This window comes from Peromyscus californicus, unplaced genomic scaffold (genome assembly GCF_007827085.1).
Source record: "Peromyscus californicus insignis strain IS unplaced genomic scaffold, ASM782708v3 Scaffold_6__1_contigs__length_162567912, whole genome shotgun sequence".
NCBI classification, from domain to species: Eukaryota; Metazoa; Chordata; class Mammalia; order Rodentia; family Cricetidae; genus Peromyscus; species Peromyscus californicus.
The window spans coordinates 104,088,734-104,232,092 of record NW_026294584.1 but is presented as its reverse complement, the minus strand read 5'-3'; the positions used below and the strand labels follow the sequence as shown (position 1 = coordinate 104,232,092).

Sequence of the window (143,359 nt, the reverse complement as noted above, 5' to 3'; positions counted from 1 at the left end):
CAATTCTGCCCTCTAGTTACTCACCTGCTGCCTCTCCATGCTTGCTCCTTCAAGGCCACCATTCCCATTGGGAACTGGATTCCACACTCACCACCCGTGCCACACAGTGAGGGAGTGATAGATGTCGTGATATGGATCGAACCAGAAACCCTTATGAGGGGACGGCAACCTGCTGTGGGCCCTGCCTTGTGCCAGCCCAAGTCTGCACTCAGAGGGCATATCTGTAAGGTCACTTGTTCTTACACAGGTAAGCAGCCTTTTGCACATCCTTTGGGCGAGTTTCCTGGAACCCTCCCCTGTCCATCCCACAGTCACATTCATAAGGTCTCATCTCGTGTGTTCTTTCTCCTTAGACGGTGCCAACATGCCACAGCATGAGACACAGAAAAGTCTGTGTGACTGATGTAGATGGTACATCTGTCTATGTGTCTCCCTAATGTGACATGGAAACAAGGGTCCTGGGATGATAATCATGCTCTGCTGGCTTCTGTGTCCAACAGCGTGTCTTGATAGTGTTCCAGCACTAGGAGAACACATCTGCCACATCTGTTCTGTCCTCTGAGCACCACTAAGCTCCTAGGACAGACATTTTAATGCGCTCAATCTGAAAAGAAAAGAGAATCTTATTCCACTCTGGGGTGGGAAGAGCACCCCAGAACCCCATGCTTCCCAACCCACCAACAACAACTCTGGGAAAGTTCATTCCACGGGATCCTTTGCTGGCCTCAGCCACTGGATCTGCTCAGACAAAACTGAGGAGGACTTCTCAGGCGACTCTGGCCAGCCTGGGAGGGAGATCTGACTTCACATTGTGATCCCCCTAAGACAACTGTATTGTTCTCCTGCCCCCATCCCCAGGAATAGAAAGCCACTGGTCAGTATCTCTCTCTGTCTCTGTCTCTCTCTTTCTCTCTCTCTGTCTCTCTTCTACATGAACAATTTCCAGGCAGGTCAGCTGTTCTGTCTTAAACTAGACCCCCAGAGAATCACCAAACACTGAAGATTGCTATAAAGAGCAAACTCAAAATGCAAACATAAAATAAAAATTGCAATTGATTGAAATAGATACATGATATTAAAACCGACCAACCAAAAAATAACAAACATAAAACCTTGAATAACCCACCCTAATAATAACAGTCTCACAGAAGCATGCTAAGGGAACACATTCCACCTACAACCAAAGATGGAAATTGGCCTTCATTCCCTGACAGGTGTATTGAGGTGTCACATGCACACTTCCATTTTATATTCTGACATTTGGTTCTGTCTACTTTGCTACAAACTGTTTTCATCTGCTGTTTTGTTCGTTTGTTTTTGGAGACAGGGTTTCTCTATGTAGCTTTGGTGTCTGTCCTGGATCTCATTCTGTAGACCAGACTGGCCTTGAACTCACAGAGATATGCCTGGCTCTACCTCCCGAGTTCAGGGATATAAGGCGTGCACCACCACCACCTGGCTCCTCTGTTGGTTTATGTGTTTATACAGAGTATTGCCCTATAACTCAGGCTCGACTGAATTCAGTATGTAGTCCAGACTGGCTTTAAATTCCTGAGGGTCCTGCGGCCTCAGTTCCTCTTAGGTGCACTGGAACACTGTTAGCATTTGTGGTTTAGTCAAAGTCTCATATATCCCAGGCAGACCACTCTGTAGCCAAAGATGACCTTGAGCAGGATCCTCATCTTCTTGTCTCTAACTCCCCAAGGCAGAAATTCCAGTTTTAAGCCACTCTGCCCTGTTAAGTATGAAAAGCTCAAGGCCAGTATAGGCAGGAGTGAGTTGCAGGCTGAGTGGAATCCCATCTCAAAAAGAACATGGAAATTCTGAACATTTTGAACTCTCAGAGCTGGACCCGGGCTGGGGAGATGGGGGAATGGCTAAAGCGCCACAGAGAAAGGAAGGACTGTGTGAAAACAGGATGTGGCCGTGTCCTTAGGTCACCTGAGGCCTGGTGCTGAAGAGAGGCGAGTGTGGGAGCTTGCTGGCCTGAGGTCAGTGAGACGCCCTGTCTCGGACATGAAGGTGAAAGCCGGGGGTGGTGGAACACCCCTTTAATCCCAGGACTGGGAGGCAGAGGCAGGCAGTTCTCTGTGAGTTCAAGGCCAGCTGGTCTAGAGAGCCAGCTCCAGGACAGCCAGGTAAACACAGAGAAACCCTGTCTTGACAAAACAAAACAAAACAAAACAAAACAACAAAAAAAACCTAAGGTGCAAAAGCATTTGATGAATATTCCTGATCTACATGTTTGCTCAAAGGGTTAGACTAGATAGACAGACAGATACACGCACACATACACACACACATCTCTGTGGTCACACATCACACATGCATCATGCACAAACACACACACTCTTTCTGCAGAGTTCCCCAACCCTTTCCTTACCCATACCCCTCACTACTGTCTATTCCTTATACTCATGGCCTTTTCTTTTCTTTGCCAAAGCACATGACTCTTAAACCCCACGGTGGCATAACTACCAGTTCCCTCTAATGAGGAATCCTCTCATTTTTTTCTCTCCTCTTGTTTTGACTCCGGTTTTCTGTCTGTAGTCCAGGCTGCCAAGGACTGGCGACCCTCCTGCCCTCAGCCAACTGATTGGAGGGGATACAGGTGTGCACCTGGTCTTAGTGTGTTTGAGGGGTTTTGTTTTTTAAATTATCTATGTAGCGGTGGATGACCTTGAACTTTTAATCCTCTGCCTCCACCTACCAAATGTAGGGAGTACAGGAATTCCCCCACCAAGCCTGGTTTATTTGGTCCTGGGGACCAAACCCAGGGCCCCCTGCATGCTGGGCAAGAGCTGAGTCACACCTGTAGCTCAGGCTAGCCTGGGACTCACTATGTAGCTGAGAAAGACCTCCTGATAGAATTACAGATCTACACCATTGACCCTGAACTTTTTCGCTCTCTTTTTCTTTTAACCTTTCTAGATGACCTAGTCTTTTTACTGAGAGTCTTTTGGAGTGCCACAAACATGAGTTGTATCCGGATGCTGCTCTTCTTCTGAAGCTGGTGAGCTGTGATCTGGGCAGGAGGGAGGGAAAGGAGGCTGTCCCAGTCCCATGCCCTCTCAAGGACACTCAGCTCAGTATGCAGCAGTCCCTGGACTGTCCCCTGTGTAGCCGGGCAGCTTTGAAGGATGTTCTGACTAGCGGCCCTCAAGTTGGTCTCATCTAACTCTCTATGCAGCTCCGTGGGACAGGATGGAAGGCACAAGCCTCAACCAGCCCATGTCCAGACCTGCAGCTGATGACACTATGAGATGGAGCCTCACACCCACTGCTTGAAGGTTTAGTCCCCTCACCCCTCGGGAGATCTCACATCCCTCAATTTAGCCAGTTCTAGGGAGTTTGTGCATTTTTCTTAAGACTAGATGCTAGAGCCAGGGTGAAGGTGTGTGTTTATAATCCCAGGACTCTGGAGGCTTAGACTAGCCATAAATTCAAGGCCAGCCTGGGCTATATAAGGAGCAATAGTCTAGCTTTGGTGACACTGTGAGATCTCTCTCTCTCTAAAACACAGAAATCGAACAACAGGACTAGTTCTCGATGTGCCTTGCATGCACACTGGTTCTTGCCCAGCATAAAATAAAACCAGGTGGAGCATGCTGGGAATCCCAGTATTGGAGGGTGGAGACAAGAGGATCAGGTGGTCAAGGTCATCTTCCAACATGGAGAGTTGGAGGCCAGTCTTGGAAGAATGACTCTATTTTGCAAGCGAACAACCCCTCACCCGAAATCTTAATGCCCAAATCTGAGAAAACAGTGACATGGCAGCCCATAACAACCACATATTCCATGTGAATCAGACCTTTCTGATAGAGAGAAGAAAGTCGGGCATCTAGATGTGCAGTAATTTTTTTTTTTTTGGTGACTCACATCTGGAACTGGCCTGAGCATTGAATAGTTCATCCCCTGTGCATAGCACTGAAGAGCTGTTCAACAAGTACTTCCTGTTGGCCCTGTGGGAGGCACTGGGGAGCTGTGTGAGTAGTTGCTCCCTGTTGATCCTGTGGGGGGCAGTCAGGAGGAAGGTTTGGAGAGCGTGGAGACCCCCACCTGTGCCAATAGGAAAGGCAGGAAGGCTGCTGGCCCTGCAACCTGTCAGAAACTCTGGTGTTGTGCTGCCCCCTTGTGGCACTTCTATATCAGTTCTGTGTTAGTGCACCTGGTTAGCTGAGGTCCTGCTTCACCTGTGCCAACAACTGGGGTGGTTAGGTGGGTTTGTGGGTGGGGTGGGGGTAGGCTTGCACCGCTATACCCATCTAACATGATTTTGTCCTTCCTTCTTTCATTCCTTTTCCCCATTATCATAATAAAGGAACCAAATACCCTTCATAGCTCTGCTGACCAGGAGATGGCCTTGAAGAAATTGCATAGACACACACTGCTGTTCCTGGCTCTGTTGTTTATTAGGCTAGACGACTGGGCAGCGAGTCAAGAGTGTGAAATCGACACTCTGGGCGAGATTCAGAAGCACAAGAGGACCGGGACAGTGACTGTCTGTTTTTACATTACCTGCTTCTTTTGTGAGATAGGAATTCATTCCCCAAAATGCAAGAAAAAGAAGGAACAGGCTTGCTGAAGCTTGTCACCCCAGCACTTGGAGATGGAGACAGGTGAATCTTCTTTTTTGTTTTGTTTTGCTGTTGTGATTTGTGTTTTGGGTTTCTTGTTTGTTTGTTTTTCCCCCCAAGACAGGGTTTCTCTATTTGGCCCTGGCTCTGTAGATCAGGCTGGCCTTGAACACACAGAGATCTGCCTGCCTCTGCCTCCTGCGTGCTGGAATCAAAGGCATGTACCACCACCGCCTCCATTTGATGCAGGTGCATCAATCTTGCTGGCCTTGAGAAAGCCTGTGTCCAAAACACAAAGTGTACAGCATCTGTGAATTGACATTTGAGGGAACACATGTGCTACATACATACAAGTTTGAGCATACACGTGTATGTATTCAAGGACACACATGTACAAGCACATAAGTGCAAACATACAGTGTGTGAGTGATCTGCACACACACTTAAGTAAAAATAGTGATAAAGAAGCACACAGTTACTTGAAGAACCAGGTAACTTTTTAGAAGACCTGACCTCCTGTGAAGGAGCATTCTAGTCGGCAAGACCTAGGAGAATGAGACAAGGTGATGCTGCTGAGAACACTGGGGTGGTCCTCTCTGGATGCTCTATGGCTGACAGAGCCCAACAAGCCAAGCTTTGGAGACTCTTATTATTGCTGAGTAGATTCTACTTGGTGGGCTGACAAGGTGATCCCAGCCTTGTTAGCACTGTGGGTCACCTGGATGTCTCACCTCTCTGCAGCACGAGACGAGGTGCCTCTCAGAAGCTGAGGAGGATGGCCCTGCACTTGGGAGCAAAGGCCACCTTGATCAATTCTACTGGCATTAACCCCCCTGCAAGTCATTGCAATATGTTCTCTATGTTGGAAATAAAATGGCATTGTTAAATGAGCTTTTTGTTGTTTTGACACAGGGTCTTTATGTAGCTCTGCCTGGCCTTAAATTTGAGGCAGTGTGCTTCGGCTTCCCGAGTGGCTGGGATCACAGGTGTGCCTCATCACTCCCTCTTCAATACACACTCCTTCCTCTTTGTTTCTGTGTCTCTGTCTGTCTCTTCTGTCTCAACAAGTGTATCACATACCCCAACTTATCCTTGCATTTGTGATGTAGCAAGAGGCGCCCTTGAATCCTGAGCCTCCTGGCTCCAGCACTCACTCACACTAGTTTTATGTGTCACTGGGGATCAAACCAGGGTGGTGTGCACACTGGATATGCACTCTTCACACTAATCTGCATCTTCAGCCTATAATGCTCCCTTTTCTTCAACGTTTGACAGTTCTCTATTTGGACTACTATCTTTTGAAAATAATATGGCTGATTAAAAATGTAAGCGTAGGAGAGTAAAGCAGAATGATAATTCCAGTGTAGGTGGCGCCATTCATGTCTCCTTTATAGGCAGCTCAGTGTTGGGTAGCTGTGTGATGCTGTGCATGTCACTGTTAAGGCTCAGTGGGCCTTGTCTGTCAAGTGATAGTACCTCATCCATTATGGTGTGAGAAATCTGTAGTGGAAATTCATTCCACCAATTAGCTTTGAGGTATAAGTCTTAGGGCATGGCGTCTGATCGCTTAAAAGGAAGGAGAGTGTGTCCTGCCCCGTCTTTTTTTTTTTCCCCATTCCCACCTCTTACAAGGCAAGGCCTCCCTCCCATGGGGAGTCAGCAGAGCCTGACATTTAGTTGAGGCAGGTCCAAGCCCCTCCTCCTGCACCAGGGCTGTGTGAGGTGTCCCACCATAGGCACTGGGCTCCAAAGAGCCCGCACATGCACCAGGGAGGGATCCTGATCCCACTGCCAAGGGGCCCCTTAAGCAGATCAAGCTGCACACTGTCTCGCCCAGGCAGAGCCGACACTTCCTGGGGTGGATTCAGACGGCTGGATCCATTTGCTCCCCGGCAGAACGGACGACGGCTGTTCACTTGGTTCTGTGTGTGTGACTGTATCTCCCCCCGTTATTACCTTAACAAATCCCTGTTACTCTCTGAAACAGACTCCCCTGGATTTTTCATAATAAAACTCTGCACTTTTTCCTGTTTTTAGTGCTCTGTGTTTCACGGATGATTAATGTTGGGTGCACAGGAACACCAGGCTGGTCCTTTTCCAATGCTTGTGTAGGGCACAGCGTTAGAGGCTACTTGACTTGGACTCCATTTTCATCATTTTAATGCAGAAAATGTGTCCTATGGTATTGTAGTGGTGACTCGGTAGTTAAGAGTGCTTACTGCTTTTTCACCGTAACTCCAGCTCCAGGGGGTAGAAGCCCTCTTTTGCTCTTTGCAGGCACTCAGATATGCACACAAGCACACGCAAATACAATTCCTTCTTAAAGGGTTGGGGCTGGGGAGCAGGCTGGAAAGATGTCAAGCCTGAAGACCTGAAACTGATCCTCAGGACCCGAATGGTGGGAGGTGAGAACAGACTCCTGCCAGATGTAGTCCCACCTCCCCACTCCCTTCTCCCTCATGAGAAATAGTCAGGAAAAGTAGCCAGGCAGGAGGATCTCTGTGAGAACAGCCTGGTCTACATGACGAGTTCCAGGCAAGCCAGGACTAGAGAGTGAAATCTGTCTCAAAAGAAAAAATAAGGTGTCTCTGTGATGAGACTCTGTCACAAACCAGATTCCACAGTTCACCGGAATTGAAGACAGAACTTCACACACTCCGCATGTTCACACCACACTCGGTCTCATTTCATCTCTGTGGCGGAGTCGTCGAATGGACTGTTTCCTAGCTGGGTAAAGAAGCTCATGCCTATACACTCTGGAGGCTGAAGCAGGAAGACCAGAGAGTTCCTGCCCAGCCTGGTCTACATAGTGAGCCCAAGGTTGGCCTTGGCTATGATCGAGATTCTGTCTCAAAATGACTGCTCTTCATCCCATCTCGACAGGGCATTTGGGGGTGTGATCACAGAAAGCTGGAAAAAATATGATACATGTGTAATATATTCACATGTATGTGTATTAAACAATTTTACTTCACTAGATAGCTGTGTGTATATCTAGTGTGTATATCTATGTGTGGGTTTATGTATGTGAGCGTTCATCTCCAGAGGCCAGATGTGTAGGAGCCTCTTGAAGCTGGAGTTACAGGCAATTGTGAACTGCCTGATGCAGGTGCTGGGAACTGAACTCTGGTCCTCTGCAAAAGCAGGGCTACACAGAGAAACTCTGTCTGGAAAATCCCATTTTTAAAAATTCAAAATGGGCGCTGGCCTTGACTTGAAGCAAACCTCCTGCCTCAGCCTCCTAAGTGCTAGGAGTGTGTTTGTGAGCCACCAGACCTCCCTATTATCCTGCGCCTGTTGTTTGGTTGGTGACCTCAGATCGGGGGCCAGCATGTGTATTCAAGCACCGATAGGACTGTGATGTGAATACAAAGAGGCCAGTGTGTTGCTTTGCAACAGAGTCTTTTATGTAGCTCTGCTTTGGCTGGCCTTAAATTTGAGGCAGTCTGCCTCAGCTTCCTGAGTGGCTAGGGTTATAGGTGTATTTCATCACTCCCTGCTTCTTATGGGCCTGTTTTTATTTTGTGGTTTTGGTACAGGGTCTCATGTATTTTAGGTTGGTATTGAACTTGCTTTGTAGCAAAGGGTGCCCTTGAACTCCTGATCTTCCTGTATGACACTTCTTTAACCCTTGGATTACAGACATCCGACTCCTGAGTGCTGGGTTTAAAGGTATGTGCTTCTATGTCCAGAATCACTCACAGAAGTAGGCAGAGACCTGAAGAATGATAGTAAAGCTTAAACTGCCTATCATTGGTTATTCTCTAACAGTAACATGACCAATTTAACCTCTTTTTGTGGATAAATTTGTCCCAATCATGGAGAATATGTCTAAGAGGTAAATCAGTAGAAATCAAATATTGACTTAGGAGTCAGCTCCTGATGGACAATAAGGACAAGGGTTTATGGTAACAAGTTGATCACATGACCAAGAGAACATGGTCTAATTAATGGCCATGCAAACAAGCAAACAAGAATGAACGGGGGTAGGGGGATGAAGAGATGGCTCAGAGGTTAAGAGCACTGGCTGTTCTTCCAGAGGTCCTGAGTTCAATTCCCAGCAACCACATGGTGGCTCACAGCCATCTGTAGTGAGATCTGGTGACTTCTTCTGGCCTGCAGGGACACATGCAGGCAGAACACTATATTGTAATAAATAAATAAATCTTAAAAAAAAAAAAAGAATGAACAGGGATGACCCCCATAGCCAGTGACTCATGTCTCTCCTGACTGGGCAGATGGCGCATGACCATCCCATGACAGGGCCAGGGGGATGGACAAACAGCATTGGGCTCTCATCGGCTGAGCTCACATTTATGTCCAGAAAATAACCAATCTCAGTAAGAAACAACCAACTTCACTGTCCAGTTTCAGTCGTGGAGCCCAGAAGAAGCTTCGCACAATGTGGCTGGGTATGATCCCTTGTCTAGGCATGTCTCACTTTTTCTTAACAAATTTTCCCTTTGCTCACTCCTTTGCATTCCTTACCCCTCATCAATGAGAGAACAAACTGTCGAGCCACGGGCTCTGGTGTTTCTGGTGACCACTGATCGATCATTGATCACTCCCTGGATTAATATAACAAAGCCAAGAAAGGTAGCCTAGTTTCTCCACCACAGCTGTGGTAAAATATCCTGAGGAAAAGCAAGGGAAGAAAGAGTTTACTCAGTTTACAATCCAGGTCACTGTCATCTAGGGAAAGTAATTTAATCACTTAATCACTGCCACAGTCAGGAGCAGAGAGACAATATAGGCATTTCTTTTTTGTTACACTTTTTTTTTTTTAATTTACTTTCTGCTTTTTAATTTAATCTATTTTTTTAAATTTTTCTTTATTAAGAAATTTTCTACTCACTCTACATACCACCCACAGATCCCACCTCCTTCCTCCTCCCACCCCCCAGCCCCCTCTCCCAAGCCACCCCACATCCCCACATCTCCCAAATCAAGGTCTCCCGTGGGGAGTCAGCAGAGCCCGGCACACTGAGCCTAGGCAGGTCCAAGGCCCAATATAGGCATTTTTGCTTGTTGTTCAGCTAACTTACTCTATTCGAATATAGCAGTCCGGAGCCTGGCACGTGAGACGCTTGAGTCTCCTCAACAGTGAAGACAGTCTCCCACAGATGTGCGCACAGGACTGATCTAGAACGACAACCATCAACAAGCCCTGTCCTGAGGTAGTTCTGTGATCTCAATACACGTTGTCTTTTAAAAGATGATGCACACAGCAAGTTACATTTAAAAAAGACAGAGGGCTGGAGAGAAGGATTACTGATTAAGAGCACTGGTTGCTCTTCTAGAAGACCCAACTTCAATTCCCAGCACCCACATGATAGTTCACTCCACTTCCAGGAGATCCAGCGGCATTTTATGACCAAGTTCACCAGGCACCCATACAGTTGTGTCCTTAGATGCATCCATACATACATTTTTAAAATGGTAAGTTCAGAAAAAAGACACATTTTGGGCCGCAGATGTAGTGCAGTTTGGATAGGGCAAGTTTAGGATCCTTAAGGTACTGGATTTGATCCCCATGGTCAAATAAAACCAGTGTGGCAGCCCAGGTTTGTGATATGAGCATGAAGGAGGCCATATGAGAGGATCAGGAGTTCAGGATAGCCTCTGCTACATAGCAAGTTCGATACCAACCTAAAGCACATGTGACCCTATATAAGAGCCATGAAACAAAACCAGGCCTATAAGAAGCAGGCAGTGATGAGGCACACCTGTGATCCCAGCCACTCGGGGAGCCGAGGCACACTGCCTCAAATTTCAGGCCAGCATGGACTACACAGTACCAGGCCAGGCAGAGCTACATAAAGACCCTGTCTCAAAACAACAAAAAGCTCATTTAACAATGCCATTTTATTTCCAACATAGAAAACATCTTGCAATGATTTGCAGAGGGGTTAATGCCAGTAGAATTGATCAAGGTGGCCTTTGCTCCCAAGTGCAGGGCCATCCTCCTCAGCTTCTGAGAGGCACCTCGTCTCGTGCTGCAGAGAGGTGAGACATCCAGGTGACCCACAGTGCTAACAAGGCTGGGATCACCTTGTCAGCCCACCAAGTAGAATCTACTCAGCAATAATAAGAGTCTCCAAAGCTTGGCTTGTTGGGCTCTGTCAGCCATAGAGCATCCAGAGAGGACCACCCCAGTGTTCTCAGCAGCATCACCTTGTCTCATTCTCCTAGGTCTTGCCGACTAGAATGCTCCTTCACAGGAGGTCAGGTCTTCTAAAAAGTTACCTGGTTCTTCAAGTAACTGTGTGCTTCTTTATCACTATTTTTACTTAAGTGTGTGTGCAGATCACTCACACACTGTATGTTTGCACTTATGTGCTTGTACATGTGTGTCCTTGAATACATACACGTGTATGCTCAAACTTGTATGTATGTAGCACATGTGTTCCCTCAAATGTCAATTCACAGATGCTGTACACTTTGTGTTTTGGACACAGGCTTTCTCAAGGCCAGCAAGATTGATGCACCTGCATCAAATGGAGGCGGTGGTGGTGTATGCCTTTGATTCCAGCACGCAGGAGGCAGAGGCAGGCAGATCTCTGTGTGTTCAAGACCAGCCTGATCTACAGAGCCAGGGCCAAATAGAGAAACCCTGTCTTGGGAAACAAAACAAAACAAACCCAAAACACAAATCACAACAGCAAAACAAAACAAAAAAGGGGATGCACCTGTCTTCATCTCCAAGTGCTGGGGTGACAAGCTTCAGCAAGCCTGCTCGCCCTTTTTCTTGCATCCTGGGGAATGAACTCCTATCTCACAAGGAAAGCAGGTAATGTAAAATCAGACAGTCACTGTCCCGGTCCTCTTGTGCTTCTGAATCTCACCCAGAGTGTCGATTCACATTCTTGACTCGCTGCCCAGTCGTCTAGCCTAATAAACAACAGAGCCAGGAACAGCAGTGTGTGTCTATGCAATTTCTTCAAGGCCATCTCCTGGGTATCAGAGCTATGAGGGGTATTCTGTTCTTTTATTATGATAATGGGGAAAAGGAATGAAAGAAGGAAGGACAAAATCATGTTAGATGGGTATAGCGGTGCAAGCCTACCCCTCTTCCCAGATGATTCAAGCCTATGTCAAGTTCAAAACAAAACAAAAACCTGCATGGATCCCTCAGCCTTGACCAGGTGCTTGTGCTGGATACTCAGTGTATTCAAGGCCATACTTTTCAGCTTATTAACCATACACACTCCCAACATTTAAAAAAAAGCCATAAACATCTACCCACAGGAATTCCGAACTGTTCAGTCCCTCATTCTGATTCTCGTCTGTCTCCCTTTGCCTCTGTCTACTCGCTATGGGATCTGCACTTTAATTCTGTCCTTCCCCCAATTCCCATGGCGTCTAGAAAACTTCTTCTGTCATTGTGGTCCTCCACTAATCATGAGATGAGTTTGGTTAAGTCACGGCTGCAGTATTCTCTTATGTAAAATAGGATTAAAATCTATACTGATGCAATATGAACAGATATTAGCATTAAAGGGAATGTTGGAGTTAGAAGAGTGATATTGGGAACACTGGAGATGCAAATTAAAAGGGTTTGCAGCTGAGTCCTGTGGTGATATTTTGTTTGTGCTCTAACAAATAAAGCTCTAACAAATCAGAGTGCGGAGCTAGACAGTAGTTAACCATAGAAGCCAGGCAGTGGTGGCATACACTTTAATCCCAGCACTAGGGAGGAGGAAACAGGAAGCGATATGACTGGACAGAGAGAAGAATATAAGGTAGGCTGAGACAGGAGCTTGGCCCCCTTTCAGGCTGAGGAGTTGACGAGGTAAGAAGTGGCTGTGGCTTGCTCTTTTTGTCCTCTGATCTTTCAGCATTTACCCCTATGTCTGACTCCAGGTTTTTACTATTAAGACCAATCAGAATTCACACTGCAAGTATGAGACTGTCAAGTTGACCAGAGAAGAGAAAGAAGGGGGCTCCAGGGACAGAGCCAGTGTCAGCAGGCCAGCTAGTTCTCCCAAAGCCTCCTTTCCTGGGGGACATATTTGAGGGACCTCTGCCTTTTTACATATTCTTATTTCTGGTGTATCTAATTTCAATAGACTAGATCATAAGTAATAATAGCTTCTAACAGAACACTTCCTCCTCTTCCTGAAAGAAGACCAACCAGACTTCACTGTGGATTAGGAGCAGAAGATGAAGGAACCAAGAAAAGATTGCAGCTTGGTAGCTGTGGTAAACTTAGCTCCTTGGTAAACGGCAAGCTGGTCATGTAAACTCAAGAACAAAGAGAGGTTAGTCTAATTACTCTGTTGTGGGATGTCTTTCTGTATGCTGTGAATATGTGTTACTCCCATTGGCTAATAAATAAAGCTGCATTGGCCTATGGCAGGGCAGGATGGAGCCAGGTGGGAAAAATCCAAGAGAGAGACAGGAAGAAGAAAGGCAGAGACAGGAAGAGAGTCGCCAGTAAGACACAGAGGAAGCAAGATGACAAGGCAGAACTGAGAAGAGGTACCAAGCCACGTGGCTAAATATAGATAAGAATTAGGGGTTAATTTAAGTGTGAGTATTAGTCAATAATAAGCCTGAGCTAATGGCTGAGCAGTTATAAATAATATTAAGCCTCTGAGTGATTATTTTATAAGCAGCTGCAGGTCCGCTGGGGCCAAGTGGGACCCGAGAAACCTTCTGACTACATTACTCCATCAAAGGGCTAAGACCAGCAGCACCTGTCAGGTCAGAGAGTAAAACACCCACCAGAGCAGATGGTCAGCAGAAAACCAAGATGAACAAAATAAGTCAGAGAAGGGCAGGGGGGCTTCAAAGTGTGACCACCTCCCTTATTGGTTGAGCATCATGTGATCATCCCCCTGGCTGGGTCAGGAAAACATGCACAGAGCCTTGGGGCCTTTATTGGTTAGACTTATGATAAGCCCAGAGAATTAACCAAAATCACCTGCATCTTTGTTTAGTTTCTCTCATAAGTCCTGTGAAAAGCCCTTGGAAAGCAGCTCTGTGGGTTTCCCCCTCTTGGAACCCCTCCCACGGCCAGGGGTTTCACTTTTCCCTTAATGCTCCTTAGAAGGCTTTGCACTCACTTTGCTTAACTCCAGGTCATGTTTTTAATCTTCTTCAGAAACGATGAGCTCAGGCGTCACTGTCTCATGTTCACCTCTGGTGACTGAATGAAAATGCAGACAAGACTGCTCTCCGGTACGGTTGAGGAGAGGTTTTTATTGTAGATACAAGGAAGAGCAACCAGAAGCATCTGGAAGAGTCCAGACTGAATATGGCCGGCAGACTGAACTGGGAGGGTAGGGGAGAGATGGAGAGAGGAAGAGAAGAGAGAGGGGAGAAGAAAGGGGACAAAGAGAGGAGCCAAGGACCAAGAGGGGAACCAAGAGAGTGCGTACCCAAAGTGGCTGTTACAGAGGGACCAGAAAGTGGGAGGGGCAAAGCTCAGGGGCTGAAGAGGTTTAAATGGGGTGGTGAGAAGTGCTGAGAGGAGCCAGGACTCTGTAATAGTTGCTTGTGATGCTGAGACTGGTGGCCAGCTTCCACTCTGATATGTTGAATAGGCATCTCAGTTGGCCATTTGTCCCTGGTTTCTTTGAGACCTAACAGTGACCAGTGAGTATCTAGCATCCTAAATCTTGCACATCTGAGCTGAGAAAAGTGTCATCATTCTCAAAAACCTGCATCAATAGCTTGGGTATTAAGAATTAGCAATAGTGAGTTGTGAATTAAAATCACTGAGTTATGGAAGACATAACTCAGTGGTACAGTGCATTTAGCACACCAAGGTACTGTGTTCAATATCCAGGAGGAAGAAAAAAATCACTCCCATGAAACAACTTGGCAGAGATGATCTTAAATTCTCCGAGTGCCCATCCCAAAGCCATGTTTCCAGTCTTCATCCCTTGGAGTTGAAGTTACAGCCAGTTGTGAGTCATGCAATGTGGGTGTTGGGAACCAACTTGGGTCCTCTCCAAGAGCAGTGTATATTCTTAACCACTGAGCCATCTCTCCAGCCTCAGCCTCAGTTCTTGACATTGTTTTGCTACTGTCCATTCTCTCTTCATTCTGTGAGACTCCTCTCCAGAGCCACCCTCTCCTCTGGGTGTCTTTTCCTATGATCTAGTTTTCCCTCTTGGCTCAGCCTCCTGTGTACACCCAGAAGCTCCAGGGTGACATTTTTACTGTCTCCACTCTTAGGTCAGCTCTGTCCTTTTCCGCAGAGGAGCTGAGAGCACAGAGGCTGGTGTCCAGCAGTCTAGATTTTGTCAAGTCCGCAAGGTCCTTGTCTTGTTTCTCAGTTGCTGTGGCAAAATGTACTGACAAGAGCAACTTAAGGGAGAAGGGGATTGTTCCAGCTCACAGTTCCAGGTTAAGTCCATCACAGCAGAGAATCTGGGATGTGGAGAGGGGAGTCAAGGCAATGGGAACTTACAACGACTGGTCACGTGACACCTGCAATTGGAAGGAGAGAGCAATGAATTAGCATGTGCTTGCCTGGGCTCCACTTGCCCTCTCCATTGTGTACAGTCCGGGATAAGGGGTCCCACCCACAATTAATTGGTCTTCCCACATCAGTCAACCTAATCAAGACAATCCCTCACAGATATTCCCAGCTAACCCTAATCTAGACAACCTTTCACAGGTATTTCCAAGGCTTACCTCTTAGGTGTCCAGTTGACAATACTAGCCATCCATCATGGGTCTAGTCCTGTGATTGGGTAATTGTTAATCTCCATAGAGCTTCCTCTCTCATTTTATTAAGTTGATAATGGTGTCCACCTCATAGAGACAAACTGATCAGTAGAAGTAAAGTACTTAAGAAAAAAATGTTGATCTTAATATTATTATTCACCTGCTTGGCTCTAACACTTTAGCAAAGGGCTTTTAAGTGACTCAATAACTTGGAATAACTAAACTTAACTACAAGCCCCACCCCATCACTTCTTCATCTTTCTCTCAATTCCATTCTTGACCCTGGAGAGGGAATTACAGGCAGTTGTGAAATGTCCAACTTGGACACTGGAAACTGAACTTGGGTCCTCTGAAAGAGCAGTACATGCTCTTAACTGGGCCGCCAGTCCAGCCCCTATTGACATTTATTTTAGACAAGGTCAAATGTAGCCCTGATGGCCTCAGACTCGATGTACAGCCAAGGATGGTTTTAACAACCAACTCTATGGTCTCTACCTTCAGTGCTGGGGTTATGAGCATGTTGATATGGGAATATTGGGGTATCTTAGAGAATGATGGAGCCTTTCTCTGGCTTTCAGAAACTCAACAGCTATCCAAACAACCCTGAGTCAGTACTTTCAGGTTCTTGTCTCAAGAATTCAAATAATGAAATCCACAGACCACAGAGGATGGGTTTTATATAGAAGTTTGTTATAGTTTTATAGGTAGTCACTTAAATGCGGAAGATATAGGAAGAGAGGAGACAGAAAACACACCTAGAGCTACAGTACAGTGGGAGGGGTCTCAGGGAATAGGGTACAATCAGTGTACTGCTTTAAGGCTTTCTAAAGGACCTCATGGCAAAAACTGGATGTCCTGCCTAGTTTTGTGTCAAACTTGACACAAGCTAAAGTCACCTGAGAGGAGGAAGCCTCAGTTGAGCAAATGCCTCCCTAAGATTGGGCTGTAGGCAAGCCTGTAGGTCATTTTCTTAGTGACTGGTGTGGGAGGGCCCAGCCCATTGTGGGCATCTTGTCAACTTTTCAGTTATCTGACCTTCACAAGGCTGTCCCTGTTTCATGCTGGAGATTCAAAGTGCTTTATGATATTGTCAAATATTTCTCTGCTCTAATCACTGCTCAGTGCCTTAGAACCTGCAGAGACATGTCTTTTGGTCTGCTTATCAACTAACTGAGGGCCCCATTAGCTTCAGGATGGGGCTGCTCAAAGTAAATCAGAGTTAGGACTTTCAGCCAGTCCCAGGGGAGCAGGCAAAGGTCTAAGGTCAAGTTGATCTTTAGCAAATCATGATTGAGTAAATCACACCAATGTAACAAAGCTTCCGTAAAAACCCAACGGGACAGGCTATTGCGGGAGCAGTCAGATGCTGAACACGCGGAAATGCCTGGATAAGTTCTATGTTTGCAGCTACAGAGGGGATTAGCCATGCTCCTCCACAGCTTCTCCCATCCCTGGCTTAAGGCAACTAGAGTCATATCCTTATAATCCACCTTGTAACTTCACTAAGCAGATAAACTCCTACTTCGTGGTAGCACTAAGGTAGGGCAGTACAATCAGATTGGCTGACAATCAGGCACAAAATAACTCTAGCTGTAACTTGATATCATATCTTGAACCATCACTAAACTACTGAGCTCAGAGATTCCTTTCTTTAAAAATTGGACACAGGACATTTCATCTGAAATCCATCTTAATGCTATTAAGCCTGAAAAGAACCTTTAGTATTTAAGTAAGAACAGTAAGTGACTGGGTGCTGGGAGGCCCCAAAACTTGTGCTGAAATATCCAGTGCTATGGAACTGGAGAGATGGCTCAGCAGTTAAATACACTTGCTGTCCTTGCAGAGGACCTAGGCCCAATTCCCAGAATCCACATGATGGTTCACAATCATCTGTAACTCCAGTTCCAGGAAATCTGGTGCCCTCTTCTGGCCTTCAGAGGCACCAGGCATATACATGGTACACATACATACATGTAGGTAAAACACTCATATGTAAACTGACAACATTATCACTCCATGGTACAGTTAAGGGGAAGGTGTTTATTGTACATGAGAGAGAGAGAGAGAGAGAGAGAGAGAGAGAGAGAGAGAGAGAGAGAGAGAGAGAGAGAGAGAGAGAGAAAGAGAGAGAGAGAGAGAGAGAGAGAGAGAGAGAGAGAGAGAGAGAGAGAGAGAGAGAGAACGAATAGGCATCTGGAAGAGTCCAGAGCAGAAGGAGAAAGGAGTAGATTGAGCATGGCCAGCAGACAGGACCTGTCCAGAAGCAGGCGAAGAGAGAGAAAAGAAAAAACATGGGGGGAGAGTGCGAGAAAGCAGAGACAGGAGGAAGAGGGAGACAGAGGGGGGGCAAAATATCAGGGTTATAAGGAGAATGAGTAGCTGAGGGTGTTGGGCCTGCATTGCGAGACACCACCACCCCCCACCGAGCAAGACCACCATAGAGCTGATATCCAGTGCAAAACACACAGGGGTTTATTGATAACAATCAAGCTCTGGCTTGGTCCACATCCAACACACTGGCTAGCCAGGTGAAGGAGGACGGCCCTGAGCTCTCAGGGTGAGGGGTTTTTAAAAGGGAAAAACCCCAAGCAGGGTGGTATAAACCTTGGCATCATATGATTGGGTGACGGTGTGTAACCTTTGAATTTACTGGTTAGGGGTTACAGTTATCATTTTGGGGGCAGGCCTGAACAAGTCCCAGGCTTTGTTCTTGAGCTGCCATGGGGGCTGGCTGGCCTCGCACGTTCACATTGACCCATGCACGTAGCTCTAAGTTGGTGAGGGGTCCCAGACAGTAAACAACTGGCTGAACCTTGAACAGTCAGAGTACATGCAGAAAGGGAGCTACTGCAAGGACTATGTCTTTTGTTCATGGCCCTCCCAGAAACTGCTTGCTCAAGTCTCAGGAAACTGAAATTGAGGCCTGATCTCTGAGAGAAGACTGATAGCCTGTTATGGCTGCTTGATCCTTTCAGAGACACCAGCCTTGCTACTGTTAGGCAATGGGATCCTTCCTGCTCTGCCAAGCTACACAATTGTGAGCAGGTGACATGTTCTCCAGTGGGCTGTCCCAAGGGGCTAGACTGGCAGAGCCAGGGGCTGCAGAGAGCTGGAGTCTGGTTGCTGCAGGCTGTAAAAACCAGAGGGTCAGGACTCCAGGTGTTTAGGCTGGGGATTCATCACTCTGGGCTTTAGCCCACAGTGGCCTGGATAGCATGGATAGTTGCTGTCCATCAGCTGGCCAGGGCCCTTTTGCTGAGTCTACCCAGATGGAAACCATAGGAAAGGAGATGCTCTTCAAGCATTGGTCTTGGTTGCTCTTCTTCCTCTGTGTTGGACAGCAGCAGGTGGTGCGTGCAGCCTTGGCTATCAGGACCCGTAGCCCTGTGAGTGGCACAGCTCTGTGTGCACCTTAGAAATCCGACTCCTCCGCTGTTGGCGGCAGCCAGTGTTGCGCTCTTGTGTAGCTTGGCAAATCGAGTACTTTGTGCTTACCACAGTCTTGGCTCAAGATTTGGGACTCTTGGCCCTGAAGCCAGTTCTTGGGAACTCGCCCAGTGACCTGGGCCTGCAGTTTCTCTTCCCTGGTTCCTTCCAGCTTTTGGTGCGCCTCAGTCTCCACTCTCCAGAGTCTCCAGTCCTCCTCTTCCTGCCCTGGCAGCTCTTGAACTAACTGATCAGCTGCTTCTGGTGCTGTGCCCACTTTGCATGGTAGCCTGTTGGCCACTCGCTTGTCACGGCTGCTGCTGTTGCCTCTGCCTTCCCTCTGCTGATTTCTCTGTTACCACCTCAGCCCACATGACTGAGCACAGACAAGACCACTTTAAAGAAGCTCTTTAAGGGGGATGAATGCTATCCCAGCAGGGGAGGGAGCACAGGAGGATGTCTCCCTGCCATTCACGAGGGAGCCTGAGCAGGCTGCTGCTTATGCAGCTTGAGGAGAGCTGTTTGGGCCAACCCCAGCCTTGCCTCTTAGCACCAGGCACTGCAGTCGGTCTGCTAGACCACCAGGGCACGCGCCCCTTCCTCCTCTGGCTTAGTGGAAATGGCGACAGGGTCATCTAGAGCTCTCCCAGCCTCACACAGCCCTGGCTGTGGCCGTGCCTTCAGGAGCTGGGACACTCGTATGTGCCTGGCTGGGAGAGAACTTGTATAGTTGTCTTAAGGTGTCTGTGGAATGTTCCAGATGGCTGGTGCCAGCATAAGGGAGTGGAGCCAACAGTTCTTTTGTTCAGAAGCAAACTAGCTAGTCAGGGTGTCCCATTGCTTTTCATTGCAAAGTGTCTTTAGGTTCTGTTTATAGGAAAATGAACATGGGAACTTATCACCACTATTAGTGATTTTTTTTTTTAAAGATTGGTTTCTTTTGAGTCTGGGACACATACCTAGAGTGACTTCAAAACTAGTCATGTAGCCTAGAACAGCCCTGAACTTATGATTCTCTTGCTAGGAGAGCACTGTGCCTAGCAATTTCAACAGCTACCCAGGGTTCCAGGAAGATGATGCGGCCTCCCTCGTCTGGCCCAGGGCTACACCTCCTGAGTGGGGAACTTTAGCTCCACGGCTAGTGTTACAGCTCAGGTCCAGAGTCTGAGACCTTGTAAACCCAATACCACTCCCAGCACAGTGTGCACTCCTGCTTATAGGTCCAGAAAGGGACATTTGCACCAATCAGGGCCACACTTTGGCTATCCTTCCATTTAAATTCCATTTGGGTCAATCACAGCTTCCTGTCAACCACCAGGGGGCGCACATCTGAGCACCCAGGAGGGTGAACAGGTCCCTGAGGTCCATTTGGCGTGTAACCTGCTGAGAGCAGCCATGGAGACCTCAGCTGATGGTGTACCATTCAGCAGCCCTGGTCAAGGTATGGTCTCAGCTCTGACTCTGCGAGCAGTGTTTCTTTTGAGGGGACCGACCTGGTTCTATAGGACAAATATTTTTGCTCCAGGGTACAGCCCCTCCCTCAAGGCTAACTGCCTTCATCTGAGGGATGGTGTGCCCTGGGAGGCTGTCCTGTCCTGAGGGTTGGCCTGACATGGAGGGGCATTCTATCCTTCTGGGCTCTGCAGTTCCTGGATTCCAAAGTCAGTGCAGTTTTGGGGCAATGACTATTTCTGTGCCTTTGAATTTGAAGTGGGATGTGATTAATATGCTGGGGTACAGAGGTGAGCAGCTGACCCAAAGGAACAGTCACAAAATGAAGGCAGAGGTGCCAGACTGTCACTCTGCTGCTTCTCTGTGGGACCAAATGAGGAGCCAGAGCCTTTTTAGAAAAGCAAGTTTCTAAAGACCTCTTTGAAGATCTGAGGGGATGGAGCTGTATAACATCTATAATGGGGTTTTAGAATGAAGAAAACACACCTGTCTCTCACCTAACAGTTTATATTTTACATTTCAGTGTGTTGGAACCCAGGGCTTGCACTCCTCTCCCAAGCCACAGCCTAGCCCTTTGGTTATGTACTGAATAGTTTTAAGGCTGTGCGGTCTGGGGAAAGTGGCTGGTTTCTCTGGTCGGACATGAATGGGCCTCTGACAGTTGACTGGCTGCACAGGTTGCTCCCTCTCTGCAGGGTTTGTGGGTACACTGTTAGAACACCTATGGTGGGCTTTTTTGGGTCCTTGGGGAGGGGACATCTGTCCAGGTCTGGGAGAAGGGTGGAAGTCCTCAGGTCTCAGTAGTTTTCCATGATGCTGGCCTTTAGGCCTTGCTGTAGGGGCAGAGGAGTGTATGGCTCTGCCTCAGCTGTGGTTGCAGTAAATCACTGCAACCTTGGGTTTTCAAACAACCACAGAACCCCACCACCCATGGGGCCATGACGGGGCTCAACCAGTCATTCGTCATGTGAACCCTGCCTCCCTGGGAAGCAGAACCAGAACTCCAGAAAATAGACAGTGAGCATCATGGGCTGACTGGCAGTCTCCTTCCCTCCAGTGGTCACAGAGGTGGGCATTCTCTTCTCTCCCGGACCCTGATACCCCTGTCACCTACCTCTTGAGCAGCTTTGTCCCATCTGTCGGACACTGCCAGCTGGGCCCTGCCCCACTGTTCGGTCTTCTCCCTATGCCGCCATGTCTTCTCTCTTTACAGGCCTCCATGCTGCAGGTCATCTGGCAATAGCCCACCATGTCCCGTGTCTGAGTCCCACCCACTTCCTCTTCGCTGACTGGTGCCTCATTTCCCAGCATCCCCAGCTGTGGCCATGCCACAGGCAAGTTGGTTCTAATATAAAGACGTACTAGATGCAGTTTCTAATTTCTGTCCTAGTCTTTGAAAGTTGCACGCCCACTTCTCCTCCCCCGGTGGCTCATCCGTTCCCTCTCATTGCTGTGAACCAAAGTCCCTGGAAAGAAGCTGGCCCTGCCACGGAACCTTCTGCAAGACTGACGAGAACGTCAAAGGCTCTAGAGAGGCTGAAACAGGGCAGGGCCAGAACCTAATTACAATTTATCGTGGGCTGTCTCTAGCCTCTTTAATAGCCATTCCTTGCCCACCTCTGTGTCTGACCAAACAGCCTTGTGATTAATAGGAAAACCCTTTGAAATGTGTTAATCTAACAGACCAACAGCTTCCATCAACCAAAAGTGTCATCAGATAGCACCTAAGGTCTATAGCATAGTGTTGTGGAATACTGTTTTGAGATGTTACATTTGTTTATGCTCTGGAATATTTGTTTAATGATGCAAAGATGTGTTGCATTCTTTTATGTTGCATTTCTTTAACTCTGGAGCTGTGTTATTTTTGCCTGTCTAAAACACCTGATTGGTCTAATAAAGAGCTGAACGGCCAGTAGCTAGGCAGGAGAGAGAAACAGGTGGGGCTGGCAGGCAGAGAGAATAAATGAGAGAAGAAGAGAGAGAAGAAGGAGGAGTGAGAAAAGGAGAAAAGGACACCAGGGGTCAGCCACCCAGCCCCACAGTCAGCCACGGAGTAAGAAGGAAAGAAAGGAATATAGACTAGAGAAAGGTAAAAGCCCAGAGGCAAAGGGTAGACAGGATAATTTAAGAAAAGCGAAATAGAAGCAAGCCAAGCTAAGACCTGGCATTCATAAGTAAGAATAAGTCTCCGTGCATTAATTCTGGAGCTGGGTGGCGGAGTAAGAGTGAAGAACTGCGGCAGAGACTTCCCTGATTTGCTCTCACTTGCTATATTAGTTACTTTTTGTTGCTGTGATAAAGCGCCGTGACCAGGGGTGACTTAGTCCATTCATAGTGACATACTTCCTCCAGCAAGACTCCACCTCCTAAGGGTTCTGTAGCCTCTCCAAACAGCGCCACCAACGGAGACCAGGTATTCAAATACCAGAGCCTATGGGGACATTCCTTATACAAACCACTCCACCTGTGTCCCTACCGTTTCCGTCAGTGTACTTGAGAAGTGCCTTGATTCATGACTTCGTTCGGTTGCTATAAAACTATCCTCTTTGAGGTGAGAACTGCTTTATGTTTTATTTTGTCACTCCCTCTTCCCTCTCTTGTTTTTCATTCACCCCTTTCCAGCCCCCCTCCCCAATTAATTCTCACCCATTCTCACTCCTGATGCTCGTTTGTTTACTTCCTTTCCCTCTGCCCCTCCCCCCACTCATTCATTCCCTCTCCCCCATCTACAGCCCCAGGACAGGGTATTTCCGGGGACCCTCAGGACAGGATGGAACATGCATTTCTCACCTTATAACCCATGTAGGAGGCAGAGGGCTGCCCAGAGGACACGTCGTGGGACATATGCAATGACACGGGGGCGTGAGAGAAAAAGCAGGGACAGGGCTTGGGGAGGCCGTCAGTGACTGGCTTGGTGGGGACCTCTGAGGGGGCTGCTGTCCCCTAGCAGTCAGACAGTCCGATTTTGGTGACACTCCGAAGGCAGAGCTGTTAGGTCAGGGAGATTCTGGGGAGCAAGGGGAGGTGCCCAGGACGCCAGCGACAGATGTTCTGGACTACCCTTGGTCAGGGAGCAGACATGAGTCGAAGACGGGGCTTGGCCATGCTGGGCACCCACCATGACAGCAACAGAGCAGCAGGCAGTTACGGCTGCCTGAGCGCTGGGGGCGGGGGTGGGGGTGGGGGGGCTTCAGCATGACCTCCCCAAGAACGGATGGGAGAAGATAAAATCCACGCATCCAGTTGGCATTGGGCCCTGGAAGGGCTGTTGAGTTGACACCAGGTGACTGGCACATGACACTTCATTGCTTCCAGCATAAGCCTGTGGTTCGCTTAGCAAAAAGGGTTGACACGTAGAACGAGAGGCAGACAGACACGGGTCTCTCCAAAAGCACATGGTTTATTATTGTGAGCTGTAGTGCACATCGGTTTCTTTAGTAGTTCTAAGCCAGTACAGGTTCCCCACTAAGAGTACACGTGGGGTGTGATGGAGCGCGGTGACGGTGACAAACCAGTGAGCCACTGTGATCCCTAGATAGTTACATTAGCAATAGGAGAGAAAGGGAAGTGTGAGGTGGCCTGGGGGTGGGATATGAGCAGAGCCCTGTGGTATTAGAGCACCCCAACTGCTCTCATGGTGGTTCCCAGGACACCCGGAAGCTGAGGGGCCCATGGTGGAGGGTGGCGGTTCCCCTACCTGTCTCTGCTGAGGAACTGGAGCTGAGTGGTTGAGATGCCCCACTACCTGCAGGTGGCACCCTTTCCTAAAAAGCTTTTCAGGAGCTAAGTCCATCCTTGTTGGAGAAGGTGCTAAGTTCTTGAAGGTGCTTGGGTCTGGTTACCCCCTCCGTCACCTGGGGAGGACTCTCATGGCCCCCTGCTGGCTTCCACCCTCTTCAGGAAAAGCCTTATGTGTCTTAGCATTCCTTCCACACCCCAGTCCCTCTGCGTCCTGGGGATGAGGTGACTACGAAGCTGGCTTGTCCGGCTTCCTGAAGTGCCAAGGGCAGAGTCTGAACAAGGCTGGCCCAGCTCTCCACAGACAGCCCTGCGCCGGCCCTGATTTTGTCATGCAGGACATGATGCATTCACGTCCCTGTCCCCTCTCTTTCAGATTTCACAGGACAGTCCCAATTTCAGATCATCCCCCACCCCTTTAGTGTTAGAGATTCTTTAACCAGACACACATGCATTGCTGTAAATGAAGTCACACACAAAAGCCACCAGCCCGGGTGCTGGCATGTGGTTTGGAAAATGGCATTGTCAGCATGTGCTTCTGGGAGCAGCCCTGGGTGGCTCCTGGTAAGAGTCATGGATCTGGGCCCGGGGCACAGTAGTCTGGAGTGGGGTCCTTTTTTTTTTTTTTTTTCTTGATGGAGAAGAGAAACACCCCATGCCGGTCTGCTGCTGTCCAGGGCTCCCTGAGCAGCCGGGAGTGCTGACTGCCCCTCTTAGCCCACTTGTTATTTTCTGAAGAGACCCAGAGCTAAGAGGGGGCACTGGACAGCTCCTGGGCCCTGCCTTCCCTGCATGCAGGGCTCCTGCCTGCTGAGGGGGATGGTGTCCTTATGGCCTGTAGTAGGTGGCCAGCTTCTGACTGCCATGCATGGTCAGGGCCACTGGTGAGGCCAGAGGGCCCTCCCTGGGTCCCAGGATAAACTCCAGAAAGGACAGGGCCTAGGTTGACAGGCGCCTCCTCCAAGACCACAGGGCCCTGGATTGCAGCTTCCTGGAGGATCAAGGGCCCACTCCCCCCTCCCTGCAGCTGAGCAGTTCGCCCTGGCAGCAGCGCCCCTTCCCAGGGTCCTCTGTGCACTAACAAGACTCCTGAGGTAACAGCAAGCCCCTCTGTAAAGACGAAAGTGCTCCAAGAGGGCAGTGAGCCCCGGTTATTGCTGGCGCTAAGTGAGGCCTGGGGCAGGCCTCTGGGCGGGCACCTGAGAGGTCAGGGGGCTTGGGCTTCACTGCTCCAGGGCAGCCTCTATGAGGCCAGGTGGGCCATCCTGCTGCCACCTGCGATGGGGTGCAGACCGCTGTGGTCCTCGTCTGCGGGTGGTCACTGAGTGCTCTTGCTGCCCTGGGCAGGCAGCCAGCACCATGGCTTCGTGAGAGTCTTCCAGGCCACCAGAGGTAGCTGTGCTACTGGCAGGAAATTCCTAGTGGCTCTGGACAGAGGGACAGCCCAGGCCACAGTCCTCCATCCCCTGTGTAAGAAGAGCCAGCTGGTCCTCAATTAGGGGACTGGGGCCCTCAGCAGACTGGCCCCATGTGGGGTACCAGTTCTTCCAAAGCGGTCCAAGCTCCATATAGTCTTTACTTTAGAATATATTGTATATATTAAACACCTATCTTCAAAGCCACCCTCCTCAGCATGGAGTACTTAGCGACCTGAGAGAAGGGACCTTTCTAAATACATACGACATGCTGTGGGTAACCCAACTCCCAGCAGGGGGGCAAGAGCTGTGTGGGGAGAAGAACTTCAGGGCCACCCTCCCTCCCAACAGCCTGGCTTTCATCTGAGACGCCGCTGACCAGGTCATAGGGTGGCTGCCCATTTTGAGGAAGTGCCTTGGAGGGCCACGTGAGCCTACTAAGGAGCTAGCTCTGGGGACACAGGCCACCTCATCACATGCCAGAGAACAGCCAGTCAGAGGGGGCTTGGGACAGGAGGAAAGAGACCTCTGATTATTGCAGGCTGGGACAGGGGACTGCAAGAGAGTCCCTGAACCCCACGGGAGCTGGGAGAGGTGGGCAGAGGCTGCATTTTTTTTTTTTATTCAAAGGACATCCCAACACAGTCTCTGTGTGGAAAATATACTCCCTCTTTCATAAAGTGCCTACCCCCTAGGGTGGTAGAGCCAGTGGCCAGTAGCCTTATATATGACAAATTATCTTTTTTTTTTTTTCAGAGTAAATTGCACTAGGGGTCCGTCCAATTTGTGATTCTTTTTTTTTTTTTTTTTTTAAAGTCAGCCGGCACTGCCCCTCCTCTGCCTGCTTCCCCCAGACCACAAGCTAGTTGCCTGGCCAGTACGTTCAGGGTGGGCACCCGGCTCCTGTTGCTGCTGTCCTGTGAGAGACCCACGTATTTATTTCATGGAGGACAGAGTTGGTCACTTCTGGAAGCTCCTTGTGGAGAACGTGGTAGGCACCTTCATACATCTGCAATCAGAAGAGCCAGGGAGTTAGACCTGGTGTGGGGGACAGACAGAGCACAGGAGCGCACAAGGTCATACTTATGAGCTCACTTGGCAATCATTCCCAATGTTCCCCCTAGTTCATTTTCAGATGGGACATTGCCATGTTGTTTAGGCTAGCCCTAAATGTCTAGCCCTAAGCCATCTTCCCATCTCAGGCTCCTGGTAGCTGAGAAGGCAGGTATGGGTCGCCTCTAATCACAAATTACAATTTTGCAACAGTCTGGGCATTCCGTGCTGTTCCCGGGGCTCTCCAGTACAGCTTAGATTCCCCAGAACCTTCCTGCCAGGAAGCTCTGTCCATCTTCACACCCCCATCACTTCCATCACCCACCCCATCTCTACTCCCCTCCTCCCACAACCCATAGCAGTGGCCCTTGGCCAGGTCTCCAGGGATCTCACTTGCCCTACCCAGAGACACGTGATGTTTGGATGACTCTGGACTTACCAGCAGCGTCCAGAGGCAGATCAGCGGCCCTCCAACACACTGTGGTTCTGTTCTGTCCTGGTTAGCTCCCTCCCTTTCTGGTGGCTCCTATAGCTCCAACAGTCTAGTAACCGCTCATGGCTTAGAAACGTGTACTACGAGGCTAACGAGGATGTCCCTCCAGTCAGCCCTCTTCGGAAGTGAGACTTATATACTTGCCATTTGCCTTAGGACTTCTCTCTGCTGTCTGCTGGGGTCACCAGTCTCAGAGGGGCACTGCAGCCTCCTTGCTCTTACAGGCCCAAACCCCAGGAGCAAGCATCCTTCAGTACTGTGTGGAGCAATCAACACAGCCATTGCCCCCGGTCCCTGACTTCTCTAAGAGCACTCAACATGCCTCTTCTATTTTCAGCTAGTCGACGGGCTACAGAACACCAGGACACAGCCACCTCACTGCATTTGCCCCTGGCCTGCCTGTCCTCCTGCCTCTCCCTCCTCACTCTCCCAGCCTCGGGAATCATAATTTGAATGTTTATAGTGCAGGCTCAGGGATTTAGTTCATGCATGTCCATAAGAGCACGCCACACTTAGCTTTCTGAGCCTGGCTCATTTTGCTTTCCAGTACATGTACCATCCTCCAGAAGCCTCCATGTGGCGTGGGCACTAACTCTTGAGGTGGGATTGTGCTCAGGCATCTCGCCTCTGAAGGCGACATGCTTGCTTCCTCGCCTCAGCTGTGAACACTTTATCTCATGAGCTCCTCCCCCCCCCCCGCACCCCCCCTCCCGGGCCAGCCTTGTTCTCACAGTTCCCCCCTGTGCCAAAACCAAGAGCCTGCCATCCCCCCACTTCCCTTGCTTGGTCTGGAATGTTCCTCTGTGACTTCCTTCCCTGTAGGTTTTTGGATTGCCTGCGTCATGGGAGGGGAGTGCCCCAGCATCCCTCTGTCTTACAGACCCTGAACCCTTTCCACAGCTAGTCTGAGCATCCATTTTCTCTTTGCTCACCTACTGGGTTAGGGGCTCCAGAAGTGGGGGAGTCTTTGTCAGACGGTCCTTGGGACCTCCACAAAGTCAGAACTCAATGAACAGGAGTTGCAGAAGCGACGGATGACCACTGAGTGAGTAAAAAGCAGATTCTCCTGCGAGTCTGGGGCTAGGATGGGACCCCGGGCCCCCCGATGAAGCCAGAGCTCCACCACTGAGAAGCCCTTGATAATTTGCAAAGACACGAGTCTCTGCCAGAGTGCTGCAGGGTTGGGAGGGACTGTGGACTCAAGTCCAAGGACCTCAGTTCAAATACTGACTCCACCACTTTTGGAGCGTCACCTAGCTGTCTTTGTAACACAGTGAGGATATAGCCCAGATTCTGTGGCACCCTCACATCTGCCCAGGCCAGGAGCCCAACAATGTGGGCAAGGGGGTGGGTATGCTTCAGTTTCAGGCTTCCACATTGACTAGTACTCAGCAGGGCCTCACCACCTCAGTTGGGGTGCCTCTTAGTTCAGTGGGACAAAAGGTAAGTCTATCTGGACCCAGAAAGCATCTGTCTTGAAAGCCACTGAGTGGCACTCTGTTCCCTGTGTCAAACATGCCACATCATCAAGTTGTGGCCTGTCCTCAGGGGCTCCAACCACAGAGCCAACCCCTGCAGATGCCCTTGCAGACCAGACTTGACCAAGTGCCCCAGAACCTGCGCTCCCCGACCCCACGGTCCCTGTGTCTCCTGAGGCCCCAGGACCTGTGGACTCTGAGCAGTGGCAGGTGCAGAGGGCACTGGGGAACTGCAGGGAGCCCTGCAGCTTGGATAAGACATTGTCTCCTGTGCCCAGCTGCAGCTTTCTTCTTGCCCATACCATCGGATTAGCTTCCTCCTCTGTGAGGTTCATTTTTGTGACGCCCAGGTGCTGTCACAAAGCTCATTTGCCTCTAACCTCTCACCATTACTTTGCAGCCAGGCTGGCCCCCAAGACCCCTTGGGACATGGCCTCCTGCCCCTTACCTTGAGTGTCTTGTCCTGACTCCTGGACGATTCCATGAGCAGGTAGGCACCTTTGCTGTCACACAGCCGGTCAGCAGAACCCTGCAGCAGCAGGAACGGCAGCGTCAGCTTGGGCATCGCACGCTCCACCCTGGAGACGGCGTTCAGCAGCTGTATGCCAAAGCACACCTTCACCCCTGCGCGGCAGATGAGTGGGTCGGAGTCATACAGGTCGACCTGAGAGGAGGAGATTCTGTCAGCTTGTGGGCTCCTGAGAGGGTGTCCTGCCTGCCCAAGGGTTGTGGAGACTGGCAATGTGTTCAGCTCCTGGAACATGGGTCTGTATTGTGCTCAGCACCTCTGTGCTCGGACCTGAACATATTTCACACACAGTTCTGACTCAGCACACACTGGGGAGCGGGTCCAGGATCCCCAAAGTCTGAGATGCTCAGGCACCTCATGGAGCTTGATATATTGTCTGTGTAGAGCCCACACACACCCTTCCCTGTGCTTCAGTCATCTCCAGATGCTTATCAGATGTAGGCCAAGGTCGGTGCTATAGAAATGCGGGGCTGTGCAGGACAGATAAGAAACAGCTGTTCGGATTCTCCCATGTGGAGTCCAAGGAAATGGGGGGGGGGCGCTGGCTGTCCACATAAAAGTCTGTAGAAATTTTCTAATACTAAGGTGGATTTTTACAAATATAAGCAGCAACATAGCCATGCATGGTGACACATGCTTATAATCCCAGCCCTTGGGAGGCTAAAAGTAGGAGGAGCTTAATTTCAAGGTCATATTGACCTTGTCTCAAAATATACATACAAAACCAAAACAAAGTACAAGAGCCCCATGCCATCTACTCAGGTTATTTGGCACAAGCAGCTCTGACAGTGCTGAGGCATTACGGCGGGGTTTTTTTTTGTCCTCCTCATTCCCAGGGCTGTCCCTATGTGGAGTGATGGGCATGCAGATAGGAGGGCTGGAAAGCAGGGGCTGGAGCAGGAAGCCCTTCCCCTTACAAGTCTCTTAGGCTCCCCAGAACAGGTGTGGAGCCGTGACACCCATTGCTTGCTTTTCTCCTTGCAGACAGACTCTGAGCAGATAAGACTTTGAGACAACCAGATGGAGGGACCAAAGTGAGGAGAACTGAAGGCTGCTGGGCCTGAGACAAGCAGGGGGTCTCTGAGCCCCGACTTAAGATTACCCACTTCTGTTGCCTGGACGGGGCTCCCACCCCTCCAAAGGCTTGGCCCCAATTCCAGACCCATGTAAGAAGGGACAGGCCGTCCGTCCTGCAGTCACTCTGACATCCTGGATCTGAGCCCCTCCAAGCTGACCATTTGTGATGAGCTGCACGAGACGGATTAAACACTTCTTGCAGCTGAGCTGGCGAGAACCCCCACAGAGCCAGGCCATCTGTTCGGCAGACTAAGAGAGGACTCGGGTCTGACAAAGCAGTGCAGGGGCAGTGTGGGGACAGCTGGCCATGAACCCAGGCCACCATAGGTCTCTTTCGGGGTCTCCAGGGAAACTTGGAAGAGAGTTCTGGGGCCACCAGAAGAGCCCTAGGCTTGAGGTCGGCCAAGTCTTGATGGTAACAGTGAGAGTGGCGGCAAGGTCTGTGCCACCTATCAAAAACACGCCTTGGGCATAACCTGGTGTTGGGGGTGCCATTCAGGACCCCATGTGTAGCAGAACAACAGCTGCCGTCTGAGCTCCTCCTACAGGTGCAGTGCCTCACAATGGAATCAAGACTCTTCTTACCCACACGATACAGGAGAGGAAACCAAGGCACGGAGAGGTCCAGAGGCCCACTGGTATTAGTACCTCAGCTCCTGTTCTCCTTATAGAGCCCTTGGTATTGGGCAGGGCATATAACCTTCCAGCTAAAGAGTACACATCTCAGCCTCTCTTGCAGCTAGGTGTGGTCAGGTGACCAGATCCTGGCCAATAAGAAGCAAGTAAAGGAACTAGCCATGTGCTTTGGGTCAAGGATTTGCTTTATTCTCTAAGGAGTGAGAGGAACTACTAAGGCAAGGGTCACACCTAGAAGTGTTCAGTAACAGAAAGGGTGTGTTGACTCTGAGAAGGCATGGCGCAGAGGAAGGAACCTGATCCTGTCTACCATACTGCTACTTGTGAATATGTTCATGCTGCATCTATGCTAGTCTCCTCCAGGATCTGGGGATAATGGCCTTGGGGGCTCCAGCCCACCTGCTGTACAAAGTCAACTATTAATATCCTTCCAGAGGCTTCATCCTGCTCCCTGGAGTGCTCCAATATGCTAGGTCCCAGAGGAGTCTACTCCTGGGTTTAACTGCTTCCTGGCCCCAGCCACTTCCTGATTTTGGCTTTGTTTCTATTTCCAGGTCACATAGACATTGTTTACACAATGGCACCTTCTAGGGAAGGAGCACCAACCATGCCAAGGAAAGGCAGATCCCAGACAGAACTGTAGCAAGGACAGGAGGGAGGGAGGCACATGTGCCATTCAGGGAAATTGAGGGAGGCTCCAAATCCTTTGGTCTGGTCACTGTTTGCTTTTTTCTCTCTTGTGGCTCTAAGGGTGGAGGCAAGGACTTCAGGCATGTCTAGAGAGAGCTGTACTGAGTCAGCTCGGCTAGCATTTTGGAGATATTCATGGTCATCAGGGCTAAGGATGGGATGAACATGGGTGGGGGGAGTGACTAGCTATGTAGCATTTATACAGGGTCAACACCTGGTTGGATACCTTCCTTCCTGCTGTGGGAAGTAGGGTCCCTGAAATGGCTGTGTATCTCTCACAGCTGTATGCGGTGCACAGTGATTTTAATAAAAGAGCTCTCTCTGTGTGTTGTGTGTGTGTGTGTGCTGACAGCTTTGTTTTTGTTCCCAGTGTGTTAGTGTCAAGTGCACTTGGCCCAGAGACGAACCTGAGCTCAAATTCTGACTTCACTAACTGCTGTTGGGTGAATGAATGATTTGCTCTCTTTTGACCCAAGCTTCCATAACTTCCAAGGTTACAGGGGGACAGAAGGGGCTATGGTGTCCAGAAGGTGTGGAAATAAGGTTATTGCTTCAGGAAGCTCCACAGAGAACAAGACTCAGGACCGGCCATTGTAAAGTGGCACCAACAGTGTTGGGTGGGCCGGAGGACTGTGCCACAGCAAACCCAAGTAAACCTCTGTGGTCTTCCGGCCAAGGGAGCCGCCTGCTTCCCCCGACCCCACTTTCTGGCCTTTCCCCCTGTGCTAGCCCTAACACCTGGCTGCAAAGTCCTCTCTCTAGTCCTCCACCATCCTGCACTGGCTAGTCGGGGAAGCATTGTTGTTGGGTGCTTTGAGGCGTTTCTAGCTGTAGGGCACCATGGGCAACGTGCCATCTAAGGATGAGCCTCGAGACTCCCACTGTATGCTGCTGGGTGGTGCCTCTTCTCACCATTTCCCTTGGGTGGGTGAAGCGGCTATTTTTAACGCTCAGCACAGGTTCAAAGACAGCAGGGAGGCAGAGACTCTACTGGGGAATGAAGGTGGCTCTAGCCACTTGAAGGCTGAGATCTTCAGGCTGCCCAGCACCTCCAGTTCTATGTCCCCTGAGGGAGACATCATAAGCTCTCTAGCTGGCCCAAAGGACGCAGGTGGCAATTGGGAGTTGTGGAACCTGAAAGCGGTCCTTCACAGTACCATCCATTCTCCATAAGATCTCAGAAATGAGGGGCTGTACTTCAAGAGAGGGGCTGGAATGACTTCATTTCCCTTTCTTCCTCTTTGCCCTTTGCGTAGGAAGATAGATAACCTGCTGTTCAGTGCAGATTTCCACGGGAAGCCCCTCTTTGTCTCTCCTTGATTGGGCTCACCAGCCAGCACCCATCCAAGCTCAACAACACTGAGCAACATCCCAGCCTCTTACCTGTCTCTTACATCAGCTGGCCTCATAGCCTAAGGGCTCTCCACCCTCCCGCAGGATAATGGCATTATCTGCCCCCTGGCCCTTCATGTGCCCCAGGGTGGAACCTGACCAGGAAGCCAGAGTCTGACTGCTTAGGAAAGAAGGCTAGGCCACTGGGTTGTCAGAGTCCCCACTCTGGGGGAGGGGTCCAGGGTCTTTGGGAACCTGTGATTCAAGCTCCTAAGACAAGAAAGGAAACCGAGGCAGAAGAGTGGAAACCAATTTGCTTGGCTGTCAGGGTAATTCTGGTATCTTCCACATGTCTAGGGTTGCTCCTTCAAGCCTTCAGGTTTTCAGGCTCAATCCATCAGTGGGAACTCCCAGCAAGTTCTCAGGCTAACCTAGCAGTGGGAACTCCCAGCAGGTTTTCAGGCTAGCCTAGCAGTGGGAACCCCAGGGTAGCTTCTCAGGCTACCCCAGGCAGGTCTTCTCACACCCATGATAGGGGTTTGTCCTTACTACCTCCACGATCCAGCACCTGTCTTCCTTTCTTTGAGCCCAGAGTCTAGATGGGGCTAGCCCTACCCATCTCCTGGACAGATGCTGCAGGTTTTACACAGCAGGCAGTCAGCCTGGGATGTCTAAGGGAGTGGCATTGCCTTCACACTTGGGTTGCTCGGGTAATAAGGCTAACGGTTTCTTTGTCTTAACTAGGGGACAGCCTGGAGGGGGATAAAGCCGAGCAGAGGTGCTGGTCGGGGAGAGACAGAGAGAAAGGGCAGATTCTTACAGAAATTTTGATCCCTGATCTAACTCTGCCTGAAGCCTTCAGTTCCTGTTACAGTAAATGCCCTCTTGTGCTTAAATCCCTTCGTCTATTTTTTACTTTTATGTGTACATCATGTGTGTGTGGGTGCCGGCGGCGGTCAGAAGAGGGTGTCAGATTCCCTGGAGTTGGAGTTATAGGCAGTTGTGAGCCACCAGTGTGGGGTTTTGGGAACCTAACTGGGGTCCTCTACAAGAGCAGGAAGCTCTCATAATCACTGGGCCATCCTCTGGCCCCTTGAATCTCTTTGACTTAGGTTTCTGTCACTTGCAACCAAGAGAGAGCTAACCATACAGCATGTCCTCCGTCAAGTTCTCCTGTTGTCTGGAGTGGCGCTCAGATTCTCCGCCTTCCCCTAACACCTCAGGCAAGGACAGAACTTCTCACTGCACTATGTCCCCATCTCCCCACCACCCAGAAATGGGAGCAGAGTGACTAGGAGGCAGCTGAGGTCAGGTCTCACTGGGCCCTCCCCGCCTTCACCTGCTTATCGTTCCCAACACCTCTCTGGCCAGCCGCACCCACCTCCGACTTGTTCCGAGACAGCACACTGGAGTCGATGCGCCCCAAAGACATGTTTGGCAGGACAAGGTTGAGCACTTTGGCAGCAAGGACCTGGGCAGGGAGGCAAAACGAGAGTCATGAGTGCAGGCCATCCGTACTGGAGGGTTAAGGTACCACCTGGGCAAGGAGCTGACACCCCAGCTGAGTGTGGTGGCCTTGATGCTCAGGACTCAAGGATGCTGCTTGATGCAGGGCCCTGACACAGGGCTGCTTTCCTGCTGGTGCGACCACCGGGTCTGTTTTCTGGCTCTGGATCCGGCGCAGACATAACCACACATCAGATGTAATTGTGAATTACTTTTGAGAGCCACTGATGGGGCTGTGCCCTTGAATGCACCCCTTCCCCCAAGGCACCAAAACGACACAGCAGAGTCAGAATTATTGGATCAGTTGTCAGCAAGCGAAGGAAGCAAGGCAGCTTGGGTCAGAGCGAATCACTTGCATGTTACGTTCTACCACATGGAAAACAAGCCGCCACCAGCCTGAACAGGAAGTCCTGTGGCAGAGGGAAGGAGCCCCCTGTCTGGTTCCCCGCTCCGTGAGCCAGGAACACAGGCTGGGACCTCAATACTGAGCTCTGTTGGCACAGCTGCCAATGGGGACCCTGTCATTCCCCCAAAACGAACCATAGGGGAGGTTAATAACACTCTGAGTGATAAGCCTGGCATTCTATGCATGCCCAGTGAACACGATGAGCCTGCCTCTGGCCTCAGCCCAGCCCCACTTTGGATCTCAGATATTCCCAGGAAGGCAGAAGACCCAATCTTTCACGTCTGCCTTCTGAGAGAGGCTGTTTAATTTCACGTCTGCAGCAAGTGCAGACACCCGGGGCGAAAGAAGCTATTTCAAAAGTGAGCTGTGAAATGCTGAAATCAGAACCCTGGGACCCAGCTGGCAAAGGGTGAGTTCTCAGGAAGTGTGGAGGGTGCTTGGCACACAGGTTGGTCTCTTGATAGTGGGTGAACTGCTTGTGCACGGGGAACCTCTGTGCTAGGTGGCCCTGCCTTTTGATCTTTACTACATCTTGTGAGTGGGGATTAACCGTCATCCAGAATTTGTAAAAAAAAAAAAAAAAAAAAAATAATAATAATAACAATAATAATAATAATAATTATCAGGACCTTAGGATATTGGGACAATGGAGCCTTGGCCTCCCTGTGGTCAGCAGGGCTGAGTGAAGACACATCTGTCCTTTTTGTCCTGTGGCTTGGATTGTCCCTCCCTTTCTCTGCCATCTCTCTCTCCATGACAGCACCTGAGAACTCTAATTCTTCTTTCCTATGACCACAGCAGCCACTGACGTTCTCCAGACGATGCTGGAGCCAGGCCTCCCCCAGGCTCATCAGCCCACCTGCCTTCTCTGTACTCAGAGCCAGCCACCAAGGACCAGGCAGAGCCAGGCCTGCTTTGCCCCTAACGGACACTGTTGGAATGCACTCTGAACTGACTGTCTCTAGAGGGCACTGCCCACAACTCCTAGCTCTGAGAATATCTTAGCTAACTGCACTCTGAACGCACCTTGGTATCCAAGCCAACAAAGCTCACTGGTGTTGATTGCTGCTGCTACTACTGTGTTAGGGTTCCAGAGCCCTGGACTCCAATGGTGGACAGTCCAGTGTAGACACAAGAGGACTCTTATCTGAACACCATGTGGGGTGTTAACAGGTTTCACTCTGTGAAGCCACCTGGGGTGGAAGAGTTGTGTATGAGTGTGTGTGTGTGTGTGTGTGTGTGTGTGTGTGTGTGTGTGTGCATTAGTGTATTTGTATGAGTGTGTGTGAGTGTGTGTAAGCTGGGTTTTATGCAGCAGCTCAGCACTTAAGCTGAGAGGGAAGGGCTTAGGAACTGGAAATGCTGACAAACACTTGGAGGAAACATCTGTAAAACCCAAGAAGCAGGGGCTTTCTTGGGAGCCTGAGTTCTGGAGCTGGGAGCTGTGCTTTTCAAAAGCTACAAAATCTAGGGATGAAGTGAAAATAATCAGTAAGTGCAAGGAAGCTGTGGGCTGCAGCCCTGTGGCCTTCGCTGGACTCAGACTGCAGCAAAGGGGTTGTTCAGGGCCACAGCCTCCTTGAGCACTGGGGTCAGCAGCAGTATTGCTATGGGGAAATCTTTGCACTACCATAAAGTTTCATGGAACTGACTTCCAGACACTCTGCTGTTCTCCACAATTTCTGCCCCAGCTCCCCGAATCCAGGGCTGATGGTTGGCCCACTCTATCCCTGGTATTCTCAGAGGTTGCAGCAAGGTCCCAGGCAACAGGAAGACAGGTGTGCTGATGCCACTGTCCCAGGCACTGTCCCCTTCCGCTCGATCCAAATGACTTTTTTGCCCACCCTCAATGCCACAGCCACAAGTCAGGGACAGTTGGCTACCCACCGCAGAATCCTTCCTGCAGAATGGATGGATCAATTGACAGATCACTTGATCATCCAGCCTGCCACCGCAGGGAGCATCTGCAGTTGCAGTGGCTGATGGTTTATGGTACAGATCAGTGCTCTTAGCCGCATTCATAGGGAGACAGTGAGAGAGGACCAGTTAAGAGGGACAGCAAAATAGAGGGACAGAGACTGCCTCAGCGCTGAGGAAGACCGTAAAGTGCCATTTGCCCTTCAACAGCTCCACCACCAGACCCCTCTCTTGCTGCCATGTCACCTGATTCCACGTGGCCCTGGGCACAGTCCTCTTTAGGATTGCTCAATGCACAGAGACACCCCAACCTGCTGCCGGCCCCTCCCAAACCAAAGCATCGATGCCTCGAGGTGCTGAGGCCTCCACCCCGGGGCTCTCAAGCAGACACTGAGGTTCAAGATGGACACAAGGACTGGGATGGCTGGGGCCATTTCTAGTTCCACAGGGAGCTTCGGAGGAGGGGCTCCGGTGCCAGGGAATCTGCCTCCAGGGGAGAATTACAGTGAAAATAATTCTTTGCCAGTCAGCAGGCTTCTTCCTCCATTAACGAGGAACATTTGGGCAGCTAAAGAAAGCTTTTAAGGAAAACTGAGGGGTTGAGGGAGAGGTCACTACTTTCTGAGATGTGTTGCTTTCAAACGGGCTGTTCCCCCACAGAGATGAACAGTGGACTGTGGTCTCACCTCCCGTCCCAACATAGAGGCCGTGTCCTGGCGACCTCTTTATTTCCCCAGCAGCCTAAAGCCCAGTGGGGAGATGTGGTGGGAACACACCCGGCCTCAGTCGGCCTGTATTGGGGAGGTGGTGCCGGAGTAGCCACTGAAACACATGGGCTCCTGCCCCCTGGAGTTCCTGTGCTAGCCCTTAGGATGGGGGAATGCACTGCTTAAGCACCAGCTCCTAACAATGGATGTCCAGTGCTGGCTGTGTAGATGAAGATGCTGGTGTCCTAGCAACAGGGCCGGCTGCCCACTCACAGACATGGATGAGGGCCATCGCCTGCAGGGATGCAGCCTTTTGTCAGGGTCTGCCCCACGGGATGCCACCCCAGAGAACAGAAGTGTCTCAGTCTATTGGTGGCTGTGGGAGACCTGGGTACAAGCCAGCCCCAGGGAGAGAATGGCGATATCAGCCTGGGGCAGATGCCCCATTCCTGGACGAGCATGGAAGGGAAAACTATGGAAGAGGGCTTCGCATGTGTGGTGAGGTGACAGTGTTAGCTGTCAGTTGGACAGAATCTAGAATCACCTGTGAGATGGGCCCCTGGGGGCGTCTGATAGGGACCGTCTTGGTTGTTACAACTACAGAGGGAAGACCTGCCTACTGTGGGCGGGGACATTCCCTTTCTAGGATCCAGGGACTGTGTAATATGGAGAAAGGGAGCTGAGTACTACTGAGCACTGGCAAGCGGGTTTCACTTGACGCTCTCTGCTCTGTGACTACAGATGCAGCGTAAGCAGCTCCCTCAGGCTCTTGCTGCTGTGTCCTTCCGCACCATAATGGACTATAACCTGGATCTGAGCGGTAGGTAAACCCCCTTCCCTTAAGCTGCTTTTGGTCAGGATGTTTTATCACAGCAACAGGAAAAGATACGAAGGGCAGTCATGTCTGAGGACCACTGTCTACAGATACCCAGGCCACCCCAAGAGCTCTGACCTGCCTGGCTCCAGGTAGGGCCCAGCAGATCCCACCTGAATCTCCTGAAATCTCTACACCTACCCCAGTGCACAGCCAGAATAGGAGTCACAGTCCATCCCCTCCTGCTGGGCAGGCACCCATGCTAACCCAGCTCTGGTCACCAGCTTTCTAACCCTGCAGAGTAAGTTCTAGGTAACGTTTCTAATAGGACCCATTCAGAGGGGAGAGTGTCTTTGGACAACCACCACTGCATGGCTTTAAAGAGATGTAGGTACTATAGTAGGTGCTTCCACCAAGGACTCAAGGCAGGCAGAGGGCTGTTCCTGAGACACAGGGCATCAAGCATCTGCAAGAGGCCCTTCCCCACCTGACTGGATGAAGGACAAGAGGGCTGAGCTGCAGACAGGGACCAAATGACCAGGAGGCGTAGAGAAAGAAGGCATGCCAGCAGATCCCACACCTGGAGGAGCGAGGGGTCAAGGTTCCCAGATGGCTCCTAGAAGCAGCTGTGATCACATCCCTAAGCCTCGGATACAGTAGCAGGCCAGGCTCCTGATTCCCCCAGGACATGGAGGGTGGGGTCGTGCTCACCCACAGGTGGAATGCATATGGTATCCAAGTCATCACCACTTCAGCTGTCTTTTCAACAGGGCGCTTCATGATCTTCAAGATGCCCTGCAAGCGTGGACACAGCTGTGGGCCCAGCTCAGGAAGAGGAGACTATGAGCTGCCCACCCTCCCCACAATCCCAACAGGCAAGTCGGACCCAGCTTGGTCAACTTGGGTGTAAACTCTGGGGCTGAATCCTTGAGAAAATCTCTAACAATTGTTATTAGCATGTATTAACATATAGTCATTATAAGACCTGCTGGATTCTGTAGACATTCCATTCATGTTTACCATATATTTTGCCCATATTTACCCCATTTTTCTCTCTTGCACTCGCCCCCCCCCCATATTCCCTTTCCTTGCTGAGCCCATTCCTTTTCTCCAGTAATGCCCTTTCCACATTCACATTATAAGTGTTTGCATCTACATGTGTATGTGTGGTACATGCATGCCTACGTGTATGTATGCATGCATATGTGCATATATGTATGTGCATATGTGTTTATGTTGCATGTGTGTGTGCTATGTATGTGAGTATGCGTGTGTGTGTGTGTGTGTGTGTGTGTGTGTGTGTGTGTGTGTGTGTGTGATTCAGGTCTCATATATGAGAGGAAATGTGACATTTGTCTTTCTGGGTCTGGTTTATTTCATTTTACATCGTGATTTCCAGGTCCATCCACTTTCCTGTGAGTGACATAATTTTGTTCTTTGTGGCCGAGTAAAACTCCTTTGTGTGAACACACCATATTTCCTTTATCCAGTCATCTGTCGACGAGCAGCTAGGCCAGTTTCATATCTTGGCCACTGGCTGACAGCAGGGGTGGACTTGGGTGTGCAGATGTCTCTGTGATAAGCTGACTTGGATTCTTTTGGGTAAGTTCCCAGGAGGGGTGATGTCTGGTTCACTTGGTAGCCTGTTTCTTCATTTGTCAAATGTGGACAGTAAAGCCTACCTTAAAGATTGCTGGGGTGTTTCTCAAGACGGACTCCTGCAGAGCTTGTCCCTTGATCCTTGCTGGTCAATTGAATGAGAAGCAAACAGCATCCCTAGTGGAGACTCTGGAGAAGTGTGGGACCTGCAACTTCTGTGCTCTTTTGAGTCAGGATCTTACACAGTAGCTCAGGCAAGCCTTGAACTCCCCACCCTCTGTCTCCACTTTCAGACAACTGGGATGGCAGGTGTACACCCCCACAACTAGCTCTGTGGCTGAAGCTCTTAACCCATGACACAGCCCCTATAAACAGGAACACCACTCGCTCCGCCACCGAGGCTGCTCTCCTGATGAACCAGGCCTGGAGGAGGGGGGATGGCCTGAGTCCCTATCACACCCAGGGGACAGTTCTGAATCAACTGCAGTGCCCATCACCGTAAACAGTAGAGATGTGCATAAATGCCTTTATTGATCCAAAAGGTCTTAACAGCTCCTGCCTGTGAAGAACTTGCTGTGAGAGGTAATTACTGCCCCTTCGTTCTGACGTGGTTCCTGAAAGCTGTCCGGCGTTCAGGAGGCCATAGGATGGCCCATCTGTGATCTGGCAAGGCTCTCTAGGGTCACTTTGGATTGTTCTGGGCAGGAATGCATCTCTCTAGGCAGTTGTGCAATAGAAATATAAATGTCTTGTGCTTCTCCAGTGATTCGGGGCATGCTCTGATGATTCCAGGGTAGAGAGCTTGCTTTCAAGACACAGGTCTGGAAATCTGAGCTCCCAACTCTCAGAGAGTAGGTGCTCATGGGACTGAGGGGGAGTCACACCTAGAGCTTATGGTGGCTGCCCCGCTGGCCCATGCAAGGCCACTCACCTGCAACACGCCCTCCATATTCTTCCAGTCCACTGGAGTCCAGTGACAAAAACATGTTTGGCGTGTTCAGATGGGAAGTAGGATCCAGTTCCAGGAATGGAAGGTGGAAGGGGCTCCCTGGTTCAGCAGACATCAAGCTGACCTTGAGGAAGACAATGGCCTGCCTCACTTCCTCCTCGCCTGTGAATTAGGAGTCATTGCCTGTCCTTACAGGTGGTGTGGGAGAAGCAGTGCTCTGAGACAGGTCTCCTGGAGGTAGCCCCTCTCCATACTCTGGCTAGAGGCCCTGCAGAGCCAGAAAATAGGGCACCCCAAAGCCCTGGACTCCAGGGACCTCAGGCAGAGGGAGATGGTTCTCACTGATTATGGTCCTGGCAGCCCCAGCCTAGCCCTGCCTAGGAGTTTTGCCTTCCTTGAGGCTCCTAAGAGAAGAAGGGATCCTAGAAGACACTGAGACTGTTGGGGAGAGCCAGGGCAGCAGGAGCTGAAACTTGTTCTCTGCAATTTTGGTCTTTAAATTTCTGCTGCTGCTGTTTTCCCTGTGAAAGCACTTCCTCAGCAGGGAGTGCTGGGCGATGCTGTCTTTGTCCCCAGTCTCTTCCTCAGGCTAAATATATCCCAGCTTGTCCGAACACAGCCTCAGTGTAAAAAGCAGATGGTGGTGGCTGGGCATCCTCCCATCCCAGGGGTGAAGCTGGTCACCTTCGCACACCCATGTGCATATGAAGGCTGATGTACTATCTGGGGACCAGCTGAGGTTAGGGTTCTGGCTGGAGGATGCAGTCTGAGGACACGTGATTTCTCTTCCTGTGTTGGGTTTCATTGTGTGGGTCCCACATTCATGCACCGAGGCCAGTGCCCACCACCAAGCTGCATGCCAGAGCCAATAAATGAGCCTAGAGATCCATGTGGCTCGGGGACCATTCACAGGACATCGTGGGGAAGCTCCTCTCCATCCCATCCTTTAACTCTGAGTCCCCACCTCCTCCACCCCTCAGAATCCCTTCCTGTGAACCCCACCTCACCCCCACAGGGGAGAACAAGGCGGCAAGCAGCCAGTCAGTCATTAAGGCTCACAGGAGCAAGTGACTGGAAATGGGCTGACGTTTGCTCTTCTTTTTCTTTTCTAAAGATTTATATTTACTTATTATGAATACAGTGTTCTGTCTGCATGTATCCCTGCAGGCCAGAAGAGGGCGCCAGATCTCATTACAGATGGCTGTGAGCCACCTTGTGTATGCTGGGAATTGAACTCAGGACCTCTGGGTGAGCAGACAATGCTCTTAACATTGAGCCACCTCTCCAGCTCCTGATGCTTGCTTTGCAGGGAGCTCTAAGCTAGGATCTGTCCCCACGGGAGACCCTGTTCAGATTTTGATGGGGAAAGACCACCAAGACATATAATTAAAATGACAAAACCAAACCAAACCCCTCAAAGAACACGCAGACCAACCGAAGGAACACGTAATAATATTCCCCAAGATACGTGGAAGAAAAAACGGCATGTGTGCACACTAACTGTATTGCAGAAGCTATCTCTGACAGCCATGACTGCTGACCCAATCCCCAAGGCAGGCTTTTCTCCATACCCTTTCCTATCTTTTAGCATTTGAACTCTACGAATTATTCTTTACTATTTAAAATTACACTGGAAAAAAAATAAAGATGTGGTGATCCTCTTTCAGGGAGCCTGTCTGAGGACAAGGCCATGTGTGGAGAGTGACTGCATGCCCCCAGCAGGTGAGTCACCCTTTGACTGTGTCAGGCAAAGACATCACAGGCTGAAGCCTGGAGGCAGCCACAGACTGGGACGGGGTTGGCCCTCGGCAGGCCAAGGGAAATCTAATTTGTCTTGGTTAATCAGAGGAGACCTGTGTCTCCCTAGAGACCCCGGCTCCTGATTTGACAAGGTGATCTATTAGTACCAATCCTGAAAGGTCACCAGCTCAGAGGTGAGGCCACTGCTGGTCCTAGATGGAGCCCCAGGGGACCCTGGGAGGAAACCTTGGCGGCCCACCTCTGGGCACAGCTGCTGTGGTACACTTTATTTAAAAAGCTCTGTGGATTGTCTCTAAGGGAAAACATCCATTATTTTCTCTGTGAGGGGCAGCCCCACTGGGGCTCACATCCACCACTCAATGGCTAATCCTGGCTAAACTACCCCTTCCCAAGCCCCAGTGTCCTTCCCTACCCCTAGCATACCGGTCTTGCCTCTTCCCTGGTCTGGGACTGTGTGGGTGAACACCCAGCTCCCACTTGGCAACTCCTGACACAGTTTGGAGACTTCTTTTTTTTTTTTTTTTTTTTAAGATTTATTTATTGTGTATACAATGTTCTGCCTGCATGTATCCCTGTAGGCCAGAAGAGGGCACCAGCTCTCATTACAGGTGGTTGTGAGCCACCATGCGGTTGCTGGGAATTGAACTCAGGACCTCTAGAAGAGCAGTCAGTGCTCTTAACCTCTGAGCCATCTCTCCAGCCCCGACTTCTTGACGCACTGGCCACAGGTCTCCAGAAGGAAGCCGGTAGGACACGGCAGAGCCTCCCCTCTAACCTCTGTCTTGCTTACTCTATTTGGAAAAGTGCCTTGGACTAACTTGGTCTTGCCTCACAGAATCACAGTCACCAGGGCAGATGTGGAGAGGGCCACGGCCTTTGCACCTTCCATGATGCCACTGCACTCAGTGCCTTGTGTGCTGCCTGGGACCACAGACAAGTGCCAGGTTCCACCGACTGGGTCCCGAGAGATAGGGGGACAAGAGGCACTGCTATTTAAATAAACCCCTGTCATCATTTGGTGGGGAGAGACCAGGCTGCCTGGGGCACCTGGACCCGGGACACATCACCTCACCTTCACTCCCCTCCAAGCCTCCTGAGACCTCTGCCAGGGCTGGGGCACTCCTTGGGTGCTCCACTCTCTTTGGGGTTCTCATGCCTCCTAAGGGCAGCTCGGCACTGAGGCCACATCAATAGTCCCTCGGGGCTACTGGCTTTAGCTCCTCTCTTGGGGTGGGGGTGGATTCAGTTCTAGGTGCCCCATTGCCTCATTCACCTTGTCAAAGGGGGTCAAAGCTCTGGCGACAACAGCAGACACCGATCATACACGACACATTATACCCACAATCCAAAGTGGTGCATGCATCCACCCATCAGGTCGAGGCTGGAGGAGCTCAGGGATGGAATGGAGCCGCCGGGAACAGGATCCTCAGCTGCAGCTCCATTCTGAGTTCGCTTTCTGCTGAGGTTGGCAAACGATCGGTGACAGAAGCTCACACTTGCGTGGGACTTGTCAGCAAATGTGACTCTGCTAGCTCGAGAACGCCTGTAACCTTTCCTCCTCTTAACTTTGGCCAGTACAACATGCACAAACAGGAAGCCTTTTCTTTTGTGTCTGGGGGGAAAGACACACCTGACTTCAACTTAAGCCCCTGACGTCAAACCCTCACACAATAGTGTCTGAAGTTCAGGAACAGCAGCAGCGGGCCCTTTGACACAGAATCCATCTGTAAAGGGATGCACCATGTTCCAGAAGCTTCTGGGTCCATAAAGACCGCAACATCCTCTTACCTTGAAAGTTGATGCCGATTCTGGATTGGCAAGAACCAGAGGCGAGATCAGGACCATGCCAGAGAAGTGGGTTGGTCTCTCTGCAGCTGCGAGGATGGAGATGGCACCGCCCTGCAAGGCAAAGTGCACAGAGTGGCACTGGCTCCTGACCAGCGTGACCCCGACTCCCTCACCTGTTCCTATGCTGGCCAAGAACCCCAGCGGGGACCTGGAGCAGGCTCCATCCACTGGCACGTCACTCGCTTCTTCCTTCCTTCCTTCCTTCCTTCCTTCCTTCCTTCCTTCCTTCCTTCCTTCCTTCCTTCCTTCCTCCTTTTCCTTCCTGTTTCTCTTTCTCTCTTCCACTCCCTTGCTCCTTTCCTCCCTTCTCTTCCTTTTTCTCTATCCCTCCCTCCGTCCTTCCTCTCTTTTCTTCTCTCTCCCTGTCCCTTCCCCCTTCCCTATTTTATTATTATTATTATTATTATTATTATTATTTTTATTTTTTTTTTAGACAGAGTCTTATTCTACAGCCCAGGAAAGCCAGAGATTCACTACAATCCTCCTGCCTCAGGCTCCTGAGTGCTGAGATTGCAGGAGTGAGCCACCGTGCCTGGCTCTGTGGGGTTTGTGTTGCACAGTTCTCTTCTCTGGATTTTCCAAGGGCAAACATTTCAGACAAACACAAAGAAGGTTCCTGCTTGTGGGTCACAAATGGAACAACACATTCCTTTCTAGTCTCAAGCCCAAAGCTAGCAGACCCACAATTCATCTATTCTGACAAACTTCAAATGAGTTGTTTCCTTTTTTTTTCAGCGGAGAGTCCAATTGTAGTAATGGATGTGTGTGTGTGTGTGTGTGTGTGTGTGTGTGTGTGTGTGTGTGTGTTCAGTAATGATTCCAAAATTCAAGTTCCATGAATAATATCCAGTGCTGAGTGCATGTGGATGGTGCAGGAGGAGGAGGTGGCAGAGGCAGTCAGTCTTGTGTGTTTGAAGCCCAGAGGAAACTGACAGCCAGACATGCACTCTCCAACATTTACAGGGGCCAGGCAGGCAAGAGATGGTAAAGACAGAGCCAGGCAGAGAGGAGGTGCTCTGCAGAGCAGTTCCCTGGGCCTAAGCAGTTCTCAGCCCTCTGCTGCTGGCCAGCTAGCTTTCCTGCTGGAAGGAATGGCCTGGAGGAGGCTGGGAGGGGGGGTGTCATCTGAGATTAAACTTGGTTGGTTCTTAGAGCTAGGAGACCTCAACAGGAAAGGAACTCAAACTGCTTTCAGGAATGCTTCATGAGATGTTCCCACTCACTGCAATCCCTCCAGCCCTGAGCATGAGGAATGGACTCCAGGACCTGGTTCAACTCCTAAGTGCTGGGAGTGCAGGGGACTCCACAAACAGAGTTCGTGAAAAGGACATTCCATCCAGGCATCCGCCAGAGGCAGAGGAGCAGGAGGTCAGGTGACCTTCTGGGGACCAGGCTTGCTTTGAACTTCTCTCTTTGTGGCCTGCTTACCATGGAATGGCCCAGGAGGAAGACAGGGACCCCAGGGTAGTCCTTCTGAATGGTGTCCACGTGCTGCAGCACATCTCTGACAAAAACTTGGAAGTCTGAGACCACCATCCTCTCTCCTTCGCTCTGCCCATGGCCAACTGGAAAGAAACAGCAAGAGAGTTTTAGTGCCACCCTCGAACGTCACATGTGCACCACATTTAACCCTGTCCAGTCACTCCTCTCCTGTAAGCACAGAGAGCTTAAGGAACTTGCCTCATAGTGCACAGCTAGCAACACCAGCCAACACCCTTCCTTGGAGGCAGTTTTTCAAGGAAGGAGGAGGGGACAGGAGGCACACACAGAATAAACCTGAATGAGGCTCAGCTATTTTCCTGCATCCCCAGCTCCTTGGCCCTTAGAGCTGTGTCTCACTGGTGGCCTTTGGCCGGGTGTGCTCTGTCTCCTGTCTGCAGCATCAGGAGATCACACATCAAATCAAACAAGATGGTCAAGGGTGCTTGACAAGGCCCTCAACGCAGCAGCAATAAAACTAGGCCCCATCCTCTCCCTTCTGGGTTTGTCAATCTGTCCCCTATCCGGGCAGCTCATCTCCCCTTTCTCCTCTGCTTAGGGTCGCTGCACTCCCCCCTCCACCCCGCCCTGGTTGTGAAGGGCATCAGTTGCTATAGAAACGGCTGCTGGCAGCGGTGGGGAAAGTTTGGAAACTGTAAGATGGACCAGTTTACAGAGAAGGCGCCAGCGCAGGAGGCCATGGCCTCACCAGGCTGCCAGGAGCTGGCAGTATTGCTCACAGAGCCTGGGCCACCTCTTCAAAGGGACTTGGCAACTAGGGGGCAAAACCACCCTTTCCACAGCACAAGTGGGGGGAGGCCAGCAAGCCCAGAACCAACCGGCTGTCCAGACCCAAATTCAGACCCCTACTTGCCACTGAGGTCCCTGGCCTCCCAGCTACTTTTCTGTCAGTGTGTCTGCACAGCAGCCTTACCACCTTCAGAGGAAAGCCTCCAAGTCTCATGCCTGTCTAGGGTGTCCCCGTGTAAAATGTATTACATTTGCGGTAGATGTGTGTCACAGAAATTGCACCACACCAACCATTTCTAACCAGCTCCAGGGTGTTTATGGCATTTTGAGTCCACTATCTACCACCAGGGCATTGCCACCTTCCCAGCGGCCTTTGCATGGCCTCCCTTATCCCCTCCTCCCAAGCTGAAGTTCTAAGGCTAAGGGTGGTCCTACGTTTGCACATGAGGACTTTAAAAGGTGGTTCAAATTAAAATGATGTGACCTGGTGTGGCTGATGTCCTCATAGGAAGAGGAAATGTGGATGTTGACACACAGAGGGACAGCCATGACAGTGAGACAGTGTCTGCAAGCTGAGGAGGAAGGCCCCGGGGAGCCCACACCTTCTTCACCTTGAATTTCTAGCAGCATGGAAAAAGGAGTGCTTGTTTTGTTTTGTTTTTTTCAAAGATTTTATTTTTTAAAAATTCTCTCTCTCTCTCTCTCTCTCCTCTCCCCCCCCCCCCCGTGTGTGTGTGTGTGTGTGTGTGTGTGTGTGTGTGTGTGTGTGTGTGTGTGTAGGGAGTGTACACTTGCATGCAAGTGCCCTTGGAGTTCAGAAGAGGATATCAGATCACCCCAGAGTTGGAGTTACAGGCAGTTGTGAGCCGCCCAACATGGGTGCTGGGAATTAAACCTAGGTCCTCTGCAAGAGCAGCCAGTGTTCTCAATCAATGAGCTGCCTCTCCGGCCCCTTAGTTTTTATTTTGAGGCAGACTCACCAAATCACTGGCCTTGAACCTACTCTGTAGCCTAAGCAGTCCTTGAACGAGTGATTTTCATACCTGACCTCCCAAGCAGCTGGAAGCAGAGGCATGAACCTCCGAGTCCAGTCTTTGATGTGTTTTCTATGTCCATTCCTTAGATAATGCACCACATTAATTCACATATTCATTTTTAAGGCAAACAGTTGCCCTTCAAAAGATCAGTCTGGTGATTCACAAATTAAAGCCGAGTAAAGTTGTGAACATGGAGCGGGGTTCCTCCCAGCCCCACCTTTTTCTGCCCATCCACCCATCTTCCCCTAAATTTTAGCGTTTCTGCCTCTTTGCAACCCTCTGCAGATGTGAGCCTGGTCTAAAGCCTTGTCCTACTCTGGGGCAGCATGAGAAACCCACCTGCAGCTCCCTGCAGAAAGTCAGCCTTGAGATCAAGCCCCTACCCAACCTTTTCCTCAACTTTTCTGTCAAATGTCAAAGTTCAAACGTATAAAAACTTTGGAAGAATATTTCCATACATATCCACATTCCTACAATCTTTACCTAAAAGTCACTGCCATTTTACTTCCTGTCTGTATACTAATGTCAATTTGGCAGAATCTAGAATCACTTTGGAGATGGGCCTCCGGTGTGGCTGTCGGGGGTTGCTTTGGTTACATTCATTGAGGTGGGAAGACCCGTCTTAACTGTGGGTGAGATGTTCCCTGGGCATGGGATCCCGGACTAAATAAAACGGAGGAAGCAAGCTGAGCAGCTGATGACGATGTCCACTGCTCCCAGCATCTGGCTGCAGATGGGACGCGGCAGCTGCTTCAACTTCCTGCTCCCTTGCCTTCCCCACCATAAGGAACCGTAACCTGGAACTGTGAGCCCACAGAAAGCCTCTCTTCCTTAAGCTGATTTTTTTTTTTTATCACAACAACAGGAAAAGAAGCTGAGGCAAAAACTTTAAATGAAGGACAGTTGAGTCATTCAAAAGCAAGTCACAGATTTTAACAGCTGGGAAATCTGGATAATGACATCAACACCCTTGACCTTTAGACATGGCCTCCAGCCCTGAGGTCTTCCATCTTTGACCTATTTGGGTTGGTATTCCTTTCACATGAAATCACTCAGCTCAGCAGTGTTTACATAAATGCGGTATTCTCTATGGTACAATCAACAACTCTGAGTCCCAACACCCAGTTCTCAGTCGTCCTAGCCGAAGGTACAAGAGCAACTTCTCTCAGATCCTAGATTGTGATGCCGCCCTGGCATTACAGTTCCTGTTCCATTTGAATCCAGCCTGTTTCTCGATTTTATTTCTTTGTTTCCCCTGATGAGTTCATGAGCTACTCTGTCACTGAGTGGTATCTTACTTATCTCTGCCCTCTAACCAGCAGAGCTCACATCCCACAATCCCTCTAAATCATCCGGTCTCCAAACGAGGCTGGCTTTAGCTTTGTGCCTCCACCCATCCCACCTTCCCCTGCCCCTTGCTTATTGGACGTCAGCCTCCACGTGACTCGCAGGGTTCCGAGCACAGATGTGTTCCTTGTTCTAAGCTACCCATGCCTGTCCCCTCCTTTTCCTGACCAGCTTCAGAGTGGGGGTTCCTGTGCTCTCATCTCTCCCTTTGTTTCAGAACCCAGCCCTCATGTTCCAGCCCAGCATTCCTGACTCTGCTGAAGGCTCTCGCTGGCCCTGTGGCCTGCTAGCCAGCACATTCCAAGTCACCTGCCCACAGTTCTGAGACACACTTTCCTGCCCCACCCCTCTGATCAAGCAGCCTATTGGTCTTGTCATCCTGGCCAGAGATTGAGCTCTTCGAGGCTGCATTTGCTGGAACCCTTCTTAAGAGGAAGGAACACACACTGTCCACCTATCCATTGCTCAGGGTCTGCACAGGCCTGGCAGAGGACAGGTGTGTGATGGACGTTCAGAGTACTGTAGGAAGAGTCTCCCTTGCCAGAGAGACTGGCTGGTGTGTTTCCCTAACTGACCTGTGAACAGGATCCTCTGAGCAGCAGCCTCTGAGCTGCTGCAATGAGAACTCCGGGCTTGAGCTAGCTCTAAGCTGCAGCCATCCTCCGGGATCCCATGTGCAACCACCACACCCAGCTCAACCATGCTTGCCATTTTCATTGATCATTTCTGTATTTGCAGGCTTTGCTTATCCTGGAGGGCTTGGCCCTGCCCCTTCCAGGACTGGCTGTTACTGGCGAGGTAACCAGTTGCTTGTGAGCTAGCCTTTAAAATGCACCAGCCTGCAGGAAACCACAACCACAGCCACCACCCTTATCAGGTCCTTACTTGGGGATCTCCTTCCTGTAATCATCTGTAGGCAAAGCGTCAGTTAGGGACAGCCCCACGCCTGGCAACCTTGAAGTTATCCCACCCAGCCCATCTGAACCCTGCTCACCCTGGCCCAGCCCTTCCTGTGGAAGCCACAGTGGGAGCTCCCTGTGGCTTCTCCTTGCTCCCTCTGCCTCCTGGCTTCCTGTGGGACCCTACATGGCACACGCTGGTGTTAGGTCTGTGTGCTGGGATTCCGAACTCCTTCCCATATGCCTGTGTGCAAAAAAAGTTCACCAGCTCAGGACATAACTAGAAAGCCAATCATCCTGTTAGTGCAGAGTAGGAAGACACATTGTCTTATCTCTGTCTACTCAGAGAGCCAGTTCTACCTAGCATCCTGTTTCTCCCAGAAGGAAAACCTGGTAAAGACAGCCTCAGCATGGGAAAGAAGACCCGATCTCCACAGAAGCACCTGAGATGTGTTGGGGAGTCTAGGATTTACAGATTTCTTAAAGTCCATGCTATTCAATCCTTGTAAATTTGTAAGTCAGGGACCCTTACATTTGGCAGCTGAGAAAACTGACCCTGGGAGGCTCAGTATGGAGCTCCAGCTATTGGTTGACAGGAACCTGGGAGCAGGCCTTGGTCTTCCAAGCTAGTGTCACAGCTCAGGGCCAAACCAGGCAAGAAGTAAGAAACTGGGAGATGGGCAGCATTAAGGATGGAACAGGACCTTGCACACGCTAGGCATGGACTAGACCACTGCCTTTCATTTTTTTCATTTTCATTCTCAAAATGAAAATTTACTCCATTGCCCAGGTGACCTTGAACTTTCTGTCCTCTTGCCTCAGCTTCTCCTCATCCACTTTCTCCTCCTCTTCCTCCTCCTCCTCAACAACAAAGTCTTTCTTAATAGTAAAAATCTGCCTGTGGATGCATATTGATGGCCCAGTCCCCAGTCAGGGGCAGTACCTGGAACTGTGCAGGCCAGAGGCTACATCACTCAAGGGAGCTGGCCAGTCACCTTGTGCAGGGCCAGCCCACTACCATGTGGTCTTGCTCTCCAGAGCCTGCAGAGTACAGACAGGGAGGCTGTTGGGAATACCCTGCAAGCTTTCGTACATTTCTGTGGGTCACCATGAGGGGATGAGTAGAGATGTCATTTGCTGTAGTTCATTCCAGGAGCCAACAGAGACTCACTGTAGACCCACTGGTGATGAGCCCTGGGGCTCTGAGCTGCTGGCCAAGTGCCCCTGGGGCATGTATGGGACCTTGAGGACAGGGTAACTGGGTATCAGAGCTTTCAGATGTCTGATTGAGCTGGAGGACCATTTGGTGGGAGGAGGGTGAGGAAGAGTATTATGGGAAAGGGTGGATGGAGGTCCTGTGGTAAGATCACTGACCTCCACCATGAGAGGTAGAAAGATGACAGATAGGAAAGATGGGGGAGAAATAACAGAAATCCCTGTGTGAGGTCTCCCTGGGTTTGGCAGACTACCCAGATCTCACTCTGGAGTTGGCTGCTTGACTTGGTGGTTGCTCTGACTCTTTGCTGCTTTTCCCCCAAACCAACCTTGACCTTGCCTTACTTATACAAGTCAGAACAGAGACAGTGTGTGTGAGTGTGAGTGTGAGTGTGTGTGTGTGTGTGTGTGTGTGTGTGTGTGTGTGTGCGCGTGCGCGTGCGTGTTTGATGGAAAATGTAGGTATTCTAGTAGGTTCTTCCACCTCCAGAGGCAAGCCTGGAGCAAGGAGAAGGTGTCAGAATATACCTTACTTAAAATCCACTGTCTTCACAGTGAAGGCCTCATCCGCTGACTCTAGGACTCTGCAGTGGACCCACCTCCTTTCCCAGACTCCAAACCCACAGCTCCTCTGCCGGGCATCTGCACAAACCAGTGTCTCCTCATCTCTCACCTCTGTTCTTCTAAAGGGTCCCACTGGACTCTGCAAAGTGGCCTGTCTCCATCTGCCACCAAAGCCAGCGCCATGGACAGATGGAAGGGCTGATGGTGGAACAGGCTCTGGGCTTGGCCTTGTCCCAACTGGACAACTCAGAATGGAGAGAGCCATGTGCCATGGGCTCCCTTACCAGGCTGTCATGTCTGCGTACTTCACCCAGGCCCAGGCCTCCTGTCTGGGTTTATTTTGATGAAGTCCACAGGGCTGGGGCAGCACTATAGCTAGCTGGCCTTGGCTTCCAGAGACCATCTGGTTGTCAAGATGACAGGCATTTCCTGCCCCAACAGTCTGCATTCCCAGACGTCCCACAAGAATAGCAGGCACCAGAGGATGGGATACTGCAGGACATAGGATCAAGCCAGCGAACTGGTCCTGAGAACTTCAAGGGGGACCTAGAAGAGATGGGTATGGGAGCCTTGACTCCTTCAACCCCAAAGGACAGTGTTTGAGGAATATTACAGTGTTTGAGGAGCACAGGGGAGACTTGAGTGTGTCCCTGCTTCTAAATCTAAGGGTTGCCACAGACTCATGAGTGTCCCAGGGATGTACCCACTCCACAAATTCATGGTGTCTCATAAGCTTGATGTCCAACCTGGCACTTCACCCCTACCCTGAGATATTCATCCAAGGGAACTGCCTGGGCACTGGCTTCTAGGACTGAGAATAACTCGCAGGCTGCAGTTGTCCCTGGGCATTTAGACACCACAGCAAAATGATTACTAGATGACGGCCAGGAAAGATGCACGGGGAAAATCTCAGAGGCAAAGCATAAGCAGGTAAAAAGCCATCAGAGAGAACTGCAGATGTCGTTCTCCATGTTAGAGAAGCTAAAGTAAAGAGCCTGTGGCTCAGACCCACGCCTCTGAGGAAGCTCAGAACAGAAGGCAAAGGAGCCAGCCGTGAACTTCCGGTCACTTCCTATATTTGTCTGTTTTCTGTTGTTGTTATGAAAACCAAGGATTTGTGTCATCTCACAGCTTAGAGTCCACTATGAAGGGAAGTCAGAGAGGGAACTCAAGGCAGGAACTGAAGCAGAGGCCATGGAGAAGCACTGCTTACTGGCTTGCTCAGCCTGCTTTCTTATATAGTCCTGGACCACCTGCCCAGGAGTGGTACCATCCACAACAAGCTGGACCGTCCCAAATCACCATCAAGAAAATGCCCCACAGACTCGCCTTATGGTTCAATCTGATAGAGGCAAGATCTCAATTGAGGTTCTCACTTCCCAGATGACCAAAGCTTGTGTCAAATTGACAAACAAACAAAAACTATCTGGAACACTTCCTTGTCTGTAAAAGGGGAGATGTCTATATATGTCATAGAGTCACTGGGGAACACGGCATGGTGGTACACACCTGTGCTCCCAGCATAGTGGGTCTGAGGCTAGCCTGGGCTCCATACAAACAGATACGGTCTGTGAAGCAGTAAGTGAAGGTGCCCAGCCTGGCTGGCATAGAGCAAGTCTCCAACGGCGACAGCTTTTGGCCCCTTCACACTGCTTCCATTCATGAGTCATGTTAGTGGACAGCCTTCTCCCTGATCAATGGTCTCCTTTCTCTGGCTTGCATTTCAAACACATCAAGTATTTTCCACTTGTTCAGCTCTCCAAACAGAAGAGAGAGATGGCCCCTATCTGTGTCCTTGGTCACCCTAGCAGCCTTCTCAGATCCACCTATCAGCTCTGTTCCCTCACAAGAAAAGTGCCTGACAGATCGCAGAACAGATCTTTGCAGGGTTTTTCCTTCATAAATATTACTAGATGAGCTATATTGTCCATGAGATTGCAGAAATTCCCAACTAGTGCTAACGTGGTTCAAGCTTAGGATTGGTAAAACATGAATACACAAATGAGAAAATAAGAATACGCGGGATTAGGGCATGTTAGCACACGCCTTTATTCCCAGCACTGGGGAGGCAGAGGCAGATCTCTGTGAGTTCAAGGCCAGTCCAGTCTACTAGTTAGTTTCAAGCCAGCCAGGTCTACCTAGTGAAATCCTGCTGTCTTACAACAACAACAACAACAACAACAAAAAGGATATAGTGTTGAACACCTGTAATCACAGTACTTGGGAGGTAGAGACAGGAGGATTTCTGTGAGTTCAAACCAGCCTGAGCTATAATGTGAGATCCTGTCTCAAACAAACAAGTAAATAAAAGTACAGAAACCCAAGTTTAACCCCTGTTGAAACTTCAGTAAGCGTGGCATTTGAAAAAATAAGGCAGGCTTGAATGTTCCCAACACAAAGAAACTATATTTACCTGAGGTACTAGTGTCTCTGCTCCGATTATTATGCACTGTATCCATAATCCGCACCACTATGGACAATTGCTACATGCTAATTAAGAGTATTAATAAAGGATGGGGCTGGAGAGACGGCTCAGCAGTTTCAAGTGTACTGCTCTTAAAGAAGACCCCATTTTGGTTCGCAGCACACACAACTGCCTGTAATTCCCGCTTCTAGGGATCTGATGGCCTCTTCTGGCCTCCAAGCTCACCTGCATCCAGATGTACATATCCACACACGGTGACACACACCCAATTAAACACAGAATAAATATTTAAATATATATTAACAAAGGGCTTGTATTTCGTGGTAGAGCACTTGCCTTGCAGGTGTCAGGCCCTGGGTTTCATCCCCAGCATCACAAAACACTACTTCTACTAATACTATAAACCAAGTTCACTTCCAAAGAGGGCACATGACTTTTGGCGTCTGTAAAATAATTACTTAAAAGGGGCAGGGTGGGGGGCAAGGGAGGTTTCACACAGCAAAGTAAACTGCTTTAGAAAGAAATGCAGATTTGATATGGCAGTCCAGATGGGAGACATCGTGGCTTTAATAGTTTAGTAGAACTTTCAGAAGGCCTAGGAGATGCTGGCAGCTAAACCCAGTGAGGTCAGGGCTACCACTTTTTCAGTCATAGAGACTCAAAGGACTTTCACATGAGACCACATGTGAGGCCACAGGCAGGGCATGATGGGAAACAGAGGACTGGGGTTAAGGTTAGAGGTCTCTAGGCGGCCTTGGGCAGGTGACTCACAAAGCCATGTCATGGATGCTGTGAGATTAACAAGCAAGCAAATGTGAGGTGGTCATTATGATGTATGGCTCACAGTAAATGCTCAGTACAGTCACCACCCTCCTCCTAAGGGTTCCTGTGAAGATGTGGGGCTCAGACGAGCCCTGCATGTTCTGTACTAAACTAAACTAAAAGTAAACTACTCCTGTCCTCCATAAGGCCTGAGTGACATCCATGGCCTGGGCAGGTCTCCATTGTGTTCGGAAGGAGCTCAGGCTGCCTGACATCTGACTACTTATGCTTTTAAAACTCACAGGAGGAAAAAAAAAAGCATCCATTTTTAGTGGGCTCATATATATTGTATATCGCACACAACACAGAAGGTTCAACAATTTTGTTCTCAATGGTCATAGAGGTGACCCCCCACCACACACACCCTCACTTTGAACTGGAGATTAAGCCTAGGACCTCGACTACTCTGGCAAGTGAGCTACTTTTGGGTTATATCCCAGATATAAAACAAACAACACAAACCAACTGTTTATTTTGAGACAGGGTCTCGGTTACTTGCCCAGCCTGGCCTTGAAGTCACTCTGTAGCCTAGGCAGGCCTTGAGGTTGTGACTGTCCTGTTTCAGCCTCTGGAGTGCTGGGAGTACGGTTGTACATGGAGTCTGGTGCTCCATGCCTCCTCCTTCCCCTCTACCCTCCCTTCTTCCCTGCTCTCCTTCTTGTCTGAGGTGCCTTGAACATGCTAAGCAAGTGCTCCAACTGACAGTCAGCACAGCCCAAGCCCCACCTCTCTTTTTTAAAAAGGCAATCTATTTCTTTGCCATTGGTATGGCAAGAGAGCCATAGAATAAATAAATATGACCCAAATAATGGGTCATGGAATACCCCCAGCTTTGGGCCATCTGACCTGAAGTCCTGACGCAGGCAGACCCACAGGACTGACTGCCTGAGCCACATCAAATGCCCCCAAGGGTTTTTTGACAGAAAATCCTGCCTACGCGCCTTCCAGCTCCAGGCATGGCCCGGTGACTGTTTTGATTTCTGACTCCAGTCTTTAATCTCAGTGCTTTATAGGAACCAGGACACATCCTGTGTGTCCTTTCTTCTTTCTGTGGTGACTTAGTACTAAGCTTTCAAAATATCAGACGTCACAGTTTCCAACTAAGTTTTCCATTAACGTTTGGGGTGTCTTCTGACCTTCTGCAACATTCAAAAGCGGAGGTTCCAGGAGCACAGGGGGTTACCCACCAATATGTGAGCCACTAAAACCAGTAACAAATCAAAATGCGAGGGGTGCCATATATTCCTTTTTTGACACACACACACACACACACACACACACTAAAAAAAAATGGCAGTCATCAGAGGACACATTCAAACAATACTACAACCAACATCCTGTCAGGTTCCGAGAGCAGGGTGTGACTCAAAATCATAGGTCAATGGGATAGGAGAAGGGGGCTGGTATACAGAAGGAAGAACTGCGCGCCCGTGTGTGGCCGTCCTTCTTGCCAGGGCAAGGGATGTTGCTTCAGCAGGCAGGTTGCTTCTCTCTCTGGCTGAAAAACACGCAGATGGCAGAAAGACCAAGGCCACAGCTTGTCGGCCTGGAAAAGGATTTGTTTCCCTCAACAAAAGCCATTTCCTCCTCTCTCTCTGCTGATGGTCCAAGTTTCTGTCCTGGGGCACTCAGCACAGCCCGCTTCGGTCTCTCCATCCACCGACTGAGGTGCCTTTGCTGGGAGAAAACTGTGTGGCCTTGGGCATCTCACCACAGCATCCCAACACAAGCTCGGTTTTACAACAGAGATCAAGGCAGAAATTAATTTCTTTACTAATTGACAACAGCTTGGGAAAGGTATAAAGATGCCAGAATTCAGCATATGGGCTATGGAAACACATCTCGACTCAGATTTTTTTTTTTAAGCTGTTACAACATGCTTTATAATGTAACCAACTAAAAGGCTGTTATCGGTGCGCATTTTCAGAGTCGTGCATTCTCAGAATTTCTTATTTAGAGGATTTATTTGAAAACATCCTACACTCCACTGTATAAATAAGAGGAAACAACATGACAAAAAGCGTCACAACTGCCATGCTTGGTGTCTAGCAGGACCAGCTCCCTTTTGTGTCGTGCTGTAGGATGGCGGTTCGGAGGACAAGGGAGACAGGATCTGTGGGTCGGGCAGTCACATCCCCACGTGCCATGCACGTCCAGGCCTCTCTCCCATTAGGCCTCTCTTTCATGGAATGGTGAGGCTCTGGGAAACTGTGTGGGCTGGCCAGAATCACCCCAGAAAGCTATCCCTTTGGCTCACATCTCTCAATGGGAGTGGCTCTGGCTTCGGAGCCAGCAGCAGCTGGGAGGTGGAGAGGCGTGTACCACTAGAAACTTCCAGGATGCAACACACCAAGGAATGAAGTCTGCAACAGAATAACAGGATGCTTGAAAATCCCAAGTGGGGCTGGAGGCCAACTGCAACATTTACTGTGAGCAATCCCAGCGGCTTTTAAAAATTCAGGAATATATTTAATTATATATATCTATCTATCACAAACAGAACTGAATGGGGGTGTCAGAAGAACAGGCAACTTAGCATGACCCTGAGGCGACTCACATTTGCAGGGTGCTTCTTTTAAAGTGGTTTCTCAATGGCCATTATTTGTGTCAGGAGACCAGCTAGAGACTATGTTTTGAATATCTGCCCTATGCTATGAAGCCACTGACTGGCAGTTGCTGGAAGGGCAGCAGAAAGAATACAGGGTTTGCTGTGAGATGCGGGTTCCATCTGCACGGCCGCCTTTTCGCTGTGTTAATTGACACATTTCTTTGCCACTGAGATCCTTGATATTTCTTTCCACCAGTGACAAGTGACATCAGGGGTGACTGTATTTGTTTGACAGATTGTTCAAAGGGTTAAATGAGAAAGCGCCCTCCACAGAGCACCCTGGGAACCTACCTCAGCATTTACTTCCTGCAGGCAGGACTGAGGAAGCCTGGCTGAGCACTTCTGAGTTCCGGGTGTGGTGGACATACATAATCCAAAATGCAACCTCACTGCTTGGGCCAAACCAGGCTTTCAACGAGGTCTGGACCCAGAGCAAAGCCCAGTCTCAGGGCACCGTTTCTATGGCAACCCACCCTGTGTGCAGGCACAGGCAGGGCAGGAGAGGATGAAAGGGGAGGGGTGCTCTAACCCTTACAAGAGTGGATGGGAAACGTAAACTTTTGCATATCATGTCAATGAAATCATTTTGACTTTTCTAGAGTAAGGGACAGAGACTCAGGAGCAGGAGCTGAGAGAAGAGGCAACCCAAGACTGGAACAACAGTAGGAAGCCAGGAGCTAGCAGCCCGCCAGGGCTGACAGAACCAGATGACATGGGGGACTCTGTATGGCGGGGGTGAAGCTGGATCCAGACGGGCGGTAGAATCCCCTTGACCTTCCTTCTGTGGAAAACACAAACCACAGCTGTAGCCATAAGCACTGTTTCTCACATGGACACTACATACACGTCTTTCCTATTTTTCTGGAAGTTACTCCAACCACTCATCCTAACACTGCTCTGAGCACCCTAGGCTCCAGGCACTGCCCCACGAGGCACACATGCATGGCTGTTCGGGTATTCTGCCCTGTCTGAACCTCTTCTCGCCATTTTCAAACAACCTGCTCCCCCTCGTCTTCCCTCCACACTCTTCCATGGGCACCTACAGGACACAGACCTAGTGTCATCCCACCAGAGCACGACGCTGCCTCTGGTTCATGACACCACGTCTCACTTGACTATTCCCAGTGTGTGGAAAGTACCAGGAATTAAGCCAGAGAAAATGAGGCAGCGGTCACCAGACAAGAGGTTCACTCCAGGAGGTACGGGCCTCAAGTCCAGCCCAATTCCCCAGAGGAGGCAGTCACAGAATGTTCCACCAGGTGACTGTCCAGGTCCACTCCCATGCACACCCATCTCAGCTCCATCGCGTCTCACTGAAGACTCCAGACACCACATCAGGGCTGCCGCCTCTGCCCCGCTCTGTGGCCCCTGAGCAGCTGAGCCAACTGAACCCAAACAAACAAGGCTTTGGTCACAACCCTGGAGCCGGGGGACCTGATCTTGAAAACCAGCTGGAGCTCTTATCTTGTAGAGACACTTGAACTCCACAGGGGAGGGGCCCTGGGTCAACCACTTTGAGTGGAGTTAAAAGTAACCGGCAAGAACAGGCAGGGTGTCCTCTGTGCTTTGGTTTTGTTTTCCCTCAATGCTGGAGATCAAACGCCTGGCCTCACACAGAAGCGCTGCTGTCCCTGACAAGAGTCAGGAGTAATCTGAGACAAATTCACACTGGGTGGGGGTCCCCAGGGCAGCAGAGTCCCTGCTTCAGTTTTCTCTGTCAGCAGGTGGTCTCCATACCATTCCCATCAAGATGCATTCCCATTTTCTAATCTCAGAACATTAAAAAACAAAACAAAACAAAACAAAAAAACCTAGAGGTAATGCAAACATGAAGGAGAATGCCCCAAACGGCAAGTGGAGGCTGGACCCCAGGGCCTCATAAGGGGCCATCTGTCCATATTGTGTTCCTCTTCCTCTCCCTCTCCCCCTCCCCCTCTCCCTCTTTCCTTCCCCCCCCCCCCCACTTACACACCGTGGCAAATTGGACGATTAAAACTATCTTATTTTTTGGTCATCCCCCCGCCCCATATTTTTCTATTCTAAAATGAAGTGGCAGTTTCTCGTTAGCGGGGGGGGGGGGGGGGGGGGGGGATGTGTACGTCTAACAGGGCATGAACCTGAGGGGCCATCAGCCTGCAATCAGAGCTGCTGGGTGGCTGTCACTGGAGTCCGATCATTTGTGCGCTGCACTGAGGTGCAGGCTGTGGCAGAGGTGTTGAGCATATGAAAATGAGCCAGCTAAGTGAATGTGAGGGGAGGGAGGGCAGGGGAATGGCAATCAGCGTCAAGAGCCCCTTAATAGAGGCAGGATGCTGCTGCTGGCCTGGATTGAAGCCATCAAGACAATTCCCTAACTGCCACAGAGGCATGCCTGGGAAAGAAAAGGCAATTATCAGGAAGAGTTTCAAGAGACACCTCTTGTGATCTCAGCCACCCCGGCAAATGCATCATCGGGCATTTGGTGGGCTGAGTGCAGAAATGGCTCAGGCTTTGACCCCCATACACACTTCTCTGCAATGTGCCCCAGCAAGGCTAGGCTGGAGCTTGCAATTTTAGCCTAAATCAGAGGTTCTCAACCTTCCTAACACTGGGACCCTTTAATACAGGGCCTCACGCTGTGGTGACCCCCAACCACAAATTCTTTTCGTTGCTACTCCCTAACTATACTGTTGCTACTGTTATGAATCATATAAGTGTCTGATATGCAGGATGGTCTTAGGTGAAAGGGTCATTCGATGCCCCTAAAGGGGACAGGACCCACAGGTTGAGAACCGCAGGGAATGTAGCACGTTCAAGCCTCGACTGAGAAGGACTTGAAACTCTTGTGTGGGCTCCCAAGACACTGTTATTTCCTTACAGCCATGAAGCATGCCAACCCGGGACCTCTCTGGTGATCACAGATGCCCCCATTGGCACTATCCTGCCAGCAAACCCAGGCACCCCAGAACACAGAGCTGCCCCGCCCAGCCGCAGTTGACAACACATGTGTGAGGGCCTGGCTGAGACCCCCAAATTATCCATCCAAATCCTGATACACTCACTCATGGCATCAAGGGCTAGATAACTAGTCTCCAGCTACTAAACTTTAGGGGTAGCATGTTACACAGCTAACTCATCAGCTTACTGTTGCACAAATAAACTGTGCAACATCTCATTCTGGAGAATTTCATTCTAGAATATGACAGTCTGGCCAATAGACTATCCTCCTGTGACGGATGTCTGGGGTTTCTGATCTGCAGTGAAGCCTTTCAGAAGTCAAGTGCAAGGGAACATACATGGCAAGTGGTCAACAGGCACCGTTGCCTACTGATATAAAATTGGTATGCCTTTTAAAAGACAAAATACCTGGATGGGATCTGGCTACCTCTCTGGCGACTGACCCTGTCACTTCCTCAGATGTTTCTGTATACACTCATACCCCCTCTCTGACCTCCATGTAATTCTGCAAAGTGGTCTGCTGCTGCCTTCCATAAGCAGATCTATTTTTCCCCCTAGCTATATGTCTTGGACACCATAGCCAAATCACAACTGAGCCAGACATGGTGGTGTACACCTGTAATCCCAGCCCTCAGGTGGCGGAGGCAGGGGGGCTGCTGTGAGTTTGAGGTCAGCCAGAGCTCCACAGGAGAATCGTGTCTCAACTCCTTGTTTTGAATCATGGGAGATGTAAGCTTGCCTTGGTGTGGCTGGGTTCCTCGACTGGTCAGCGTGTGAGCCATTTCCAAATGTTTGGTAACAGAGGGGCTCTCCGGAGCAGAAATGGAGAAGAAGCATCAGTAGCTGGGGGATGTTTTGAAGGGAGCCTGACAGACAAGCCTCCCCCAAATGCATGGATCAATGAACAGAGGCATCTACCCCAAACCCACTGAATATTTGTGTTTAATGGGTTTGTCTCTTGACTCCCACTTCCCTCTGGGCTCATCCAGCCTTTCTGCGCCCACCCCCACCAGCCTTGGGTAGCACGGCTTATCAAGGAGAGAACCAGCCTTGGGTAGCCCGGCTTATCAAGGAGAGAAACAGCCTTGGGTAGCACAGCTTATCAAGAAAGACTGCTCTCTCCAGCTTTAATCTAAGAGGAATACATAGCCCGTGGCTACCTTTTTTGTTTGTTAAATTATTATTATTATTATATATGTGTGCATGATGTGTGTGTGTGTGGGGGGGCATATGTCTTGTGTGTTCAGGACAGAGGACAACTCTGTGGAACCTGTTTTTCTCTTTCCATTTTCACATGGGTCCCTGGAATTGAATTCTGACCTCCACAGCAAGCACCTTTACCTACTGCGCCAACTGACCAGCCCTGCTTCGTGTTTCAAGATTTTCTATGGAGGCCCGGAGGCTGGAGTTTCCTGTGTAGCCCAGGCTGGCCTTTGAGCTTACTGAAGTCCTTCGGCCTCCGCCTCCTGAGTGCTGGGGTCACAGGTGTGCACCACCATGCCTGGCTCCTGCGGCTGCTCTTTGCCTTGCTCTGTCCGTGGTTGATTTTTTTTTTTTTTTTGACCCAAGGCTCTTGTATTGAAAAAGAATAGGAATTTCCACTGATGCGTTACACAATGAACAGCAGGTGCCCGTGGGAGGAAGATGAGGGAGTGATGGTAACAAAAAAGGAGGCACACACTCAGAACGAAAACCACGGAGGAGGGGATCCAGAGAGCAAATCTTGATGGCTGATCCTGTGGTCAACTTCACATATCTTGGAAGAGGAGTTGCCTCCATCAGATTGGCCAGTGGGGCATTGTGTCTGCGGGGCATCTTCTTCATTGCTAACTGGTGTGGGAGGGTCCAGCCAGTTCCATACCCTGGGCTGGTGGGTCTGAACTGTGTAAGAAAGGTAACTAACTGAGCATAAGCCGGACCGAGCAAGCCAGTAAGCAACATTCCCTGATGGGCTCTGCTCCAGTTCCTACCTCGAGGTTCTTGCCTTTAGCGCCTGCCCTGGCTTCCCCCAATGGTAGATGCAAGCTGAAATAAACTCCCCAAGTTGCTTTTGGTCTTCATAGAAACTGAAAGGTACCTAGGACACAGATCTCCTTGTGTTTTCAGGTATCACACAGAGGACAGGTGAGTCCTCTGCTCCACATCTGGATAAGGACACATGCTCAGGGCAAGCCAGGGTCTGCAGGCACTGAAGATGGAGGACGCTGTCACCTCTGGTGGTTCTGGGATAGGATGCCTTCACTTTACATTCTCTTAGAACACTCTGTGGGGCTGTGACCTCTCCGCAAAGTGACCTGGGACCCTGAGTTCTCACGCTGCACGGAATCTGCCTGTATTTATAGAAAACACGGCAGAGCAGGCTAGTGAGCCCCAGGGTCTGCCTCCTCAGTGCCAGATTTAAAGGGAGGCATCACCACCTCACCACCGTGCCCAGCTTTTTCATATGGCTGCTCGGACTCAGGTCCTCGGGCTCACCAAGGTGGCAAACTTAGACCATCTGAATCATCTCTTCTGCCCTCCCCAGCCCCACCCTGTGGCCTTTTCTGCACGTTAGGCCACCCCAGGGAAGAATTGGTTTACAGTTACCAGTAGTGTGCAACCTCAGAGAGAAAAACACAACAAAAGCTGATTCAAACCATCGGGAGGGCGGGGCAGACCAGACCAAGACTGCGTTCACAGTGTGGTGTCTCTGAGAGGGGAGAGGATACACAGGTTTCAGAACTCGTGCATGGCTCTCCCAAGGGTAAGACAGACACTTCTCCCTCACCAGCCCACTTGGTGGCCTCGCATGCCCAGGAGGGACAGGGAATGACAGGTATATGTTATAGGGTTTCTTGTCTGTTGGTTTGTTTTTCGACAGGGTCTCATATGGAGCCATAGTTGGTCTGGAACGCCCTATGTAGACGAAGCTGGCGTCAAACTCACCGAGATCCACCTGCCTCTGCCTCTGCTGCTGGGACTGAAGGCATGTGTCCCATTACCACAACAGCTGTGGGTATCACCGGGCTTTTGAACAAGCTCTAAGCACAACAGCTGCTTTGGAATATATGTAGGTGGAGGCATGGCCACAGGGTGGAAGTCCTCCCCTGGGAGTGGGGGCTCAGCCACTAGGGTAGAGGCATGGACAAGCAAGTGGAGGCATAGCCATGCAGGGAGGGTATGTCCACACGGCAGCCCTCACCACCCTGTACTCAAGGTCACCAAGACACTAAGTCCTACTATTGACAGAGAAAAGGAGGTCAACAGAGAAAATTTTCAGAAAGGCGTCTTAAGAAGGAGGACATCACTTCTAGTTTGAAAAGTGAACGTGACTTAACAGCTTGAACTCCTGTACTGTCTTTGACCAAGATGGAAACAGGGGGCTGGATGCTTTCAGGCGGCTGAGCAGAGGAAGAGACTATTAATGACGCTGTGGAGGCATCGTCCTAGGCCGGGTGACACGGGTCTTTTTAGTCTCTTTTGAATGTCTAGGGTCTATGAACACTGGCAAAATGCCAAGGCTTGCGTAGACGCATACGTCTCGTCTTCAAACCAGCCAGTCACCTGCACCAAGCCAGTGTCACCGCAGGGCAGGAGCCCATGCTGGGTGTCCCTGCCCCTTCAGTCCCTCTCATGAAGATCACAGACAGCCTCCTGCACAAGCGCCCTCTGTCCCTCCGACTCCTGACCCACCCAGTGCTCTCAGAGGTCCTGTGTAATACGTGCCTCGGGAACTGTGTGTACCAGACTGCCCTGCATTGTGCTCTGACCCCCTGGCCTTGCCACACCTAAGCAATTCATGCTCCTGGATTCTCTCCAGTGACAGAAAGCAACTTGCTTCTGGTTCAACTCACAGTTACATACAAGAGCAACCGTCTGGGCAGGAGCTACGGTCACCAGGATGCTACCTATGGCGGTCTGAGTAGGAACATCCTCCGTAGGCTCAGATATTTGAACACTTGGTCCTTCTCGGTAGGTGATGCTGTTTGTGGAGGTCATGGAACCTTTAGAGTCCAGGCTTTCTGGAAGAAGTCCATCACCCAGGTGGGGGTGAGTTTGCAGCAACAAGAAGTAACCAATGCACCCCCCTCGATGATGACAGAGGCTGAGATCAGCAGCGGGGCAGGCCCTCCCGTTTTCTTCATGCACACTCTCTTCCGTCACCACAGGTCCTCCCTGCCCCTCCCCCATTAATGTGGCTCGTGGCCATGTGACTCGGTTTCAGTGGGATGTGAGCAGAAACAATACAGTCTGAGCCCCAGCTCGGGGAAGCACCACTGGACTCTGTCACCCTTAGTGGCTTTTGCCATTGTCCCAGAAAGAGCATGACTCAAGCTACCACTGGTCCAAGTCAAATGGGAGACACAGAGGGAGCAGGACCAGCAAAGGCTCAGCGCTGAGCCCAGGCGAGTGACTAAGTCAGTAAGACAAGAAGACATACCTGTCGTTGCCAGAGGAATTTGTTACACAGCGTCCTCCTGCTCGTAACTGACTGAGTCAGTCAGCAGAGAGCCATCTACCAATACCGACTCATCTCTAATTGCTTCATCATCTACCCAGGGTTCTCTTATTTGTTAGAAACAGCTAGGCATGTCTCAGCTGTGCCTTACAGGATGCATGGCCTCACTGTGCATCCAGAGCAGCAACCTAGGGCCTTCCCTGGGGGCTGCAGCTCACTCCCTCAGCCCTGCCATTTATTTATCTGACACAAAAATCACAATCCACAATCGGAACTGTAGCTCCTATTGGGTGCACACTGCTTTCCCACCATCATCACAGAGCTGGAAAACAACAACAACAACAACAACAAAAACAAAAACCCTCAAGGGGAACCACTGTGAGTCGGGGAGCCTCTATGATGCAGACACAGGACGGTCACACGGACCCCTCTTCAAGCACTCTTGAGTCACTTGTTACCCAAAGCATTCTCTGGCAGAGCCAGGGTAGACCTGAGTCTAAGTGCAATGTCACCTAATTAAGCTGTGTCAGCCGAGAGCTGACTGAGCACCACCCACACACGTGTGTACCTGGCATGTGTTAGTCAATGTGTGCGACACTGGTCTGAGGTCCTCTGTTCCTATTTTATAGATGGGAAAAATGAGGTTTGTTGGGCCCTGGGGTGGTTCAGTTTCCCATCACCCCATCCCATCTCCTACTACTTTCTCCTTTTCTCACCCCGTCTGCAATATCTGGATTGTTCCTTTCCTGAGCCAGGCACCCCCACCCACCCATTTCCACCTCCCCCCACCCCCTGTGAACCTCAGGACCATTGCACTGGCTGCTGGCTCCTCTCATCTCCTTCTGGGCTTTGCTCAACTGCCACCTTTTCGCAGAGGGGCCAGAATGAAGAACGGTACCCAAAAGGCTTTGTAGCCCCTTGTGCTGTTTTCCTTCCTGGCTCTTATTTCAGTGGGAAGGACTCTGAAGTCACATCTTCCAGCTGTGGCAAGGGCTGGGCTTCGCTCCTGTCAGGAGGCAGGAGAAGCCTGCTACGGCGGAGCCTAAGGCCGAGTGTAGCCATGGTAGGTGCCCAGTAAATTAGAGAATGAAGGAGGCTCAGAGATGTTGCAGGAACCTGCAGAGTCACAGCGAGCCCTGTTCAGCGTGAGGTGGCGCCTGTGGGCCCAGCCTCTGGCAGCAGCCTGCCTGCACCTGTAATTAACTAGCAGCCCGGCTTCTCTCTGCTGGCGCTCTGAGCTGAGAGACACAGTGTCAATCTCATCTTAATAGCTCCGTTATAGGGAGCAAGGAGGATGGGGGAGTCACCTACAATTTTCTCTTGCTCTTTCAAAAGACCGTCATAAAAAAATCAGATATATATTATAGCAAAACAATGGGAGAACCAGTCAGCCTGCCATGTCAAGTCAATGGCAAGCATTTGTTTGAAAAAGCGCAAAAAAAACGCTCTGACCATGAGGGCAACATTATTCTGGGGGCGTGGGGGGGGGCAGTCCTCGAGGCTCTTCACAACCCCCATTGTAATGAACCAGCCCTTTTTAAGGTCCCAAGATGCAGTTGTCTGGGGAGCTCAGAACCATCCGCATCTCTCATTCAGTCCCCTCGCCCCTCACAGATGTGGCCACACCTCCCAGACCGTGTGCCGCACACCCAGTACTCTGCAGAGCTGGCGTGCCTCCTTCTAGACCACGTGTCATGGGCATCAGTGGTTGTCACTGGCACCCAGGGTGCCCTGCTGGCTGGCAGGGGTGGCACTCCCAGGAATGGAGGTCAAAGAAGCAGTGCCTCTCCACAGAGACGCTTCGCTCCAGGGGACTGACGACCCTTGGTTCTGGGTGGGCCGGGAGCATCAATCGGTGCCATCTGAGTACCCTATAGACGCTGTAGCCCATCCTGCTTCTCCATTTGACTCAGGGCTGCAGAACCTCTCCCTCTGCCTCCTGAGAAAACACAGCAAAGGATTCCTCTCCTTTTTTGGTAAAGAAAAGTTTCTACTGAATAAACACCCGTAGCTTCTCCCAATCTGCACAGACAAGTAATTGCTAGAATAGTGCTAAGTGGCCCTGTGCTTCTCTGATGGGGACCAGGAGCTGATCACCCCTGTGGCTCACCGCTGTGGGTCACCACTGTGATAGGCTTCACCCTAGACACCAGGTCATGCCTAAAAGCCACAGCCAGGCTGGGATATGGGTTTTGGAAACAAGGCAGAGGCAAGGCAGAGTCCCTGGCAGACTTCACATCTGCCCTGCTGGGTTTGTGTTGTGCTGTAAGAGTCTCAGGAGGAAGTGTCGGGCCCCGTCACACAGATGGCCACTAAGGCACAGAGGCCCTGATGCCCCCATCAGCAGAATCAGATACCAGAGAGCCTGAGTGTCAACAGACAACTGGTCCCTCTGGGGCGCAGGCCATGCAACTGCCATGGGATACAAAGGCGCTGAGGATCTGGGGCAAGGACTGTCTTTTCTTTCCGGAGATGGGCCCCGCCTCTGTCTCTGCCCCCCAGCTGGGCTCAGGTGCCACCTCGGAGAGTTGGAACATCTACAGAGCCTTGGCAGAAGATGGGGAGCTGGCACCACACCTCACCAGACTGCCTGTCATGAGCTATTCCTGGAGTTCTGTCACATGGTGCAGAAACCCAAGGCCACTTGCTTGAGGACTGCACCCAAGCCAGGCTTCTCAGAGGCAAGCCCTTAGCGGGGAGCTGTGGCTTCTACACCACAAAGCAGCTTCCAAAAATTAATTATAGCAAGGTGAAGCAGTGTGGAGATTTGAATCTGGATTTGCCACACTGTGGCTGTGTCTCCTGGGACAAGTTACTTAATGTCTCTGAGCGTGCTTCCTGAATAGGGATACTGAAGGAGTAAACAGGCTGATTTGTGGAAAGTGTAACGTGTACCATATGATGGAATTTCCAGTCAGGAAATAGTTGTTTGGTTTTCTTTAAACACAGGCCATCTCTGACCCCAGTTTATACTCACAGGTGTTTGGTTCACAAGACTGACTTTCACCACAGCCTGGGAGATCCCTCAGCTCCAACGGCTGTCCTGTAATTTAACAGCAGTCACTAAACAGCTATTAGCACTGGGGGCCCGGAAGGCAGAGAGCAGCAGGCCTTGGTCACTGTTCCCAGCACGGTGGTGTCGTTGGTCGTGAAGGAGGTGGCTCTGAGGCCCACCAACACTGAGAGAGCAGCTGCAGCGTGTGGGAGGCACCCTGGAGGCCGGTGACTGACTTCCAGGCTATGCTGAGCCCGCTGGGCAGCTGGCTTCTCCCACAGGCTCTGTTTCCCCGAGCACCGACTGGGGTGCTGGCCTGCACTGGGGGTGAGGTGCTTGTAGTGAGGTGAAGGTCTCTCCAGGCTTCTGCTGTACCATCCTCTATGGTGCCGGAGCCTACATAGGAGCTGTGAAACCCCGAGGACACCAGCCACTCGGGTTGCTTGGGCAGCTGCCTCTAAGTTGACTGACGCAGGCCCGAGTTCGCAAGCTGCTTCTCAAACTTTCTACAGGCATGTCTGTATTCATACTGAGCAGGGAGAGGCAGCTCATGCCAGCCTGGACTGTGCACGAGCCCCACACGTTCTTCTCAATCACATCTCCGGCAGGGACCCCCTGGGGTCAAGCTCTCTGCAGGCCTTGAGTGAAATCCGTGCATGTAGCTTCTCTCCCAGACGTCCAGTCAGGCACTCAGGGCTCTTGGCACCACAGAGTATCACACGTGAGCCTAGGGTCCTCTTCTCACAATGGGAGCGACAGATGTGGCCCTAGGAGTGCAGCTGCACTGACAGCTGGTCCTGCCTTGACCTGCGGGTCCTTCTCTCCTCCTCAGGTGGCGACAAGGATCCTCCACCTGACCCCCAATCAGCTTGTGGAAGGGAAATCAAAGTTCTGAAGACCTGCAGAGCACACGTCACAACAGTGCCACCTCCAAGTTGGTGACATTGTCACCAGAGGCCTAGGAAGCACCCTGCCTGCCCAGATGCCAGGCTGTTCCACTTGAGGACCAGCTGGGTACCACCCCACCCCCTCTCTCCAGCCCTCCACTCGCTCCTGCTTGTCCTGAGTGTTGGCAGAGGCCCAACTATTTATTTTTAGTTGTGGATGGGCTGGCCACTTCCTGGTCACATGTCGCAGTTTGAGCCTTGCCACAGAAAGGCTCAGCTCGCAAACACCTTATCCCCCAGCGGGTCTTCAGGGTGCACCCCACACAACCATGTGGGCTCCTCAAGGGTGTGTTTAAACAGAGCCAGCCTCAGCATGTTCTTTCAAAGTTCCTTTGAGAGGCTCAGGGCCATCTGCAGCAGAATCTTGCTAAACCTTCACTTATCAAAAGGGAAGGCAGCTGCTGAAAAGCACGGAGCCTGGTGCTCATACCCAGGGCCAAACCTGTGGCTTCAGTTGTTAGGGACTTGAAGACCATCCTCACCCCATAGGATGAGAAGTGGGGGGCGCTCCTTGTGGATCCACTCTGGGGAGGGGGCTGAACACAGAACAACTCCCCCTGACATACCAGAAGTAGGGGTACAGGGCCAGGCCTTTGCCTGGTGATAGGAACCGTGGGATTTTCTCCCAGATTTGGCCTGGGAAGCTGCGCCCCCATCACCTCAGCAGCCCTCCCCCCCGGCCCCGCCTCCTCCTCAGCAGTGCTAGATCACACTGTGCCCCACTGATTGGTGATTGAGGACAGACACATGCTCCACCTTCTGTGACTGCCTTTAGGAAAATATTCAGAATTTAGAAAGCAGCAGCAGAGTCCAGGTCCTCGTTACCTAACCAGGATGCAGGGGATTTAAATTTAGACAGTGTCTGTGCATGGAGTGGAGCCAGCTCTATGGCGCTGCTGTGGTACACATGTAGACACACCCTGAGGATCTTCTGAGCCATCCCAGCAGCCAGGGGACAGTAGAGTGCTGCAGGAAAGGGTTCCATTGGGCATGGGGCCACCAGAGTATGTGTTTTGCCTGTTTTTAATTTGTATTTTAAGGTAGGGTCTCACTCTGTAGACTAGACCAGGCTGGCTTTGAACTCCTGATCACCTCGCTTTGGCCTCCTGAGTACCGGGGTTGTAGGTGTGCACCACCAGGCCACTACAAGAAAGCTGAAGCCCAGCTCCATGCTACACCACCTCACTCCCTCAACAGGAAGCAGCTGACCAGTGTCCCACTGTTATGGCTGCCCAGCCTCCTCCAGAACAAGGTTAGCTCAGATCTGGTCAGAACTGGTAGGCCCAGAGACATACCCAAGAACGCAACCTCTGTTTCCTAAGGCTCCCTGTAGTCAGACTGTCTGATGGGTCGGGTCTCCTCTAGAGACCTATGGACTGCCAGAGTGACTCCATTTTGTTCAAGTTTCAGCTAATTTCATCTTGTACTTTGCCAAATGCTCCCCAGTCTCCGCCGACCACATCCTGCTGAGCAGAGCATTCTCATACATCTGTACTTGAAGTTTTTAAGAGGTCCATTGTTTTACAACATAAATTGTTTTAGTCAACTGAACTGAAACGTTTTAAACTTCTGCCCCTGGCCTGACTCTGGTGTGATGCAATTGTGGTTTTAGCTTTATAAACCCTCCCCTCCCCGTCTCTGGAGTTGAGAGGTCTTTCTGGGATGAGTCAGCTCTTTCCACCTAACTTTATCTAACGGCATTCTCTGTGTCTTGTGTGGACACATTTGGAGGCCGAGTGAGATTTCTGCCACTCAAGGGGGTGGGCCTCACTCTGCATCTCTCTGGCTTGGTGACATTTTACAGAGGAGGTGACCCCTGAGACATTCCAGGTCCCTGTAACTCTCATACCAGGGCCAGACACTTCCAGAATGACCATTGTGTTTCCTAACACCAAACCTGACCAAGCCCTCTGGGCCTCATAGGAAATAGGTTTTGACATTGTTATTTGGGTTAGTCTCTAGTTCGGGAGTGAGTACTGACAGGGACCCCTCCCAGCACCTTCCTCTAGGAGTCAAGACACTGAAGAAGTCCTGGCTGCAAACTTTGCTTAAATCCTTTTCTTACATCTATCTCCTTGGATGCCTGAGTGAGTGATTACATAGTCCAGCCTGTTTATTCTCTCTCAGCTATTGATCTGGGTCTTTCCTTTTGTCATTGTATTTTGTCAGAGTTTTCTAGAGAACAGAACTTATAGAACAAACCTTTCTCTCTCTCTCTCTAATAAATCCATCATATAAATATATATATGCATATAGCGTGCACACACGTGCACACACACACACACACACACACACACACACACACACACGATTTATTAGAATGGCTTACAGGCTATGGATCAACTAGTCCAACAATGGCTGCTTATGAATGAAAAGGTCCAAGAATCCAGTAGTGTTCAGTCCACAAGGCTGGATGTCTCAGCTGGTCTTCATTCAGTAAATGCCAGAATCCCAAAGAAGTGGGCTCTAATGCCAGTGAAGGACTTGCTAGCAATGTGAGAGTAAGCAGGCAGAGAGAGAGAGCTTCCTTCTTCCATGTCCTGCATACAGGCTGCCGGCAGAAGGTGTGGTCCAGATTAAAGGTGGATCTCCCCACCTCAAAAGATTTGGATTAAAGATATGTCTTCCCACTTCAAAGATCCAGTCAGATTAGAAGTGGGCCATGTGGTGACATTTTATTTGTGTTGAAATGTGGTGATATTTTTTTTGTGCTTTGATAAATAAAGCTTGCCAGCTTGTCTGGAGATCAGAGGAATAGGAACGGCCATTACAAGTAAACAAAGAAGTCAGGCAATGGTAGCACACGCCTTTCATCCTACCACTTAGAGGGCTGGAATCTGTCTGGATCTCTGTGAGTTCAAGGTCACACTGGACACAGAGTCAGTTGTGGTGGTACACACTTAAAATTCCAACACTAGTTAACCACTGAGGTCTGAAGGTCTGTACAGACAGACAGGAAGTGACAGAGCTGGGCAGGAAGAGGAGATGATGTAGCTGGACACAGAGAGCAAATCAGATGGCAGAACAGCAAGGCATATAGATGTGGGTAGACAGGAAGTAACTCGCATTTGGAAGATGCCAAGTTGGTGAGGTGAGGTTGGCTGGTGGCTTTCCCTATTTCCATGATCTCTCCCAGGCTTTCATCCCTATATCTGGCTCCATGTTTTTTATTTAATAAGACCATTTAGAAATTCATCTACAGGGTCATCCCAGCCAGGCAGTGGTGGCACACACCTTTAATCCCAGCACTTGGGAAGCAGAGGCAGGAGGATCTCTGTGAGTACGAGGCCAGCCTGGGCTACAGAGCGAGATCCAGGAAAGGTGCCAAAGCTACACAGAGAAACCCTTTCTCGAAAAACCAAAAAAAAAAAAAAAAAAAAAAGGGCAGTGGGTCATCCCACTTCAAATGATTTAATTAAGAAAAAAAATCCCTAACAAGTATGCTCAGCCATTTGAGTTTTAGTTGATTCCAAATGTAATCAAGTTTACAACCAATAATAGCCACAGTCCCTTTCCCTAATTTCCCTTGGGGACCAGAGAACCAACTCACTCTCTGAGTTCACTTTGGCTTAAAAGCAACTGGAGGCTGACCCACGATCTCCTCTCTTCTTTGGGAAGAGTTCCCCTGCCCTTGTGTCTATACTCCATGAGTGGTGCCAACCTCTTTTCTGACTTTGTATTAGTGAGGGTGGTAAACTCCAAGTCTCCCCCTCTGCCCGCTTCTCACTTGGCTCCTCCTCCTTTTCATTGTCCACACACTGCTCTGATCTCAACCCCTCTCTGATCTCAACCCCTCTCAACTCTGGCTTACAATCCTGCCTAGAGCCCAAACCTGGTCAACTCCTGCCCCGTTCTCCCAAGGGCTTCTCCAGCCATCTGGGAGTGGGCCATACATACAGTCTTGAGGCTGACGCCTGTATGGTAAGGTCCCAACCAGGGCAGGACAACCTGGTGTGCAGGGCACATGGTGGCTGTGGAAGGTACTGGGGCAGGAGCTACAGAGGAGGGGGCAGCTGCTAAACAGTCCTTTCCCCTTTCTCTACCCGTGGGGAGACCCCAGACATCCTGGCAGTCCTGCCAGCTGGTGAGTATAGGGCCCCACCTCAGAGTGGCCAAGGGGTGTGTGGCCAGTTTTTTTGGGGGGGGGGCGGGGGGAGTCCCTTGGCTGCATGGCTTTGACAGGAGACTGGAGATAAAATCTGTGCTGGGTCCTTTCTCCTGGGTCTCCAACTGGGCTTCCTTTGAGACTGGATGTTCATTCTGTTCTTGGCTCGCCCTTGCCCTCTGCCTGCTGCCCGCCTCTGTTTCGGCCCCATCAAGCCCGGGTACTCTTGTTTTTGTTCCCACCACTTTCCGGGGTCCTTGGATGTCTGTTTTTTAGGATCTTCTGTTTAATGGCCTAGGTTACAGGTACTTATAAGTTTAAAAGGGCCAAAGCAATATATATATATGGTTTGACCCACTGAAGAGCCAAGATCTCACTGCTTTACAGAATCATTATGTTATCCTGCCACTTGGTATCTTTTCAAGAGGGAGAAAACTTACTAAACATCTGCAGACACACATAAAATTGGTTATGGATATGTAGATCACTGGGTTCAGTCTTATAGAGAAATAAATGCCTTTCAGGTGTGGATGATACTGAAAAACTGTCACATGCTGATTCAGATCACTGAGGAGCTGGCTCTGCAGACAGGATTGGACCTGCCTGCTTTAGACCAAGTACGTTTATCTTAGTGTCCTCCAAAGGCCCTGTCCTGCTGGCCCCAACTCTGTGACAGGAAAAAGGAGAACAGAACAGCCTGGGGAGGTTGGGGGGGGGGAGCATTGTGCGTTTGGGAACAGCTACAAGGCTACTGTTGCTCATTTCATGTTATAAAGATGCCTATAACAAAACCAGCTGATGAGAGGCTCATAAAAGGATAAAAGGGGTCTCATGTCTAAAAACCTCTCAATAATAACTCCAGCGTAATAGTCAGCCAAATTCTGTGAGACGCTGTCAACATCAATGATGGCCGTGATAACCAACCACATGCTGCGTAAGTCATAAAGCCTGTCTTATGTTTTCTATAAGGTTTATCCAGAAACGTACAAGGCCAATAGTTTAACAGTACATACGGAGGTAATACTAATGCATTGCATTACCCTTTGTTCAGAATCTGGATTCAGCCTTTTATTATTAAGATGATATTGCCTAGAAATTTCTAAGCCGCACAACTGCCATCTCCCTAACTCCAGCTGTGCCTGCGCAAAATAATCACAACTAGGCTTATTAAATGCTAATGTTCCTTTAGGAAAGGAGGAGGTGGGCAAAGTCACTGGACCCTCACCTGAGTGTCCTGTCACACCTCCCAGCTAATGTGATTTGGCCCAAACCGCACAAAGCCCCAAGGTTTTGTAGAGAAAGTAGTGTTTACAGGCTAGAAAAGTAAGAACAGAGGGAGTGTGTCCACCTATGCAGCTGTGGGAAAGCTGCTAAACATACTGGGTAAAGGCCTTCAAAGCAGATATTACCTACATTCCTCCCCCACTTCAGGGACAATGTCTTATGTAAAGGCTAAGATGTAATTACAGATGTTTAGCTCTTTGAGTGACCCCAATCTCTTCTTGGCTCTTGCTCACAAAAATGACCTCTCATTCAAGGTCATTGATATTGCTAAATCTTACTGAGACGTAAACTTTCTCTCTCTGGATCAGTGAGACCTTAAAAAAATGTTAAATTATTTTAGATAAGATAAATTATGTAAATAAAGATAGAGACAAAACCATAAAAGCTTGAAGCCAAGTCACAAACGGTATGAATATGTTGTACAGGGTTTATTGGAGATGAGATTTAAGGTTAAAATGCTTAATGTTTAAAATCTGTTAATGTTCCCAACGTTATAATGATATATTTATGTAATAAAAACTGACTTGCAAACGCCTGGTCATTTATGTCTTTGCCAACTTTGTTAAACTTTAACCATTTGGAGATGCTGAGTCATAACAGCAACTGTGGTTAACTGTACACCTTTTTATTCTTAGAAATGTTTCCTTATGAAAACCCCCCTTCCTGTTCTTTCCTGTAATTACATTCTTTGTGATAAGATGAGCTACTTAATAGTAAAGATCTGTTAAACTGGATTAGAGTTTGTAACAGAGCACTGTGAGAGGGTCAAGAAAATGAAGTTCCCGGTTTTTCCATGGACTGTATATTTGGTTTAAAGTTTGTTTTGGTACTAAAAGAGCATCAGTTCAAACTTTGTAACTTTCAAGACTCAAAATCTTAAAAAGGGTAAATAGTGTATAAAAATTCTATCCTGTGAGAGTTACTAATTTATCGTAAACCATTAAAACATTAAAATAAAAAAATAAAAGTTAATTATCACTCACCCTATAAATGACTAAATGCCCTTAATATGCCTAGAATTATGTTTGTGGTCAAGTGAAGTAAAAATGTAATTCATTTACAGGGTCAAAATTAGAGAGAGACAACAATTTATATCTCCTATTATATTTCTTCTGCATATGCTATCAAAGTTAAGCCTAAAGCAGGTAACTCAAAATAAATTAAAAAATTTGTTTAATATAAAATAATATTTAAAATCCAGTGTATTTTAAGAACTGGTTATGGAAATTTTAATACGCGAGTAAAATAGGTAAATTTTATAATACACTTACATGCCAGCCATCCCCAGGCTCAAGAAGTACCATCTTCCTAGTTTGGGACACAGGCCTCATCAGAGTAAATGGCATGCTAGCCTCCTTTCAGGACAGGGAGGCACAGGGAGCTAAGACTTGCCAGAATCTGCTGTCTCTGGCTATGTAGGCCTGGCTAGGAAGCCTCCTCCTTATCTATGGGGAATACAAATGACTCCCCACATCTCACACAACATGGAGAGGGAGGAGGGGAGGAGAGGGGTATGAATTCTCCCACCCAGTGGAGGGTCTGCATCCACATCCTAATGTCTCAACAGCAGAGAGGTGGAGATCACTCTTCACTATCTCCCGAACATGAGGTTGCTGTGAACAGGGGAACCTGTGTCCGAGCCTGCTGCCCAACTGCTATGGGAAATGCTATAGCCATGCCCTTGACCCTGGCTTTCAATTCTCCTCCCCTTAGCAAAGCTAAGCCCAGGGCTGAAAAGTCAACACCTGGTTTTGTAAGGAGTTCCCAGGGGAGGTTTAAATAAAAGACAAGGGGTTCTGCCACTGGCCGGTCAGCACAGCAGGCTGACCCTGGGCTCTCACCTAAACACTGTGTTACAGTTGTTATCCTGGGGCTCCACCACATCCCGGCATAGCAATACCATCTGAGGGGGAGGCCTGGGCTGTGAATCCACCCAGACCAGCCTCTCCAAGTCACTTTTCAAAGATAACGGGGGACCAGCTCATCAGCCCTGCTCCCCTTGCAAACCTGGAAGCCAACAGGTCTAGGCATGGCTGAAGCTTGATAATGCTTCCCATGGGATTAGTCACACCGGCTCCCCAGGCCTGGACTCTGACTCAAGAATTGTTACTAGCTCTGCTCTATCTGGGAATAATAGGTCTGTTTAAAAAACAAAACAAAAAAACCCCACCTCATTTCTTTAATGAATTATGGCTGGCTATGCATCCAGATAACAGCTGGTCCTTGTAGATGACATAAATATTTTCCTAAAAATAAACAGAGCCTTACAACTCTGCAAAAGGCTCGAATCTACTAGCTGCTGAGATGGAGAGGCCAACCATTGCTGATTCCATAGCTGGTGTGATAGGAACCATGGCTGACCACCTTAGGGCCCTCGCAAGTCCTCTGGTCCTTCTCCCCCATGTCTAATGATTGGCCCCTCCTTATTAAACTGGCTGCTAAACTCAATCAAACAATGAACAGCATTTGTTAAATAATGGACCTAAGGGCCCAGTGTAACCCCTTGTATAATGAGTCAACGATTTGATTCTCCCTGAGACCAGTGGAAAATGCCCAGAGTGACTCCATTTTGCCCTAGCTTTAGCCAACTCCATCTCGTGCTCCAGGCAACTGCTCCCCAGCCCCCGCTAAGCACATCCTGCAGAGGAGAACACTCTCATGCAGCCGCACCTGCAGCTTTGGGAGGCCCATTGTTTAATAACATAAAACAAATTGTTTTAATCAACTGAACTAAAACTTCTGCCCCTGGCCTGCCTCTGGTGTGTGTGATGTAATCATGCTTTTGGCTTTAGAAACCCTGTCCTCCCTCTCTCCTGGGTAGAGCTCTTTCTGAGATGAGCCTGCTCTCAACTACTGACAAGGGCCTCGTCACCTGACTAATCGCCTGACTCTTATCCAGTGGCATCCTGTGTCTCAGGTGGATGCAGCACCTGCCTGGACATGTCCAGCTGTGTGACTCTTACCGGTCCACCCAGCCCCTGCTCTGAGCTCAGCCCCCAGAGTCCTCCCTGCCCCTTCTCCCTCATTGCTCCCCCATTCTCAAACGCATCCAGAAATGGAACCCCAGCTGTGGGAGAGTTGGAAATGTACTCAGGGTAAACTGAGGACAGTGTTCCTCACTCATGTCACAGATGTCCTTGCCACACCTGGCCTCAGTGGCCATATCTCAGTGGTGAGGGAGGAGACAAAGTTAAAAAGAGAATCGGGTCCAACACCGGAGAAGCCAAGTTTAGCTGGGAAACGAACACATGGCCAGGACACTAAAAATACACCCTTTGGTAAATGCCGTCCTCAAGCAAACTATGGATGTGAGAGTCAGGAGCAGGTGTGTGTGGTGGTGGGGGGGGGGGTACTGAGAGAGGTGTGAGCTGGACCCCACTATGCTGGCCAGAGCACAGACGTTTCTGGGTGGCCGGGCCACTGGAGAGGCTGCTGCCCAGCCACAGCCAGTGCTCAGCTCTCAAAAGTTCTGACACTTGCACAAAGCTGTGTGTTGGGAAAGAGCTGGGGCACCCTGGTCAGGCACCCCAGCCATCACCAGCAACTGTGTGAGGTGAAAATAGGAATCCACGGCAGGGACAGCAGCCAGCATTCCCCCTGACCCCGAAGCCTTTTCTCTGGGACATCCTGGTGGGCACGCCAGCAGAAGTTGGCCAAGCTGCCGGCATCAGCACCATCCTCCTCCCCCTGGGCTGGTTTAGCCCAACTTTTGCCACACCTGTGGTCAAGCCCACACTTTGGCAACGTTGCCCCTGTAGTGGCCTCCATCACACATGTCCTTGGGAGAAGAACCCTGTCTAACTACGGGGCTTTGGCCTGGCCTTGTCTCTTCCAAGCTGAACTTTCCCACTTTTGAATGGGAGCACATACCCAGGGTGTTTGGCTTGCTGCACTGTCACTAGCTCTGGGCCCACTCTGGGCTGAGAGGCCTCATGCTGTCTTTCTGAGGACCCCTGTCACCGCGCTCTCTGCAGCTCCTCCTCATTCCTCACATTTTTACCCTGTGTTTAGCTATGACTTTCAGTACTCAGCGAGCCTTCCAGACAGCACTCTTGTTGAGCTTAGTAACCCCTCCCCAGTAGGCCTCTCTCTACTCAATGCAGAGTCCACCTTTGGCATGCCCTGGGGAGAGAGCACCCTTCTCTTTTATGGATGGATGGCACATTGCTCCGTAAAGCCTAAGGGCCTGGGGGAAGGGAAGCAGAGGAGCTGCCCCTGCAGGGGAAAAGGGGCAGCAGAGTTGGGGTGGCTTCTCCAGTCTCCTCCACCACCTGTGTGATGGCTCCCCGTGCTGCACAATTGGCCCCTGAGTGTCAGTCACAGGCCTGATCTGTAGAGTACATGGACTGAAGGATGGGAAGTGCTAGAAGAGCTGGGGCCACACCAGGCCATAGTTAAGTGCTGAGCACTGCTGTGGAGCATGCAGGCCTGTATTTCATGAGCTGTGTAGGTACCCCTCTGCCACAGTAACTGGACCTTCTCCAACGCAAGTCATAAGTCACATCAAGCAAGGTTTGAAAGGCTCCTTGCCAAGATAATCAGGAGTAAAATAACCATTAATGAGAAAAATCATCGGGGGCTGGAGAGATGGCTCAGTGGTTAAGAGCACTGCCTGCTCTTCCAGAGGTCCTGGGTTCAGTTCCTGGCACCCACATGGCGGCTCACACCTGTCTGTAAGTCTATTTTCAGGGCTTTTGGCATCCTCACACAGACACACATGCAGGCGAAACACCAATGAATATAAAATAAAAATAAATTACATTAAAAAAGAAAAATCATCTGTGCTATGACAGCTCTTATTTTTAATTAAAACTCGAACTCCAGGGTTCAAGTGATTCTCCTGCCTCAGCATCCTGGGGTGGGTGGAGTACAGCACCCAGCTGAGGAATCATGTGAGGACCCACTGCGGTAGGCACCCTTGCACAGACTTGAAAGGGCATGCACCACAAGGAATACCACGCTGTCTGAACTGATGACATGGCAGTGGTTCGGCTGAGGGGATGGTTTCTACTGCAGAGGTGAGGGAGAAACAGGCAGAGGCATCTGGAAGATTCCAGAGCAGAGACTGAACATGGCCAGGAGAAGCAGGAGCAGAGCAGAAGGTAAGAGAGAGGGAGGAGAGAGAGAGAAAGGAAGAGAGAGAGAGAGAGAGAGAGAGAGAGAGAGAGAGAGGAAGGGGGGCAGAGCATGGGGAAGACAGAGAATGTGGGCAAAGGAGAAGGTAAGAAAGAGCCTAGCTGAGAGAGCAGGGCTCTGAGGAGACCGAGAAGCGGGCAGAGCCTGTGAGCTAGGGGAGTTTAAGGCAAGAAGAGCTGGGAAAAGCAAGCATGCCAGCATGAACTCTGAAATGTGTACCGGGTACTGAGGGAGCCCGGAGGCCAGCCTGCGCTCTGGCATGCTAATCGGCACCGCAGATAGCCATTGGTTCCTTCTGCCAGTGACAAGGGAAATGGCTCCTTTGGTAGAGGAGAACCTGCTTCACACAGTCCCGAGGAGTGCTGGCTTTTGTCTAAGCGCCAGGATTTGGGGAAATGGCCTTTCCTCTAGACCTGACACTCATGGCTTCCAGAAAAGGGGTCAGACCCCTCCAATCCTCATGAGGAATCACCAGTCACAGCCAGGATCAGAAAGGTTCCCTGGGTTCTGGGCATGCTCTGTGAATTAGTGAACTTAATTCCTTCCTAACCTGCTACTGACCCCGGGGGACCGAAAGAGACTTGGAGTCCTCTGCTGCAGAGGGCGAGAAGACAGGCTCGGAGAGACCAGGTGATCTCCTCAGGGTCACAAAGCCAGCAGTTTAAGGGAACCCACGCTGAGTCTTCCAGACCTCCAAGTCTGTGTTTCTTCTCTACACCTGGATATAACCCATAATATGCACGATAATAGATATAACCCATGATATATAAAAGTATTGTGGGTATAACCCATAATAGGCAAATCTTTCTCGGTTCCAGAACCACAGAGAACATCATCTCTGGAGCAGACATCCCTCCCGACTCAATCTTTGTTTCTAACACAGGACCACGTGTAATCTGGCTTTTTTTCCCCCTTCAACAAGTGACTCATTTAAACACTTCAGAAACTGCCTCTTCAAGAGCCCCAGAGCGATTCTGTTTTCTTTTCGCCAGGAAACCTTAAATATTTTCATCTGAGGGACCACATGAGTAATTCTGGACCAGTGACTATGCCTTCGGGGTAAATTCCGCTTGAAACACTACCAGACAGAAAAATCACTTGGCAGCTCCCACAGCCTCCAGGGAAGATGGCCTGTGCCCCCACCTCAAGCTCCAGCTGTCAGAGCCCAAAATCGCTGCCATCAGACACACCCTGCAGGTTCCTGTCACTCCCATGTAGCTGAGCAACAGGTACCTGACTCATGTGCATCTCAAGGCTCACAGTGCACCCTTCCTCAGAATCACTTGCTACGCGTGTGTACTCGAACAGGGTTGACGTGGCCAGGTTAGGTGGATACAGTGGATGAAGAAGACACTTGCCACCCAACCTGACACCCAGTGTTCAAGTCCTGGGAACTAAGTGGTGGGAGGAAAGCACTGACTCCCAAAGTTGTCCTCTGACCTCCACGTGAAGGCCGTGGCATGTGTGTGCTCTGGCATGAGTGCCAGTATGCATAAGCACAAATAAATGCAGTAATAGTAATAATAATAATAATAATAATAATAATAATAATAATGATGATGATGATAATGATAAAGTTTGTGCCAGGCATAGTGGCACACACCTGTAATCCTAGGACCCGGGAGAGTGAGGCACGAGGCTGTGAATTTGAGGTCAGGAAGGTCTACCTAGTGAGGTCTAGGCCAACCACCACCATGACAAAGGGTGGAGCTGGTGACAGAGGGATGACAGTGAAAGCCCGCACGGATGGTCCCCTCCTGGTGGGCCACATCACCTTCCGGGTCAGAAGCAGCAGGAGGCTTCAGCAGCTTTTCCTGCTCCACTTTCAAAATACACAAGAAAGGTTTCCGTTTAGAACCGACAGAAACTGTCACTCCGAGAAGACTGCAAGTAGAAAAAACAGTGCCTCTGGGTAAAGGCAGTGCCTCAAGTCTGATAACGGGAGAAGGGCAGAGGACAAGCCTTCCGCTGGCTGCTAATCAATCCCTTAGTCCTCACAGGTACACACAGGTACTTCAGAGGCCCAGGTAGGGAAACGGAGGCCTGAGAGGTCACCATCATCAGGACCTATGAAGATTTCTGTAATTCCCCAGCATGGCCAAAGCCCAACACGAGCTCTGCCACTAACTACCCTCCTGAAGTCTGTCTGTCTGTCCCTTCTGTCACACTGATGCTTTGGGGGTCTCACACCCTGCCACTGGGGACACCTCCACCTCCACAGTATCCACTCACTGCAGACCCTACACAAGGCTTCCTGTGGAGACCTGACCAGCCTCTGGGCTTTGGAACCCACCCGCCAGATCAGCCCTCTCCCAACAGTCTCCTTTCTGGATCTCCCCAGCTGCCCATCTTGGGCTCTTGGTCATCCTGACAGACAAGATGGAGCAGTGGCTCCGTGGGTTCCCTAGGGAAGGTTCTGAAAGTCAGCTGGGCCACAGTAACAATGTACGGTAGTTTTGTTGTTAATTTCTAGACAAAGTCTTACTATGTGGCTCAGGATTGCCTGGAACTTGCTATGTAGAGCACCTGGGCCTTGAACTCACAGAGCTCCACTTATCTCAGCCTTTAGGGTGCTAGGATTACAGGTGTGCACCATCCGCTCCCAGAGCATGGCAGTCTTTGTGGTGAGCCTTTTGGAAGGAGTCCCTTTCTTTCTGAGACAAAGCCTTGCTTGCTCTATTTGTTGGGCCGGGGGCTATCTGTCTCCGGGGCTTCCTCCTTCACCACTGCTGTCATGGTCATGCTGTGCACGCACTAATGTCCCATCTTATGAGATAAAGCAGGGAGGCTCTGAAATTCGGCCTGAGGTCACCCAGGTAGTAGGCAGCAAGGTCAACGTTGCAGGGGCAGCCAACAGTTCACACACCAAAGAGCAGTCATACAATTCCCTATCTCATGACTGATGGCAAGGTTGGAACACTCAGAAACACATGGGAATGGGATCTCAGACTGCAGGGTCCTGGAGGGCTCCAGCCTAGTCCTCACTGCCCCTCATGGAAGGCACTTCATGGGTTTCCTGTGTGGGCACATGAACCGACTAAAGAGATTTGAGACCTTCCGAGTCCTCAGGGCCTCTGTTTTCTAAGACAGAAAATGGTTCCCCAAAGAAAGTTTGCAGCCACTCAGTTTAGCTGTAGAAACAGAGCAACATCAGCAATTTGTAACTTAAGAACTTCAGAGCGATGCCAGCTCAGGCAAGTCTCAGCTGTTAAGAAACAGCATCCGCTGTTAGATGTGGTGGCGAATGCCTTAAATCCCTGTGCTGGGCAGGGCAAGGCAGAGAGATACTGAGTTCTGGCCAGCCTGGACTACACAGCAAGGCTCTGACTCAGAAAAATCACATACATTACAATTCAATGTTCAGTATTCGTCGGTTGCCAAGTAGCTGGACCAGGGTCCCTGAGGGTACCAATAACCGCTAATGCTGGAATACTGTGTCCCTGCAGCCCAAAGGCCCCAGCTTACCAGCTTACAAAGAGGAGAGGCTTACTTGGGTTCCTGGTTATGGAGGGTTCAGTCAGTCTCTGGTTATGTGGCTTTGTTTTTTGTCCTATGGGAGGTAGCACGTCATAGTGGCAGTGTGTGATGGGGCAAAGCTATTCACCTCCTGGCTGGACAGCCAAAGAGAGGCAACCCTTATCCCCACCCATGATCTCCCACTAGGCTCCGCCCTTAAAAATCCCCACCTCCCCCAAGCTGAGGACCAAGCCTTCAACACATGGGCCTTTAAGGACACCCTGGAACCAAACAATAGCAAACACTGTACCAGAATCTCTGTTAACAATTCCATCGGCTCTAAGAATGGAGATAGAGACTGCCACCCGCACTCAGGAGGCTGAGGCAGGAGGATTATGAATTCAAGGCCAGATGGTACTATATATGGAGAAACAAAAAACAACAGCGCCCCTTCCATTTATGCGACAAGTTAATCAACACTCTAATTCAAGACCAAGACATTTCAACATTCCATTCTCTGATGGGGAAACTGAGGGTTAGCACGTTCTGCTAACTTGTCTCTGTTCCCCAGCTGGTGCTGGGCATGCCCGTCGGACAAGTAGTAAGTTACCACAGAATGAAAGCCTGGGGTCCCCACCTGAACCCACCTAATCCACCTCCTCCATGAGGCATCCTTTGAAATCCAGCCCCAAACTCTTCCCTGCGGCTCCTCCCTGCCCCTGCTTCCCTCAGCTGGCTTCTTCTTCTTTGGACATGTGCTGAGTCTCATAGACACAAGGTGTCCTTGTATAAGTTCATGGGCTCAATGGTTCCCACGGTGGGTCCAGGGCCAGCAGCACTGGCGGCATGGCAGCCTATGTCCATTGGCATGCATATGCCCAGATCACGGCAGGCTGGCTGAATCTGAAAATCTGGGGGTGCTGGTGTCCCCTGAGTTGCAGAACTGGCCTCACTCTGTTTCCTCACAGACTCAGCACTGGCAATTTTTCTTGGTTTTGCCCCCATCTTATGGATAAGTCAACTCAGGCTGGCGAGGATTTCGTCTCAACCAGGGAAGAGGCAAATAACCACATTTTCACACAAATTCACATCAGAGATTTACACAAAACTGAGGGTCTGGATATGTGCAATTGAATAATGCAGATGGACATGAAAGAGCGGGGCAGGAAGGCTAAGTCGCCAGGGGGCTGGAGGCTCCTGATGCTCTGAGGACGACAGGACCAGGTTCCCTGCACCTCATCCTTTTCCCTGTCACCCCAAGTTGGCTGGGCCTCTACAGCATCAGCAAGCAACGTCCTCTGTTATTCCACTCTTGTATTTACTAAGGCGCGAAACGGTGCCAACACATTCTCAAGCATTTCTGACAGCCATGTATGACTTGCAGCTGGCGGCCACCTCCTTTATTAACAGAGCACATCTCACAGAGCCCCGAATCAGCTCCGGCTCCTGCGTGGAAACCACCACAGGTCACCTTTGGGCTTGCCCCTGAATTTTCTCAGTACTGTTTATATCCACGCGGGGCCCACCCCTGAGTCATCACCAACACCCACGGTCATTCCCTCAAAACTTCCTCTTTTCTCACACCCCAGCTGAGGGCTCGGTGGTTTTGTTTTTTAAAATCTTCCTTTAGCACTTTCCCTCAAATATTTGCAGATAATTAATTCACTGTTAATTTGCCAAGGATGCTTTCTTTATATTTTGTAAATAGAAAGCTGGGCCCAGCAAACTCCCTTAAGTTTCCTTCCTTCTTTCTACCTTAAGTTTTCTTCCTTCTTCCTTTTTCCCTCCATTCCTTCCTTCTTTTCTCCTTGCCACCTCCTTCCCTTTCTTTCCCCCTCTCTGCCCCTTCTTCCTCCGCCCCTTATTTTGGGGTGGGCTAGATGGAACCTAGGGCCTCACACACAGTGAGCAGGTGCTCTGACGTTGAGGACACCCTGGCGACATGTATTTATTTTTAACAGCATTGCTGGGAAATGCGAAATGCTTTCGGAGTGAGACATGATGACCACGGTCTAGGGTGCCATGGGTGGCGGATTCCTGTAGCCCCTCTACGGCAGGAGCTACACCTCCCACCTCCTTATATCAGATGGCCAGGATGCCTGGGTGGAGGGCCGAGGGGTTTCTAGTGAGTCATGGGAGCAGCTGCAGACCCAGTGACTGCATGCACACCCACTAAGTCTTTCTTACGCTATGTTTAGAAAGTCACAGGAAACTCCCTTCTGGTGCCTCTACCTGTGCAGATGCGGCTGGAATGCCCCTACCTCTGCCTGCCTGCACTGCGTCTCTCTGGGCCTTGTCATGGAGCCCCTCTCCTCCTCGGGAGGGAGCCTGGCTTCGAGGCTCAGAGCTCTTCCCAGCAATGAGCAGTCCTCCCTGCTTACTGCTCCACGGGGATTCTTTATAGGCCTGAGCTCAGCAGTCCAGGGCTCGGCTCTTCTCTTCTGCCTGCTCCTCTCTGCTTAGACTCTGGGGTCCAGCTAAATCAGGAGATGCATGATAGTGCAGATCTGAGAGACTTTGTGGCCTCCCCTGCCCTGGCTCTCAACCAGGACAGCCATAGACTCACCTAGAGTAACTAAGACATCTGGACTGTGCTGAAGACCAAAGACAGCAGGGTCTGAGGATGAGGGAGGCAGACATCACTCTCCATCCAGGCTCCCCAGGGGTTTCAGTGGTAGCCAAGGCAGAAGCAGGGTTCCCTGTGGTCAGTATCCTTCTGTGCTGGCTAATTTTTATGTCAACTTGACACAGTCTATGGAGTCATCTGAGAGGAGGCAACCTCAGTTAAGAAAATGCCTCCATAAGATTGGGCTGTAGGCAGGTCTGTAGGGCATTTTCTTAATTAATGATTGATGGGGGAAGGCCCACCCATTATGGGTGCAGACACCCCAGGGCTGGTGGTCCTGAGTTCTATAAGAAAATAGGCTGAGCAAGCCATGAGGAGCAAGTCAGTAAGCAGCACTCCTCTATGGCTTCTACATCAGCTCCTGCTTCCAGGTTCTACCCTGCTTGAGTTCCTGTCCTGACTTCCTTCAGTGATGGACTGTGGTGTAGAAGTTTAAGCCAATTAAGTTCTTTCCTCCCTAACTTGCTTTTGGTCATAGTGTTTCATCATAGCAATAGTAACCCCAACTAGGACACCTTCCTTTTCCAGTAAGATCCCACTCATGTGGTATGACCTGCTACCCTGCCAGCCCTGAAGGATCTGGGGATACCTGTGTACCTCAGAGACACTGGTCATTACCTTGGCATCCAAATATCAGGTTCTGTGGTTCCCCTGTTCAGGACACACACTCACATAATTTACAAGCTCCCCTGGCCCCTAGCCACCAGACCCACTCCACAGTGATGGGTCCTGACAGTGATCAGTCCCACTCCTACAGATACTCAATGTGGAAGCCCCACAACTCTGATCTAAAACATTTCTTTCTCATTTAATGTGAATTACAAATTCCTCTGGCCATTCAACAAACACCAGTGATGCTTCCAGTGCCCGGGCTATGTATAGATGATTGGGGAGATTCTGTGGTTGGGAGAGGGACTAATGAACAGGATGATGAAATAGTCTGTGCTTGCCTCAACTGAGGGAACCCATCGTTCCCAGCATGACAAGTACCACATGCTTTTGGAGAAGGGCTGCTGGCTTGAGGGGCAGCCCGGGCTGTAAGTTACTGTGCCAGTGTACCCCTCTTGGCACAACACCCTATCCAGAGCAAATGTACAGTTAGGAGCTTGAACCCATATTCCTGTTGATGTTTGTAATAGCTGTCCCCTCAGATCTTATAGAAAAGTATGTGGAGGGATAACATGAAAGATGGTCTTGTGACTTAGTAGAGCATCCAGAATGTATCCACAGTGGAAATGTACGTGTGGCTGTGGCCCAGAGAAGCACCAGCCATGACTATTCCTTCCCTCTTTCTTTCTCAGGCTCCCTGCCTTGCTTGGATCAGCAGTTGACAATTTCATTTTCTTGCCTCCCTTGCAGCTAGCTACCACCATGGAAGCAGGTCTGGCCAGTGGGATCCAGCTGGGACCTGCTTCAGCTCTCTGAGGTAGGCCTGAGCTTAGCCCCTTCCTTTTTCTGGCTTCCTGCTCAGTACTCCTTGTGGGAGAACATGTGGCTGAAACAGGGCCCATGGGGGTGAATACTACAGACATGTAACATCTGTGGGGCAAACCTCTGGACAAAGTCTGGGGTGTTTACAATGCCTTGCCGTTCTTGCCCGGCCTGACTCTGCGGCCCGGGAAAAACCAGACTTCTCTTCTTCAGGCTGTGGTGGGGTTTCTGTCTTTCACAGTGGACCCATATATGGTTCCAGTGCAAAGGGAATAGCATCCTGGGTTATCCTACCTTAGTTCCTCCACATATGAGATGGAGATGGTAACCTCAATCTTTAGGAGGAGTTTGAGATAACACAGGGAAAGTGCCTAGAGCAAGGCTGGCAGGCAGCACTCAGTGATGGACAGCATCATGGTTTTCCTTCTGGTAATCTGTCCAAACCCATGAGGCCATTTGGGAAAACTCCAAAGGCTAAAATAGAAAAGCAAAGCTAAATTTCTGTCTGCAGGCAAGCTGAGAAAAATGGACAGATAGATCGCCACAGCTCAGCCTCGGGGGATGCCCCTAATGAGAAGCCAGCAAGTGGCTGAGCAGAGAGAACTATGGCATCATTTAGAGACACCAGCACTTCTGTAACCAGCACTGTGGAAGGCAGCGTTGAAGATGCTGTGGGTTCTCTGTCCAGCTGCTCCATCGAACGTCTCCTGTCTATGCCTTCACTTTATCTCCCCATGGCCTCTGCAGGCCTGAGATGACCCAGCTGAAGGCAGCAGGTCCAGGATAAGAACCTCCCACCCCCAGTTGAGCTAGCTGTCCCTGTTCAGAGCCTTGGGGACATGCCCATTTGGGGATGCAGTACAGCAGCTGGTCTGCCCTGCAACTTTAAGAGTCCTGGAGGAGAGGTTCCCCCTCCCACCCCCCCACCCCCACCCCCTCACCCCCTACTGGGTCCTTCCTCTAGGTTACCTCAGCAGTCTGACAGTATCATGGCCCACATGGAAGGTGAAAAGAGTGAAGGATGGGGATGGCCCAATAAAGTTCAAGTCAGATGGCCTTGACCGCCATCCAGAGGGGAATTGGACCCACTGTGTGTGAGGCTATGCCCCTGTGTCTAGAGAGAAAGCACATGTGTGCATACACACACATACTCAGTTGGGTTCATTTTTTTTTTTTTTGGCACATGCAGCAGTATTTCCAGTGTGTCATTCTGGGAACTTGGAACAGGTGAACACAGCCACTCCCGCCCTCCATTTAGAACATCACAGAGCTCTGCCTCAACTTCAGATTTATTTATTTATTTTTGCTGGCAACATCAAAAAGTGGGCTGCTTCTTTTCTCCCTGGACTCTGAAAAAAAGAATCCTTCAAAAATGGTTTTTCTAAGCACCTCAGTCAGGCAATATAAACAAAGCCTCCCATTGACTTCATCTGGCCTAGTTTATCTGATAAGCAGGCTGCTGCTGAGCTGTAAGACAGATGCCTGAGATTCAGGGTGCTCAGTGCAACAATTCTCTCACAGTGTCCCCCAGCACATAACGACAACCACAACTGATTTTAATGGAGACGGATGCAGCAGGACAAAGCCTTCCTGTCTTGGGATTTTCTAGTGAGCAGAGTGTTGGGCTTAATAATGACAGAGTCCCCACAGCAAAGGCCTCGGGGATAACCCTGGAATATTATCTCCCAAACCACAGTCTCACCAATATAACTAGGGCTGACTGCAGAGCAGCAGAGAACATCGCAGCTGTAATAGGGAAGAATTTAGTTAATAATCTCAATTACTGGGACATGTGCATACATCTAGCTTAAGAGGGGCTCCTGGCAAATCAAATTCGCAGATCTTTGTGGACAAAAATCACCTAGCAGCCCGTCTATCTCACGTGAGCTTCTCTGTGTGTGGCTGTAGCTCTCTCTCCAGGAGACTCAAGCCACTGCCACAGCTCCCCTGTCCCTCCTTCCAACGGCATCATTTCATTATCTACTCTCATATCAGAGAGACAAAATGGCATTTCTGGATCTGGGCAGAATGGCGGAGAAGCACACTGGACTGTGGGGAAATGACCACGCTGTCACTGGGAGCCCAGCTTCAGAGACCACATCTGGAGACTTTCCAGCCACAGGAACACCACAAAAATAACTCAAGGGCTGCATCCTGGGTTGGGGGTAAAACTCAGCCATAGAGTGCTTGCCGACTCTAGTTCAAATCCTAGTATAAGAAGGACTGGGAGTCCTTGCATACTGACCCAGGCAATGAGCCCAGCAATGTTGGCAGTACGGTTTTTGTCATGAGAAAAAAACCCATTTATTTAGCCTGGAGGTATCTGTGCACGCCTGTATGTGTGTAAGCACATAACCTGTACGTACATGTGTGCATATGTGAATGTAAATGCATGTGTGTACCCATGTATGTGTGCTTGCGCATCAACACTCCCACACACATATGGGTGGTAAGCGTGCATTGTGCTGATGTGTTTACATGTGCACACCCATTTGTGGTCACTGATCCTCATTGTCAGCTTGCCTGGCTTGAAAACCGTCTAAGAGATGATCACAGTACAACTCTGGGTGTGTCTGAGGGCACTTCAGGGGAGGATGAACTAAGCGGGGAGACACACTGGGATTGTGGGCGGTGCCATCCCCTAGGCTGGGAACCTGACAGGATAGAAGGGGAGGGAAAAAAAGGCCCTCTGTGCAGACTTGCTCTCTCTAGCTTCCTGGCTGCTGTGAGCCACTCTGCTCTGTTCCATGGGCCACATGGGCCAAAATTGTCCCTCCTAATCTGTAACGGTGCTGTGTATGCGCAGCTGTGCATACACGTGTGTGTATGTATACACACATCTGTAACAGTGCTGCATATGTACATCTGTGCATACGCGTGTGTGTATGTATATACACATCTGTAACGGTGCTGCGTATGCGCAGCTGTGCATATGCGTGTGTGTGTGTATATACACATCTGTAACAGTGCTGCGTATGCACAGCTGTGCATATGCGTGTGTGTATGTATATACACATCTGTAACAGTGCTGTGTATGTGCAGCTGTACATATGTGTGTGTGTATGTATACACACGCATGTGCAGACATATTCAAGACTTTTCCTACATGCCCAGCTTGAGGTACTTTATAAACCTCTGTTGGTTCATATGAGATTAAGATTTGACTTAATCTGCCTTACTGCATCCACCTGAAGTCCTGTGGGAGAGAACCAGTGTCCACCTTGAGAGGAGGCACTTTATAGTCATACCACAGAACTCCTTGGCCCAGGCGGGCTCCTGGATAAACAGGCCCAACTTTGGTTTCTCAACCAAGCTTCCAATAAGCCTGCATGCAAACTCTGATTTGATAGTGACTCCTGGCCAGACACACTGTCCCATTCATACAACCACATGTAAATTTTAACCCAGAGAACAGACTCAGACAAGAAGATGGCAGGGGTGGGGGTGGGGTGGATGGGACAGAATAGCCAGGGGCCTTTCTACCAGCCTTTGTGGTACACCAGAGGTACTCACCATGGTCATGGGCAAACACCAGAATGTCCAGCCCCTTCAACATCTGAGCCAGCTCATCATAACGGCCGCAGTGCTCCCCAGCGCCATGGGACACAAAGATGAGGGCCCTGGAGGATAAGAAGGGAGCAGTTAGGAAAGCCACAGCTAAGACTGCTGGAGCAGCTGGGGAAGCTCACACCAAGCCAGCAATGAGTCAGAACCTAACTCCCAGCTCCCCGAGCCGTCCAGGAAGCCAGGGCTAGTGTTAAAAGGCAGTTCCAGAGTTGATGGGAAGGAGCCCACAGCCTGGCCCTCTCTCTGGATGCGCTCTCAGCAAATGTCCCACCAGGAAAGCCAGTGCCTGAGAGGTCATGGGAGCTGACCTATGGCAGGGTCAGGCAGAGAGCTAGCACCTAGGACCATTTGTTTCTAGGTCCCCTTCAGGTGAGGAGTTCCTGCCCATAACGATGACAGGGGAACAGCCACAGGTGTCATTTTACCCGCCCTTACTGCTTGCCAGTCCCTTTGATAACTGAGTATGAGAGGGCTGTAGTCCTCTGTTGTTATTGTCTGTGTTGTTGTCTCTACAGAGGACAGCGGAATCCAGAGAAGTTACCTGTCTAAGCTTCACAGTAGGTTAGTAAGATCCCAGTCAGAATATGTCTCCTGGCTTTCAGGTCTCCAGCATACTGCCAGAGGACTCAATACAAAACCCACCCAGCCCCTCCTGCCCAGCCCAGCCCCCACATTCACCACAGGGTGTGGCAGCATTGGCCATGTGCTTGCTTCCTGGCTTCCCTGCCAGCAGAGCTCAGCTCTGAGGCATGGACCTCAGAACTACCCCAGCCTTGCACCCTGGGCCAGCCCCTACACCCAGGCTGGGTGAGCGACCAACCCACTCAAAAGCTGTGTTCTTTTCACAATCCCTCCCAGCCAAGCCATGCAGGCTGCTACCAATGTGGGTCTGTTTCACCCTGCTTCATATTTTAATCCTTGAGAAAACCACCTTTGGCGTATGCATTTCCTGCCTCTTCCTAAAGACACAGGAGACCTGCTTCCCTGACCTGCTGTGTTCCATGGATATGCAAGCTGCTGTATTCACTTGGACATCAACTGGCGGCGACACCTGCTGCTTGACATTCCTGGGGTAAGCAGACAAGTGTCTTCCACATTTCTCACAGCTGCTGGGCAGTGTGCCTGGGACCCCAACATCCTCCATCTTCATAGGGATTTCACTTCCCAAGGGATGGCTCAGGGGTGCCCATCCTTGGGACTGTGGGCTTCTATGGTGACTCAGCCCATGGTTACTAACAGAAAAGTGGTCAAGCTGGGTTTTGCAAAATTGTCAGCTCCTTACCAGGGGCCACAGCAGAGGACGGACTCCAGAGGGGTCGTTTGGGGTCTAAGAGAACAGTGCAGGCACAATTTCAATGCCTGTGATAGTATCTACTCCCTGGTCAATATGTGACACTTGTTCTGCACAACTTCCTGTCACTCCAGCCACTCCTGGCCTCAGCCCTGTCTGAGGATCACGGGGGAGCATCTGAAACCACTGGCATGTGGGCCCCCCTCCAGAGATCCTGGGTTTGATTGGTCTGGAGGTGGAAAGGCTCCTCATGGCTCATGCACAGCCAAGGCTGAGAAACGCCTGCTCTGGTCAATGGTCACGACGTTGCTCAGAGGCTCTGTGAGGCTCCATAGAGGTAAAAAGGCAGCCACTGTGGACACTCAACAGCTGCTTCTAAGTCACAGCATTCCCGGGGTGCATGCACAGCATTTCCGGGGTGCATGCTGGTTGAGCCATGGCTTCTCGTCTGTCCACTACGGCACGAAGCCTTCAGGAGTTTACGGCTGTCACCTTTTGGGAAGAAACTGACTGCATGGCTGCCCATAATGACTTCTCTGCATCTACCAGCTTCTCCACAGTCCCAGTGGGCATGCTCAGCCTTACTCTGTTACAGGAAGTGGGCTCTTGGTAGCTCCAGGTTTCAGATCTGGCACGGACCCCATTTTGACAGGTTAGCATACACACACATACCATGCACACATGCACGCACATATGTTCTATGTTCACTGGGTCTGTCTGTCTGGCTAAGTGAAATTGAGTCAGGCTGCTCTGCTTAAAGCTCTTTAGAAATCTTCTCTGAGGCAAAACAAAGCCTCAGAAACACCATCACCGTCCTCCTCTCCTTTACTGCTCAGGAGACTTCTGCTGCCTTCCTGTTCCCAGACATGCCAATCGGGGCATGCTACCAAATGCTTAGCTGGGGAGGGCTCATGTCTGCCCCTCTCCTTGGTATGAGAACACTCCCCATGGCTGGTGTCCAGCTATTAACGGATGTCCCTGGACACTCAGTTTGGAAGATAACCCGAAGTTCCCTCTCCCAAACAGGTCTGCGCTGGCTTGAGTGCGTTCTTATGGTGAGCGTTCCCACCTACAGCTCTGCACCTGCTGAGACTCCTGCCTCTCTGCTTCCTCCATCCTGAGGTCTCTGAATTGGGAGGTCCCCTCCAGCACTTGTCACCACTGTCTGTCACTTATTTTTTTTTTGTCTCCTCAGTCACCTCTGGGCACGGAGGTCCTGCCTGTCTTTCTACTGTGGTCTCCCCAACTGAGATGTCAATGCCTGAGGCAGCAAAGTCGGGACCTGACACCTTGCAAGAGGACTCCTCCAACATGCCTGGCTTGGATTCCTCTGTCACAGCAGTCTCAGGTTTAGAAAGCAAGACAAAGCAGGACCTGCCAGAAGCCCCAAAGTTAGCCATCGACTGCACCTGTGGCCCCTGCCATCTGGCTTTCTCGGGGCACTGCCCCTCTACATACACACCTGTGGGTGCCCCTAGAACTCCCTCTGTATGCCCCACTAAGCCTGGTGGTTGTATGCCCCTGGCCCATGGTTCTTCTTTTTGTATGATCATTTGAAATAAAGGGCCAGCCCCTAGCTCCAGGATTGCTAGTGGCACATCCACAGTCACCCCTCGGAAGCATCTCCTTTGGGGTTTCACAGAACACTGGAATTAAACTTCTGCTTGAAGGAATCTGTGACAGAGCTTGAGAAGCTCAGACATACAGTTAATATCATCCTGGAGGCTGGGAGGCCAGCGTAAGAGTGGCCCACAAGACTGGGGTGGTGCTGAAACCAGAGGAGCAGTCATTACCTGAAAGATGCCCTCACAAGATCAGGCCTCTGACCATTTCCTTCAGACCCTCACCCAAGAGCCTATGTCCTTCCTGCTACGTCCACATGGCTGCATATAATGCTGCCCCAGTTACACGTGGCCCCGGCAAGTGCCAGAGTACAGAGGTGGAAGGTTACCTGAAGGGGGGACACCATGACGCAGCTTCCATGAGGTCGTCATTCACAGTAGGATGGGACTCTGGGGTGATGCAGTTGTTTTAAGGTCCCCTGTACACCTTTAACTTCTCACACAAATTCTTGTAACTACCATAAATTCACTGGTTCTCCAAGCTGGAGTCCGCCTCTTGTGGATACCCTACTTAGATAATTGTTCACATCTCCCCAGGAAAAGTCAGTGGTTGGTGGTAACCACTCAGGATGCCGGGAAAGTCCTCTGTGACCCTCAGCATGGATAGAGAATGGAAGGGGCTCTTGCTCACAAGACAGACATCACCATGGTACCTAATATGGCTCAGAAGGATGGCTGGGAGCTTGTTAGAGCTGGACCCTGGGGACTTTGAGATAAAAGCACAATGTTGCCCCAGCCTGCACACAGCTTCTTAGTCTAGCAGGAAAGATGCTCAGCAAGAGGGAACATATATATACACACAAAGAGGGAGCAGGCAGGAGAGTCCTACTTGGTCTTGATGGATTGGCCTTTGAAGGAAGGCCTAGGACAGAGTATCTGAGGAGCCAAGTCCAGGCCTGATGAGAGCTCCCCGATTATGGGGACAGGTGCACTAAATCCAGGCACAGGAAGAAGGCCCAGTAGCAGCCAGGCATTGCTCGGTGGTGGTGGTGGTGGTGGTGGTGGTGGTGGTGGTGGTGGTGGTGGTGGTGGAGAAAAAAGGGTCTCCAAGGTGGGCAACATGGGGGGAGCTGGAAAGAGAAATGGTACCAAGCAGGGTGGTGACCTGATATGACTTCTGGGCTAAACTCTCAGGGCTACTGTGCATCATGGAGCCAGGAGCCAGGAGGATGCTTGTCAGGGAGCTGATGCAGCCAAGTCCTGAACAGGTGCCAAGGGAAGCGGTCCAGTGCTGCCCCTCCTCCCCTGGCATCCCATATCCCCAACAAAGGACCAGAGCTGAGCATCAGCAGAGCTGTTTGTGCAGACAAGGCAGGACCCACAGCAACAAAATTTAGGTTGCAGAAGAGGCTGCACAGATCTTTTCCCTGGAACTTCCCTCTGGCTGCAGCCAGACAGGAGCCAGGCGTTCAGGGGGAAGGCAGTGGCTGTGGGAGGGGCAGCCGGCCCCAGAAGCAGATGGCCTGCCTGGCACCCAGCCCTGAGAGGAGGGGCCACCCTGGAAACCATTTGGAACCTGAGATAAAGGAGGCAGAGGCGCAAAGCTTTTCAGAATGAGTGAGCCCTCACTGGGTGGCATGGCTCTTCCTCCCAAACAAAATGAACTCGCCCATTCCTAACGGTTCAGGTGGTCTAGTCTTGCTGAGTCTGTTTGCTTGTGAAGCAGAGATGAGCCCACCACCACACACCTCAGATGGCACTGCCGGTAAATGAGACGTAGATGTGCAGCCCATTTGCAGTATGAAAGCCTACGTTCAAGTTCAGGGCTCTCCACAGCACATTCCTAGACCTCCATAGACCTTGACTTCTACACCTGTGAAATGGGAATCCCACAATTTTTGAGGTGGAAGGAGATAAGGGCCCTGTGCTGGCTAGGGTTTTTTTTTTCTTTCTTATTTCTTTTCTTTTTTTCTTTCTTTCTTTTTTTTTTTTGTCAACTTTGATACAAGCTATGGTCATCGGAGGGGAGGGAGCCTCAACTGAGAAAATGCCTCCATAAGAGCAGGATTCAGGCAAGCCTGTAGGGCATTTTCTCAGTGATGTGGTGTGGAAGGTCCCAGAGCATTGTGGGTGGTGCCACCTCAGGCTGGTGGTCCCAGGTTCATAAGAAAGCAGGCTGAGCCAGCCATGACGAGCAAGCCACTAAGCAGCCCTTCCCCTCGGTTTCTGCTTCAGCGCCTCTCTCCAGGTCCCCTACCCAATCTGAGTTCCCGCCCTGGCTTCCCTACAAGGGACTGTGTGATACAGGATGTATGTCTGTCTGTCTTTATAAACCCTTTCCTCCCCAAGTTGCTTTTGATCATGGTGTTTTCTCACAGCAGTAGTAACCCTAACTAAGACAGGCCCAGAAATGTGCCCAAAGGCTCTGAGTGCCCTCGGTCTTTGAAGTATCTCCTCTGCCTCGGCCACCCGCATGGTAAAAACCACCTGTGACCACAGACTTGTCACACTCTTATCTTCCCGCACCAGCCACCTGCTCCCGGAGGTTGAGCAAGACCCCTAGGAAGACAGGCAGGCAACAGGCAGCAAGCACAGCCACCCGGGGACACAGAGCCCAGGGCTGAGAGGACGGGGACTCTCCCTTCTGTTCCCCACAGGACTTTGGACTTGTGGGCCCTGCTTCCCTTGCTCTGCCTATCTGTGGAGCAAGGCCTGCTGCCCTCCGAGCACTGGGCGGGGAGACTGGGCTCCATCCTGCCCGTCCATGTGCTCCAGGACATCAAGGGGAGATACAGTAGGACGGAAGAGATGCTCCACCACTCACCAGGACAGAGGCACAGCATCTATAGGAGGGGATGTGGAGGCAGAGGGACGCAGCACTCAATCCTACCCGAGAGCCACTCAGGCTGGGGAAGCGCAGACACCCCTGAACACCATCCATAGTGGCTTCCCCTGAGGAGGGGCGGTGTGTGCTCTTCCTTCTTGTATGTCCCTAGCACCCCACTCACTTAACTGCCTGCTTCATCGTTTGCCTCTTACCCTCAGCTGCCAAATCTTTTTTTTTTTTTTTTTTTTTTTTGGTTTTTCGAGGCAGGGTTTCTCTGTGTAGCTTTGCGCCTTTTCCTGGAACTCACTTGGTAGCCCAGACTGGCCTCGAACTCACAGAGATCCGCCTGGCTCTGCCTCCCAAGTGCTGGGATTAAAGGCGTGCGCCACCATCGCCCGGCTCAGCTGCCAAATCTTATGGCTGTAAAACAAGTAAAAGATGCATCTGCTGGTCCCCAGTGGGCCTGTGAGAGTGAGCTGGACCCCTTCTGGGCTCTGTTGAAATCCAAATTTAACTCCTATCCCCTCCTTGGGGATCAGGAGGCCTGGGCTCCTCTCTGCCTCCGGCAGGGCTTTCCAGTAGAAACAGGTTAGGGGATAAGGACAGGCCGGCACCTGCCATGGGCCACACAATCTAGAGGAAATAGAAATAAACGTGTCCTTTGCCATATGGATCAGTAATGCCAATCTCACTGAGGTGTGCGACCACTGGTTGAGGAGCTGTGGGGGAGAAGCCCAGCAGGACGGCCAGAGCTGAGGGATGGGTCTGTAAAACAGCCCTGCTGACAGCCGCCTCTGGCTGGCTGGATGCTGGTCTAAGAATATCATTACAAGTTAATTCATCGAGCCCTCAAAAAACCACATGAGGTTTTGGTCTCTACTCTGCAGATGAGGGAAGTGAGGTTCAGAGGTCTAACCAGCTTGCCTGAGCTCACATAGCCAATAGGCAAGCCAGAGAGGCTTGCAAGCCTGCCCTCCTGACCACCATGCATACGAATCACAAGACAACATCATACATGCGGTCATGTACAGTTGGTGACCAGGTGAGGCTACAACCCTCTCCCCCCTCCAGCCTGACCATTTACTCCTCTGGCCTCCTGTCCCTGCTCTCCCCTTTCCCACCCTGTCCTCCAACCACACAAGACATATATTGGTTCTTCATTGCACCAACTCTATCTATGCCCTCCAACCTCTAACCCTACGAACACTGAAGTCCTCCGCAGCTTCCCACACTAGCTGATCACTCCCTCCAGGGGCTCTAGAACCTCTGTCTTTATTTGATTCATTCAACACTGTCGGGACCTGGTATAAGCGGATCCTTTGTTCCTTGAGGAGAAAGACCACACTCCACAGATTCATCTTGGTATCTCATACCCTGGAGCATGGCCTCTGAGCCATAAATGCCAGGTGGGTGGATGGATAGATGGATGGGTGGACAGTTGGATGGATGACCAGATACGAGCAGAAGGACAGTTAGAAGGAAGGATGGATGGATATACAGATGAACAGATGGATAGAAGGATAGGTGATGGATGGATGATGGATAGATGATGGATGGATGGATAGATGGATGGATGGATGGATGGATGGATATATAGATGAACAGATGGATAGAAGGATGGGTGATGGATGGATGATGGATGGATGGATAGATGGATGGACAGAACTCTCAGAGCATCCCCTAGAGTCCTACTGCTATTTACTCAACTATGCAAAACAGCACCCAATTCCCTTTGGCCCATCTGCCACAAATAGCTCCTATCACTATAGATGACCCTGTTTACCACACAGACAAACACTTCTATGGAAATCTGAACAGAGAAAGTGAGCAGGTGGGACCCACAGGCATCGGGGCATTCAAGGCAAGTGTGGAGCTGTGTGGAGATGGGGGCTGGAGCAAAGAAAGGCAGAGGCCTTAAGGGCTGGCAGGGAGGCCTGAGATTTTGCAAACACGACAGGAATTACATGAATCATCTGATTGAAACCCAACCTTCATTTCTTACTAAAAGGCAGAGGCGTTTTTCAAGAAGAAAACAAGATTGCGATGATAGCAAAAACCGCAGCCAGTTTTCTGAAAGCATGCCACCACTTAATCCACTTTCAAAACAGCACTTGAAACCCGCAGCAGCCTGGCCTCGAGGATTCTGCCTCTAACACTCCTGTCCACCCAAACTGCCACCAAACACTGACACAGAAAGCTGAGAGGGTCCAAGGCAGGGAAGTCAGCAAGGGTCATTAGAGAAGACACTGAACAATCACCCTGACAATGGTGCTAACAGGTGCATCCTGCTGGCCATAGACGTCACCCCTCTACCTACATCTGCATTGATAGTGACCTTAGGGTTCCCAGCAACGGCTGTATGAGTCTCCCATTCCCCTTGTCCACTGGAGAGTGCAGCTGAGGTCCCTGTGTATCTCCAGCCTAGCACCTGGTAAGTCAACAGTGGGTGCCTCAGCATCTAGTGAGGTGCCCTTCTTCTCCCTGAGATGTGCACACACTGTCCTCACCAAAGTGCTCCCAGAATGAGAAGATGGGGGTGGTTGACATGCATCCTGCCCTCTGGGCTGGACAAGACACCACGAGCCTCCCTGGAATCACTGAAATTCTAGAAGAGTCTATCCATGGTGCTAGAGTGCTAGAGAATGCTTGTCTCCTCTCTGCCTCCTTTTCCCTTGGTCCCCAGGGCGATCTGCCAGCTGGCTGCAGTTCACATTCCATCTCCCTGTGATTCTACATGGCCTCAGGTGGCTGGCTTTGTATTGATACTGGAAGCTCCTGGACCTCTCTCGATTATTTCTACATTCAGCAAGGGGTATTCTGACACATGGGCGCGGTGCCTTGATGGATGCTAGTCTGATGAATGACATCACTGTAGACTCTTCTCAAGACCAGGGAACGGGACACTCATCTACTTGGGTCAACTTGAAACTCACGAGACTAGTAGAGTCTCCTTCCTCACTTTTTAGAGAAATTCTTTATGCTTCAACTGGTTTGCTTTTGTCAAAGGAGAGCATGAGTCTCTAGCCTTTGCTATATCAGGCCTGGAAGCCACTCACTAAAGCCCCATCTATTTCTCTCCATAGAGCTCTATACCTGTCAGTCTGGCTTTCAGACACTTATGTGGGCTGGACATGAGCCAGGCGGGACTCTGCAGCACACTAGCCCTGGTGGCTCCCATCTAAGAAACAAGGTAATCAGTGTGCCAGGTGACCTGCACCTGACTCAAAGTCCAGCTGCCCTCAGTGCTACCTAAGCCTCCATCCGCACCCTATGGTGTCTGGGGAGGCACAGGGCAACCAGACTAGGTAAGCATGGCGGCATCCGGGGGTGATTAGAAAATGCAGGTGGCTTGGCTCTTAATAAACCACAATTATTAAAACACTAGAAATCCAGGTATGTGTTACAACAAATGCAATTCCAATTTTAAAATGATACCATGTCAAATGCTTAGGTATATACCAGCTACTGGGGTAGGGCCTCCATGGCACAGTTCATTTCCCCATTAGGAATTCCACATGCTTGAATATGCTTTAAATAAGGGTTGTCCCCTCTGAGGCCACAGTGCCACGGAGATGTTAGTACTATGCTCCTTGATCCCTGCAGCTATGAGCTGAAATAAACCGCCTTCCATTACAAAATGTCCAGGCTTCGGTATTCTGCCGCAGCAACAGGAACCAGACTAAGGAACCATGGGGTCCTTGAGATGTCAGGTATTCTGTCCCTGCTTCCTGACAGCTTCTGCCTGTTCCATGGAAGCCAGGCCGCCTGAGTTGTGCTGGAAGTGACTGGGAAGTTTCTAAATGTCCTCAAATGAGATTACTTCATAAGCCGACGCTGCAATGCTTCAGCCCAATGCCCCTCTTTGAGGCTTTGGTGTTGAGTAAGCCTGCCTGAGGTAATCAACTTATAAAGAAAAAAGGTTGATTTTTGCTGTGGGATGTTCTGTATGGCAAATGTGTTGCTCTGATTGGTTGGTAAATAAAACACTGACTGGCCAGTAGTCAGGCAGGAGGAAGTGTGGGTGGGACAAGGAGGAGAATAAAACTGGGAAGTGGAAGGCTGACTGAGAGACACTGCCAGCCACCAAGATGACAAACGGCATGTGAAGATGCCGGTAAGCCACGAGCCATGTGGCAAGGTATGGATTAATAGAAATGGATTAATTTAAGCTATAAGAACTGTTAGCAAGAAGCCTGCCACGGCCATACAGTTTGTAACCAATATAAGTCTCTGTGTTTACTTGGTCGGGTTTGAGCGGCTGTGGGACTGGGAGGTGATAGAGATTTGTCCTGACTGTGGGCCAGGCAGGAAAACTCTAGCTACAGATTTTGGCTCACGTTTTGGAGGTTTCTGTCCACCGGCTGTGGACCCCACTGCTTTCAGTCAGTGATAACACATCACAGGCAGAAGGCAAAATGCACCAAAGGCATCTATTTACCTCACGGCCATGGAAGGACAGAGGAAAAGGAAGAGCTGGAGCCCCACTATCACCCTTCAAGGGCATGCTCTCAGCCCAGAAGACCTCTCACCACCCTCCCCAGCAGTTCCCACAGCAGGGGCCTGACAAAGGCGGAGGAAGCCTTCCCTTCTCTGGGGGGACATTGATTCAAACCATGGCAGGTGCCTTTGGACTTCCAGTGAGCGCTCACCTTTTGCTCACTCTCTGAGATCAAGGCTTTAGAACGGGAGGAGGCGACGGCAAAGGCTGCTGTCCAAGTCTCTCAGCCCCAGACAAAGCAGCGTTTGGAGCAGCCCTTAATAGCTACTTCAAATCTAAGTCAGGAGGAGTAATTAATAACTCCTGTGAATTTATGAAGTAAAAAAAGCATGCCACCAAATCCCCAAATATGTAATATTTTTTAAATGCACACACCCACTCACACTTAATTTATGGATGCTTGAAAAAGGAATGTGGGTCATTGCAGAAAAAGAGAGACAAACACAAAGAAAAGAAAATCTGCCCACTGTGAGCATCAAGATCTATTCCCGTCCAGTTTTGTCCTTGCGATATATATTTAAATTTGTTTATAATATTTTATGATTCAATTACACAGTCGTAAGTAGAAATCATCATGTAATTAATTGTAATTATGTTGTGTGTTTCATTTTTGGCTCCTGCTTTCAATTCCTTCACATCATTCCATGAACATTTTCCTGTGGAAACAGCATCATTACTTATTTCCAGAGTTGCTGCCTCTGAGGACAAAGGAGAGAACATTGGAGAAAGCCCCCCTAACACAGCATTAAGGAGCCTGGGGGGGCCTAGAAAATAGTTAGATTACTGAGATGTGACACCTGAGTCATCAGAGCAGACATCACTTACCACAGCATCTTGAACTCAGAACAGACATCACTAATCTCTCAGAGCAGACATCAATAATCACTCACAGCCTCTTAAGCTCAGAGCAGACATCAATAATCACTCACAGTCTCTTAAGCTCAGAGCAGACCTCACTAATCACTCAGAGCCTCTTAAACTCAGAGTAAATATCTCTAGGCAACCACAGCTCCCTTTCCTATCCGGCTCCTATCAGACAGCCTGGGAGCCTTTTTCAGTGCTGTGCTCCAGCCAGCCACACGTTGTATTCCTGCGCTGGGCCCACCTTTGAAAAGGCCCCTTTTAAGCAGCTCCACGTTACAATCTCCTCTTAGGACTAAGTTACCATTGCTCAGAACATCCACCTCTAGCACACAATGAATCCACAGTCAGGCCTTTTGTATTTTGCTTGGGCCTTCACTAAAAAGCTGCATGGAACAGTGGGTTAGGGCCGTGGAAGTCAGGGTCTTGTGGTATCCAGTGGACAAGACTCGTCCCCCCTGCATGACTGGCAGCAGGGCCCTGTTTCATTGGGGACCAGTCCCTCCCAATTCCTAGGCCTTCGGAACCTAAGAATGCCATCATATCACATTCAAACCAACCGCAGGCTGCAGGTAATGAGCCCTGTGGTGACCGTCGCAGTGTCTGGCATTGTCCATTCCTCTGAGCATGAGCTTCAGTAGAGCTTCCAGCACACGGGTAATTACATTCCAAAGTAGGCCCACCCTGTAGTCGTTCAGCTAGAAAATTACAAGCCACTGCAAGGACGTGCTTCCATTTGAACGAGCAAAGGCAAATTCAGCATCCAGCAGCCTGAGGTGCCCAGCAGCTCCATGCATTTTACCACATGACCTAGCATGCTGCCAGCATCTCTCAATGAACATTTAACTCACTCCCCACCATGGTCTGCCTGCCCAATCTAGCCTGCTGAGCCTGCAGGTTCTGCAAAGCTGATGGCCCTCCTCATCCCCACCCCCACCCCCCACTCTCAGCTCTCCAGAACTAGCCCCAGGAGGCCTGCAGTCAATTGGTATGCCTGCAAGCAGGGTAGCAGAGACCACACCAGACCCACAGTCCCCAGGCATGGGAGGCATCCTGGGTCACACTCATTCCTGCCACCACTGCCTGTGTGGTACCTATCAACATCATCCCCCTACCCACTTCAGTCTGGTCCCTGCTTCCTTGTGGAGCACCACTTTCAGGGTGGCTGGCTACCCACTAGGATCTTGGGACAGTCATTCTGATCCCTGATAAGGCCTCCTCATTGGTTGCTCCATTACTCGTGGCTGTCCTGGGGAAGAACCAGGTACAGCCTCCAGTCTGGCTTTCTGCAAGCAAAGGAAATCCCCAGGATGCCCAAGAGCACTGTGTCTCCCAAGCAGTATTTTATCCCGACTGTCCCATGCTCCATCCAGGATTACTCTGCACACAGTGTGCTTCCTGGGCTGAAAAGTTGACAGTAGGTCATGGACCAGCCTGCTTCCATCTTAGGCTTGAAAGCCATCTTACAGTGAAGACAAACTAGGTTTGTTCCTACTTAAGATTAAGTCTGTTTCTCAAGGATTGGGCTATGTTGCTCCTGTAACCTTAACTACAAATGGTTCTGTACTGCCTATTCCAGATAACGGCAACCATGTCTTTGTTTCTAAAAGTTGTTATAACCATTTGTTGTTATGACTAACTTGTTATGTTGTGCTCCTGTAACCCCACTTATTTGCCTGACAGCGCCCCCACATTTGGAACCCCCCCATCCTTGAGCGATGAAAACCTTGTCTTCCTCACATCCAGTGATGGCCTCTTGAACCCTGCCCATGTACACGAATACAAAAAAAGCTTGCTTTGCCGGGCGGTGGTGGCGCACGCCTTTAATCCCAGCACTGGGGAGGCAGAGCCAGGCGGATCTCTGTGAGTTTGAGGCCAGCCTGGTCTCCAAAGCGAGTTCCAGGAAAGGCGCAAAGCTACACAGAGAAACCCTGTCTCGAAAAAAACCAAAAAAAAAAAAAAAAAGCTTGCTCTAATTAATTTGGCCATGATGATTTGAGTCAATCATTGGACCTTTGGGATTAACACAGGGGCAAAGACCTAGGGCAAGAAGATGGAGTTTTAGGGGCTGCAGAGACAGCTTGGTGGTTAAGAGCACTTGCTGCTGCTCTTGCAGAGGACTTTGGTTCCCAGCACCCACATGGTGGCTAACAATCACTGTAACTCCAGCTCTAGAGGATCTGATACCCTCTTCTAGCCTCTGGTACACACATACATGCAGGCAAACACTCATACACATTAAATAAAAACATTTTTTAAAAGGTAGAGATTTAGCACAATGCTTTTGTTAAAGCTGTAATTCCTTATCTACTCGCCTAAAACTTTACAAATACCCTAGAGCATTTCAGATTAGGAAAAACAACATTAGGGTATCAAAATTCAGCAAAGAAGATGAATCCAGGGTCTTAGATAGGCCAGGCATGTGCTCTACCACTGAGCTACATCTCCAGCTCTCTGTTTACTTTTTGAGACTATGGCCAGGGTGGCCTTGCCCACCCACAACCCAACCAGATCTTGACTTCATGATCCTTCTGCCTCAGCCTCCCGGGTAACTAGGCTTACAGGTTTGTACCACCAGCTCAAAATTCCTTATGCAGCCTAGGAGAGTCAATGTGTCCCCAACCCTTATCCCCAATTACACACAGGTCAATGTCCCACAGACTGGCAGGCCTGTGTGATTTCTTAATGTGAAATAGCCATGAATCTCAAAAAGTACAAACAATCCAGATATCCTGCTTGAATGAGCATGACGCAGTAAACACCACCCTCCACGTCAACTGAAGAACGACACAGGCCCTTGCACACAGGTGCCTCTGTCTCCAGCTGGTGCAGCTGGGTCCGTCTTCTATGACAATCATTTTCCTGCTTTTCTTCAAAGTCTCCTCTAGGTATGTAGGTAGATAATAACATGTTTAAGTTTTAAACCTGTATTTAAATTTTCACACCCAGAGACTTATCACAAGGGCTATTGAAGCCAGCTTCCTTTTAACATGCTTTGGGATCTTGTTTATACTGTAGCACATTTTTAACATGGGGCAGTATTCACTCTGTAGGAATAGTCTACAATTTCTCTCTCCATCTTCCCCTCTCGGGACACATGAACCACGTCCAGCTGGGTGTGATACAGGTCCATGGCTCTAGACATTTTTGTGTGATTTTGTGGTGGGGGCAAGGTTGGGACATGCTTACCGTGGAAGAATCAGAATGAAGGTGCTTGCTTTGTTAAAAGCCAGGGTGTAAAGCTACAAGGTTATGAAAGAAGGTTTCTTAACACCTTGCTTGATAATGACCATCACAAAGACTCTGCCAGAACCACAAGCTTGAACAGTGGACTGAGCAGCCTCATGCAAAAAGGATTTCTTCAAGGATTTCTGCCTATCAACTGTTTGTTCAACCTGGAGCTGATGACACATGGGTGTTGGTCATTGTGACCAAGGATTATTGCTTTAAAATACCTAAGGTGATCCTCATTCTTATCTTTAAAAATGTGCCCTGTCTTTGCCTCCTGAAACACACACATGGTCCCACTGCAGTGTTCTGTTCTTCCCAAATAAATGCCGGTACCCTCTCGTTGCTTTTTATTTAAGGTGAGGTATAGCAGAATGGCCTACGTGACCAGGTCCTGACAACTGCTTTCTAAGGAGCACCAATTTGCACTGCCGAGGTGAGTATGCCCTTCACTCTCAGCATCAACACCCAATGACACTAGACATTCTGCTCTGATAGTTGCCCCCCATGAGGACAGTGCCACATGTGGCCTGAAGTCCCATTTCCCTAATGCTCAGTGAGGTTGGGCATGGAGGAGTCTTCAGGGCCATGCTACCTAGCATTGCACTATCCTGTGCATCCCGGACCTTGGCCTCGGGTACCCTTTCTTTCCTGTGCCTGGTGAGCATCCACTCAAAGAGCAACACCCAGGGCTCTGGGTAACAACATTCCCTTCCATCTCTCCCAGACAGACCCAGACTCTCTTGCCTCTGGGTTTTCATGCTCCTGGGCTTGTTAGTACCCTGGCTACCCTGGCTATTTCCCTGTTCTTCTTCCTCATTCCTCACTTCCCCTGTACAGGACGATACTGGGCCCAGGGCAGCTGCTCAGAGTGCTCCTTGACTGATTTCATCAGATGCAGAGAAAAGTGCTTCTCCCAGCAGCGAGCAGCTCAAGCAGAAGGAAGTGTAGATTAGATAGAATGTCAGGTCTGGACACCTTCCCAGGTCTGCATCAGCGTGATACCCACGATGAATTCTTGGGCTGCCCTGGAATGGACAGTATGCCTCCTTAGATCCTGTCTTGGGATTTTAGCTCTCTGCTTCACTTTGAAACCCAAGTCCCGAGCTCCCGGGTGCCCAGTCTGGCCTATGCCTTCTTCTCCCCTCTGTGCCCCAGGACTGCCCTTCCACAGCCCACACGTGAGTTCAGGGCTTCCCCCCTGCAAAGCTCCTCCCCAGGTCCTCACAGCTCCTGGATTCGTTCTTGCAGTACCTGTGCTCACCCCCCCATCCCTCCTCACCAGAGCACACAGCAGCCTCCTGACTCCAACCCTTCCCTGCTTCTCCCACTCAAACCCAGACTCCCACAACTCCGGCTCTCCAGCCAGCAGAGAGCCAGGCATGGCCAGCACTCAGCTCTGCTCTGGCTGCGCTGCGGCCCTCCCCCACCTGCCCTTCCCACCCTCACCTGCACAGAAGCCTCCCATCGTAGAAGGTCCTGCCACTTGCCATCCTAGGTTCCTTGGCCACTGAGGCCCTGCAAGGGGGAGGGAGGAGGCTAGTGGCCCACAACAAGCAAAGACGGTGGGCAATGTGTCCTTGTGGGATGGGGGGGGGGGGGCGCACCAGAGAGAAGCTCGGGACAGAGCGGGCAGGAGGCAAGACGTGAAGGACCAGGAGTTCTCATGGCGGACTGAGCGCCTCAGGGCCAGGCAGGGCCTCCTGCCAGCTGCCCCCAAGTCCACACACCCAGGACTCATTCAGCAAATGCTTGGGACATCATAAAATGTGCGGTGCAAATGCCAGAGACCACGAGCTCTGAAAGAGCCAGAAGGGGAGGAAAACCAAGGGAGCATCATCATCTTAAAATCAACCCATCATCCCAGAAGATGTATCCAATCCTGCCACTGTACACACTGTGGGGTGCCTGACTAAGGTGACTCAGGAAGAAAAGGGTTTATTTACTTCACAGCTTTAGAGTCTGAAAAATCAAACGGCGTGGCGCAAGCCCTGGCAAGGGCTCCTGAGCTGCACCACATCATGGTGGCCAGTGATGGTGGGAGAGGAAAGTTTATGTCTCAAGCCAGAAAACCAAGGGCTGGTAATGGCCGGGCTTGCTCTTTTTTCATCTCTCTCACAAGAAGGCTCAAGGAGTCCCATGAGAACTACCATCCTAGAGCACACCCCCCACAGCCTACCTCTTCCTACCACGACCTCCCTGGGCCCCGAGCCCTCAACATGCAGACCGTTGGGGTAGGTAGAATCAACCAGAGAAGCCCTCTAACACAAGCCACTTTGGCACCAACTTCACAGATGGGGACACCAAGGCTCAAGGAACGACAAGTTGCCATTAGGCACAGGAGCTGGAACCGGAACCTGGATCCGCCTGGCCTTGACTTGGTGCTTTGATTGCTTTGCTAAATGACCTGGGAGATTTACCAGTTCTCACCCACACCCATGGCTCTCTGCACCTGCCCTCCCATCCTTAGGGTGAGTGAGAGTCTGAGGGATATAAATGTGTGAGTGGCATTTAATTCAGCGGTCTGTGTCCACAGCTCTGTGCCTCAAGCCCTTCCTACAGTGAGGCATATGCAAATAAATGAGAGGGAAGGAATGATCAAAATCCATAAGCCAGCTCTGTCCTATCTCATGGCTGCTGACCCACCTCCCCACCATATCACACAGACTCTGCCCACCCCAAGATACTGCAAAGGAAAGCCTTTTGGTATTTATTAAGTGAAGAAATGCCCACACGCATACAGGAGAACAGTGAATTCATAGCACTTTCCTGGTGGCAGACCTTGTCACCAAAGAGGAGAGGGCCCTTTGGGTAACCTGCCCCAAACCTGGTTTCTCCTCTCTCCCATTTGCTAGCCTCCTTTGTAGACAGGTGTGACCTCGAGACTAAGTGCTGACAATGGACTGTGAGCTGGAGGAAAGGCAAGGTTTCCACAACCCTTGCTTCCATGCTGCCTCAGACCCGTTCATTCCTTTCGCCATGGTTAAGACTGGCTGTGGTCTCTGGGCCATACCCTAAGGAATGGTTGGCCAACAAAACAGAAGGAAACTGGGTCCTGAGCGAGTACACGGGACAGAGGTGTCTTTCCAACTTCAACAGTTCACCTAGTGAGATCCCTCAGCTGTGAAGGAGCTAGTGTACCCAGGACCACCGGCTTCCTGACAGAGGAAACAGCTCTCATGCTGGTCACATGTGATGAGTAGCATGTCTTCCTGCACAACTGGCCTGATCATCCCTTTATCTGTTCCAGTGTAAGCCACTGTCAAGTGTGGGAGGAGAGGCTACTCACAGATGGGGCTGGGAACCAGTAAGAGCTTGGCTTCACCCTGAGGGGCCTGAGCACTGCAGCTAGTAAGAAAGCCCCAAGAAACCAGAGCTAACCAGACCCTAGCTGGCCTCAGTCAGTGAAGAGGAGAGGGGAGGAGAGGCGAGGGAAGAGGAGGGCAGGGGAGGAACCCTGGGACTATGATTGGAGTGGGGGGGTTGTCTCCTTGAATCTTGTGTGTAAACATGCCGCCCTGCTGTAAGCTCCTTAAGCAAGAAGGCAGTAAACAACTAAAAAAAAAAAAATCTTCAGGAAGTCCCTGAAACTGACCAGACTCACTAGGCTCCTCCCTGTCAGAGTAGGCAATACAAGCCAAGAGTACCTCTCAGATGGAAGGAGGCTGAGCTGTACTGCAGACTCTGAAAAGCCGCAAAGATTCCTGAGACCAGACCAGCTGCCTGGAAGAGGTTTAGGCCAACTGAGGCACCTGGGACACTCTCCGAGCTGCCTGCAGGCTGTGCAGTGCGCTCCAGGTTCCCAGCAGTGTGGGCTTGGTGAGGCCGCCGTCTTTGAGTCGTTTCTGTGGCTGTAAGTGACCCCTCACCCATATTCCTGTAAGCAAACCCAATAGAACTCATTGGTTCTCCAAACTGGGACTTCGGTGGCGTCCATACTTTGGTCTGTCATGGGATCCCCATCTGGGGTGAGCAGACGTGTGTGTTGTGTCTCCCCAGGAAAAGGTTTGTCACACAATAGTGAGGTACTGACTGGGAGGGTGGACACGGCTCGATGCTGGTGTTCAGTTAGAGGAAGAATTAGGTTAGCTAGGGCCAATGGGGAGGGATGAGCAAAGCTTAGGGACCAGAGACAGGGATGCTCCCTGGCTCTGACCCAAAGCCCGAAGCAGAGGCAACACTTGACCCTTGGCCTGGAGTCATAAGCCAAGACAAGTCTCCTGTTTAATAAGGTTTGCAGCACACAGTGCTGCAGGATTATCCACAGCCACAGACTACCGCAGTTAATTAAAAAGGGTGATGCTTCAGAGTAAAGTTCAAGTGCAGGCGAGGTTTCCTGAAGCAACTATTTCCTCTCAAAAGGATAAAAATACATACATATATAACATGTCTGAAGTGCAGCATATGCTCTAATATGGCAAACACATTTTTCGATTACGTATAAGTATTTTTTTTCCTATCAGAAACAAAGCCTCAGGCAAGTGACCAGAAGGCTGCTCTGACTCCACCTGCCACCTGCCACCTGAGCAGAAGAACTCATCCATGTCGCCAGTCCGAGCCCTACGGCTCTCAGCCCTTCATTTCTTTATTAATAAAAACTGGCCGAAGGGCTAGGGATGTGGCTCTGTGGTGGAGCCTTAGCCTAGCCCACTCCAGGCCCCGGCGTCCATTTCTATGACTGAAAGGGAGAAAAATGAGCCACCAAGGACTTTGATCAGGAACTGGCCTAGGCTCTAAGAACGTGTTTGAATTAGATAAAGATCTTACTGTGTGGGACACCGCAGCCAGGAGGAGGAGAGCTAGCAAGCTGAGTGTGTTAGGATACAAGGACGTTGTGTCCTGTCCCTCAGGACACAGGGCTGCTTCCTAGAGTAGCAGAGACACCGGAGTTTAAATTTAAAACGACACAGTGGGTATCAAGACACAGAAATTAATTCTGTGCCAGGGAAGGACTGTCTGGTTCAAAAGCACTAGGAGAGAGGATTTAAATGCATTTCCCCACAAAGAGACTCTAAATGTTTTAGGGGAGGGTGTCCCCCACCTTGAGTTGAACACTATACAACATATACATGCATCATGTGACATCTCATAGTTTTAATTTCCTTAGTACTTTAAATTTAGAAAAATAAAAACAGCAAAAAAAAAAAATTTAAGAGATTCTGTCATGTGTCATTTTACAAGCAGTCCGTCTGAGACAGACCACATAACATGATGGTGTCCCACAAGGAGGCGTCACTCAGTGCCACGGTAGCCATTTCTCTTTTGTGAAAGTACACATGATGAAGCCGACTAACAGGTACTTCTCAGAACACGCTCGTTTGTTAAGCAGCACATGGCTGTACCAGTTTAGTCCCTTCAGGGTCCACCGAGTCACTGTAGTAAAAGGCAAGGAGTGGCCCTAGAGTGCTGGGGCCCAAGAGCTGTAATACAGAGAGGAACTGACATCCGGGTCCCCTCGTTAAGCTTAATTATCCTCTCCACATTTCTTTCCTCCTGTAATCTCTGAGAGGTGCAAAAAACACGTCAGTTCCAGTGAAGGGAGATGGGTAAATTGCCTTCCATAAATCAGAGTTAGAAACTTCTCTGGAAATTATTCATCTTCCAGTACCAGGCGTCTCCTGCCTCGAGCCCATTCAGTGTGTTTTGGGGATGCCACCTCCAGAAGTGGTCTGTCTTCATCAAAAGTGGCTGTGCAACTGACTGGGGCTAGGAGACCAGCCCCCTCATTAGCATGTGGGGTCTCTTCAGAGGGCTCACCAGGGCCCTGACTGGTTCCAGAAAGGACCTGATGCCACAGGGCTCCTCAGAGCCGCATCCAGATCGATATCGGGAACTGGCCTTCTGGGAAATCACTAATGGGCTGTGGAAAATCACGTGGTGCATTAATGAAGAGCTTCACAGCTGTCCTAGGATCCCGAAAAAGGATAGCCAGAGGCCAAGTGTTTGTGGGACTGACGGGCTCCAATGCCCTTACAGCTCTTTCCCAAGCCAAGTGTCCTTCTTGCTGCATGGCAGGAGAGTGGCCCTTGCTTCTAACGGTAGCTGCCCATCTTCAGGCTAGGAACAAGAGGCGTCCTGGCCCAGCTGTACCTCATTTTCCCCAGACACCGGCCAACCTTGCAGCAAACCACAGCTGATGTGTGACATATCTGAGATGCTTCAACCCGTATGAACCATTCGGGAAGAGAACAACGCACTCATGCAGAGGGCAGCTTTTGAGTGGAGAGAGCTTTATGAGGCAGGGCAGAAAGAAATTTGAGGCTCAATTACTTGGAGGGCCCCTGAGCTCTCCATTTTGTCTCGTCCATGTAATGAATCCATGTGGGCAGAACACCATCTCTCGGCCTATAAGATGCCCACAATGGATTGTATATTGATATGACATTCAATGACATTGCAACACAGCAGAAGAATGCTGTTTATGGCCAGGTTCATCCAATGCCTAGACTCTTAGAGAGAGGGGATGGTGGCAGGTGCTAACCACCAGTCTGTCTACTTTCTGGATGAAAGGCCTCAGGCTTGGGGGAGTCTCACACAAGTCCCCGTGCAGAGCTGGAAGCCAGCTCCAGGGTTTCCTTTGTTCCTGTGGTCACCTATTTATGGCAGCCCTCTCGAATCCTGCATTAGAATACAGTTTATTTTCAAGATTTATTTTTAGTAATTTAAATTACGTGTATGTGTGGGGGTTATGGGCACACCAGTGCACTGTCTGCAGAGGACATGAGATCCTCCAAAGCTGAAGTTACAGGTGGTTGCGCACCACCCAGTGTGGGTGCTGGGAACTGAACTCTGTTCTTCAGCAAGTGTTCCTACCACTAAGACATCTCTCCAGCCCCGTTATTTCTTTTAAAAATAGATTTAAGGTGGGGTGGGGGGAGGGAGACAGAATATAAAAGGCAAGCAAAGATGTTGAGCACTGAATCAAAACAGCTGCTGCAAAGGTCACAAACAGGCAGGTGAGTGCTAAGGTCAGGGCAAAAGCCACGTGGAGCCATGTGACAAAATGATATGTAAGTGGCTGGATGGGAGTCAAGCCTACCAAGTGGCCTCGGTGACCTCAGTGGGCCGAGGAGTCAGAAAGCCTCATTGCCAATGGACTTCAAGGTCTTGGGACCTAGCTCAGCCCTGGCCAGCAGGTTCCTGTCCAGAGCCAGCTCAAATGTCCCTTCTGCTCAAAGCCGACCTGGCTGCCGCAGTTGTCAGCTGACCCTCTCTCCCTCTGCTCACTGACCCCTCTTCTCACAGCCACCCTCTCCTTTGCCAGCTGCCACCTGCCTGGGAACAACTCCCTTCCCCGGCCACTGTCACCTGTATGCATCTCCCTGTGTCCATGAGCACGCCAGGCTATCCCCACGGCACCGCTCTCCCACTAGGGATTGAACTAGTTCCATTTTAGGAGAGCTGCCCAACTTCTCAGAGTGTGGGGCATCGGCAGTCATTGCCAGAGCCAGTGAGTCTGCCCATTTATCAAGGGTGTGCGATGAAAATACAGAGGTGGTTTTATTGGCCGCCACGGAATGAAACCGCCCCAGAGAAGCAGGTGGAGGAGGAGCCTCTGGAAGAGGAAGATGGGACAGCAGTTGGGCCAAGCCATCCTCAGGAGGCCCTGGGAGGAGGTGGGTTGGAATCTCTGGATATATTGGCCCCTGGAGGCCATCCCCACCCCCAGAGAGGACAAAACATCCAACACAGCAGAGAGGAGCGCTGGGGAGGGCGGGTCTGTGGGACACAAGGGCAGTGCCCAGATGCTGCCTGAGGGTTCTGCCGGGGAGGCAAGCCCAGATCACAGAAGCAGTGCACCTCAGAACCAGGACAACAGGAAAGCAGGTAGGGCTACTGAGCCCGATCTCTTCAGCAGGAGGCTCCCTGCCATCCTATAAGGCGGCGCTGGGCTTCATCTTATGTAATTTTTTTTTTTTCCTGGAAGGAAAACAGCATGAACTCCCCAAGGCTGCAGATGGCTCCAAGTTCTGGGTGGTGAAATGCCAAGCGGATGGCAGCGAGCAATTAGGAATTTATGGAGCATGCAGGAGAGGTGGGGAAAATGTCCCCATCTAGACATGTGATGGAGCCTCTGAGCTCAGCTGTGACCTAAATGGGCAGCTGCATTAGGCTGGCCTCAAGAGAGCAGATGCTGGATCTGGACACTCATTCAGGGTGGACAGTGTGGACAACAGGTTGTCCAAACCTGCCATCCCTAAGCGTGGGACCGCAGCCACCAAGCCTTTCCAAGCCCCAGTCTTCTATAAAAAGGAGCTGGAGGACCACAACTAGAGAGGTGGCTTGGCAAATAAGAGCACTGGCTGCTCTCCCAGAGGACCCAGGCTTGATTCCCAGCACTCCCAAGGTGGCTTACAACCACCTGTAACTCCAGTCCCAGGCGGTCTGACACCCTCTTCTAGCCTCTGCAGGCCCTGCACACGTGTGGTGCACATACATATATGTGGGCAAAACATCCATACACATAAAAATAAAAAAAAAATAAGAATCTTAAATGAGACTGTAGTGCCCATTTCCCGTCTTGAGAAGAATATGACCCACAGTGGGTCACACACAGTTCTGGGAATGTTTTTAGGAGGCAGAGCCTGGTGTTGGAGAGAACGGGTTTTTTAAAGCTGGTAGGCTCAGGATACGTTGCTGCGACTTAGTAGCCTGCATCTGAGACTTACTTCCTTCAGCAATAAAATAGAAGAATTATGTTAATCACCTGACAGGCACTGTGAGAGCTGGAGCCACAAGACCCAGGAACCAGCCAGCCAGCGGCACAGCAGGCACTGGCCTCTGCGTAGCTTCTGTCACTTTGCCAAAACTAACACAGGCTTACATAAAAAGTGATACAGAAGGAGCCTAAGAAAGACATGTATTCAAGGAACACATGCCTTCTGCACCTCGCTGAGGTGAACCGTGGAGGCTCTCTGAAGTTGTTACCTCAGTGCAGAGAGCTCAGCCATGCTCGCCTTTGGTGTGCAACGCACCAGATAGGCAGGCAGGGGATGAGTGAGAGGCTGCCGAGAAACCTCCCTCCTCTGTGGTACTCTCCAGCCTCTCAGGACAGACAGCTGGTCTCGACCCCAGATCCTGACACGGGCACCAGTGGCTTCTCTATCTGCCTTTCTCCTAGCTGAGGGCTCTCGGAAGGTAGGGCTGTGGTCTTTATGGTTTCTACATCCCTAAGTCCCAGAACAAGGTTTGTCATATAGTGGGTGACCAAGAAATATTTGTGAGAACCTGGTGAATTTGTTGGTGGCAAGCATATAAGTCCATCCACCTCTGGCCTACATTGAAATGGCCGCTGGAGTCCACTGAGGCTGGTGATGGGGAAAAGGTCGAAAACAGTCATGGCTAGGCACTGCCTTCCAAGCCAGGGTTGTACCTAGGCAGCAAGCAGCTGTGGTCGCTGAGCAGCTTCCTCAAAGTGTGAACAACAAACAGCAGTGAGAGGGTGTCTGGAGGGTTCCAGAGAGCAGCTGGGTCAGGAACGAATACAAACAGAGCCAACAACAACCAAGGACGGCAGAAACAGAGAGAGAGCTGAGAAGTGCTCAGACCAGCAGGCTGCCACCCCATCCATACAACTGGCTCCCCACTCTCTGCTGATGGTGTTCCAGCTGAGGCGTCCGGGCACCAGATACGAGTCTAACACTCATCAATTATGGAGTCAAATTGTTCCAGCTGCCAACATCTTAGCTCAAAGAAAACACAAATATCAAAGGAATGCTTATCACAGAGGCTAATGATTAACATTAACAGAGTTTTGACAGTATCTAACAATGCTTTACTCCTAAGCAAATACACTTGGGGAGAGTTAAGTAGGCTTCTCTGTCTCAGACAAATGGCCTGCGGGATGGAGTTGGGGGGTGGTAGGTACACAGATGAATGCTGACAACCACCTGTGCATCTCTGCCTAGGACGAGGCAGCAGGCCATCCAGGTGTTGTTCATTCAGGGACCAGATGCTGGAAGCCTGTTGATACCCAACACCCTTCTTTCTTCTGAGAGGCCCTAAACCATTTGGGAAGAGTCACCCAAAGGAGTGTTGTGACGAGCCACGCTAGCAAACCCACACTGCCTGCTTCGTAGCTAAGGAGAAGAGGCCACAGCTAGGCCAGCTGCTGGCCCACAGGGTGCCATGTTTGGATAGCCCCTGTTTCCTAGTGATATTCTCTTCTGCCACTGTCCTCTCTGCCCCTTGGTTTTGGTTTATCCAGCACATGCTCTGGATGTTAAATCCACTGTGGTCTCACAGTGGTATCTCTGCTCTTCTCTCCGCATTCAGTTCCCCTGGAAGTCGACAAGGTCTTCCCAACACCGCACAAGGCACACGAAGCCTCGTCCAGCCAATCACTGGCTCCAGCCCTTGCTTCTGCCCTAACCAGGCTTTCTGATGCTGCTGTCCAGTCCCCAGCAGAGCACACATCCCTTTCACTCTGATCCTACCATCCTTCAGACCTGGTTCTCCTATACTGCCCTTCAAAACCTTCCCCTATAGTGGTCCTTCGGCAAAAATGTTAGAAATACAGAAAAGTCTAAAAATTAGAGTGAAAATGACCCATCAAATCTCTACACCCCAGAGTGGACCATCTTTGCATTCCCTGCCCGTCCCGATTGTATTTAAAGCGACTGTCTTAGATGGACCAGGACAGCGGGTGAGGGGGCCACGTTCCTGAAGCAGTACTGACAAGCTGTGAGGGGTAGCCATCTCTCCTTGCTCCTCACCTCAGGGGAAAGGCGTGTGTAGGTTTGACATCAGCAGTGGGGTTTTGTGCTGTTTGCTCTCAGGTTGGGGAAGGGCCCTTCTTCCTCAGCTTTTTGGTGTTTTAAATATTGAAAAGTTATCAGATCTTGTCAAATACCTCTTCCATATCAAGATGACTATGTAGTTTCTGTTCAGTCAATTAATCTATTTTGTTGTTCTTTTTCAGATATTAAACCATCCTTGCATTCCCAGGACCCACTTGGTGTATAGATTTTTGTCTGCTTATTGTTTTTCCGTGTTGCTGGGTTCAGTTTGCTGGTTTTTTAAAACGTTTATTTTTTATTTATTATATTATATATATTATTATAATTGTGAATGCATATGTTCATGCTATGGCACATATATGAAGGTCAAAAGACTAACTCTGTAGAGTGAGTTCTCTCTGCACTTTTACATAGGTCCCAGGGGTCAAACTCGAGTCATCAAGCTTGGATGATCTCTGGATTCATTTCATTTCATTTTTTCTTCTATCTTCATAGGAAATGTTGACCCAGGTCTTTCCAGGTGATGTCTTTGGCGGCAATACCAGCTACTGGGAATGAGTTAGGAGAATTTCCTCTCCTGTTTTTGTTGGTGGTGGCTTGATGTTCCTTTTTAGGAAGGTTTGTGAAGGGCAGGCATTACTTATCTGTTGACTTCAACAGTGAAGCCATTTGGACCTGGGCTTCTCTTTGCGGGTAGATACTTGTTACTTGTTATAAGTCTACTGGGATTTCCTGTTTATTTTTGAGTCAGTTTGAGTAGTTTGCCTCTTCCTATAAATTTCTCCATTTTTGCCTAAGTTATCTAGTTTACTGTTCTATTTTTTATAATTATCTTACATTTTTGAAAAATTGGTAGTAATGTCCCCTCTCTCACTCCTCATTCCGTTATTTAAGTCTCTCTCTCTCTCTCTCTCTCTCTCTCTCTCTCTCTCTCTCTCTCTCTCTCAATTTAACTTAAATCTTGTCAGTTTTGTTGACAGTTTCAAATAGCCAACTTCGGATGTATTTTCCACCTTTTTCTTCCGGTTTATCATTCTCTGACCGAATCTTACCGTTCCCCCTCCTCTTGCTTTGGTTTGCCTTGCTCTTTGCCCAGTGTCGATGATAGAATTTCAGTCCCATGAGTCTCTGGTTAGAGACTCTGTGACAAGTGACAAGGAGAGAGACGGAAAACACAGGAACACAGCACTGTTAGGGTGGCTCCTCCGGGGCCCTGTAGAGGCCTCAGCATTGACCTCCCCACCAAAGTCAACAGCCTCATAGCGATTCTCTCCACACCTACCGGCTCATGGAACTGTCAGCTCAGTCCTGTCAGAGGTGCGACACGACTCTGACCTGCTTTCCCTTTCCTAGTCCCAGTTCTCAGACTTCAGGCTGGCAGACTCTCCTCCTGCAGAGAGCCATGGGGTTGTCTCACCAATGGCTGCCTCACACAGGAGACTTGCCCATCCCTGAACCAATTACCATGGCCAGGAAAATGAAAAATAGGAAAGGCTAATTTTGTTACATGATGAGGCTCTGAGCAGGCCGGGAGTGGAGAAGAGATGCCCGCTCGATGTCCTGCACGGCTGTGGGAGAAGGCTCAATGAACAGCAAGGTCAAGCACGGCCCGCTGGAGTCTGTCCTCAGTGTCTGGCATCAACCTGGTTATCTGTGCTCAGCCTCTAACACACGCTAGCTGTGCCCTTCCTCCTCCTTGCTCATGCTCCTGGGTGCATTAGGACCCCTCTGAAACACTTCAAACCCCAGCAGTTCAAACACTCCCCTACACCTCCATCACTTGGTCCATCACTTGGCTATACCTGGCGCAAAGCATCAGAACCCAGTGGTGGCTGCGATGCACAGCTGACTTTCTCATGTCAATCAGCCTACATAGCACATCAGTCGTGTTCTCTTATGACTGTCACATGGCTACTGCGGCCTCAAGCGGTATGGCCCAACCCAGAGACGAGAAGGAAGGCCGTGTGTCTGGGAACCCTCCAGAAGGCTCTCCTATGTCCTGTCAGCTAGCCCTGAGCCTGAGAGCCAGCCTTGGCTGCAGACGACACTGGGAAAGAGAGGAAAGAACTACGCCTCGTTAAGAGCAACCCAGAGTCCCACTCAGCCCTGGGGCTTAAATAAGTCAGAAGGGATAGGGGAAGAACCCCTGGGAAGGCCAAGTCAGGCCCCCTACTCTCTAGAGACAGGGCTGACGTTTGGGATCTTCTGTCTGCCGCTGCCCTTGTCTTGGACTGAGACAGCACAGCCAGGGACAGCCCCACAGGCTGGGGTTTCCCCCAGGGTCCCCCAGAGAAGCACAGATGTGGGAAGGCAGACTGCTCATCCAAGTCTAAAATCTCAGCCATATGGAGCTGGGAAGATCCACCCAGTTGCTTTGGATGCACAATGCCATCCACAACATCCAACCTCAAGTGCCCCGAGACTCTCATCGCTTCCACCAAGGCCCACACACCAGGCCCAAGTCACTGCACACGTTAAACAAGCTGTGAAGATTAAGCAGAACTAACCAAATGTGCAGGGCGAGGACACAGCAAGAAGGCTGCCGTCTGTACACGGGGCGGTGGCCTCGGAGAAGCCAGCCCCGCCCACACCTTGATTTTAGACTGCCAAGCTCCAAAACTGTCAGGAAATCAATTTCATTTTTTTTTTTTTTAAAAAAGCCAACCATCGGTGGCATTTCGATAGTGGGATCCAAGCACACAAATGCATCAACTGTTCCATTCTGGGCCCCCCAAATCAGCCACTCCATGCTCAGCCGCTCCGTGCTCACCTGCCCTGTAGTAGGACTCATTCCCAAAGCCCCTTTCAGTTTCAGAGCGTCCCATATCTTTTCCCACCTCCATGTCAGTACAAAAGTGGCTCCCTATTGACTAGAATGCTCCCTTTTACCTCTAAGGCCCAGCTGAAACCTGCCTGAATTCCTCCCTCAAGACCCAACACAGAATTCCTAACTTTTCTTAGCAGACTCCCCAGGGGCCTGGCACTGCCTCCCTGACCAACATGCAGGGCATCTTCACGGCAGAGATGGCATCTCTTGTCTGTCTCCATGGAGAAACCAGACACAGGTGAGGAGCCTGGAGGAAGCTGTGTCATAGAGAAGGATGGTCCTCTGCTGTCCTGTGAGTTACACGTGGAGTCCACCCTCATACTGAAATAGGGAACCACCCAGGTCCTGGCATCCATATGGCTCCCAGGCTGAAATGGAAAGCAGCTTTGATCTGCAGATCCACACACCCTGCATCTTCCCTGGCAGCCTCCCACACGCATCATAGCGAGGTGGGTCAAAGTGCTGCTGCCTGGTGCGGGGCTCTTCTGGATGTTTCCACTCCTGAAACGGCACCCACCCATGGTCGAGGCCCTTCTGGGGACAATGTCTCCTTTCCTAAGACTCCATTGGGGGCTCTGGGAATTGCCCTTGCCAGTCCTCCCACTGAGAACACAGGGAGGCGGGGTGCGAGTTGTAACAAACACTTTGGTGTCTTATTTGTTCCAGAAGTTGGGTGGGGGAGGGGAGGACAATGGAGAAGATGGAATAAAACATGAAAGATGAATTCTTCCCTGGAGAAGCTCATAGATGATGTGCTCTGTGATCATCATGATGCTCACCCTGACACTCTGGGCTCTCACAGGCCCACAGCAGCTAGACCAAGGAACCCTACATTGAAACCAGGGTAAGCCATAGTAAACTCTTCCTCTTTTAATTTTACTTGCCTCAAATATTTGACACAGCAACAGGAAAATGGCTAACAGACCATGAAATACTGCTATTCCAAGCACAAATCTGAGCTAGTCTGAAGGATAAGGCCAAGTGGGGAAGCACTGGGGTGACCCTACCACAGCCCCCCACTGCTGGGCCTTTGGGTAAAGTCACCTGTGACCAGCAAGCACCTTCCCAGCCTGCCATACTCACACTCTAGCCGACATCACAGACCCCAGGGTCCAGCCAAGGGCAACAGAGACCTGCCAGGTGGAGCCCGCACAGACCAACACCCTCCCGAAGCATGCACTGAGTCACAGTAACAGAGCATCAGCAAAGATGCTGGCCGACACCCTGCCCACTCGAGACCCGGTGAGTGGCGCTGTAGTGACAGCCTCACCCCATGCATCCCGAGCATTTCCAAATAATGAAGGAGAGAAACTCATGCAGACTGAGAGTGCTTAACACTGGGACCACTAAAAACCAGTCTTATTAAAGCTAGAGTTGACTGCTGAGTACAGTCCTCTGGGAGCTGTCCCATTCTCCTTCAGGCAAGAAAGACCACACTGGACCCAACAAATGGAACAAATGATAATAACAACAATGGATAAAAATCAACAAAAATACAAACGCTAGCCACATGCTCTTGGTAGTAATATAAATTAGTGTGGCCAATAGAAAATGATGTGGACTTCCACAAATCACTAGAAATAGAACTACCATATCACCCATCTACAGACCACTCCTAGGTATATCTCTGAAGGAGGAGAAATCAGTACAGCAAAGAGAGACGCACAGCAAGCTCCTGGTTACTGAATAGAGTGGACAGATAAAGAAAATATGAACGTGATTCAACCATGAAAAGGAATAAAACTGTATCATTTGTGGCAATGTGGATGGAGCTGTGGGACACTGAGCCAGGCACAGACAGACAAGTTCTGAATGTTCCCACTCACATGTGGAAGCTAGGAAAAAATGTATTTCCTAAAATCACAGACGGGGCTCACTAGAAGCAAGCAGAGGGGGCAGAGTACGGGGAGAAGTGAGCACCAGGGTTCTTCAGCACCTAAAAACCACGACAATACACACAATTTTATAAAGACCCACAAGAGAATAGTCACTACTGTGGTCTCTTTAGGTCTGTGACCAGTGCCCTGGAGGAAGCAGAGGATGATGGGGACAAATGTCTACAGGCGGTGATGTGTGTGAACAACCCGGGAAACTGACCTGCTCTGACAAGGAGACTTTAGCCAGAAGCTACAGGTGGCCAACAACGTAGTTGCCTCATTTCCTCCACCTTCCTCGCCATAAGCTACAACCCCTAAGTCCTGCTTCATTTCCTGCTGCTGTGATAAACATCATGACCAAAAGCTTGGGGAGGAAAGGGTTTATCTTATCTTAACTCTCAGGTCACACTGTTAGAATTCCTAGCCACTCCCCCAGCTACATGACCCTGTGTGCACTGTCCAGTAGCCAAGCAAGATGCCTTGTCATCCTAGGGCCTATGTCCTATGCAATCCGTGTGCTTCATGATCACCTAATCTTGGTGCATGCATGGTGTAGTTACATAAGCCCATATGCGCATGTGCAGGGGGGAAGCTATAAAAATAAGTTCCCCCTATTCCTTCCCTCTCTTCCTGCATGGTCATTCTGTAGGCCTATGCACACCCCTTCTATTCCCTTCCCTTAATAAACTCTTATAGTGGGTTTTGTTGTGCCTCGTGGCTTCTCTCGTACAGTAAACAGTGCCGCTTAATAAATAACATACACTCCATCACTGAGGGAAGTCAGGGCAGGAACTGAAGCAGAGGCCTTGGAGGAATGCTGCTGACTGGTTTGCTCCCCACGGCTTGCTCAGTTTGCTTTCTTATACTTTCCAGGACCACCTGCCCAGGGGATAGCACCACCTACAGTGGTCTGGGCCCTCACCAATCATGAATCAAGAAAATGTCCCCACAGACTTGCTTATAAGCCAATATTATGAAGGTATTTCTCAACTGTGGTTCCCTCTTCTCAGATGACCCAGTTCGTGTTCAATTGACAAACTAACCAGCACACTCTATGACTATCCAGTAGCCTCTGGAAGTCCCCAGTGATTACAGTCAGTGCTCGAATCTGTTGTTTTTCCAGTCTTTATGTTCCATTTTCCCTTCTTCCTTCTGCATTTCCTCCCTGTCTCCCTTCCCGTCCTTCCTCGTTTCCTCCTTCCCTCCCTCTTTCTTGCCCCTCCTTACTTCCTGTATGCTGATACTGCTAAGATCAACCTGAAGAACCTAGTGTGGCTCTCACTGGGGAAGGCGAGGCATGCTCTCTCATCACCGCACCCAAAAGGATCTGTTGAATGAAACTCGAACCGGGTGGCCAGCAGCACCAAGGGATAGGTTGGCGTGGTAGAAGATGCCAGCCTAGGATGGCGGCAGGTGGAGTGGCCTATGGCAGATGGTGCTTTCTGAAGCCCTCAAATACACAGAGCACAGTGTCACCCCAGTTTCACCCATGACCTCCATGTCGTCCCATTCCGCCCCCGCAGTAACAGGGCTTTGAGAAGTGAAAGGAGCCACCTCCCAACAGGAACCTCAGAGGACTCTGAAATATGGGGCAAGGGTCATCTTGTAATCTCAGCTGTGAAAACTTGCACCACTAAAGACCATTTCCCCCCTTTACACAAAGACATCAAGAGCCTGGCCCGGGCACAAAGTGCTCCTGGGACTGCAATCTGAACCTAAAGGTGCCGAAGGATGATGGAGGACAAGGCTTCCATTCACAAAGGGGCTTATTTTGCTATCTGCCCTCTCAGGCTCCATCACCAAACAAAGCCAGATTTGTATCTGCAGAACATTCTTACAGCAACTGGGAGAATTTATCCCTTAACGAAGCCGTTGGGAAAACCAACCCCAGAACAGCAGCAGCCTCTACTCTTCCCACCAGAAAAATCTCTGCCATTCAAAGAGTCTTTTAAAAACCAGCCCAGAAGGGACGGCCTACTTAAAAGCAAGATGGTTTGCTAAAGCACAGGCAAACACCCCAGCAGGGAAACAACAGCTTCCTGCGAGGGAAAGAGACTTGTGGAAATTCTTAAAATAGGCCAAAGAATAGAGAGGTGCTTCTAAACGGAGGTGAGGGATTAAAAATAGCGGGCGCTGGTGGAATGTGCACAGTAGGGCCCAGGTTCTCAGGGCTGTGGGGAAACAACAGGTGTTAAATCAGAGGCACTAAGTCTTTGCTCCTGTGGTGAGGCGGCAGTGGGAACCATGGTGGGGCGATGGGGGCCCACACTGTTCTCCATTTCTCCCACGGGTTCATTCCAGATCTGCTCCAGCCGAGCATCCCAACACTTTCTGCACCGGGACTGAGTGGCCGGAGGACACTTGCAGGCTCTTCCTGTCAAGTGGTGAGACTCTGTGGAGGACCTCTCCTCCCTCCACGCCCTTGGCCATCAGGCAGGGACAGCCTTTGTCTTCTTTGTCTCCGTTTCCTCTGGGGTGGCCCTCCTCGCCTCTCACTCACATCACCACCACCATCTCCAGCCGGCCAGCAGTGAAGGCAGACCTGTGGCTCCAACTCTGCCTTGCTGCTCGGCCCGTCTGTGTGACACCTCTGTCCTGTCTTTCCCCCTGGAAGACGGACACCGCTGAGGACGCCGGGTGAAAGGGCAAGAGCTGAGATCCAGCCCACACTCTGCTTACCAGCCTTTGGAGTGGAAGGCCCCCCCCCCACCACCACCACCCGTGGCACGTGGCTTCCCAGGGTCCCTGTCCCCAGCCTTTGCCACATGGTAGCTCTCCACACACACATACCCAGCCTCCTCTTCGTTTGAAAGCCTGCCGTTGCCCTCCCTCTCCCCACCTGCTCACATGCCTGGTGAGTGGAAACAGCCATGCTAAGTGACCTGTGAGGGGGAGCCTGGCAGGCAGAGAAGAAAAGCAGAGAAGACCCAGTGCCAGCCCGAGCAGCCGACGTACCTCACAGAATTCACGTGCCAGAGCTGAGCTACGGAAACTCGGCCATCGTGATTCTCGCGGAAGTCACCAGAAAGTAGCACAGAACAGCCGGGTGAAGGCACCCCAGGCAGCTGTCAGCTAAGTAAAGAGGGTGGAGTGGGGAATGCCTAGTCCCAGGGGGCACAAGTTCAGAGGAGTGCAGGGAGACCGAGACATTGAGACATAGTCTGCAGGCAGACGCCATGAACACAGAACAAGCAGACAAGAAAGGGGTAAAGGCCTGGCCTACATCCTTCTTGGAGAGCCCAAAGGGAGAGAAGGCTGACTCCTGAGAACAAAACTCCTACAAGGCAGACGTGGTGGACATGGCGGTGCTCCCAATTCTTCATCTCCCCATCTAGCTCCAGATGGCTGGGAGGGACCCTTATCCTTGATAGCCACATACCCAGTGTGAGGAGGGTGTTATGGGGCGGGCGGGCGGAAGGGCTGTGACATCTGAGTGAGCTCCCAGCAAGTGACTTCTTCCCCAGATACATTTGCATAGGTGGGAGGAAGTGTCTCAGGTTGGCACTGGCAACATCCCAGAGGGGGGAGGCAGAGAGAGGAGGAACCAAAGTGGTCCGGGAAAGGGGGCACAGAGGTCCCTCAGGAGAGCCCCACTCTGGGGAGCCGGCCGGGGAAGAACAGCCAGCAAGTGAGCTCCAGCTTACCACAGAGCCAGCCAAGGAGCGTGGTGTGCGAACACACACAGGCGGCGAGCAAACACCCGCCTTGTCAGTCCATCACCCGGGCCCTGCCCCCCACAGCCCCACCCTACACCCCCCAGCAACATGGACAAATCTTGAGCATGGTGCAGATAGCACAGGGTCTGAGTCCCTGAGAAGCACCCTGGGTGGGGGCGGGCGCGTCTGGCAAGGACACTGGAAGGCTTGGGTTCTGGAGTCTGAGTGTGGTGGACATCTAGAAATACTGATAACAATGGGAAGGGCTGGGGAAGAGAGCGCTGGGGGCTGACTCAACCTTATCCACTTAGCATCTCCTCCAGGCAGATGAAGAGAGGCACTCCTGCCTGGAGCCAGCAGGTCGGGGAAGAGCTGGGTAATCCTGTAATTACAGAGCACACTCCAGCCTCAGTCACAAGAAGCAGAGGAACATTTTAGGGGCGTCTCCATCACCAAATCGGCATTGTTCTCAGAACAGCAGAACCACCACCCTGTGTGCTCACTCTTCTGGAGAACAGCGATGGGACTCTCACTCCTGATTCCAAGTTGAACTTGGTCGGGACTGAGGGCCACTTGGTGAAAGGACAAAAAGGTAACCCCGGGGCACAGAGCAAACATGGACGCCCAGTTTGGGAGAGCTTACAGCCTCCTGACCCCATCCACAAGCCAGTCAGTGTCTGTGACCCTGCCCATCAGAGGGAGCTTGCCAAAGAATCAGTAGTGGAAGTTGCCAGCGTATGGAGTCTGAGTGAAGCAGCTTGTCACCTGGGGCAGTCAGTAGGGGCGCTTTGTTCTGCTCCTTCTCCAGAACAGACGCACAATCTTTAACCAGCATGCCACTTTCGATGTGTAAATAATTGTGGTGAATTACTTTCCCTTTTCTTTTCGCCCTATAAAGTGATCTTTATCCTAAATTGTAAGAATTAAGAAAACACTACCTGGAAGGACAACGTTGGCCATGACTGGTGATGTGTTCAGTAACTGACAAGGTCTGAAGAGTCTGAAGCAACCCAGCAGGGGCATTCACCACACAGTGTGTGTGTGTGTGTGTGTGTGTGTGTGTGTGTGTGTGTGTGTGTGTAAATGTGGGTGTATATGTACATGTGCGTATATGTGTAGAGGGCAGAGGCCAACTTCAGAAGCTGTCCATCTTCGCTTTTGAGACATGGTCTCTCACTGGGACCTGAGGTTCAATGAACAGGGAGAGGCTGATTTGCCTGTCTCAGTCTCCCCAGCACTAGGAATGCAGGTGCATTGGCCACTACATTGCTCCCAGTTTTTCACATGGGTTCTGGGCCTTGAACCCAGGTCTTCACTCACGCTTGCACAGCAAGCGCTTTATTGACTGCATCCTCTCCACAGCCTGCTGGACGCGCTATAACCTTGTGTCTCTGCTCCCTCCTGGGAAAGCAGCCAGAGCAGCAACCACACTGTTCCCCTTCGGATTGGTGTGGACATTGCAGAGATCAGGTATGGACAGGGCCTAGTCCAATCTCTGAACCTTCCGAGGTCCTCCACAGAAATGGGATCCATGGTGAGTAACACGTATTTTCATGACTGTAGCCACATCTGTTATGATGAGTTAGGCCTGCCTGGATGTGGCCAAAGGGAGTAATGATTAACTGAACCCAAGATTCCAGACTACCGTTATTAAAAACAGCATGTTTGCACGTTCACCCTGCAACAACTATCCCGAGAATGCTCTCTCCTCCCTTAGGTTCTGGGGAGTGTACCATTTGTAAAGATAGAATCACCGTCCACTGTAACAACTACCCCAAGGACAGCTAGCTCTCCTCTTCCTTGCTCCAGCGTCCAGAAGCAGGTCGGGCCAGTTTGCCAGCTTGTGGCCAGCAGACACCTGTAACTGTTGCCTGGGCACCTGTGGGAGACGGGCACCTGCAGGAGACAGGCCCAGGGCTCCAGGGGCAGTTGTCTGAGGTTCAAAGTAACCAAGACACAGGTGCACACCATGTGGCCAGTGGGACAGGCATGGAGATTCAGCCTCCTTGTTCTTCTCCTATTCTTTCTTCTCTTCCCTCCTCCGGACTGGGAGGAGGCTTGTTATGCAAGGGGAGGCCCAGATTGCATCGAGGGAGGGGAAAGGCTCTGGGGTGGGGTGGACTCGGGTACCCTCTCTTCCTACTGGCAAGCGGGCGGCGCTATGTGGGCAATGGTATTTTGGGGTCTCTCAGACCATGAGAGACAGAAGCTTGCCAAGCAGCTCCTCCTGTGATTGAGACCTCGAGACACCTGGCTAGCAGCTGGCACAGTCCTGTGCCCTAAGCCCCACTGCTATTCCACCACTCTGACTGCTCTGACACTTTCTCCGACACCATTAAGACCTCTCCAAGGTCTGTCAACTACAAGGATATCTCTCTTTCCAAAGGAGCCTTCCAGGGCAGTGTTTGCCCCAATCGGTCTGAGCAGGTTGTGAAATGTTTCCAAGACTGGCTCCATCAGAGGCAGACCCCAACCCCAAAGGTAGTTTACCAACTGAATTCTCTCTCAGAGGCGGCAGCAGGCCCGGCGGACAGTGGGCTCCAGAGACAACCTGCCTGGGTTATTTGTGAAACCATGGCGGGACCCCGGACCTGTCTATCCTCTCTTACAACACAGAGCCAACAGTATGGGAAGGGGCCAAGCCACAAACGCTAATGGTTCTGTGGCTTTCTCTAGTTCATTCCTCCTGCCCTTGGACTTGGTTTTTCCTGAACACACGTTTCTTCCAAATCCTTGAGCGCAGTAGCAGCTGCCCCTGTCCGGGCCTGTTCCTATGCCCATCAAATCCCTCACAAGGCAGATGCTGACTTCCAAGAGCTAGCTCGGTTGAAGCCAAGATGTTGGGTTGCTGTCTCTAACTAGAGCAAAAGCGACTGAGCCAGGGGCTGCCCGCAGCGCAGCTTCGGTGGAGAGACTGTGAAAACCACCCACAGCCAAGGCGAGGGCAGCCAACTTGGCCATTGCTGGCCCGGTTGGCCATCTCCCTCCCCCCGCCCCGCTGAAGACTGCAGGCCCTCTGTGTCTTACTGTGAACTGGGGCACTGTCACTGCCCCACCAACAAAGCCTCCAGAGGCCGAGGTTGGACATTAACCACGGCTTTCATTCCCCGCTTCCCCTCCTGTAGTGATTAAACCGCTCACTGTAGGACTTGTTAGAAAGTAAAAAGACTGTGCAGTGCTGGTCTTGGCTATGTCAGAGTGAGACTTAATGATTAATGAGGGCAGCAGTGCTCCACACACCACACACCTGCACACCCCAGCGCACTCTCCTCTCCAGCACATCTCTAAGAACAGGCAGGAACACTTACCGGCCTGCGCGCCGCGGCCCACTGTGGAAATACAGGAGACGGTACAACTGGTGCAGTCGCCCTGAAGTTCTGATATTAAAAGTCTCTACCTCTGTATTGTTAACAGGACGCCAGCTGGATTGCACACACCTGGTTGAGAAAGCCGCTCCACTAGGTAACCCCAGAGCCCCAGTGGGAGACACAACACATACCCACCAGGACCCCTAAGAGACAAGAGGCCCATGGAACAGGTAAGCCTCCTCTGAAACAGGGAACAGGAAGCAGTGACTTCACCAGGCCAAGGCTGCCACAAGCACTCTCTTCCCCGAGTAACACAAACAAGGCAGGGCTTTTCCCCCCCGCTTCACCCAGGAAGAACAGGGTAACAAGAGAGCAGCTGTCTGGCTGTGCGCAGCCCCAGTTTCTGTTTCTAACAGCAAGGCAGATCCCGGATGGGAAAAGTGAGGAAGGGCCAGAGTGACTGGTTGGGAAGGAGCCAGAAGGAAACACCAGACCCCTCTCACCCCAGCTAGCTGGGCGTCATCTCTGAAACTCAGACTTAAGCAGGAATAGACAGCAAAGGTTACAAAGGTACATACGCACACATATAATTTTAGTTTTCTTATGAATTCAGTGGCCTTTTAAAAAACTGTTGGGTTTGCTTTTAAATTGAATGCTTCCAACAGGAAATTAATTCTGGTACCAAAAAAAAAAAAGTCACGTGAATCTCTGAAGACAGTGGAATCCTCTCCTAGTTGTAGTGGAAGAGAACCCTTGATTCCTCATTTTTAAGAAAATCATATGTTAAGAACTGCTCTCAACTTCACTAACACCACCGAGCCATGGGGTGTCAATGGCATGGGAGGTAAGTCACAGAAAGGGTGGACCCCACGATGATGACCAAGGAAGAGAAGCAGGTGCCATGAAGGAGGAGGCTCAGGGAGAGGACTTACTTGGGTGTGCCACTGGGCTTCCAGTACCTACAAAAGAGGTACTGTCCGTCCGCATTGACCAGGTGAGGCAGGTCCTGGTAGGGAACATTCTGTGGAGTTCGCCTGGGAGAATTTGCCTCAGGCATCCTGTAGAGGTCTTCTGGCCCTTGGAAGAAAGGTGGACATATTCTAAAGTCAGAAATACACTCATGTCCATTGGGGAGGAAAGGAAGCCTTGTTCAGCATCAGGACTGTTTTTTTTTTCTAAGCAGTTAAAAAAACACCTCAATTTGATATTTATTTTTAAAATTACATACATCTCTTGCACATCTCTCCAAGACTGAAAAATTCCATTTGTCCTTAAGAAAATGCACACTTTTATTTTTTTAAAGTGCCTCATTGCAGCCCCCTCCCATCTGTGTTTATTTTAAATCATCTCAGGAAACTTCATCTTAAAGACTGTTTTAGCTGTAATCAAGCGGAAATTACAGTCAGTTCCGTGGGTACAAAGCCCCAGCTGCAAGGACCCATCTCTCCAAAAATCTCCACGGAGTGGATTCTAGGGGGCATAATAAGTAGGTGACGCGCCCCGAGCGATTTCTCCCTTCTGAATGCCAAAGATGCCATGACAAACCTGTTTCCATTCCGTCCTGGCTTTCGCATTCCACTACCGCCACAGCCTCGAGTATCAGCGCCAGGCAAACGAGGGCTGTTCCCTCATCGCGGCCGCAGGGCAGCACCGCGGGGTCTGCGCCCTCCCCGCCTGGGCTGCAGGGGTGCGAGCTGCTCCCTCCTGCCGCTCCAGCGCTAGCTCATGTCACCACTTTTCCAGAACACACCCCTGAAGGGGTTCCGGGAGCGAGGGACAGCCGGTCCCCAGCCCGGAGCTGCTGCGAGACGCGCTCCGCGGCACCGCGCATTCGCGCAGATGCGGGTCCCCGAGCAAAGTCACCCCGATTCTCCGACAAACTTTGCCTCCTGCCCGCCCGCCCGCGACCGCTTGGGGAAGGAAGCCCAGCGGCTGTCATCTGCACACCACACACGGCGGGGACTTGGCCGGTGTGTCCCCACACCGGGCTGGGAAGATGCAGTTGACGGGCACAAGTCGGTTTGGGGGTTGGTGCGAGGGCGCGAGGGGCGCGCTCACGTGCACACGCTGACACGCGCGCACACTCGTGCGCACGCACACGCGCGCAGGGGACCCCTGGCGGCGGCTCCTATCCTGAGGCAGGGGCGGGAGGCAGTTACCCGGGCCACGAGCGCCGCTGTCACGTCCCCCGAGCACCACGCGGGTCCGGGTCTGCGGCGGGCTAGAGGCAGACAACTGCGCGCGGCCGGCTGCGCGGCGATAGGGCGCGGCGTCTGCGCCGCCACTTTATCCCCAGCCGCTCGGCGGCGGGGGCGGCCCGCTGGGTGGGGACGCGCGGGAGGCGGCGCCGGGGGCCCACGTGTGCCCGGCCCCCGGGGAGGAGCGGGGCGCCGCCCGCCGACCTGCCACGCGCCCTTCCCGGCCCTACGCGGCAGCCGCATGGGGACTGTCACGAGGCCCTGAACCGAACTAAGGGGCTCTTCAAGACCAGGCACACAGGCAAGAGCACTGACCCACACACAGGTACCCAGAGCAGAAACATGCTCACAAGTACTGAATGCACATGTTTACAGATGCACACGTGCGAAACCCACATTCAGATATCACAGGTGCGGGCACACCCAAACGGACATAAGGAGACATCCTCAGGATCCTTCCCCCAGATGTTAGCTGCACCCAGGGGCACACATGACTGCCACAGTTACTACGTGAATACGGACACACGACAGCATGGACTCACTCCCTAGACACTATGCACACAGATAAAAAACAATACACCACATGCACAGTGTAGATACAGCTCCCATTTTCAAGGAATAAGAAATTATTCTGGAGCCATTTTGAGTGACCATGGCCTGGGAACACAGACTTAGGTTACCCCAAATTTCATGTTCCAATATGGAAGCAGTTTCAGGAAGTTTTTATAGTTTTTACAGAACAGAGAAAGTCATAAATCAAGGGTAGTTTAAAATACATTAGAGGGTACACCAGAGAGGCAGGTACAGTGAGAAGGACGAAGCTTTTCTACAGGTTCAAGACGCTATCTGATGGCATTCTTAGCTTTTGGATTGGCAGAAGTCAGTTGTCCTGTTAAGTCAATAGATTCTAAAGGTTTTTATCTATTGTCACAAGATGTTAGTTGGACAAAGAGGGGCAAGGGAGGGATGGCTATTCCGGAGGGCCAGAATTTAGCCCAAGATAAGGTAATTCGCCTCTGGACCTGCAGCATTTTAACCTCTCCACAGTCCTGAAATTCTAATCAGCCAGTCTCTGCAGACAGAGATTCCTTTTAGTTTTCCTTCACAGCCAGATGCAGCTTCTTTCCGGAAGTTGTTGTACACAACAGAGATGAACAGCACACCACACACACCAAGACAGGTAAAGACACATGATATTTCCACACAAGTGCTTAGCACCCTGGAGAAGGAAACAGACGCATTGCACACACACTAATACTGCATGAAACCACTTCCCCTAGGTGCCTCCGGAGTCGGGTCCCACCAGCACAGCTGGCTATGTGGCTGTGGAGAGTCTGGAATCCAGCCCTAAATTTAGAGCCTGTCCACTGTGTCCTAAGCCTGACACCTCGGATGACAGGTGCAGAGGAGCAGGAGGGATGACCCTGACCCCTACCCACCTCCACAGGCCTTCCAGAGCTTTCTTCTTAGCCAACCGCTTTGCAAAACAGCAGTACTGAATAGTCCCACTGTCGTGGTGGCCCAGTGGTGGTGTCCACAAAAGTGAGGCTGCCACAGAGCCTGCAATCTAACTTAACTTGAAAAATAAAAGGAGGCCATCTGAGAGACAGTCTGGTTGCAGGCCATGCCGAGGGACCTAGCCCACCTGCCGTGGCCGGTCTCCAGGGCTTGGACACAGAAGGAGAGGCTAAAGGACTTCTTGGGGCTGTTTCTGTATTTTCTGGCAGGCCAGGATGGGGGGCAGCAGGCTCAGAGGAGGGGCTGGGAGCCTGGTCTCAAGGCTGGGCTGGGCCTGCTAAGCACACACCACTGTTCACTTCAGCTGCGGTTTTCTGAAAGGAAGGGCGACTGAGGAGCCGTCTCGCTCCTTGGTGCATAGCCCTGTGTGTTCACAAAAGCCAGAGCAAGCAGTTAATTATCTTACAGCACTTTTACAATTTTGGGGAGGGGGGCAAGGAGTCAGAGTTTCTGGGAACTTATCTTTTAGGAACTTAGAATGGGTGCATAGGACAAACGGAGTCTTCCTTAGCCAGCACAGTGGGACCCGGGGAGAGCAAGGGAGAAACCTAAGCTAGGTGCTTCTAATGGTAACTTCTTTTTACAAAACTACAGAGCAATATCACAGTGATATTGGATTTATTTTTATTTCTTAATTTACTTTTTTTTTTTTTGAGACAGTGTCCTACTCTCTAGCCTGGATGGCTTGGAACTCATAGACATCCACCTGCCTCTGCCTCCCAAGTGTGGGAATCAAAGACGAATGCCGCCATGCCCGCACAACATTGGATTTATACAATCAAGAAACGGTATTTCCATCCACTGAGACCCCTCACGGCCACATTTCCTTCCCTTCCCTTTCCTCTTTCCCCACAACCTCTGGCAGTCTTGCTTTGTTCTCTATTTCTAAATTTTTTGTCCTGTCAGGTTGTTTTGTAAGTGGAATCATGAGGTAGATGTGCAACCTTTAGCACTTTTGTCGTTTAGCACAAACTGGTCTATCCGGCTTCATGTTTCATGATTAGATGCACCACAGTACCACACAGTTCACCTGGTGAAGGACAGTTCATCTGTGTGGTTTCCAGTTTGCAGCTAGTTCTGAATAAAGCTGCTGTTGAACGCTGGCTAGGCACAGTGAAGCATGCTCTCCATCCCAGTGTACAGGATTGTTAACACATGATTATCTGTGGTTCAAGATCGGCCTGGTCTGCATAGCTAGACCTTGTCCCAAATAAACAAGAAAGGAAAAGGAAACAGCTTGCTTAGTTTTCTAAACAGCTGATAAAATGTTTTCCAAAGTGGGTGTATCTGTTTACATTCCCACTGTTGTTGCCAAAAAGATAATGTTTAAAGTACCTTTTAAATTTTATGCGTACGTATGTATGTGTGCCTGGGTGTATGTAATGTGTATCACATATATGCAGGAGCCTAAGCAGGTCAGGAAAGGGCATTAGGCCTCCTGGAACTGGAGTTATAGACGGTTGTGAACTGCCATGTGGATACTAGGATAACTGTTGAACCACCTCTCCACCCTCCCCTCCCTCGTTTTTTTTTAAAGCCTGACTGTTGTGCACCTTGTGTTTTTATCTGCATTTACGTGATAGCTTATGCTGCCGAATGCCTTTCCATGTGCCTGTCTTCTCTGTCTCCTAGTAAAATGCCTCATGGTGCCCTCTGACCACGGTCTTATTGAGTGTTGTTTGACAGTTGAGTTCTGGGTGTTCTGGGTGTATTGTAGATGCCAGTCCTGTGTCAGAGGTGTGATTGGCAAGTCGTATTCTCTCCTGGTTTGTAGTTGTCTCTTCAGCCTCTTCAGAGGGTCATTTGCAAAGCAAAAGCTTTCATTTGGGTCACAGACAAATTGTTAGTGTTTGCTTTAATGGATCATGTGTTTCGTGTTAAGTCTTTGCCTAGTCCTTCATTTGAGGAAATTTATTCATATTCAGAGTTATATTTTTTATATTTTATGTTTAACCCATTTACAGTTAATTTTTGTTAGGATGTGAGATTTAGTCCAGAGGTTTTTGTTTTGATTTTGGTCCACATATCAGTTGCTCCTGCACCTTTAGATGGGGGACAGTTTTCTTCCTATGAATTGTTTTTCCACTTTTCTCAAAATTCGGCTGGTCTTTCTGTATGAGTCTGTTTCTGGCTCCCCATTCTACCCCGCTGGTTTGTGTCAGCTTCTCTAGCAATACCATTGGTAATACCATGGTCTTGATGGTTGAAGTTCTCTAATAAACCTATAAATTCTATATGCTGATACTCACTTCATATTTCACAAGATTGGTTCAGCTATTCTAGTTCCTTCACCTATTAATATAATTTTTTGATCAGTGTTGTCTATAATTATTAAAAAAATCTTGTTGAGATTTTGACAGGAAATACATTGAACATGGATATCTGTTTGCCAGCCTTGATGTTTTCAAGGTTAAGTTTTACAAACCATGAACATTGGTACAGCTCTCTATCTACTTCTTTCTTTCAACACAAGGCAGGACTTTTAACAACATACAAGTCTTACACAAATACTTTAGATTTATACTTTTTTTGTTTTTTTGGTTTTTTTTTTTTGTTTGTTTTGTTTTTTGGGGTTTTTTGAGACAGGGTTTCTCTGTGTAGCCTTGGCTGTCCTGGAACTCACTCTGTAGACCAGGATGGCCTCGAACTCAGAGATCCCGAGTGCTGGGATTAAAGGTGTGAGCCACCTCTGCCCCACTAAATTTATACTTATATTTATTTTAAGTAATTGTAAATGTCATGTGTTGCTTCTCTCAGTGTGCCTAGGTTAATTTCTAGTTTATGGTGATAGAATTGACTTTTGTTTCCTGGACTTGTAATCTGTAACCTTGCTCAACCTACTTATTAGATATAATGTAGGGGGCTTGAGTCTTATTTTGTTTATAGCTTCCTTGGGGTGCTTCTACATATACCATCATTATATTTGGACCGAGTTTCTTGTAGACAACATGTAGTTGCATTTGGATTTATTTATTTTACTTTTATTTATTTGTCTGTTTATTTTTGGTGCAGGGAATAACAGCAAAGGATTGGTCAGCTATAGAAATTCTCTTGGATTGTTTTTATCTCACACATCTGACAATGTCTGGGACTCCTTTCATTCCTGAACGATGTTTTCACTGAAGCTGGGATTTTACGATGACAGTTCTTCCCCAAAATTTCATGATTAATTAATTTAATTGTTAATTTGTTTTTAAAATATTGGTTACTTCTGGCCATGAGAGTTGATGCTGATGGTACTCATTTCTACTTGAACTCTTCTGTTCTTACAGAGAACATCATTTCCCTCTTATTACCTTCAAGATGGTTTTGTGTTTTTAGTTTTCAGAAGTTTCACCGTGTGTCTTGGTGTGGATTCTTCAGGTTTGTTCTGTGTGGGGTTTGTTCAGCTTCTATAATCTGAGGAAGTCAAGGTTTATGTCTCTTGACAGATAGGGACCCTTTTCACATCAGCAACATTCTTTCTTTGTATACACTTTAAGTCCCACCCCCTTTGTTCTTCTCCATGTTTCTTGGCTTTCCTTTTCTTAGCCTTTTGTGACTTTTGGCCTAGCCTTTTGTGACTTTTGGCCGATTTTCGTGTTCTTATCTGTGGCTTTGGCATTTCTGGGTTACTGGATTCATTGACACCAAGGGATTTAGAAAGCAAAACCAAAGCTGAATGATGTTGGTTTTGCAGACATGGCCCAGGGTGTTCATATTTAACAGGAAGAGTGGGGCAAGCACATCCCCCACCCCTTTGCAGAGTGCAGCAGAGAAATCACTCTCAGGTCCTTGGCTCTCTCGTGCCCACAGAAACCTCTAGAACAGGACAGCTGCAGATACAACCAGGTGAAAAAAAATTTTTTTTTTTCCTGTGGCAGGCTCCTCTGCAACTATCATGAACTGGCTAGGTGACAGTTCGAGAAGTGGCATCTTTCTACCCTCTCAAGAGCTCTTATGTGACCTGAGATACACTGAGGCTTGAGGAGAGTGGTCACGCTGGGAATCCCAGTGGAGAAGGGGGAAGAACGCATCGGAAGGCAGCTCCTCTCGTAGAAACTTTAGACTTCCGCTGTCTTGAGGGTTTTGGTTGGTGTAAACCCACACTGTAAGTCGCTTGTGCTAGGAGGAAAGTGGAGATGAGGAGTAGAAACTGTGCTTACAGGAACCTACAGAAGGAATATAAGACTCTGCACAGTGAAGTGGGGGGAAATGAAGCTGAGTAATTTGGGCCTCCAAACCCAGCAGTGCTGGCTAGCTGGCTCACTTCCTGGCAAGTTTCTTCACCGCATAGACTTGCCTTCTCACCTGAGACGGGAGATACCCTAGCCACGACTGTGACTGTGGTGCCTGGCTGTGGTGCCGGTGGCTCAGCTCCATTAAAACTGGAGCCGCCAAACCCGACACAAGCAGAAGACCTTTTGCATACAAAGCTGTCAATGTGAACTTTAGAAATTGTTGATTACACGTTGCAAACCTAGATTTCCTATGCTGGGCATGTGGAGCATAAGATGTTGAGGGGACAGGGGACTTCCTGCTCTGGAACAGAAAGAGGATGTGGCTCTCTGCTGAGGCAGGAGGTGCTAAAGCAGCAGCAGGTCTGGAATGGGAGTGAACTCAGGGTGGGGACTGAGACTGAATTGAGCCAGAAGCAGTCCCTGTGGCCAGGAGGGAGAGCAGTGTGCTTGATTGAAGGATAGCAGCAGAGGTGTGGCCTGGTAGCCTACACACCACTCCTATCCCCAGGGGACTTGAACTGTGAGCACTTTTACAGTATTTGCATTGCTAACCAACATCTAACAATCAGGACATTTCACCCAGTAATGCTGGGCTGGGTTTCCTCTAAAGACAGAGGCCTCAGAGCAGGTCACATCTTGCCCACCCACTGCTAGTGGGAGACCATTGATTTCAAGCAGTGTGTCTCTCTCTACTTCCCATCCCTCATCCAGCCCACCTCCAAAATAACCAACTCGGATTTCCGGGTCACTTGACTGGGGTGGCGCTTTCCTGAGTTGCCTACATGGAGGAAGGGAGGCGGCTTGGGAAGCAGGGTCAAGTTCAGTGTGGACTTTTGAAAAACAGTGTTGGTCTCTCTGGGGGAAGCCAACCCGGAAGCCCTCATGAGAGCTACAGTAGGAAGTCAGAGTGGAGGTGAAGGCTTAGGAGTTGCCATTTGTGAGCCATGATGTCAAGGGCATGCCTGACACAGGGAGTGTGATCTGGAGGGACAAAGGGTCCTGGGGAGCTGCTTGTGAGAAAGGGAAGGAAAGGGGAAAGAATTTACAAAAGTGATGGAGACAGAAGCCACGAGAGCATGATTCACATTCCAAAGTCACTGTACGCTCCCAGAAAGAGCCTGAAAGTCCCCAGAAGCCAAGCAAAAAAAAAAAGAATCGAGATACACGGCGGGGTTGGTGACACTGTGAAGTTGGAGAGAACCCAGTTCATGGGTTAATGAGGAGAGACATCGATTTGCATTATTTATGAAGTGATTGGAAAGTAAATCTTCTGTGAAGAAGAGGCAGCACAGGGCAGTGTGAGGCCACTGGATCCTAGAGCCTAGTCACTTGGATTAAGATCCTAGCTCTGCCGGCCTGTAACTCTGAGATCACAAGCAGGTGAATGCTGTGGAATATTAGTTTAAGATGTGTTACATTGGTTTATACAGTGGAATATTTGTTTAATGATTCAAAGGTGTGTTGCCTTCTTTTATGTTGCATTTCTTAACTCTGTGAAGCTGTGTTACTTTGCCTACCTAAAACACCCGATTGAGCTAATAAAGAACTGAACAGCCAATAGCAAGGCAGGAAAGAGAAATAGGCGGGGCTGCTAGACAGAATAAAGAGAAAAGAAAAAGAAGAATGAGGAGCAAGAAAAGGAGGAGAGGAAGACACCAGGGGCCAGCCACCCAGCCACACAGCCAGCCATGGAGTAAGAAGGAAAGAAAGGTACATAGAATAGAGAAAGGTAAAAGCCCAGAGGCAAAACAGTTAAAGAGAAATGGGGTAATTTTAAAAAAGCTGGCTAGAAACATGCTAAACTAAGGCCAGGCATTCATAAGTAAAAATAAGTCTCCATGTATTTATTTGGGAGCTGGGTGGCAAGCCTCCAAAGAGTAAAAACAAACAAAATCAACTCCAGGTGAATGGCCCACTTCCTGTCCCTATACAATGACAACAGTGGTTTCCATCTGTTTCGTGGACTAAATGGGACACTCAGACTGAGTACTAAGCACAGCGCCTGGTGCATGGTGGGCAGGTGGAAAAGAACTCCGTTAGGCTCATAGGCACAATGGAGTGGCGGGGAAAGGCTGGCCAGCTGGTACAATCGGAAATCAGCGAAAAGTACACTGGTGAGCTGCAGTAAAGTGGGGTGATGTCGAGTAATGTGTGGGGTACGTGTCCTAAAAACACTGGACATGTTCTGTGAGTCTCATAACAAAGAACTGATAAAGGTTTGCAGTGACAGGTATGTTTAACCTGATTTAAACATTACACAATGTGTCCATGGATTGTAACGTTTCGTTCATGCAAATTTGGCTATTTCTGTTTTCTTTTCTTTTGCTTTTTGAGATGGTCTGTAGCCCAGGCTGGCTTTAAACCTCCTGCCTCAGCCCCCTGATTACAGGCATGTTCCACCGAGCTTAGCAATATGCACAATTTGTATGTCTTTATATACTAGTTAAAATACATTGATGGCTGGGGATGTAGCTTAGTGGTAAAGCATTTACTTAGCATAAGCAAAGCTTCAGTTCCATATCCAGCACTACCCATACACAGAAAGAAAAATCAAAAATAGAAAGGCTGTGGCTGAGGAGATGATTCAGTTGCTAAAGAGCTTGCTAGGAAGTGTGAGGACCTGAGTTTGATTCCCACCACCAACCTAAAAAGTCAGGCCTGATGGTGCCTGCTGGGGAGTGAGTGGTCAGGAGGACTGCTGGTGCTTACTAGCTGTCAGTCTAATAGCAATCAGTGAGCCCCAGGTCCTGGTGAGAAACCCTGTCTCCCCCACTTCCCCCCCACACACACACACACAGCCCCACCACCACCAAAAGAAAACCAAGGTGGACAGCCCCTAAAACTGACCTCTGACCTCCACATGTACACACACACACCTGTATGTACACCATCCGTTCTCAGGTGATTCCCCTTAACAACCACTCACACTCACCTATGAACACACTCACACATACATACAAAACAAAAACAAGAAATAAAAAGTCTAGAAGTTTACACATTGAACATGCAAATGAGTACCGAAAGGTCAGTGGTGATGACCTGTGAGTCTCCATCCCACCCTGTGCTTGGCTCCTGCCCTGCCCACAGAGGAAAGTGGGGCATGCCGGGACACCCTGGAGGAATGGAGAAAAGTCGAGGTTAGAGGTCATTGAGATGACAACGTGGTAGGAAGCAAGAGAGGCAGGCTTCCTGTCGAGATACAATGGTGAGGTGACCTGAGCACAGGCTGGGAAAAGTCTCCTCAGCAGATACGATCTCTGTCTCTACGCCCCGTGTGCCAGTGTAGAGGCTTTTCTCTTCCAACATGGATTCTGGTTCTCACATCTTGATGCTGCACTGACCTCTGACTTACTCTTACCAACAGAATGTAGTGCAAGTGGCACTGTTCCAGAGCTGAGTCCTGGCGTCCAGAGGACTTAGACGCCACACCATCACCCTTGACACCCATACTCTCACTCCTTCTACTATGATCCAGCCTGAACTCAGTGGACTCAAGGATGGAGCGATGGCCTCAGCACATGGAGGGAAAACCCCTGGAGGAAACCAAGGCTCTCCAGCAGACAAGACAACAGTCAATCCCCAGAGGTAGCTCTGCCCTGTGACCTGCCAGCATTGCAAGAGAGACCTGGGTATGACTCAGTAACCACCCAACAGAGCCCAACCCAAGCTGCTCTTCCACAGAGCCACAGGATAAACGAGCAACAGTATGTTAAGCCAGCAAGTATGCAGCTGACTTGTTCTGCAGCAGAAACATATTCATGCAGCAGATACACCATTCCATGTGACAACTATGCATTTGAGTTACCCTGTCTCAATAACCACTGTGAGACTGTGAGACATGGGGATAGGATCCAACAGTTCTAAGTTAAAAAAAACAAATCAGGTCATTGAAAATTTGGGCATAGGAAGATACAGGGAAAAACCAAACATATATATAATGATAAGATACATCAATACAGATAATACTTATAAAAAGGAAATAGATTTTTAAAATGACTTAACAGTCCTGTTAATAGGCTGTTCCCAAGGCTACAACTACTGAGGTTATAAATGCTCTTCATGTTGACGGAACAGGGTGATCATGTGTCTTATTGGAGTATTTATACTTATTTTCCCCTCAAACCGTTTTGCCTTAGTCCCTTGCTCAGTTTTTCCATACTGTCTTAAGGCTCTTTATAACTTCTTCCAGCCCCGGGGGACTCAGGCTGCTGCCACCCGTAATTAAGAAGGATCTGCTGGGTACTGGATTTGGATGTGAGCTCCTCAGAAACGTCCACTCTTCTGTTGAGGGTTCCTGGACATCCGCCCGGTCTCATTTCTTCCTGAGGAGGGTGGAATCTCATTACAGGAAGCTGTGGACATGGAACCCTCATTACAGTATGGAGGTCAAAGGCGCTTTCTTGTCCTTTGTCCTTAAAAGACCATGAGGGGAAAACACGCATAAAAAATTAAATCCTTTTAGTGTGGTTCCTGCAAAAATAGCATCAAGTAGACCTGAAACAGGTGAATGATTGGGGTTGGCCAGTACTGCCCAGCTCCCAGCAGTCCTCACAGGGATGCTGCCATGAAACCTGACTGCAGAAGTCCCTATGCTTGCTCAAGTCTGCATGCCAGGAGTCGTGGCAGGGCCAGTCCTTGGTTCTCTTCTTTCCCAGAGTCCCTCCTTCCTGTACAGACATGAGGCTGCTGTGGAAGAGGGCGTTAGCTGTAACCACCAGGGAACTGAAGAACACAAGCTTCAGTCTGAGAAAGACCCCATGCAGGCCGCCTCCATCGTTCGTTTTGATTAGTCAAAGGCCAAGTTTTCCTTGGCGTGAGGCGTGCTCATGCAGTCTTCCTTTTAAAAGAGGCAGCCCCGTGCAGCAGGGGGTCCAATGTGGCCTTGCTTCCAGGGATTTTATTTGCAGCACTATCTTTATTTTATGGCAAGTGTTCGCTCTTAAGACACTTATGATGAACTTAAAGTGTGGGCTGAATAAAGGGACATTGAGAAAGCCCATTGCGCCAACATGTGGCAGAGGCATCCTGGCAGTGTTATAGCCATGGCACAGGTTGGGGACATCCAGGGTGGGGCCTGTGACACACAAGCTGTACTCTGGGAACAAACCTGTCCCTCACCAGCCTGATGGTTCACTTCCAGGCTCCAGTTTCCTGTCGGTCGCAATCAAGGCTAGGGGCCATTGATGCCGCTCCCCAGCTAAAAGGACAAGGCTGGCAACCTGAGCTCCATGCCCAGAGCCCACAAGAAAGTGAAAAAGGAAGGAGGAAGCAACTCCACAAAGCTAGTCTCCACCTATGTGCCATGGTATGTGCCCCCTGTAACATGCACACACACATAATAAACAAACAAGCAAATAAACAAAATTTAAAAATCAAGGTTGACCCAGTTTTCCCATGATCCTTCTGGGCTCCGGAATTCTATTTTTGCTATATATTTAAGGCCAAGGGCTAGGCCTCTTGGGAAAGGTCATTGAGTACAATGGAATCTCCTGAGAGGGAAATGAAGGTTCCTACCCACATGCTGCTGTCCATAAATGCATTTGGCAAGTCCAGAATGTCAGCAATTAGTAACTGGGCCCAGGCACCCTAATGAGATTCAGACTGAGCGTCAAAGAAGGAATTCTTCCACTGACTAATCGGGTTAGTGAAGCGAAGAGAAGTTGTATACACTGAAAAGTACTCCGCAAATAGAGTGCTAGCAACTAAAAGTGGTGGGGTGCACACTGCATTGTTCCACTTTATCTTTTTAAAAAAGCCTCTGACTTAACACTAAAGTGTAGCCTTTGAAGGCAAACGAGGGTGATTATGTTTAGACAGGGAAAGTCCACTGAAGGGCTGGGTAACTGTGGAAAGAGCTGAGGCACAATCGAGCAGGGAGGGCACACTTGACTGCACCTCTGTGTGTGTGTGTGTGTGTGTGTGTGTGTGTGTGTGTGTGTCTCCCTCCCTCCCTCTCTCTCTCTCTCTCTCTCTCTCTCTCTTTCTGTGTGTGTGTGTGTGTATGTGTCTCTGTCTCTGTCTATCTGTCTGTCTGTCTGTCTCTCTCTCTCTGATGGGAATGGAACCTAGGGCTTCGAACATGAGGTAAGTATCGTATGGCTGCCCACACGCCCAGTCCTGGGTTTTTCTAATTGGCTGGTTTGGGTCAGGGAGGCCTTGTGGAATGCTGGGTAAGGGGGCACAGACCCTGCATCTGAATTGACTCTTGGACCAATTCAGTGGGTTACTTAGCCTCTCCACGTCTCCGTTTTCTCATCAGCAAAACATAGGTAATGAATTCTTCATAAGATTATTAGAACAAACAAGTGAAGTAATAGACAGCATTGTTAGGATGATTGACGCACAGTAGATGCTGTGTGCGATTGATGGGGCTGTCATCTGCACAGTGTCAGTTCTCCCACCAGCTGCCTCTGTCCTACATGTGTCTCACAAAGCGTCTTCCCTTAGGCAATGTCCCAGTCCCCGTCCTGAGCATCCAGCAGACCTCACGGAAGACTTTTTATACCCAAAGGTGTCCTTAGATCATTGAGGCCACAATTGTCATTTTGTAGGTGATGCAACCGAGACATAGCGAGGAGACGTACCCACACTGAGACATAGTGAGGAGACATGCTCAAGACTGTGAAGCAAGTTCTAATCCCTGGGCGAATTCAGCCTAGAGCCAGGCCCAGCCGGGCGTCTTCTTTCACACCTGGCTTGCCAGCCCCATTGTTTCCTTGTGTTGCCAACAGGTTCTCAGTGTTGCATGTATGAAATGAGCTGGAAGCCAGGAACTGGAGGGCTTGGGTTTCTTGCCCACACCCTGCCGCAGGCCTGAGTCATAGCCTTCAAATACATAAGAGGTTTATTTGGATATTTATTTTCTTCAGTTTGTTTAGCAGGCAAAGTTACTGAAAACCATACAGTTAGCCTTGTGCCCAGGCTCTCCATTCAAGAATTCAACCACCTTAGGACCAACAGTATTGGTGGGAACAGTGTCCTGTCTATGCTGAACATACACACATGGCTTCCTGTCATTGTTTCCTGTCAATGCAGCATACCAACTGGTGACTCAGCATGGGTGGTATGTTACGTGAGTGACGCAGAGGGTGAGAGGTGACTTGAAGCACACATAAAGTCTATGAAAACGCTCTGTCATTGTGAACAAGTGACCCGAGCATTCTCTGATCTGGTCATCTGAAGAGGAAGGAAGATCTTGCGGACAGTGAGGGGGCGACTCTATTTCCCCTAAAATAATGAAACATTACTATGTGTGTTCTTAGGACAACTGTCAAAGCCACCCAGAGCCCAGGAAGGTTGAAGATTCTCCCTGAGCGAGTGTGGTGCTCATCAACCCCACGCTGACCTGGCAAGGCATGGACTTCCAGGTTCTGGTCCCAGTCTGTCATTTCTGAGCCTGATCTTCCGGCCTCTGGTGGCTGACAGGTGGTCAACAAGCATCAGGTCCCTTTGGCTAAATTACTCAGGGCTGATGTCTGTGACTTAACCTACTTACTTGCCCTGTTAGTGCTGTTGTGAAAGTCCCTGGCAGCTACAGGTGTCAGGAAACTCCTGGGAACCCAGGGGTTTAAGGTAGAGGCACCTGCAGGAAAGAAAGGCTGAGCAGATGGCAGGTGAGACCTGAGGAGTCCCTTTGGACCAGTCAGCAAGAGAAAGACAGTGAGCGGGAACTATGCCAGATCCAAGCTAGCACACTGAAGTCTCAAAGGAGGCAGGGCCACAGGGCAGCAGGACAAGAGGGCCCCTGAAACAGGAAAATGAGAGGTAGAGAGAGAAGGGAACCTCCAGGGGCTCGGCAAAAGGGTCCCTTATGGAGTGCTCTTAAAAATAAAACCGGGGCTGCAGCTGCAATTCCATTGGTACAGAGCTTGCCTAGCATGCCTGAGTCCCTGTTCCTCCCTCCAAAAAAACGAGGTAAAGGTGATCTAAGGACAGCCTGGACAGCAGATGCCAGTCATTCATTCTGTCATTCATCACTCAGCATGGATATATTAGGTACCAGCCACATGCAGAGTATTATGCCAGGTGCTGAGATGAACTCAGTCCCTCCACTCTTGTCATTGACATCTGTAGGAGGAAAGGGACAAGAAAACCAAGAGGTGGAAGGGGCACACGGAGGAGAGATCAATGGTTCCTACAGGAAATCACTGGTGGGGCGCCCATCACCAGCAGTCAGAGCAGGACTTGCGAGGCCTCCAGCACACTGCCAGCCTGTGTACCGCAAGGGCCTGCCCTTTTGCTTGGTGCTTGGCATGCTGCAGGCTTTGGTGAAGAAAACAAGCGAGAAGCCAAGGTGTGTTTCCTTGGGTTCCCAGAGGCCTCCTGGAGACATCCACAGACCACACCCCCACTTCCTGTCTACCCAAGTGTGGTCGCTGAGCCGGCACCGGGACCTGTCTTAGTGTGTTGGCAGATCACAATTCCACATGTAGCAGTGACATCTAGGATGATAAGGGAGGCCAGAGAACAGGAACCAAACACCATTAGTGGGGAGCAGTAGCTTCCAGTGTTCTTGGCTCCTAACACCCTGTTTTACATTCTATGGATCTCTAGAAGAAGGAGCTAAAAGGCTCTCGACAGTGATGAAAGGGAGCTTGG

At 50.1% G+C, this 143,359-nt stretch overlaps 1 protein-coding gene and 1 long non-coding RNA gene across 3 annotated transcripts; one reads left to right on the top strand and one right to left on the bottom strand.

Moving 5' to 3' along the window:
* Positions 1 to 23,517: 23,517 nt before the first annotated feature.
* Mgll (monoglyceride lipase) lies at positions 23,518 to 129,118 on the bottom strand. Of its 2 annotated transcripts, none has more exons than XM_052719158.1 (8): positions 128,985 to 129,118; positions 127,758 to 127,902; positions 90,098 to 90,204; positions 45,512 to 45,648; positions 44,024 to 44,134; positions 33,958 to 34,047; positions 28,761 to 28,976; positions 23,518 to 26,297 (listed from the first exon to the last, which is right to left on the bottom strand). In XM_052719158.1, the coding sequence occupies exons 2-8, from the start codon at positions 127,880 to 127,882 to the stop codon at positions 26,172 to 26,174; spliced, it is 912 nt and encodes a 303-aa protein (XP_052575118.1). In that variant the 5' UTR covers positions 127,883 to 127,902; positions 128,985 to 129,118; the 3' UTR covers positions 23,518 to 26,171. The 2 variants fall into 2 exon arrangements, with proteins under 2 accessions (XP_052575118.1, XP_052575117.1); XM_052719157.1 differs by lacking the exon at positions 128,985 to 129,118 and adding an exon at positions 128,371 to 128,887.
* On the top strand, positions 126,827 to 140,137 carry LOC128098265 (uncharacterized). The gene is made up of 2 exons (XR_008214191.1): positions 126,827 to 127,669; positions 138,126 to 140,137. It is a non-coding gene; the product is annotated as an uncharacterized LOC128098265 (long non-coding RNA).
* The last annotated feature ends 3,222 nt before the right edge of the window (positions 140,138 to 143,359 follow it).

Bases quoted from the DNA above. Each gene is read 5' to 3' on its own strand.
- Mgll (XM_052719157.1), bottom strand. The intron at 44,135-45,511 runs GTAAGCAGGCCA...TTTGCCTTGCAG, and splicing joins TCCTCCTGGGCCATTCCATG to GGCGGTGCCATCTCCATCCT. The intron at 26,298-28,760 runs GTAAGGGGCAGG...TTCTGATTGCAG, and splicing joins GTCAGGACAAGACACTCAAG to ATGTATGAAGGTGCCTACCA.